The sequence below is a fragment of the Macrosteles quadrilineatus genome, unplaced genomic scaffold, assembly GCF_028750875.1.
Source record: "Macrosteles quadrilineatus isolate MER2022 unplaced genomic scaffold, UCM_ALF_1.0 Scaffold_4__1_contigs__length_99947679, whole genome shotgun sequence".
In the NCBI taxonomy this organism is placed as follows: Eukaryota; Metazoa; Arthropoda; class Insecta; order Hemiptera; family Cicadellidae; genus Macrosteles; species Macrosteles quadrilineatus.
Genome location: NW_026542597.1, coordinates 53,300,140 through 53,407,691, shown reverse-complemented (window position 1 = coordinate 53,407,691; position 107,552 = coordinate 53,300,140). Strand labels below are relative to the sequence as shown.

Below are 107,552 nucleotides of genomic sequence, written 5' to 3'. Positions count from 1 at the left end.
GTTTGAACTTGTGTTACACATTATATTTTTCCAACAGTTACTATAAATACTGAATCTTTCAAAAACTGTACAACACATTTTTAGGTTAGGTTAAATTCAAACATTGGAGGAAATGTGAAAATGGGGAAACATTTGTAGAATACACTAAAAACCAGATAAGCTTTTGAAAAATGATAAAATATTTACAAGAAATGTTTATTATATGGAACTGTTAGGTACGTAATCTATGAGTTGAGTCTTTTGAACTCATCGGAAACTGTGGCATTTATCCGTTTTTAAATAAGTTATTTGTTTTTAAATAACTGACTACTTACTTCTTTGCAATAATTGCTCGATTTCGAGCAACATGTACACTAGTTATTAATTAAATTTGGTTTGGGGTGAATTTAAAATTCCCATGTTATTCTTAAGGAGAATAAATAAACTGTTGTATTTATTTGTTTATCGATATATTTGATCCAAATTTGGAAATGTTGTTTATTTAATACTACCCATTGCAATAAAAAACACACCTCAATATGTTCCCTGTAGCAGCAATAAGGGCCCTATTACACTAGGTCACCAGGCGACGTCACCAGCCTTTGGTGACTGACCGGTGACTCTGCCCCGTGACCAGACGAGTAACCACTGGTGACCAAGAATTGTCGCTGGGTATTGAATCAAATAACACTTATTACACACAGTCACCGCGGTTGCGTCACCACTGTATTTTTGTATTCTGCAAGTTCAGATTGTTTAATGCCAGTGTAGTGAGTGGACGTGTAGTGAATGGACACAACTTCTTGAAATTGTGGATTTAAAAAGTAAGAATAAAAAGAAAACAAATAAAAGGCACAGAAAATTTACAGAGAATAACTTAAAAACCTTTCTCAGTGATTTAGGCAATGAGACTTGGTATGATGTTTACCAGTCATCTGTAGATAAAAAGTATGATGCATTTTTTTCTATTTTTAGTTACATTTTTGATGTTAATTTTCCCAAAGTTTTAAGTGCAGATGGTGGATATAGTAAATGTAAATGGAATTCAAAGGAGTTATTTAAAAAAAGGAGTGAGTTAAATGAACTGGAAAAGCTAGGTAGGATAAGACAAAATTTTGACACATATCAAAAGATAAAGGTTAAGAAAAAGGAACTAAAAGAATCAATACACCAAGCCAAACAAACATTTTATAATGAGAAAATAAAACACTCTTCTAATAAAACTAAAGCAACGTGGAACATAATTAAAAGTGAAATAAAGCTTAACTCAAAAAGTGATTTTACCAGCAACATTCCGATATGTATAGAGCAAAATGGTAAACTCCTTAAGCATCCAGTTGCTGTCAGTAACAACTTTAATAATTTCTTTGTATCAGCTGTGGAAAAGCTTATATTGCCACACATTTCTCCTTCACTTACACAAAAAACAGATATCCAGAAAAATATTTTACCTACAGATAAGTCATTTAAGTTTCACACAATAACAGAAGAACACCTCACTAAAGTGGTCCTTTCCTTTGAAAACAAGTACTCTGCAGGTTTTGATGAAATTCCAATCACCATAGTTAAAAAATCAATACACATTATCCAGAAACCACTAACACATATCATAAACTCTTCTCTTATTTCAGGAATCTTTCCATCAAAATTAAAATTGGCTAAAGTAATTCCCATTTTTAAAAAAGGAAATAAAACTGATCCCTCCTGTTACCGCCCTATCTCTCTCTTACCTGTTTTTTCAAAAATTTTTGAACGCATTGTTTACATTCAGGTCTATAAATATCTGGAAAATAATCAACTATTTGATAAAGAACAACATGGCTTTCGGCAGGGCAAATCAACAATAACAGCTGGTATTGAATTCATAGAATCTATAATAAATGCTGTTGACAGAGGAGAAAATGTTGTAGGAATCTTTTTGGATCTTAGTAGGGCATTTGACAGCGTGTCACATAGTATATTGTTGACTTCACTAAAAGAAATAGGAATCTATGGAAAAGAGCTTGCATGGTTTACATCATATCTAGAAAATAGAAAACAATTTGTTGAATTGGATTATGTTGTGGAGCATGCAAGCACTAAGTACGTTGAAAAATGTAGATCTCAGCATCAGACGCTGAAATATGGGGTGCCGCAGGGATCGATCCTGGGGCCTCTACTTTTTCTCTGCTATATTAGAGGTATGCCAGGAGCGATTCCTGGAAACGGCGGGTCTATGTGTCTGTTTGCTGATGATTGTAATGTGCTGGTTCCGGGAAGATCAAAAGAACAGATTGAAACGTTTTCTCAGGAGAGTCTTTTATCCACTAAAAAATTCCTTGACCGAAAAAATCTGCTTATTAACACAGAAAAATCCAATTTTATATCATTTTCCACTAAACAACGTAGACAAAATTTTGAACCAAACATTTCCATAAAATCAGAAAGAATAAACCAAGTAAAGCAAACAAAATTTCTTGGTCTAATTATCGATAAACATCTATCTTGGGAGGGCCATGTGAATTATGTGGTTAAAAAGGTATCTTCCGGTATCCATGCTCTGCGACAGATGTTCAGAGTATGCAGTTTAGACACTCTAAGAGTTGTTTATTTCTCTTTAATACATTCACATATTTCATATGGAATTGTTCTATACGGGGCAACAACAAAAACTAATTTAGATAAAGTACTAATTAAGCAGAAAAAAGCTATCAGGGTGATGAAAAATCTTAAAAAGAAAGAGCCAGTCAAGAGCATCTTTCGTGAATTACAAATATTAACAGTTTATAGTCTTTATATTTATGAAACAATAATTTATGCAAAACAGATCCAACTATCATCCAGCTCAACAGAACAATTAGTATATAACACCAGATTAAAAATTAACCTACCTCGGCATAATCTTGAATTTTACACTAAAAAGACATCTTACATAGGGCTAAAATTTCTCCAGTCTATACCAGCTCACATCCGAAAAGAAACCAAATTTAATAAATTCAAGCAGCTCTTAAAGGAATATTTTTTAAGAACTCCCTGCTACTCAGTACCAGAATTCTTTAGTATTAGTAAAAAACAGTTAGGCCTAACTTAATTTGAATTCCAAATACTGTAATCCTTAAAGTCATGGTTTTGTTAAAAGTTAAAGTAAAGTAATTTTAGTACTCTTTTTATGTATTCAATTAGCAGTAAGCAATTTTGAATTTAGCTCATGACTCTATTCAAGTTCATGTAATGTGAAACTATAATGAATAAAGAATGTTTTGACTTTGACTTTGACTTTGACGTAATGTCAATGTCTCTTTAACACAATCCTCTTGGTTTTCCCCTTTCTTGGTATCTTTTTCACCACTACATTTTACACTAGACTGGCTTTCTTTCACTGAGTCGTCTTCCCTTTATCCCTTTCCTCCATCTCTTCGCCGCTTATTCACTAATTTTTGATCACTAGACATTTTTTAAACTGAAGAGTATTACTCTTAACTCTTACTCTTAAACTGAAATAACTATATAACTTAACTATAACTATATAAATTAAATTGAAGAGTAATTCAATAGAACAGAAGACGCGGATTACAGAGCACTTTGTCCTTCAACGAGGTGACAGCGCTGAATGTATGTAGACACTGGAGTGGAGGAACTTTGTGGGTTGGTCTCACTTTATTTTTTATTCACCGGTGGCGTCACCAGTGACGTCGCCGGTTACGTACGGGCAGCCAGCCTCACAACACCAGAAGTCACCAGGAGGTGCGCTCAACAACGTATCGGGAAGTGCGTAACGTATTCCACCTATCTTTAAAAAAATAAAAAAAATAAAGTGAGACCAACCCACAAAGTTCCTCCACTCCAGTGACTACATACATTCAGCGCTGTCACCTCGTTGAAGGACAAAGTGCTCTGTTTCCGCGTCTTACCTCTTTCTGTTTGAAAAATGTCTATTGAACAAATATTAGTGAATAAACGGGAAAGAGAAGCAGGGAAAGGAAAAAGGGAAGACGACTCAGTAAAAGGAAGCCAGTCTAGTGTAAAATGTAGTGGTGAAAAAAGATAGGTACCAAGAAAGGGAAAAACCAAGTCTCCTTCTTTTCCTCATCAAAAGAGCAAGAAGTAGCATTTCTTCATATTTTTCCGACGTTACGTCCACTCACTACACTGGCATTAAACAATCTGAACTTGCAGAACACAAAAATACAGTGGTGACGCAACCACGGTGACTGTGTGTAATATGTGCCATTTGATTCAATATCCAGCGACAAATCGTGGTCACCAGTGGTTACTCGTCTGGTCACGGGGCAGAGTCACCGGTCAGTCACCAAATGCTGGTGACGCAACCGGTGACCCTAGTGTGACCCTAATAGGCGCCGTAAGAACCAGTGCCCACCAACATGTCAGGTCACCGATGACGTCACCTGGTGACCATGTGTAATAGGGCCCTAAGTACTCAATAAAATTAATGTTATTGAAATAGGAAATAAATCTGACAGTTTTTAGGGAATATTTTAGTAGAAATCCAGCCAGGTAAATGGAAATTCGCTTAGTCTGCAGGTATGCTGCGGCGGGGGTATTTTACTAATACAAACAGTCCTTTTTCTTATCACGATCATAACATGTTTTGAATATCATGTTACAAACAGCACAATGCGTACATGTGTGGAATGTGATTGCCAAGTTTATGACGCCTTACTTCCTGATAAGCAATAAACGACCCGTTGGTTTTATTGATAATTTCCAGAATAATTATTGGAGTAGAAGCCCTTAGAGTGCCAGGCAAAAAATATAAGTAACGCTCAAAAAATGCCGATGATTTTTCCCGAAGGTTGCGCTAAAAATGCCGAGCGCATTAACATATGGGTTAAAAGAATCCGAGTATCCATTCGGTTGTTATGACAACTGTTCGATCATTACAAAACGTCCGGTCAGCCGGACGTTGGCACTTTTGGCTCGTTCTAAAACGTCCGGTCGGCCGGACGTCGGCACTTTTGGCTCGTTTTAAAAACGTCCGGTTCCCCGGACGTTGGCACTCAAAGGGTTGATGAATTTTTTTCTTGCTGAAAGTTTGTTCCTATTCCAAAAAATTAAAATAATCCTTGCTTGGTGACCTTTTGAAGTTCACAAGCTTGTAATCCTTATAATTTTTGCTTTAAAAACATAGCATATAACTAAAATATTTTTGAACCATCAGACTCGGTAGTTCATGCAGAGTACCTGGGGACCGAGCTCCGCTCGGGGAAAATCATTAGTTTACTCTGAAAGCAGTTTCGTATTGCAGATAGATTAAACCTTTCCCAAACTCCACACTGTTCGCCTTTATTACTTCCTTCACCACTCCCTATGGATCTGTTTACCCTCCTTCCCTATACCATTTTAGAATTGCAGATATACATAATTGCCACAGCCAGTTCCCAACAAGATGAGCTCGTTCGCTGCGCTCACTTGCCTTCAGGTTAGTTCGTTCGCTACGCTCACTCATCTTTCGGTTTCGGTTGCAAAATAGCTGTTGTCATAAATAAAATAAACGGTATCAGCATTCTGACACATACTTTCTCCCATAAGTTTGTCAACAACCTTTATCATGTGTAAGCGGTAAGAGTAAATATACGGAAATGGGATTTGTACAATTTTGTTCAGAGTTTAAAAGGACTACATACTAAATTTTTATAAAAATCGTTCGGGCCATTTTTGTGAAAATCGGATTTTTCCGTTATTTTATGGGAAAATAACATAATTTACAATAACTTTTGAACCATAATTTTTACAGGAATGGGATTTGTACCATTTTGTTCAGAATATAAAGGACTATAACATACAAAATTTTTATCAAAATCGTTTGGGCCGTTTTTGGGAAAATCCTATTTTTCCGTTATTTTATAGGGTTTTATGGGAAAATCCCCATTAAAAATAATTTTTTTTAAATATGAAAAAACTATCAAAACTTTAAGGACCATAACATACTATGTTAAAATAAAAGCGGACTTTTTTCTAAAATCCTATTTTTGTTATTTTATGGGGTTTTTATGGGAAAATAACATAATTTACCATAACTTTTGAACCGTAATTTTTACAGAAATGGGATTTGTACCATTTTGTTAAGAATTCAAAGGGCTACAACATACTAAATTTTTATCAAAATCATTCGGGCCATTTTCGAGAAAATCCGATTTTTCCGGTTTTTTATGGGGTTTTATGGGAAAACCCCATTAAAAATCAAAATTTCAAAAAAAAATGAAAAAAACGCCTGGAGATACCATGGATTAGAACCTACATACCAAATTTCATCGAAATCGGACCACAGGTGTAGTCCCTAGCTCTGTACACATCCAGACACACACACACACACACAGACACACGCACACACACACAGACATCACTTCGAAAACCACTTTTTTGGGTCCAGGGGGACCCAAAACGAATATATCCACTCAAAACTCAAACTCGAAAATTTTGACGAAAACAATACTTTCTCCATATACTATGGTATAGGGGGAGAAAGTAAAAATAATAGTGCTGCACCCTGTTGGTAAACCTATTAACTTTTTAACGCTATTAAACATCATAGAATCAAATTGATTAGTTTAACCAGCTGTTAAGATTCTTTAATTCCATTTAAATGTGAGTACTCATAAGGTTAACATGGGAAACTCCAGAGCCACTGGGGCGGAGCCCTTTTGACGGATCTGCACCAAACTTCACACAAACCATCCTTGAATAATGCTTAAGAATGCCTGAAAGTTTCATTACAAAAGTTTGTGTGTTTGTTTGTTTGTTTTGTTTGTGTGTTTGAAGTTCAATCACGCATAAACCACTGGACGGATTGGGCTGAAATTTGGGATGATTATAGCTGACATTCCCGATAAACATATAGTCATATTCTTATCTCAGAAATCCTTTCGGGCTCCGACCCAGCGGCTCTGTAACTCCCATGTTAACCTTATGAGTATTTATATTAAAGGGAATTAAAGAATTTAGTCAGCTGTTTCAACTAAAAAAAGTTGGTTCTATGATATGGAAAAGCAGTAAAAAGTTATTACCAACAGAGTGCAGCACTATATATTTTTTTGCATTTATGAAAACAGCTAATCTATCTATAATATTAAAACGAAACAGTGTTTTTTTATTTCACGATTCTGAATCAACCACTCGACGGATTTTCATGATTTTTCTGTTGAAAGAAAGATAATTTTGAGAACTAGGGAATGTCGAAGCCATAATTTTAGTTTAGGGTCCCAGTTTTTTAGAAATTGAGTTTTAATTTTTAAAAAATCTAGCAGCCGACGCTAAGATTCTAAACTAGCTTTTGGCATAAAATAATTTGCTCAACATAACAGCTGTAAACATTCAGCTTTTGTGTCACAAATTCAGCATTTGGATAAAAATGTAAAGACATACTTAGGGTTGACTTACTTATACTATGTGTAATGCTAATCATTGATACGTTCAATTCTTCTGTAAGAGGATGACAGATTAATTAAATATACATAGTAAAATACTAGGATGTTCGAATTATTTTTAAAGCAATCTTTGTAATCTTCGATTTGTTTTAGAGCAATATAATTTGTTTTAACTAACAGCTGGTTAAATATAAACTATGAACTATGAGGTTATTTTATTTACTCTTATTTTGTCATTGATTATAGGAAATAAGTAAGATTAGTATAGATAATTAATTGGACCGCAGTTTAAAATAGTTTAGACCAAAATTAATTTAACCACAGTACAAATCGAGGCTTACACGAGTCTTAATAAAAAAGGATAAATGCAAATTATTTTACTGCTCCACTTTTCAAGGAAAGATTAGAAAAATAACAATGTTTACATGTTTTAACTCTTAATGGTAGCTTTTTGTTTACAATTAATGTTTATCTGCTTTAACTTTGTTTGGATTAGGCCCGGAAATATTGATGTCATAAAAAGAAGATCAAGAATAATCAGGAATCACGATTTTAAATTACCACCACAACCTCAGCCGGGTTTTATACAAAGATTGAACACAACGTCTACATTGACCTAGGATACTGCAATTAGACAAACCATCCTTTTATATGAAATCGCGTTCAGTGTGGTTACGTTTGGGGGTGCCTATCGGCTCCCCTAAACGTGAAAATATCACTTTTATTTCAACTATGAATATATTGTAGTTTAAATTAACTAATATGGGAAATCACGATGTACACTTATTCAATGAGGGTGGGTAATTAATTATTAAGGATAGAACTGATAACGGTATGGATAATAAACATTGACAATTACGTCATTAGCTTTACTAGCGTGTTTACTTTTTATATTCCTGCTAAATGTGACCAGTTCTTTTAGTAATCGTGAGTTCTTTTTTTTCAAATGAATGTTATTTGAACCAAACAGCTGTTTCAAAACAAACTGTTATTGTTTTTACTTTTCTTTGTTTACACTTATTTATTTAGCAATTAATGCAGTGGATATAAAGGATAGGTGTGACGATTTATGTGTACTGTGAATTTTATTGGATATTATCGTTTTATTTTAGGTCGTTTCTATTCAGACCTACTGGAAATTGTGTATAGTAGTTGTATTGTAGTGATAATAATTATGGAAGAGGCAAGTAGGCCTATGCTATGGAAGGTGGTATCGTTGACTAAGTGTATACACTTCTCAATTGACTATTACTCTCTCTACTGTAGGCTACTTATAATCAGTGTGCGTCTGTGCGAATCGGCTGCAAATCTCACTTCAACGCTTTTCAAATCGTAAAAATTGCAGAATTGCTGTTTTGTTGTAAAATTATCGGATTTAAAATGCATATCGTATAGGCCTATGATGGAATAAAAACATATTTGGTCACACAAAATTTGTTTACAAGATGATTTTTCAGAAACTTTGTCTTTATATGTGTAAACTAGCTGATCTGAATTGTACATGGGTTTAACTGACTACTGAATTCCCGTACGTAGGACGGGCTAACACCTCGTATAAATAAAAATTAGAGTTTTGTCTGTACATAGCTCAGAATCATAAACTTTTAGGTTATTTTTACGTTTTATACATTACAGAAACCGAAACAAGTCTTATATAAATTTCTGTCTGTCTTCCTGTCTGTCACGGCCCAAGCGTCATTTTACGCGGCCTTATCCTGAAAAACGAGAGTACCTATCAAGTTCCAAATCATTTTAATGTATTCACTGGATTGGCGAGATTGTCTTTAGCCATTAAAATATGGAGTCACTACTTTGTAAATAAAATGACGTACGTTTAAAAACCCAATTTTGTGCGATTTTTTGTAAAGTTTTCCCAATGTTTGTATCACATAATATTCATCTATGAAATAACGAACAGCTTTTCGAATCAAGATTATTTCTTCTAGCTGTCACTGATATGTTTACATTGAATGTTGTTTACAAATACCGCAACCATTTCCGATCACGTTTTGAAAGCAAATCCAAACCAAGTAAGATTAAAAACGTTTTTCCTTACATAACGGATTTAATTAATCGCAAGTGCAATAATTTGTAGGGTATCCGTAAATGAAAATAGAGATTCTTTGTCTTTGTGTATAAAATCGTTCTTGAGTTTTGATAACCGGGAAAAGACCTTGAATCAGTGTTGTATATGGTGTACAGTTCGTGTATGTGTTTCAAAAACTCCAAGACGCACCTAATGGGGAAGCTCAAGACCTTATATTAGGACTGATGATGGCGATTTAATTTTGCCGAAATGCATCTCCTGTAATAGGATACATTAGAATTGACCGGCGGACACAGGTAATTTAACCTTTTATTGATTGTCATACCGATCCGGAACAACAACAAACAACATAAAATGAAGTTATGTATAATAGTTTGGCCAGCATATCTGAAAATATGCAAACCAATTGCTGTTTTTATATATGAAGGTTTCAACTGCATACTAAAAGAACCCCGTGCGTAGAACGGGTACACAGCTAGTTTGAACTAAGCAGCAACAAAAAACTGTGATTCGCAATGAAAACTGTCAAAGTAGGATTGTTTACAGTTATGTTTATGTTTTTCATTTCATGAATAATTTGTGATATTTAGCGAATTGTTGATAATTTATTTTTCTCTATTGTTTAGGTGAAGTGGTAGAACATTATGGCTATGGTAGATGTGTTATACTATAGAATACTGTAAATTTAAAAAAGCAAATTTTATCAAACTGTGTCCTCACTTATTGCAAACGCAAAGCTTGATTATAACTGCAATAAGCATTTATTTATACTTATATTCCAACCCCGTACGAAGGATGGGTACTCTGCTAGTACATACATAAATACATACATACATACAAGCAAACACTTCTCGTATTAGAGAGTATAGGATTATAAGTTTCATAAGGACAATGAAATTGTGTAAATTTAGGGAAGAGTTTAAATGAGCGGTTTGTATATGTGTCGCCGTCCATCTTCACCCTTGGAGTCAGACCGGTGGCTTGGTGGTATGGGGACATAGTCACGCAACTCAAAGTGTGCTGCTGCTACAGAAGAGGCACGGCCGCCTTTAACTACAAGGTGGCCGTGGAAGAGGGCTCTAAGATTGATAACATCTTGCGGCCTAACCGACCATTGTAGGCCGATTTTTCAAGAACTTGGTATCTTATCAGTCTACAGCCAGTATATACTGAATACCTTAGTCTTTCTGAGAAGCAACTTAACTAATTTCTCAATTAGTAGAAGCATATGCAGCACAATTATGGGACCCGCGGGGCTGGTGACCTTGACCTACCTCGTTGTCGGCTTCGCCACACACTTCAGTCATACCCCTCAATATCGATAAAACTATTTAACAAACTGCCGACTAATATCCGAGCTCTAGACCCAAAGCGATTCAAATCCGCACTTCGCCAGAGCCTACTCAGCAGGCCCTTGTACTTTTTAAAAGAACTGTTTGACGAGCCACTCGCTTTCCCCAAAAAGTCACATCCTTTAGTTCAGTTTAATTGTATATATTTAAATAGTGTTAGTAAACAGTGTAGTAATCTAATGACGCAATCTATCCAGCATTTGTTGGTCAACGATTAAGATTTACAGCTACTTGGCAGTGGGACTAAACTTTGCTCATCGACGTGAGCCACTGTATTCTATAAATTGTAAAATTTTATTATTCGCAATGAACCCATGAAAAACATTATATTTAGGCCTAACAATGATGTTCGGAGCTTTAACATTCTATCTTATACTGTTTAATGTCTAAAACTATTTCATGAATGTTTCATACATTTTTGCCTCAAGATGTACATGAGCTATAATATTAAAAATAGAAAAAGATCAAAAACAATTTACCTATGGCCTAAAAAGAGGATTTTATTTGTGTTTAATAAGAACAAGCAAATGTGCCTGCCTGTACCACGGTACCGTACTGCCATGAACAGCATGATGACTGCTGCTGGCGCAACATCAGAAGACTAAAAATAATGCAAATACCTCAACGACACCTTTACAAAGGTTGTCGTTTGATACCTGTTACCTACCTATTCTTAAAAATTAACTGATTCCTCTAAATTGAATGGAGAAAAATGTTCACATAGGCAATCCCCACTAAAGGTTGCATGTGCGATTTCTGTACATATCACCATTGACTAAGTAGTGTTATATAGTCAATGATATCACTAAAGAATGCACTAATATAAGAGATAAGGCTGTGGTTGACATGGACAAATCAATAATATTTCTCCTCGGATTATTTTATCTGGCATTGCTTCGAGTAAGAACAAGAACCTCTATCCTACTATAAAAGAATTGCTAACTACAGATCAATACTATTCTTCATAAGCATTTCGCTTCATTGGTTTTGTATTCCGTGGGGTCCCAGTTTATCGACATCCCAAAAGATCGACACTGAAATAGTCCCACTTTGTCGACAACTCAAAATGTCGACAGTGTCGGTAATATGGGATGTCTGTAAAGTGGGATGTCGGTTATGTGGGATGTCTGTTATGTGGGACGGTTGTGTAAATTTTCCCACTTTATCGACACGCAAAATGTCGACAAGCAAAACAGATCGACAAAGAGCGGGAGATTCAAATTGAAGGTGAACAGCTCTTGCTGAACAGATCGGTTGAGTATAATGAGAGTCGTTCTTTTTTAAACTCCGAACGACTTCTATTCACGGCGCTTGCAGTCTCCTTCAAATTTGTCAATGCTATCTCAACTATCTTGTGTATATAATATGTGTTCTGCCGTTTGAAGGCTTAAAATAATTTGACACTAGTGTACCTGTTGCTCGAATTCGAGCAATTGCGGAGCATTGCAGGCGACTCAAAGATTATGGAAATACTTACGATCTACACAACAGTTAGATATCAAAATCTTTTGTAAATATCTTATCTTTTTTCAAAAAGCTGATCTTGTTTTTTTAATGTTTTTAGTGTAAAAAAAATATTTCTATTTCTTTTACCTGGATGTGTTCTATGACTTGTTCTATGTTTCCATTGTTTGCAAATCGGTTACCTATATCAATGATTGCTCAAGAAATGTAGCACAGTGTTAATTCAGTTTTATTTTTAGCCTATATCAAATTGTCCAGGATTTCTCGCTCTTTTCCGTTGTAATAATTACACCAATCCAAGTTTCGTCTACAGATGCAATTGCCAAAGAATATCACCTAGGTACGTACAATCTCCAAGAAGTGGTAAAAAAGGCAGAAACCAACCCATACAATAGATATAAGTTAACTCCATAAGTGATATTAGGATTTTCCACTGATTTGGTACCTAATAGAACATTATATTGCAAAACATGACACGATGCAGAAGAAAATCAATTTTAAAATCAGAAAAATCCATTACAAATGCTGTACTTTATTTTGACAAATTCAATAAATCACAATTTAAATATTAACAGCTGTTGCATTAAAAATGCATATGGTCGTAATGTAAACAAATCTGAAGAGGGAACTTTAAAGGCCTCTGGGGCAGAGCCCCAAGGGAATTTACCTTGTTTCTCTTTTGATGGCTCATCTACAGACCAAGACCTTTCTTTAGAGACCCCTACCAAGTTTCTACGCCCAGCCGTTCTCTCAAATTAGCTGCGACAAAAACCCCGTTTTTCCTCCATAAGAATAACATGGGATGGGAAATTTAAGGCCACTGGGGCAGAGCCCCAAGGGAATTCACCCCGTTTCTCTTTTGATGGCTCATCTACAGACCAAGACCTTTCTTTAGACAGCCCTACCGATTTTCTACGCCCAGCCGTTCTCTCAAAATAGCTGTCACAAAGAAAAACAGTTTCAAATTAATATATAGATTTGTCGCACTTGTATTATGATTTATTGACTGTTTTTTTTTCGTGTAAGAAGGTAGTTAAAACGTGCTACCTAGGCCAAACTTTGATAGAGGATGATTATGGTATCCATCCAAGTTTTTTCAATCATACATTTATTTGAAATTATAATGATATGATATAGTACATAGTTTTTTCATTTAACTTGCTAGCTTAAGTGTTAAAACAGATTAACCCAAATAACAATTTTACGTTGTTCATTGTTACACTTTGAAATATTAAATGAGTTGTAGTACATTTGTATCAGCAACTTACACCGGAAATGAGGAAATGAAAAAACTGCGTTAATTTGCCTCTGCAGATGCTTTGATTCTTTTGTTAACCTTTCCATTGCCAATATGGCGATCCATTAAAAGCAATGACAACATAAAATTTTGCAATAATTTCTTTCCAAACTATTTTGTAGAGCTTAAAAACAAATTATTTAGTATATTGAAGCATTATTATGCGCAAACAGTTGCCTAATGGTTACGGAGAAAACTCAAACAGTTTTAAATTTTAAATCCCTATGTTATTCTTATGGAGAATAAGTAAACTGTTGTAGTTAGCTTGTTTATGAACATCTTTTGATCAAAATTTGAAAATGCATTTATTTCATACTAAACTACCTACATGTGAAAAAAAAACTTTAAAACCAAAAACCCTCCCTGTTACAACATACCTAAGTACTTGTTAAACTAATGCAATATTGAAATAGGGAATAATTTTGTGATATTTTAAGGAGATAGTGTAAATCCAATCAAGCAAATGGAAATTCGTTTAGTCTGCAGGTTTGCTGCGGGGGGGTATTTTAAATAAATCATAGAGTTGTTGCAGTATTTAGAAACACACATCAGAACCACCTGTAAACTGTAATGGCTGCTTGAAACTTAAACACCTTATCTAAATGCAGTAGGTATAAAGAAAATAATAGTATATGCCTACTGTATTACGTTACTAGCCCGGTAAGCGGTAAGGTGTTTTATCGAAGGCGTAGCCGAGTACGGGATTTTCGTGCGACACAATTTATTTAGGACAGAACATAAATTAGATTTTTTTTTATAAAATAGGCCGCTGAAATTAGCTGTTTATTTCAACAGCTGACTAAGTACTCGGTAATAGTATATTACGTTACTAGTCCTGAAAATAAGTGTGTTTACCGGACGAGTGTGGTCGTTCCCGTGCGAGACGAAGTCGAGTACGGGATTACCATACGAGTCCGGTACACACATTTTGGACGAGTTACGTACGATAGTTTACGTGATATTTTAAAGGAGACATTTTAGTGTAAATCCAGTTAGGCAAATGGAAATTCGCTTAGTATGCAGGTTTGCTGCGGCGGGGGTATTTTACTCTAAAGTCATAAGTGATTTATTTAACCAGATTTACATAAGTTATGCATTGGTTACGTCAATTACAGAAATACATAAAATACATACAAAATTCCTTCTGCATGCTATACATAAGCTATTTACAATTGGTTAACATTTTAAATTTTGTTTGGAAATTCACTCATTATGTCCATGTAAAAATCTTTACCTTATTCTTATTACCCTCATTAACTCATTTTCGCGTATTCCAATTGTGTTGGTTCGCGGACTCATTCGTTGTAGGTTTACACGACACGTTTGTACAAATTTCATCAGGATCGTATTATTTTTGCCATGAGAGATTTTTTCGCTAATGGTAATAGCGTATTACCTATATGGAACATTCACCAAAATGTTTTTACCTACTACCGTTTTAAATACGACAATTTTTTAAAGTAGCCATTTCAGTTCAGTTCTTAGAATTGAAAAGTTTCACTTAACAGCTCTTTACTTTCATAACAGCATAGTTTCATTTCACAACAGCATGGTTTTTCTCATAACAACACAGGCAACGGATCAATGAGGTTCAAGGATTGAGAGAAAAGAAGTAAAATTGGAATGCTTCGAACGTCAACTAATCAGCTGATCAGTTGACAATTTTAATTGTTGATCCAGCTTTTTCCTGTTAATTGTTCCTGTTAATGTGCGAACACAGAATAAAAAATTGCATCCACATTCCATAAAGACCATAAAATGCACAGCTTTCCACTTTTCAAGTTTGTCGCCATTTTGGAATTAATTTTTTTAACTAATTTTGTGGTCTTTTGGAATGTGGATGCAATTTTAAGACTTATTTACTCTTCGCATTCTCGCTATAAGCCTACTTGTTTAGGAGCTACATGATTTAAATTGTACACCGGAAGTCTCTTTTCCATAGGCTGTAACTCCTAAACGAGTGGGTTTATCGAAAAAATGTCAAGAAAAAAACAATTTTTAAATTGCATGTTCTATCCGAAAACATGAAAGGGTGTTCCATAATAAATTTCAAAGTTGGCTGCCATTTTCAAAATATAAACTCATATTTTGAACTGCCACAAAAAATAAAGGAATGTCCCTTATTTAATATCCCAATGGTGACCTCCTTGAGTTGATCACCCTGTATATATGTATCCGTTAGCGCGATAACTCGAGCAAAAATGATCCCATTTTGATGAAATTTGGTAAAAACGTGTAAACCTACGTTTATTCGAACGAGTTCGCGAACCAGCATAATCGGACCATGGGAACAGGGGTTTACGGGGGGTTTTATGGGGTAAAAATGGGGGTTTTCAATTTTTTTCCCCTAAAACAAAAAGTTTGCAATTTATTTTTAAACCGTTTTGTAGAGCTTAAAAAATAAGGTATTTATAAATTAAAATAGGTTCAAAAATAAGCACAAAATGGATTTAAAATCAATATAATTAATACGCTACATGAAACTTTGTCGCCGCCATTTCTTAACCGATTTTATCCAATGGTGTCTCATTGGAAAGAGCGTGTCGCGTAGATTTGCAAACTGGCCTTACATTTTTGAAAAAAGTCTCTTGGGCTCTGCCCAAATGGCTGTTAAAGATCCCATGTTATCCTTATGAAGAACATAATTGTTACATTTTGATCAGCTGTATATTTTAATTGCTGTTACAGTATTTAGTTTTCAATTCAATGAAACGCATTGGGTACATTTATTGATTGTGTTGAAATTAAATATTTACTATTTAAATTAACATTCGTACATATTACAATGTAAAAAATCGAGAAAGCCTGGACAATTTGATTTATTTTACCAAATAAGAAAAATGAACTGACATAGTACTACATTTCTTGAGAAATCATTGAAAGAACCGATTTGTTAACCATGGAAACATAGCGATATCATAGAACGCCACCAAGTAGAAGAAACAGAGATAAAAAAAGTACAGTACTATCGTCATCAACCTATATAATGAGGAACACCTACAGCACCAATATGAAGATTTCCACTAACAATGAACAAGAATGTTAGACGAAGTGACGAAGTGCTACTATTTTGTAGGAAACATGGACTTAACTTTATGATGATTGGCAAAGGAAACCCCTCTAAGTCTGAATTAAACTGGTACGGCATGGACATTAATAATTAAATATAGTATATCTTACTAATACAGTATTATAAACTAGGTGAAACCCGTCGAAATCGAAGGTTACTTTCAAGGCTTACGCTAATTTATCTAACTTAACTGCGAAAAATTGAGTGAAATTATACATATTTCGAGCATTTAGCATTGTTTAAAGATTAGTAAGTGTAAAAACAATAATGATATTAATTGCGTTATATATCAATTATGGTTGATCATTCAATGAATAAATTATTTCCCATACATTACGTCATCGGAGTTGTTATTAAGCTATCTGGTATCTCTTCCTTTGGAAGAACGTTAATAAATAGTATTAAAATCGTATTGGCGAATCTTTTCTTTTCAAACACTTCCGTGATTTCAGTGTAATGCAGATTAATCTATGATTTTATTTGAAAAAAGATCTGTTTGTTGGGAAGACACTTTCTAACTCCAAAGGGAGGTATATCCGTTACAGTGCAAGTTTGATTTTTCCTTTGTCACGTCGCGTCAGTTCATATCGTACTTCTGTGCCAGCCAATGAATAACCCTCTAGCACAGTTTTGAGAAATTGGTTGTGAGGTTACTGTTAAAGCTGGAATTCCTTGACATGGGGGATGTCATAGTTAGTTGTCTCAGCCTTATCAGTTACATAAAGTTGTCAATATAATCTCTCTACGGATTGTTATATAATTTTCCTAAGGCTCACCTTAGGAGAGAAGAAGTACATGCGAACCACATCAGGAGGGCCCAAAACATAGATTTTCCCCGCTGTCGTCTCAGCCATACCTCGAGTAGATATCCACGCTCAGCCATAAGAATTTACAATACGCTGCCCACTCGAGTGCGGGAGATGGATATGCCCTCTTTTAAGAAGACACTAAAAGACGCATTGATTAAAAGGCCGCTGTACTCCTTAAAGGAACTTGAGGATGAGCCCCTTGTTAGATGAGTTTCTGTCCGCCTTGCCAATAGTAAACGGCCAAGTTAAGTTTAGTGACTCAGTATAATTACTGTAAATAATGTAAATAGTCTTTATTTTTATCATTAATAAATATAACGCAATCTATCAGACTGGTTCTGTCAAAGATGAAGAATTCAAGTATACAAGTATACAAGTAAGTATACAAGTATGGTCGTGCAGCTTCATTGGCAACAAATAATGCGAATGACACAGTAATGTGGCATTTCCAAAAAGCAAAAAATAATGTTAATTGGCTGTTACGTAAATATTTACGTTTACATGCATTGTTAATCAACGTATCTTATAAATAATGATGTGATCTAGTTTAAAAGGAATATGACCTTTCTGTCATGACAGTAGCTGCTTGAATAGTATTTACTCAATGGGCCATTTTACAGCCAAAATCGTCGTGTTATTTTCAATAATGTTACCAACCCAGTGGGCCACGGTCCGTAATATAGGCCACTGAAAATAATTTGTCAAGACAGGTACCATTTTAGGCAAGGTTTCTGTGTTTGGATGTTATTAGAAACGGTAAGAGTACAATAAAATTCTTCTGCTGATGAATTTTCTGTTGGAGAATTATAAGCCGAATTATAAATGTCACAATGCGAGTATGAGCATTTTGTAACTATATTATAAGGGTAAGTTACATCGAATTTTTAGGCTGCTGCTCAGTGCACCTTAAGAATATATATTTTAGGGATAAATTAAATGGTTTTTGTTGCTGAGTAGCGCTAGTAAACATGCATAACCCTTTTTGTTAGTCTAATAACATTCAAAGGCTCTCTAAGAGTTGAAGTTCTTTGTATACATATCTATATTATGTTTTCACTAAGCTGAATGAATACATAGAAGTAACCTCTCTGAAAAGTCTGCAATATATTACAGTTTTCCAGGACTTTCTAAATCATGCACATATTTCTACATAATAGTATATTTCGTACCTAGGGCCGAAAATAAGGTTTTGCCGGCTCGAGATAGTTTTTAAGTTCGAGACGAAGTCGAGAACTTAAATCGATCGAGAGCTGCAAAACCATTTCGGTCCGTGGTACGAACGCTATTTTTCACCACACTATACCCTATTACCACTATTCACCACTATAATAATGCGCACTGATAGTCAACACAATACAACTTAAGGTTATGTGAAGAAATCATTTGAGGAATCAGCAAAAATAGAAATAAATAGTTGCTAGGCAACGGTGACAAAAACACAATTCTATTGCAATTCTATGGATTTTGATTGTGTATTTAAAATGAATGTTTTAAGTAAGTAAGCGAACAGCTGATTTTGCGGCCCCGGCCTGTAAAAACCTGCTCGGTCCCCAAATTGCGATGACAGCTGGCATGGCCAGCAAAACGTAACTTTCAACCACCAATTAACGTATGTAATACAGTCAAAAACATAATAGTGTGGTGAAAATATTGTAACATGTTTTATCCAGTTGCTGAAAACAACTATTAATTTAACAAAATATGGACACGGCTCAAATGGGCACCGTGCCCTTCTGCACTTGTATTATTTTGTATTGTATTACACAATTGAAGACTTTTTCAATGATTAAAAGCATGTGTGACAATAATCTCATGAACCTATGATGATCTGTCTAGAATAATATGATAAAATATAGGGAAAAGGTGTGAAAAAGGCAGTCACCAACCCGTAAAATAGATATAAGATAGTTCAATAAGAAATAATTGTAAGAGTTATTGTGATAAAAGGATTTTCCACTGATTTCGGAATGGAACTTTATATTGCAACCAATTGCAACACATGACATGATACAGAAGAAAATCAATTTTAAAATCAGAAAATAACATTGCAAATAATTCTTTTAGACAATTCAGTGTGTGTTGTTTAAAATACAATTTTTAAATGAACAGCTGTTTTTATTCAAAAGTATTATCCACATGACCGAAATGTAAGCAAATCTGTGGAGGGATCTTTAAAAGCTTCTGGGGCAGAGTCCTAAGAGAATTTATTTCGTTTTTCTTTTGATAACTCATCTACAGACCAAGACCTTTCTTTGGACACCTCCTACCAAAGTTTCTAAAATCGGCCCAAAAATGAGGGAGGAGTTATGCTCACAAAAATCGGCTTAGCGTATTATATATATATATTAATAACTATATATATATATGTGTGTGTGTGTGTGTGTGTGTGTGTGTGTGTGTGTGTGTGTGTGTGTGTGTGTGTGTGTGTGTGTGAAAGTTTGTGTGTTTGAAGTTCAATCACGCATTAACTACTGGACGGACTGGGCTGAAATTTGGCACAATGATAGCTTACATGATTAACATAAATGTATAGGCATATTCTTATCTCAAAAATCTTTTCGGGCTCCGCCCCAGTGGCTCTGTAGTTCCATGAGTATTCATATTTAAAGGGAATAAAAGAATTTAGTCGGCTGTTTCAAATAAAAAAGGTTTGTTCTGTGATATGCAAAAGCCTTAAAAAGTTACCAACAAGTTAAGATTTACCAACAGGGTGCAGCACTATTTCTTTTGCGTTTATAAAACTGTGATACGCAATGAGAACTGTCAAAGAAGGATTCTGTTTTTAATTTCATGAATAATTTGTGATATTTTGAGAATTTTTAATAATATTTTTTTAGTGGTAGAACATTATGGCTATGGTAGATGTGTAATACTATGTATACCTTAAATTTAGAGAAGCAAATGTTATCAAACTGTGTCCTTCCCTATATTGCAATCAGAAAGCTTATGAGCATAACTGCAATAAACATTTTATACTTATATGCCAACCCCATACGAAGGACGGGTACTCTGCTAGTGTTTTCATAAAAGTCAAGGGATTTTAAAAGAATGTGACTATATCCAAGAAACCTTAATACAACTTTTATTGAAGGATTCGCATTATTCCCATTTAAGGGAAACAAAAAACCATCTGGACGACATTAGGCCTTTCAATTCTGCATTCTTTTTCAGGTAAATATAATTTACGATATAACAGTAACTAGCCAAATGAATGCCAATTCATGCAAATAAAATTGCGACAGAGAGGTTAAGCAGAAAATCAGGTAGTAGGGTAGTTCTTAGACATGTAAACAAAATATTATCGCTATAAAGAATTGACTGAAATTTGTAAACGTACTGGCGACAATGGGTGGTACCATGCAGCCATACATTATCATTGACGATGATCAACACGGACAACCTATTACGGCTATAGTGGGAAACATAAAAAACCAGATCAGCTTTTGAAAAATGATAAAATATTTACAATAAATGTTGTTTATATGGAACTGTTAGGTACGTAATCTATGAGTTGAGTCTTTTAAACTCATGGGAAATTATGATGACTTTTATTTGTTTTTAAATAACTACTTTACTTCTTTGCAATTGCTCGATTTCGAGCGACGTGTTTACTAGTTTAAACAAATTTGCATATGGGTCATATATGGGTTGCCATGCTGGTGACGAAATGACAACGAAACATAAACAGAAAATCAAAACAAATGGAATAAATTCCAATAATGTTTTATTTACAGTGCGGGGTGGAAATAGAGAACTCTGTGCCTTATAGCAGATTATTTTGGTCGAGTTTTTGGCCACTGGATGACCTCTCTCGTATATGGTATACATAATAAATGGTAGATACTTTTAAAGTTGAATTAACGTAACCCCATCGACTATTTAACGCTTTAGTTTTACTCAAATTTTATTACTGTATTACGCGTTTTTCACAAAGGCCATTCAACTTACAGTTTTTGGACCAGAATAAAAATTAGAAAGAATCTCTCTGTGTACGCACGCCTCTAATTTGGAGTCTGTGACTTATCCAAAATTTCTTGAAGGCCTTATTCAACCAAAAGTACTAGTGACCATTATGAGGACAATTTTCGGGTAGCCATAGTAAGAACTAATAATATACTAATTTTAATATTAGTTCATCTATGGCTACCTATAGTTCACTAACGCAGATTTTCCAGACTTGTTAATGGACTTTGTGTATTCGGCGAAAAGCAATTTATGTTTTACGTATTATTTCGTGCAATGTATAATCAACCTGATAATGTTTGTTATTTAATAAACAAATCAGTTTTACCGCGTTAGAACAGTAGAGGTAATACCAGAATATGACCTCACTTTCGGCGTTTTAGAGGCACTTTTAGGGCACTTTTTATAGGGGAAAAATGAGAAAAAAATGGAAGAGCTTTTTTTGGCCACTTTTTTAAAGATCCAGCTCTCGACCTATACACCCCTATATAAATTTTCTACTTTTTTAATACTGAAAAACACGTCTGGAATATGGCTCATTTTTTTGGCCACCCGGCTCTCGGCACGCGAACTCGGGCGCGCTCCTGGTTGCGGGTGTGCTCTAGGCATGCTCTTGACCCATGGCGTGCTCCCGGTCGCGGGCGTGCTCTTGGCATGCTCTTGACCCATGGCGTGCTCCATGCTATGGTCGGGCTCCTGTCCTATGCTCCTGCTCCTGACTCTAATGAATGACTGAGTGTAACCCAATGACCCCAATCAAAACTAATTGTTAATTTTTTCTGCCTGTCTGGCGCCAGTCTGTCTGGGGCAGGTTTTTTGACAATTTTTGGGTATAAAAGGGGGAGATTCTATCGTATCCTCACTCACTTGGACCACCTCACCCGCCTGGACCACCTCACCCGCCTGGACCACCTCACCCGCCTGGACCACCTCACCCGCCTGGACTACCTCGCCCGCCTGGACCACCTCACCCGCCTGGACCACCTCACCCGCCTGGACTACCTCGCCCGCCTGGACCACCTCACCCGCCTGGACCACCTCGCCCGCCTGGACCACCTCACCCGCCTGGACTACCTCGCCCGCCTGGACTACCTCGCCCGCCTGGACCACCTCGCTCGCCTGGACCACCTCGCTCGCCTGGACCACCTCGCTCGCCTGGACCACCTCGCCCACCTGGACTACCTCGCCCGCCTGGACTACCTTGCCCACCTGGACCACCTCACCCGCCTGGACCACCTCACCCGCCTGGACTACCTTGCCCGCCTGGACCACCTCACCCGCCTGGACTACCTCGCCCGCCTGGACCACCTCGCTCATCACCTGAATCTTCTTGTTTTAACATGTAAGCTAGACTAGTGTAGGCCTAATATATTGTCGCGTGTCGGGTCATGGGATCAATTGGTTGTGACCAATTGATGCTTGTACTCATACTTGTACTCTGTATTTCTTTTAGTTTGAAGTTTAGTTTCTTTTAGTTCTTTTAGTTGAATTTAGTTTTGATTTAGAAAATTATAATTGCCAAATCTAATTGTGTGAAATAATTTTGAATATTAAAAATATAAAATTAATATTCAAAATTATTATTTTTATTAAATGAAATTTTTTAAATGTAATTTCTACTATATATAGAAGATGTCAACCTAGTTTTTTAGTTACATGTCAATTGTATGCTGCTTCCCTATCTAAAATGTAACCTTATTTTGTTATTACTATTTTCAAGTGAGTCAAAAGTGTACAAGTTATTTTTTTAAAACTTAGCCGAATCTCAATCACTGGGGACTTTGAGTCAAAAGTGTACAAGTTATTTTTTTAAAACTTAGCCGAATCTCAATCACTGGGGACTTTGAGTCAAAAGTGTACAAGTTATTTTTTTAAAACTTAGTCGAATCTCAATCACTGGGGACTTTGAGTCAAAAGTGTACAAGTTATTTTTTTAAAACTTAGCCGAATCTCAATCACTGGGGACTTTGAGTCAAAAGTGTACAAGTTATTTTTTTAAAACTTAGCCGAATCTCAATCACTGGGGACTTTGAGTCAAAAGTGTACAAGTTATTTTTTTAAAACTTAGCCGAATCTCAATCACTGGGGACTTTGAGTCAAAAGTGTAAAAGTTATTTTTTTAAAACTTAGCCGAATCTCAATCACTGGGGACTTTGAGTCAAAAGTGTACAAGTTATTTTTTTTAAACTTAGCCGAATCTCAATCACTGGGGACTTTGAGTCAAAAGTGTACAAGTTATTTTTTTTAAACTTAGCCGAATCTCAATCACTGGGGACTTTGAGTCAAAAGTGTACAAGTTATTTTTTTTAAACTTAGCCGAATCTCAATCACTGGGGACTTTGAGTCAAAAGTGTAAAAGTTATTTTTTTAAAACTTAGCCGAATTTGACTCACCTGGGGACTTTGAGTCAAAAGTGTACAAGTTATTTTTTTTAAACTTAGCCGAATCTCAATCACTGGGGACTTTGAGTCAAAAGTGTACAAGTTATTTTTTTTAAACTTAGCCGAATTTGACTCACCTGGGGACTTTGAGTCAAAAGTGTACAAGTTATTTTTTTTAAACTTAGCCGAATCTCAATCACTGGGGACTTTGGGTCAAAAGTGTACAAGTTATTTTTTTAAAACTTAGCCGAATCTCAATCACTATATAATTTTTTCATAGGTAGTCTTATCTATATAACTAACACTAACTCTGTATAAATGTAGACTCAGCATTCTGCTAAAAAGAGTTTTTATTTAAGATTTAGAATTTAGTTTTGATTTAGAAAATTTTAATTGCCAAATATTATTGTATAAAATTGTTTTGAATATTAAAATTTAGAATTATGATTTGAATTATTACTTCTCATTATTTTAAATTGTAAAAATGTAATTTCTACTATATAGAAGATGCCAACCTATTTTTTAATTTCATATATAAAAATGAAGACCACATGTCAACATTGTTTTGCATCGCTCTCCAAAAAAAGCAACCTTATTCGCCACTACAAGGTAATACATAAAATGAAGGTGAAACTGTGTAAAGTTTGTGATTTAATCTGTGATAGTAACATAGCTCTAAAATCTCATATATTACAAACTCATAAGACTTGTAATTTCTGTAAAAGAAATGTTGTTGGTCATTTTAAAAGACACGTAAATTCTTGTAACAAATGTCCATATACAATGATTAAATTTGTCGGTGAATCGATTAAAACTGAACTTAAAAGTACTCTTCAGTTTTGTCCTCTACCAATAAAATGGACTTTAGTAAGGAGAATCAAATTTATAAAATATTCAATGGATCAAAACGGAAAATTAGTTAATGAGAAAGAATGTATTGCAGATTTTAGAAGCCTTACTATCCTAACCATTGAGAAGAGAGATTTAAAGCATCAAATTGAAAATGCTCTTTTAAAGATTGACACTTCCATGCACAAATACCAAGCCGAAGGTAGTGGATGGATATATGACTATACTAAATATTGGCAGTTGCACGTTTACAAGTATAAGCCCCTAACTCCAAAGTCATATATCCCCACACCAAAAAGTATTAAATTGACAAAAGCAGTTTTAAATATAAAGAATGCTGATAATAAATGCTTCCTTTGGTCAATTTTAGCAGCTTTACATCCAAGGAATGCTAAAAATGCTGAAAGGGTATCGAAATATGCACCCTATGAAAATCAGTTAAATATGACAAACTTAAAGTATCCTGTTAAAATATCTGATATAGATAAATTTGAAAGACAAAATAATATAAGTGTTAATGTATTTGGAGTTGAAGACCAAAAATTTATATATCCATTAAGAAGAACCAAACTGAATAGTAATGCTCACATAGATCTATTATTATTACAACAAGGTCGTAAATCACATTACTGTTTAATTTGTGATTTTGATAGGTTAATGCTACGGTCAACAAAAGATAACAGTAAAAAGCATTTTTGCAAGTTTTGTTTACAACATTTTTACACCAAAGATAAATTGGAGCGTCATATAACATATTGTAAAAACTTTGATGTCCAACGAGTGGAAATGTCTAAACAAGATACATTACAATTTAAAAATTATAAATATCAACTTAAAGCCCCATTTGTAATTTATGCTGATTTTGAGTGCTTTATAAACTCAAACAAGCATATTCCATCGGGATTTGCATTCGTTGTAGTGAGAGATTCTAAGATTATTTCTGAAGAGTTATATAGTGGTGCAAATGTTATGGATGTGTTTTTCGAAAGATTATTTGAGACTTATGATTGTATTAAAAGTCAAATGGCGATATATATTCCCCTTGTAATGACTCCTGAGCAAGAGGCATCTTTCCAAAACTCAACACATTGTCATATTTGCGAAAAGCCTCTATATTTTGATAGGGTACGTGATCATTGTCATTCAAATGGCCGATACCGTGGAGCTGCCCATAATGATTGTAATTTAAACTATAAAGTAACAAAGAAAATACCAGTATTCTTCCATAACTTGAAAAATTACGATGGACATTTAATAATGCAACACTTGGGAAAATATAATCGTAAATTAAATTGCATAGCCAAAGATATGGAAAAGTACATTTCATTCTCTGTTGATGATTTAGTATTTTTAGATTCCTACAACTTTCTATCCCTTCCATTATACAAATTAGCTTCCAATTTAAATACATTTAGATTTATAGACAATCCACTACTACAACGTAAAGGCGTATTTCCCTATGAATATATGACAGGACCAGATAAGTTTACAGAGTCTCTACCTCCAATTGAAAAATTTTACAGTACTTTAACTAAAGAACATATCTCTCCCAATGAATATGAACATGCAAAGCATATCTGGACCCATTTTAATATACATAATTTACAAGAATATCATGATTTATATCTTAAAACAGATGTATTGCTACTGGCTGATGTGTTTGAGACATTTAGAGACCTGTGTTTAAAGGATTACAAACTTGACCCCGTACACATGTATTCACTTCCAGGACTAACATGGGAAGCCTGTCTTAGAATGACTGGCATAAAATTACAATTATTTCAAGATATTGACATGCATTTGTTCATAGAAAGTGCAATCAGAGGAGGAGTCAGTATGATTTCCACACGTTACGCTAAAGCCAATAATAGATATATGGGTGAACATTATGATCCCAATCAAGAAAGTGTCTATTTAATATATTTAGACTGTAATTCACTATACTCTACAGCAATGTGCGAGCCACTACCCGTGGATGGATTTCATTGGACGAAAGAGATAGGCTACAAAATATACAAAAACAATCAAAATGATGAGTTTGGATACATTTTAGAAGTTGATTTAAAATATGATAAAAGCTTACATGATTTACATAATGATTATCCATTAGCACCTGAGAAAATGAATGGCAAATTAATACCTAATTTAAATGACAAAACTAAATATATTTTACATTATAAAACATTACAAAAATATGAGGAATTGGGTTTGGTTGCTACAAAATACCATAGAATTTTAAAATTTAGACAGTCCAAATGGCTTGCACCCTATATTAATTTTAATATTGAAAAACGCAAATGTGCTAAAAATGATTTTGAAAAAGACTTTTACAAATTGTTAAATAATAGTCTCTTTGGTCGAACAATTATGAACCAACGCAAGTTTTGTGATATATATCTCAAGGATGAATCACTATTAACAAAATATGTCAATAATCCAAGGTTTGACTGTAGCAAAAAGTTCGATAACAATTTACATGCTATACATTTAAATAAATTAGTTGTAAAGTTTAATAAACCTATATATTTGGGAATGACCATTTTGGATATTAGTAAAGTAATAATGTATGATTTCCACTATAATTATATGTCAAAATTTAAGAATAAAAGATTTCTAATGACAGATACAGATTCTTTAATGTATTCTATAGTTACAGAGGATTTTTACAAGGAAATAGAATGTGACTTGCACTATTTTGATACCTCTGGATATAGTAAAGACCATTTCTTATACTCTGATAAAAATAAAAAAGTCACAGGCAAGTTTAAAGACGAATTAGATGGTCATATTATGTATGAATATTGTGGTTTAAGACCAAAGTTATATTCTTATATTCCTCTAAAATGGTTATATGAAGAAGACAAACAAGCTTTAGAGGTGAAGAAAGCTAAAGGAGCTGATGGTGCTACAGTTAAACATCTCCTTAGACATCAACATTATTTGAACTGTCTTGCCACTGGACAAGATTACTATGAGAATGTGACAAGAATTAAATCTACAAATCATCATCTTCAAACCTTAACTATGAATAAGAAAGTACTATCGTTTGACGATGACAAGAGGTTTATTCTGGAAGATGGTATCAATACTCTTGCACTTGGTCATTATAAAATTGATCAAACATAAATCTATATTTGCCATTATTCTTTGACCTTTCTTTGTCTATTACAAAAAAGCCATATTTAGTTTTATCCCAACATTGATGGCAGAGATTTCTAAATTGGTTAAATGAAAAATCATTACCAACATGATTGTTATATACATGTTTTAAATTCAAATCATCTTGTTTAAATAATATTATGAAATTTACATTATCACGTAAATGTTTATGTACTTTGCTGTAAGATTGACACAAGTAAAAACAGTTAATATTTTTATGTCGACCCATTGAGAAAAATTGTGTAATATTTGGACTATTTATATCATCAAATACAACAACTGACTGTGATTTTACATCATTTGGTGTGATTTCACAGTCAGTAAACGTGTGTAATTTCACTTCGTCACACAAACTAAATATTTCAATTATTTTTTTATATTTTTCTTGTTCTAAAGATTTAGATATTAAATATAGGTTTGTAAATTTTAATCCTTCCTTTCTTACAATTAAATTGTAAATTACAACCGTTTTCCCACTTCCACTTGGACCACAAATAACACATCGAATATTGGTAGGAAAAAGACCCAAATTCTTTGGTATATTTTCCTTAGTATGTACTATTTTAAATTTGTGTTTTTGTTGAATAAAAGACATTTTTTATATAATAAAAATGGTAAAAAATAATAAGAAAACATGTAAAAAGGGCAAAGGTTTATTCCTAAAGCCTTACAGGGGTCGAGGGTTATTGAATACTCTTATAAATAACCTTCCATTTCCACTTCACATACCATCATATCGGTACTGTGGACCTGGAACGAATATACGTGAGAATTTAGCTAAAAATGTACCTCCAAAAAATAAACTAGACTCTTATTGTAAAGAGCATGACATATTCTACATGAATAATCCCGATACCGCTGCTCGGAACAAAGCAGACATGAGATTAGCAGACTTAGCTTGGACTAGAGTATCGGCCAAGGATGCAAATCTTGCTGAAAGAGCAGCTGCTTATGCCGTGACAAATTTGATGAAGGCAAAAGCAAAGATGGGAATGGGATTAAAATTTAATAAAAAATATGGACAACTACCAGCTGTTAGAGGCCGCAAAAGACGTGCCTCACTTCCGGGGGGTGTACCTAAAAAACGAGCTAAAAAATCTAACACCAAGAGTAAAAGAGTGCGGAATAGTTAATTTAGACAGTTCATCTGGCACACATTGGACAGCATATCGTAAAAATAAAGATATTGTAATTTATTTTGACCCATTTGGAATCCAACCTCCAAAAGAAGTAATTAAATATTTTGAGGGACATAAAATCTTCTATACTACTGATCAAATACAAGATTTAAATAGTTCCATTTGTGGAATTTTATGTTTATCATTCATAAAAAACTTTTGTTTATAAAAATGGATTCATTTACTATAGCATTTTCGGGTACAGAGCCAGAGCTAAAGTCAGTGTTCTTTCCTCCCATTGAATTAAATGATGATTATGTAATTGGATTAGTAGATTTTCAAAGTTATAATTCTATATTTAATGTTAAAAAACCACTAAATACTTTAACATATTACAAAGTAGAGAAAATAACATTACCAAAGGGAGAGATCTTAGTTGATGATTTAAACCAATTATTAAATGGTAAACTTAAAGTTATAATAGATAAAAATGGAGAAGCATTAATTAATACTAAATCCAAACTTTTATTTAAAGGGCTTATTCCAAAATTAAATCAACTTAAAGGCAACAAATTAACCATTGGAGAAGGTGATGATGTTTTCTATTATGACCACAATGCTCCAGTTACAATAGCAATTTCTGAAGGAACATATGAGGTGGTTGAGCTTGCAAAGGAAATTCAAAAGCAAATTCCAAACTTTTTCCTTACAGCTAATAATAAAACTATGAAAGCGACATTACTTTCTAGCCACGTGTTTGATTTTACAAAACCATGTTTAGGGTCTGTTTTATTGGGATTTAAAGGTGTTTCTACTCCTGGTGTTCAGTTTGAATCTACAAATAAAATAAACATTAATAATGTAAATGTGATTAGAGTAAAATGTAATATTGCAAACGGGTCCTATTTAAACGGAAACAAATCACACACCATACATAGCTTTTATCCAGAAGCTCCTCCTGGCTACAAAATTATCGAAGTTCCAAAAAATATTATTTATTTTCCTGTAAATAAGAGAAGTTTAGATGTTGTCAGTATTACATTTGCCGATCAGCATGACAAGGCAATTGACTTTAACGGAGAAGAAACTACAATTACTTGTCATATAAAAAAGATATGAGAATTTATAAGAATTTATCTATAAGTGTACAAAATGCTAGGTTCCTAAAGTCAATAGGACTAAAGTTAAAATTTTCTATTAATAAAAATGGAAGATTTTCTAGACGTTACAGGGAAATCCCAATTCGACGATAGTGTGGTTAAAATTACAAATCACTCCTATGTTCCCCATAACACTTTGGCAATAAATAATTCTGATGAAATTCGAATATGTATTAATAATCAAGATTTGCTAACTCTCCCATGTAGGAGTTATCTGTATATTAAGGGAGAAATTGAAAATCATGATAAAGGTCATTTTATAAATAATGCATTTGCATTCTTATTTGATGAAATTAGATATGAAGTCGCAGGTAAAGAAATAGACATTGTAAGAAACCCAGGAATTTCTAGTCTTATGAAAATATTGAGCTCTTACAATAAAACAACTAAATTGTCAAATGTGGCATTTGATTCTGACACGAATTTAAAAGAGTTCCATAAAGGTGGCAAGTTTAGTACTTGTTTGCCATTAGAACTGTTAATGGGTGTATTTGAGGATTTTAATAAGGTATTAGTAAATGTCAAACAAGAATTGGTGTTGAAAAGATCCAAAAATGATTTGAATTGTATATTAACAACCACTAGTGCTCCAGCGAGTGGCACTGCTGATACGATTCCTAAAATTACACTTAACTCAATTCAATGGGTGGTGCCACACGTGATACCATCAGATGGGGAAAAGTTACAATTACAAAAGATGTTATTGCAAAATAAAAATTTGCAAATTGCATTTAGAAGTTTAGAGTTGCATGAACTTCCATCATATCCCAATACTACAAGACATACATGGTCAGTAAAGACATCTTCCAGTTTGGAGAAGCCTAGGTATATTATATTTGGTTTCCAAACAGCTAGGGATAATAGTGCACGAAAAAGAACTGATGAATTTGATCACTGTAAATTAAAAAATCTCAAAGTATTTCTAAACTCTGAATATTATCCTTATAGTGATTTAAATCTCGACTTTGAAAATGGAGATGTCTCTAAAGCTTATGAGATGTTTATGAGATTTAGAGAGACTTACTATAATACTATCCCAGATCCTATGATAAGTAGGGCTGAGTTTATGAAGAAATATCCACTAATTGTAATAGACTGTTCTAGACAGAACGAAACAGTGAAGGAAGGAATTGTTGATATTAAATTAGAGATTGAAACTGCAGAAAACGTGCCAGCAAATACATCTGCATATTGTTTGATAATACATGATAAAGTGTTTGAGTACAATCCTTTGTCAAATGAGATAAATAAAATGTAAATAAAAGATGAAAAACATTCAACAAGAATTGGTTGACTCTGCAAATCAAATACGAGAGAAATATAGAGCTTTAAAACGTGGCAAGTTTCTAGAGGCTGAAGAGAGGTTTCAAACATTCCAACCTTTAATAGAGCCATTACAAGAATTAAAAAAAATTGCCAAAACAGAGAGGCCTCGAATGGAGATTCTCCCAATGACTCCATCTAGAATACCAATAATACCAAGATTGCAACCATTACAACAATCTACTCCACAGAAATTAGATTTTGGTCTTTTAGCATCAGACTATTTAGGAAATTACCTCAGTAAAAGTAGTATGACAGACACTACATATGGTATTAGACGAGAAGCAAATAAATTTTTTATTGGAAATAAGGAAGTTGACATTGCCAATGATGATGTTACAATTGCAAATAAAACCTACAACGGGACAAAAGGTTTGTGGCAATTGTTAACTTTAAAAGAACCTGAGGATTATACTCCGGCTGATTTGCAAAATTATAAAGAAATTTTGGAAGCTACAAATGGGCATTTAAAGAGTTACAAAGATGGTGCACCAATTTCAAGTAATAGACATACTAAATATCTTAATATAATTAAACCTCTTTTTAAATCTGTTGGTGAAGGTTTGAGACAAGTGACTGGTAATAAAATAGACTATATTTATTGGGATGATCCTAATGAGCTTGTAGATAGGTTAAGACTTCTTTGGCTAAGTCGCCAAGCCGGTAACTCAGGAGTGGATAATGAAATAGATTCCATTATTGAGGAATTAAGAGAAAGTGGAATTATTTATTAAATAAAAATATGTTTATAGATAAATTTTATCGTTTATATAATCCATATAATAAGCCTGCAGAACCCAGGGCTAGTAGTGAACCTACTTTAAATTTACAAGACGATAGTTGGAATGGTTTAAACCGTAAAATTGGTAATGTTAAAGATGGGGAGTTTGTAGATGATGTATCAACTTTGGGACAGACATTAACTAGAAAAGGTGATGTCTTTTTACAAGGTAAAACTAAATATGAGTTTTTAGAATCTAAGAATAAAAATTGGAATGCTAAAAAACAGAAAATTACTAATGTGGGAAAGGGTGAAAGTTTAGATGATGTGCCCACTTTACAACAGACTTTAATACGAAAAAAAGATGGTACATTTGTACAAGACAATAATAATTATGAATTTTTAGAATCAGAGAATGGTGTTTGGAATGCTAAGAAACGGAAAATTACTAATGTAGAAAAGGGTGAAAGTTTAGATGATGTGCCCACTTTACAACAGACTTTAATACGAAAAGAAGATGGTAAATTTGTACAAGACGATAATAATTATGAATTTTTAGAATCAGAGAATGGTGTTTGGAATGCAAAGAAACAGAAAATTAGTAATTTGATGGAAGGTACAGATAGTAAAGATGCTGTGAATGTTTCACAAGTTCCAAAAATGGAAGCAGGCTATTGGAGTTTTAATAGTAAAAGGTTAGTACGTGTCAAACCTGCCATTGATGACACTGACTGTGTTATAAAAGAACAGACTATAACTTTTGATAAAAAAGAAAAATGTTGGGATGCCAAAAAACAATTTATAAGAAATCTACCAGAGGGGGAACATTCGGATGATATTTGTCTAATGTCACAATCTATGCATTACGATGGATCAAAATTTGTATATGGAGAAAAAATTTTTAATTTGATGGAATATAATCCTGATTTATTAGTTGCTGACCCCACATCTTTGAGTGGATTTAAGTATATAGATAATAGACCATATATACCAGAAAACTATGTATTTAAAAGAATGGAAGATAATCTATTGATTGGGGCTAATGGTGATGTATTTAGAGTTACAGGAAAGGATGATGTTATAAAAAATGAATGAAATTGCATACGAACTTCATAAGCCTGCGAGAAAGAATTTCATTAGAAGGTCTTTTAAAGTATTGGGTATAAACGAAACCTTACAAATAGATTTAATTGATATGCAAAACTATGCTAGAGAAAATTCTGGCAATAAATATATTTTAACTTTAATAGATACATTTTCTAAAAAAGCTTATGCTGCTCCACTAAAGAGTAAGACAGGGTTAGTGGTTACAGAAGCCATTAAAACCATTCTACCAAAGGGGGTTAAAAACATTCAATCTGACAATGGAAAAGAATTTTTTAATCAATATTTTAGCAAACTAATGAAGAAATTAAATATTAATCACTATCACACATTTTCTACAACTAAGGCTGCAATTGTAGAGAGGTTCCAGAGAACTTTAAAGAATTGGCTATATAGGGAATTTAGTGCTCAGGGGAGTTATAAATGGTTGGATTTACTTCCAAAGTTAATTCGAAAATATAATAATAAGGTGCATAGATCTATAGGAATGAAGCCTAACCAAGTGAATGTTAAGAATAGTAAATATGTGCATGAGAAGTTGACTTCTAAAGTAGTGCAAGTTAAAAAACCAAGATATAAGGTAGGTGATAGCGTAAGGATTTCCAAGTATAAACATGTTTTTAGTAAAGGTTATACTCCAAATTGGACAGGGGAACTATTTACAATAGCAGAAGTTAAGAATACAAAGCCTGTAACTTATATCTTGAAAGATGAAAATGGCAATATAATCAGAGGAGGCTTCTATACAGAGGAGTTGTTAAAGACCAAGTATAAGGACATGTATTTGGTGGAGAAGATAATTAGGAGAAAGGGTGATTCGTTGTATGTCAAATGGCTTGGGTTTCCAAGTAGCCAGAACTCATGGATTTCCACTAAGGATGTCCAAGGGAGCACATCATAAGCTGGGAGCGCGCCCGAGTTCGCGTGCCGAGAGCCGGGTGGCCAAAAAAATGAGCCATATTCCAGACGTGTTTTTCAGTATTAAAAAAGTAGAAAATTTATATAGGGGTGTATAGGTCGAGAGCTGGGTCTTTAAAAAAGTGGCCAAAAAAAGCTCTTCCATTTTTTTCTCATTTTTCCCCTATAAAAAGTGCCCTAAAAGTGCCTCTAAAACGCCGAAAGTGAGGTCATATTCTGGTATTACCTCTACTTAGAACATTTTAATACTCTACTGAAAGATTAAAAGTATGCACACATTAGTACTAACGGGTACCCCTATAACCTGTGTGGTTAGGCAATGCCACAGTACTGTATAAAGGGCTGTCGGTGCAATCGTAGGGTGGACCTAATCCCTGGCCATAGGTGCAATCGGACAACTACAGGAGGAATAGTACACTTTGTTAATGAAAGCAATAAAGATTACGTTAACGGCTTGTTTTATTGATTTAGCGAATAACAGTCATATATAGACTTGGACTTGGATATAGTTTTTATTCTCACTAGTCCCGTCTCCAGTCAAGTTAAGACGTCGTCACATATACAATACATGCTCATATCCTGCGTACAGGATTTAATCCTGCGTAGCCCATTTCATAATAAACTACAAATTACAAGTTACAACAACTTGTAATTTCCATTAGATTTGCATTGTCGATCAGCTGATTTACTAATAATATTATGTACTTCATTATCAAATGGGCCCCAGTTAGTATATGTTTTCTGTGGTACAGTCGGGAAACGGTCCTTATCATACGAACTGCGCCTCGCAGTTAAAGTTGGTTAAAACGCACCCTCGAAAGGGGGGGGGGTCAACGTCCTAAGGTTGTTTAGGCCTAAATTAATATTTCGGTTGAAAACCAATAATTAATTACGTTATTAATATTATGTCTCTGTCTGAAGTAAAGTAAACTATCAAATAATTTTTGATTTGTTATTTATACATATTTGAAATGATTATTACAGTACAAGTATTATTTTAATAACGTGCCAAAGTTCCACATTGACCTACCTAGACAATTTGAATCATAAAAGTACAGTACTAGGTTGACCGCAACTGTAGCCGTTGGGAGGCTCACATCGTTGGAGGAGCCTTCATGATATCAATGGCATTTCCGGCATTTCCGCTCGGGCATTGTATACTGCTGGAGAGATAGACAGCAATTGAGATAAGACTTGTTTGAGTTGTTTCGGCTTCTTTAATGTATGAAATGTAAAAATACACAAATTTTCAATTACCTTCACCTATTGAACTAATGTATTATTATCAATTGCATGCACCCAACGTTTTTCGTTTTAAATCTTAAGTATTTATACCCTCCACATATTTATAATTTATTTTCCAGTTTTTAATGTGTTTGGATGTTAAATCTATTTCAAGCGTCTATATCAGATTAAGACAGAGGCATGTAGGAAATCTAAGGTTTATTTGAGTTTCTTTTCATATAATTATGTATTAGATTGAATGTATGGCCTACCTACTAACTATAAATATACCAATCTACTAGCAGAGTACCCGTCCTTCTTATGGGGTTGGCATATAAGTATAAAATGCTTATTGTAGTTATACCATGGATAAAAGGAGTATAGACATATATACTCAAGAGTTATACTCAAGCTTTGTGTATGCAATGGGGAAGGACACAGTTTGATAAAATTTGCTTCTTTAAATTTACAGTTTACATAAACATAGCAATTATGTTCTACCACTTCACCTAAACAATAGAGAAAAAAATTATAAAAATTCACAAAATATCACAAATTATTCATGAAATTAGAAACGTAAAAACACAATCCTACTTTGACATTTCTCATTGCGTATCACAGTTTTTTTTGCTGCTTAGTTCAAATTAGCTGTTTTCATAAATGCAAAATAAACGGTATCGGCAATCTGACACATACTTTCTCCCATTAGCTTGAAGCTAGAGTTTAAAAGACCCGAATAAATGCTAACTAATTGAAATACTCACGCTATTTAATACTGCTTTGAAATTATAAATAAACGTTTCTTGTAAAAATATTTTAGCATTTTTAGGACCCGGCCTTATTTTTTAGTGTTTTCTACAAATGTTTCCCGACTTAAAGCTGATACCAGTAAACATTTCTTGCATGTATTTCTTTGATCTGACTTTAGGTAGGTTTACTTTACCACTGTGACAACACGATGTGTATATTCTTCATGGTTTTTTTATTTACTTCCAAAACAAGTTGCTTAGCATAACTGGCAAAAATGATTCATCTCCCCAAGTGATTGCGTACCTGGATTCCTTACTGCGAGACCAGGTCTCTCCTCTACTCTTCTCATAAGTATAAGATTTCCTATTAATTGTCTCCTCCTCCTGTCTTCAATATTTCTCCTTTAAATTCAAGACATTTTCTGTTCTTCCAACAAAACTGATTAACTGTTTGGATTTGTTTATAACCTCATACATATTACAAACATAAATACTTACTCAAAAAAAGTTGGTGAGTTTATTTTTATGTACAGCTGTTTTTGTTTTTAAATTTGTGGTACTTTCCTGTTAAAGGGAACATTCATTACGAATGATGATTTTTTTCGATATATCGATATTAACAAATTGAAACATATCAGCTGACAACTACGATAAATATTGTTCAGTATATGAAACTGTTCTAAAAAAATAACCTAACATAACTAACCAAACTTGCTGTAACATTTAAAAGTTCCGTGTTTAACTTGCCTTTTTTATTATCAAACCCAAACGGAATTTTTAAATGGTACAGCAAGTTTGGTTGGTTATGTTAAGTTAGCTTAGAACAGTTTCATTTTTTAATCCATATATTTGACTATTTTAGCCTAAACAAGATCAGTTAGTTATTGTTGTCAATTTGTAATGGATCGGATCGGAAAACAAAAATATCGATATATCGAAACAAAATCATCGATAATAATGAATGTTCCCTTTAACAGGAAAATACCAAATTTGTTTTCAATGTAATTCTTATGGGGGAAATGCGACCTTTGAGAGCGTCTCGTGCCCTTAAGAGCAATGGCAGAATGCCTAACAGAAAAATCGAAGAAACCTTTTTGTGCGACGTTAAGGGCCAGCAGCATGTGTCTAAGGAGGACAAGGAAGAAGTGGAGGACTCTTAGAGAGTTTGAAGATGGGACTGGAGTACCAGTTATTTATTTATTTAAATAGCAAATGTTTTATTATTTTTCCATATCAAAATTGTGAATTATATTATTTAGTATAAAAAAAAAATTTACAGATGACTTAAATTAATTGATATATTTACATTCTTTCAAAATGTAAACATGGAAAATTTGGAAGGCCATGGGGCGTAGCCAAGGGAAATGTGAAAATTAAATGATATAATATTGCATTGCCATCCATTTGGGAGCTATGTTTCAAGTTTCAAGTCTCTAGCTCATCGGGAACTTTGTTTAAAATTGATATCAAAATTTGTAGGAAAGCGACTAGCGAGCTAATAAAAACAAGCCCATGGGGCGTAGCACAAGGGAAATATGAAAATTAAATGATATAATATTGCATTGTCATCCATTTGTGAGCTATGTTTCAAGTTTCAAGTCTCTAGCTCATCGGGAACTTAGTATAAAATTGATTGCAAAATTTGTACCAGACAAGAAATAAGCGAGCTAATAAAAAACGTTTTAATATATAATTCTGAGCAATTTGCAGACAAAACTCTAATTTTATTTATGAAGATTTATTGTTTGTTTGTTTACTCTATTACTGAATTATTAATTATAATTATGAATCTTTGATTCTCAATTCTCATTACTGTATAAGAAAACCGGGCTGACACTAACAATGACAGTTTTTTACTTTCCTAAATCCTAACCCTATTTTCACAAGGTCAGTTTGTGTGGTATATTTTCCAGGGCGGCTATTTCAGTGACATCCATATCCATCCATGTTAATCAGACACAATAACAAACACTGAAAATCTTCAAAAATATTGATCAAAATGGTTCCTTGTGCTGGAAATATGTAAACACCTTACCTACTCTATGTTAAAAAAATCTAAAATCGTATAACTCATTGAGCGAAGCTCTTATACGTCGACTCTTATGCATTTCGTAATCGCAGAGGATACGCGTCCGGTAACCGTGTACGTCGATTAGACGTCCGGCAATTACTGTCATAACCTAACCTAACCAACCAAACTTGCTGATAATGAAAAAATCGAATTAAGGTTAAATTCTTTCTCTATTAGAAAATTATAAATGCCAAAAATTCTAATTAAAGATGTACAGTTAAGAATAAATGGTATTCAATGCAAAATCTTCGACAAAAAGTTAATGTCACCAATGGGACTCGAACCCTGGACCTCTTGCATATCAGCCGAGCATCTTATCCACTACACCACGACCACCGATGGTTGGTGATGGTATTGTTGTAGTAAAGGCGTTCCAGGTTCCCGCAACCCCATGACGTCATTGCCGGACGTCTAATCGACGTACGGTTACCGGACGCGTATCCTCTGTGTTTCGCAATACGCAATCTCCTCCAAGACGGCTGAAGTAATCATTTTCAAATTTTGCATGGTGATAAAGACCATATATCGGTGAGTGCTAACAACTATATGGTGTTAAAAAAACTCTCTAAGGAATCCCCCCCACTGGCTCTAAAAATTTTTATGTAATCTTTATGGACGCAGTATTTGACACAAAAACAAAGACACAAGATCAGCTGTTGACGTATTAAAGGACTTAACTGAAACGGCTACTTTAAAAAAGGTCGTAGGTAAAAGGAATTACTGTAACTGTTATCACCGATATTAGAACAGAAACGGTATGGTTCATAAACATAAAAAATGACGTCACTAGCTTTTTATTATAATAATAGTTGTTTTATTACAAATCCAGTTATTTTATTATAATAAACCTTTTAATTGGAAGTCAAATATACTTTTTATACTAAATAAATTGTTTTTAATTTAATTCCCTCATCAGTAGATTGAAATATATAAAAATAGTCACACAATGTCCACAAAATGTCAATATCAAGCAGCTGATTCGAATCCTACGTGGTGTTTTCTAGTTATGTTTAATTTTTTTACTCGTATTATGGATACTAGTACCTGGGGACCGAGCTTTGCTCGGGAAAAGTCATTAGTTCACTCTGAAAGCAGTCTTAGTATTGGAAATACATAAATCTATTCCCAAACTCCACACGGCTCGCCTTTACTACGTCCTACACCATTTCCTACGTCTTGGACCTGTTTTCCTCCCTTCCCATAGCATATTTTAAGATTGCAGATACCTCAATCTAATCCTCATAGACAGTTCCCACACTCCGGACTACTCGCCTTGACTACTTCCTTCACCACTTCATACGTCACGGACATGTTTCCCTCCATTCCCATAGCATTTTAGGATTGCCCATACCCTTATCTAATCGTCATAAACAGTTCCCACACTCCGGACTGCTCGCCTTTTGACTACTTCATTCATCACTTCCTAAGTCACAGACCTGTTTCCCTCTATTCCCATAGCATTTATGATTGCCTTTACTACTTCCTTCACCACTTCCTACGTCGCGGATCTGTTTCCTTCCCTTCCTATAGCATTTTAAGAATTGCAGATACCTTAAGCTAATCATCATAAACAGTTCCCACACTCCGGACAGCTCGCCTTGACTACTTCCTTCACCACTTCCTACGTCACGGACCTGTTTCCCTCCCTTCCCATAGCATTTTAGGATTGCAAATACCTCAATCTAATCGTCATAAACAGTTCCCACACTCCCGACTGCTCGCCTTGACTACTACCTTCACCACTTCCTACGTCGCGGACCTGTTTCCCTCCCTTCCCATATCATTAACTACTTCCTCACCACTTCCTACGTCGCGAGCCTTTTTCCTTCCCTTCCTATAGCATTTTAAGAATTGCAGATACTTTGATCTAATCGTCATAAACAGATCCCAGACTTCGCACTGCTACCCTTGACTACAATGTATCGAGTAATCTTCAGTATAATCTTTGCTAGATATTAACATGTGATGTTTTACCTTTTGTACTGTATTTGTAATTTGTTGTATACTGTGGGTAGTTGGCTTATTATGAACACATGCTACTTTACTTTTTACTTGTTATTTAATTCAGCCAACATGGTTACCTAGCAACCCATAAGACTAATGTTAAAAAAAAATTGATTTTCAGTTGCATTTTTCTACGTAATTAAATTTTTGTTGGCAGTTCTAACTGCAGTAAACTCGTTTTTATGCCAGAAATAAACTATTTACAACATTTGAAGAAAATCGTCGGAGCCGTTTTCGAGATCTTGGTGCAAGCATACATACATACAAGCAAACCTTGCTCGTATTAGAGTATAGGATAATAAAAAGTGTTCCAATAGTTACATGAATAACGAAACCCGGTTCTTATAAAAAAAAGTTGAAACATAAATTGAACTAGGTATATGTTGCTCGAAATCGAGCAATCGCAAAGAAGTACATAAAGGAGTTATTTAAAAACAAATAACTTGTTTAAGAACAAATATAATATAAGTTATAAATTCCGATGAGTTTAAAAGAGTCAACCCAAAGATTACGTAACTAATAATAATACTCACAATGTACTTACCAGTTCAACATAACCAACATTTCTTGTAAATATTTTATCATGTTTCAAAAGCTGATCTGGCTTTTAGCATGGTGGAAGGAAAAAACATAGGTGTGCTATTCCCGTCATATTCTGACGTCACTTGGATTGCAAACAAAAGATCACCTGATTATAACTGTCAAATTAGTATATGTATTTGTTTTGATTTGGTTGTTATTGTTTTTATAATGTGTGTTTTTATAAAAAAAAAAACATTAACAATCAAATCAAAACAAATACATACTAATTTGACAGTTACAATCAGGTGATCTTTTGTTTGCAATACAAGGACGGGAATAGCACACCTATGTTTTTTCCTTCCACCATGGGCTTTTAGTGTGTGTGAAATGTTTCCCACTTATAGTCGCAATAGGTTCTCCATGTTGGTCTTTGTCAATGATAATGTAGTTTGCGTGGTATCACCCATTGTCGCCAGTAAGTTTACAAATTTCAGTCTTTATTTTAATAGCACCAAATAACCATTAACTACCTGATTTTCTGCATAACCTCTCTGTCACAATTTTACAATTAACATATGTTCTTCTTCTCACTTTAAATTTCTGACAACAGCTGGAGTTTCATAACAATGTTTGTTTCCCATGTTAATCTTATGGAGAAATACAAAACTTTAAAGGGCCCCAGGTCCTCACTCTCTAATTATTTCCCTAAAAAGAAAGTTTCTTGCACAACTTCACGTTATGCTCTTTCCAATGACACCAAAAACATGTCAATCGGTTCAGTAATTTCAAAAGTAATTGTCACAAAAAACCTGCTTGCGTATTTAATAAGTATAGATTTAACCCTTAGAGTGCCAGGCGAGAAATAAAAGTAACGCTCAAAAAATGCCGATGATTATTCCCGAAGGTCGCGCTTAAAATGCCGAGCGCAATCTGGCGATTTTTAGGTTAAAATTTCGTAAAAATCGAATTTTCGATATTTCGACCAACGAAAATCGATGTATCGCATCTAGTAACTTTCGACTCAATGTTAATATATGGGTTAAAAGAATCCGAGTATCCATTCGGTTGTTATGACAACTGTTCGATCATTACGAAACGTCCGGTCAGCCGGACGTTGGCACTTTTGGCTCGTTCTAAAAACGTCCGGTCGGCCGGACGTCGGCACTTTTGGCTCGTTTTAAAAACGTCCGGTTCCCTGGACGTTGGCACTCAAAGGGTTAAAAAAATTAGGTACATCAATCTCCTTAAAACCAAATCACAAATCCTTCAATCACTCAAAAGTCACAATAAATCATTAATAAAAACACAAACATTAGCTGTTATAAACTCTAGAATATTGTTATGCCTTTTTAATAGTGTGTCATCAAAATATATAAAAAACAACATTTCATTTCATATAATTTTATTCATTTCAGTACATCAATACAGGAATAGCGATCTATACTATATAAAGTTGGAAATGATTAATTTACCAAGTATCGAAATATAAGAAGGTTTCTACTGACTTATACAATCCCCGCCCATAGAACAGGCACCCTGCTAGTTAAATATCAAGATATCTCTTGTTACCCAAGACAAGGTAAGTTAGTGAAAGTAATCATTTTAACAAACATAATAAACAGTATTTTTTTTACCAGGCAGAAGTACAAACAAATATTAAAAATGTAAGAAAAAATCTTCATAAAAACAATAAAATTATCTTAATTTAATAATCTAAATGAGAAAAAAATGTAAATACTGATGTTCAAAATAAATGTTAAACTAATCAACATAATGGATCCAAACTGATTTGTCTCCACTTCTTCAGCCTCCTCTCCCCCAACCTCCATGCCTCCATCGCCATCCACCCTGTCATCAGGCCTGGATAGTGGATATAACAGAACAAAAATTAATAATTAAAACAGTATTCTGAACAAAGAGTCTTTTTATGCATACTTCTATCATTATTTAATGTAGGCTACTCAGTGGCGTACTGAGGGGGGGGGGGAGGGCGGTTTGCACCAGGCCCCACACCAACATAGGCCTCCAAATCAGGGCCGTATTCCCCTAACAGTGGACACTGCGATTGCCAAGGGCTTCGGCCTGGGAAGGGGACTCACTTGGGGCCTCAAAAGAATGCTTTTTCTCTTGGAAAATAAATTTTCCCACAATCTGTTAGAATTAGGGGGTACAATAATCCAAGTTTGTCTTGTATTCTCATGATAGCCGAAAGCGTCTGCAAAGATTGCGTGATCGAAATTTACGACTACCAGCGATCGCGGGTGACGATAATCAGGCCTCGCAACCGCGAAAGATGTTCACGATTGCTCCGAGGATGCCCACAATTTTAACCATTGGCGACCTTGGGAGATGAAGATGATGACCCTGCAATCACGATTTGGTCATTACCGAGGACAATATCGTTTAATTTTGCCACAATTGCAGTAACCGTTTGGATCAATACATAAGTGCCGACCCATATAACCCATTTTGTATAGGACAAAATATAACGTACAGAGTGTGGCAAAATTATCTGACAGTTTTCTTTGCTGCCCTGTCGGGCGAGTGACTGGCGGAAGGTGGTGGGGATAGGGGCGCTTCAAGGCCTACGAGCGGACATTTTTAGTTGCCATGGTTTCAGTGTTGGTCATCACTGAAACAGAAGAGTATTTTGAAGGCTTTTCAAGTTTGTAGGGTACTATTTATTTGGACATAATTTGAACGAGGTTGGAGAAACTTTAAGATAAGTGTATAGAGCTGAATAAAAGGAGATTATAGCAAAATAAATCAAATTTATCACAACAAATTGTGTTATTCTATATTCTTCTAAGGTCTTATTGAACCACGCTTGTACTAAATACCTTATTGATGTATGAGAATTTTTTGTTTCAACTGCTTCTGTTGACAGGGGCTTTTCCATTTGTCTTAAAATTATTGTTGTTTCAGTACTTACCAAATGTAAAAACTATGACATATTCAGAAAAATTATAGTTATGGTGTCAAAAAATATAGCCTACATTTCCTAAAAAACAAAAGCAAATTTTTGGGCACCTCTCGAGTTAAAATGCTGGTTAAATACTAGTAATTCAGGAGGGTTATGCGACATAGGCTTGGGGGCAATGGACACGGCCCTGGTTTTATAAGTATTAAATTTAAGTAAATGGCAAAACTTACCATTAGTTAGTTCTCTTCAATCTTAGTCTTTACTTCGCCCCATCCTCGATCTCCTCTTCCTCTGGCACCTCTCCCCTGTATTCTCCAATGTCGGAGGATATTAATTACAACGCCCCCATTTTACTGGTAGGCTTCAGTTCTGTACAGAAATATTGCAAAAAATAGTGTTATACAAATAATTTTAGTCCAACAAATAATACAAGTGTGTACACTCCTTTCTATATTTGCGATATTCAAATAGGTACAGCTAATAGGAAAATGTTTGAGCAAATCTGGGTCAAGTTAGTACAAATATTAGAATTTGTAACAATAATTTGGTTTAGACAAAATAAATTGGTTTAACTTGTTCGCTACCACAATTATATGGAATTTACGTTCGCATAGACCACCGACGCATATTTGCGTCAGCTGATCACATTGAAATAGACTAACGACGCACACTTGCGTCGGTGTTCAATGTTATTAATCAGTGTATTTCTTAGCAACGGTCTATTTTAAAGCCCTGATTTTATCGTATCGGTCTAGAGGGATATCTGCCGCAAATGTGCGTCGCTTGGTCTGTGGATATGACGATTGGTTACGTCACACAACAGTTGGCAACATTGTTGTTTACATTGTGCATTCCGCGACATCTCAGAACAGATGTAAACGTTATAACCTTTGCAGTTTTGGCGAGTGGTGGAGTTTCTTGATTTGTTTGTGTAAAAGCTTGAAACAACCAAATTTACAACGACGCTTAAACGTGTGTCGCCTGGTCTATTGAAACGAAAATGTAGGTAATCTTTTTATCTAGATTTCATTAAATAAACTGACCGACGCATATATGCAGCGTTTTGAAAGTTGCTCCAAACGATAAATAAAAACATTATTTATTGCTTACTTATTCACTTAAGGTTAATATGAAGACAATTCGTCCATTTAAACGATATTTCTCTTTTGGTCTGTTGGCAATGTTATTCCTATATCACTTGGTCTGTAAGCAACGTCATGATCATTCCTTTTGGTCTGTAGGAGTGACCGGACCAACGCATATGTGCGTCGCTCGGTAGCGAACGTGTTAAACATTAATTATATGTTATTTCCCAATTTGCAAAAATGCAAGCTCTAGCCTAATTAAGACATTTCCAAACAACATGTTTCGAGATGTATCCAAATACATTTTAAGTAGGGGCCTAGTTTTAATTTTTTATAAAAAAAACTATAAATTTGCATAAAGATTATAATTAATTATCCTTATGTTCCACCAAAAACTATTAATAATAGTTTATTTGTGTAGGTAACTAGTGGGCGAAGTGGCACTTTGCTACACATAAGAGAAATGTTTACGCACGAACCGTAGGCGAGTGTGGAAAGTTTCTCGAGTGCAGCAAAGGCAGTTTGCACTTGTGTTACACATTATATTTTCCCTAAAGTTACCATAAAACATATAAATAATTAGTTGTTCAAACTCTGTTCAACACTAAATGAAATGATTCAGTTTGGATCAGTTTCTATGGTTGTCGATAATATGGAACCCACCCAAATATGGACAGTAAGTTTAGGCCTAGGACATAAAAATGTTCTTTCCATTTATGATAACCCAACCTAACATAACCGCCGCAAAGCGCTGTATAGCCTATCTGTAGCCTCCGGATAATACTTACCAAAGTACCGATTTGAACATTGAATAACTTAGTTAACAAACATAGCCTAGAATCTATCACAAAGGGGAAAGAATGTTCACCTCACTTAAGTTATGGTTAGACCAAGTAACATTATCACGGCAGTATGGTAATTGCCTCCAGGGTCCACAACTCTGGTCTCTCTTTCTCTCTCATCTGCAGTGATGTCGATGGCAATGTCGTCCAGAAAGGTTAGTCCTCTTAACTTATTGGTTCAAGACAATATTTAAAATAGAGACCAATTTGGGTTCAGGTCAAATTACAGCCTTTGCTCCAGGATCATCTATAAAATTAACATTGATGTCATCAGCAATGAATTATATAATCCAAGTCTAGTCTTACACCAAATACAAACAGCTCTAGAATATTTGACAGCACATAATTTTACGTCCTACACTCATTCCAATGAATATATTTCTTTAATACTTTCTTACTTATTACTTGGCGACCATACAAAGTATAGTCTGATTTTTACCGGAGTGCGGCTGGAGCTCAGCCCTACCTGTGAGGGACCCGACTCACGCACGCACACTCACCACCGTCCTAATTGCCTGAAATTGCCCCGATCCCCTATTCACTAAGTAGAAATATAAGATCTGTTGTATGATACCTCAAAATTGCAATTCATTTGATTTTAGATATACAGTAAAATGGTTAGTGTTAATAAATTTGTTGTTTAATTCAATGAAAAATGAGTCCAAACACGAAATGATTATGACAAGTAGCTAGCTAATAAAAACGTGTTAAAATATTCGTAGCTTTTACACTTTGTAAGCAAAATATATATTGTTTGGTAGGTATCATTTTACTAAGCATTTTGAGCTGAAGTCAAAATCGTTACCACATTTTATAACAAACGTAAAATTAAAAAAAATTATAGTTCAATTTCCGTGAGCCAGCGATGACTCGTGCGGCAGGACAATGGTCCGTCCCACGTCCGTCCTAATCCCTTGCGTCTGTGTGTGTGAGGCCTGTGTGTGTGAGAGTATGGTCGACCCTTCAGCCAGCCGATTTCCGTCAACAATCACACTATAGGTACCGTATTTTAAGACAAGTATGAATGGAAATGAGTGTAGGATCAGGATGAGTGGCGCGATCTTGTAGTCTTGTTAGTGACTAAGGCCGACATTCCTTAGACACAGCTGTTAATTAATAGCCCATACAGCTAATGGCAACTAAGGGACCTACGGTTTATAGTGGAATCCGAACCACATTATTGCCTTGGTATATACGAATTGGTCTAATTATCAGGATAGTACTGCGGATAGTCGTAGTACTCACTCGTGCGGACGTTAATCCACACCAGGGAGTATCGCATCCACAGTGCATGCCTATAAATATCCACAATTCGTAACCTCCTAGTAGTTGGATTACAGGACGACGCCACCCGTCCCAGTCATATTGATTATTTCATTCAATAAACTTAGGCCTATATCAATTTTGGGTAATGTTAGGGTAAAACTTAACCTAACGGAATGAAATATTCAAAATATTAAATAGTCTTGTATTAATATCTTTCATTTGAATGAATGTAGGACATAAACTAAAGTGCAGCCAAATATTTTTACATAAACAAATTTTTAAAGTTGACACTGGGTCAGTGGGAAAAAGAGACAATCCTAATAGCCTAGGGATAGTGCCTATTCAAACATTTGCTACAATATTGCTTGATGATCCAGAATTAGCCTACGAATAAGCTGTATCTTAGGTTCTTGTTGGTGACTTACCTAAGTTAGTGTCTGGTAGGACTACTTAATGTTATTAAGTTATCACGTTGATTACGTTTTTTACCAAATAAAAATTAACTTATTTCACATTATTCCTTAAAAACTATTGTTTGTAACACTCGAGTCATCTATTTTCTTGTAAACAAGGAAAGAAATAAAAAAGATAAATATTTACAATATAAAAGTTTTTAGTCAATATATGGCCAGCTTGAAGATGTCCGTCGGAATTCGGAATCAAATATTGCGATTGCGACTCGTGAGTTGAGGAACTGAACGATGAATTAGAACAACTCCTTTTCAAGAGTAGCTCTGAAGAACGGGTGCTTGTCGATATACTGGGACTATTTCAGTGTCGACAAAATGAAACTATTTCATTGTCGACAATATGGGATGTCGACAATTTGTGGTGTCGATCATTTGCGACGTCGGTTATTTGGGATGTCGGTTAAGTGGGAATATTCCAGTGTCGACAAACTGGGAATAATTCAGTTTCGATCAATTTCTACGGTTGTCGATATTATGGAACCCACCCTTGTATTCATAGGTACCATTCGATTCGCCACTCGGCAAATTGTCTCTCTTGACTCTGTGTATGTGCTAGTTCTTCTTCTCAAAGTTAGCGTTAGCCAGCGAGCCAATCAAATCAGCTACTCCACTCTCCCACTCACACTCACGCTAGCCAGCCAGCCAGACCGCTTTATTTCAGATTTCAGTTAATCTTCAGTTTCTTGTTCTTGTTCAAAAGTTCCCTTCCCTTTTAACTTTTAACGGTACTGGTTTTTAAGTTTTATTATTACATTTATACAAATAAGTTTAATTTATGGAGCTGCAAGATCTTAATAGTTTTCCAGTATTAATGTAATTTTCGTGCAAATTCATGGAAGCAGCTTATCGAGAATTTAAATCATTGGTACTCTTTCAATAGCTTACTGAAGGTAAGTTGGTTATAATACTAACTTTCTTTCTCACGATGGCTAACTTTCAAATGGTTGTTTTTACTTCTCGATAGTAATAAACTCTGTGATATTAAGTTAGTTTTAGACCTATTTATTAACTTAAAATGCCATTTTTTTCCGTAGACTTCAAAGTACAATTTGTAACTCACTTCTCATGAAAAATGTTTGACTCTTCCAATACATTTGTAATGTAATATGTCACATTTGTAATACTTAAAATAAACATGTGTTATAGGCCTTAACTCAATTTTATTTCATCAGTCAAAACGTTACCATGTAGGCCTAAGCTAGTAAAATATGGAACCAAATTTTTGTTTTGGTTTGGTTGCCAGACTTAGGCCTTGGCTATTACTTAACTTATTTGCTTTCTTCATCCTTGACCAACAAAAGTTGGATGGATTGCGTTATGTTCATAGCTCTCTCACAAATGACCAGACTGTAAGTTATTCTTTGTTCTTTAAGTTATTTGTTTAATACTTAAACTTACCTGCACTCCTTATTGACTTGTGCTTTATAAAAAACAAATAGCTTAGGCTATCCCTACTTAAAAGTCTAAGACTTTGGTCGGAATCAAAAGGAAAGAAACGGGACTAAAGGCGTAAAAACTTAGGTAAGAGGTAGGTAAACTTAGGTAGCCTAGGTCCTACTGTATTGATAGAGGTATGAATAGCTTAAGTTCTAAGAAGTGTTTTCTGCTATCGGCCAGTTGGCCTAGGCTAAAGTCGTTAAGCCTAGACTAGATCATGATCAAATCATTTCAAATCAAATAGGCTAATTTATTGTCCATAAACTAGGCCTACTTTTAATGCATAGGTCTAGGCCTAATTAGGCTTTGGGCCTACTCATAGGTCTAATTTTCCTAGTTGGTTTTGTTTGAGCAAAAGAAAAACTAATTAGCCTACCCCTGCCGCATCAAACCTGCAGACTAAGTGAATTTCCATTTGCCTGATCTGATTTTCAATTAGGCTTACTTACGGTAAGTTTACTTAAATCTACTTCATTAACTACCGGTACCATGTGGGGGTAATACTGAACTTTTACTGCTTATGTTTATTATTTAGCCTAAGTTATTATTTTTTTTTTCCTAGGACGCTAGGCACGAGCCTGGGATTGATAATGCCGCAACCCCTAGGTCTACCCTAAAGTTTTTCATCTTACTTCAGGCTATACATTTATATATTTTTATATATAGGTAATATGTGTCCGATAGCGCGATAACTCGAGCAAAAATGATCCGATTTTAATGAAATTTGGTACAAACGTGTGATCCTACGTTTGTTCGAACGAGTTTGTGATCCAGCATGATCGGACGGACCATGGGAACAGGGGTTTATGGTAAGTTTTATGGGGTACAAATGGGTTTTTTTCAATTTTTGACCATAAAAACAGAAAATGTTGCAATTTCTTTTTAAACCGTTTTGTAGAGCTTAAAAAAATAAATAATTTAGGCTAGTATAATGAAGGGCTGTTGTATGCCTAGACGGTCACGGAGAATATTCAAAAATAAGTGTAATTTAAAATTCCCATGTTATTCTTATGAAGAAAATGAAAATTGTTGTAGTTTACTTGTTTATGGATATATTGATAACATTTAGCAAATTTATTTATTTCATCCTATACTATTGACGTATGGTCAAAAAACACTTTTTACCTTCCCCGTAGCAGCAAACCTAAGCACTTGTTAAATCTAATCTTATTTAAATAGGGAATAAATAACTTATGTCTTATTTATGAAAATATTTTAGTACAAATGTAATCAGACAAGTTGAAATTCGCTTACTCTGCAGGTTTGCTGCGGCGGGGGTATGGTGCACCAGTAACAGCTGCGGCTGACTGTCAAGCACCCAGCCGCAGAATTTTTGTTTCGGATCATAAGTCAGGACTCCGGTTCTTGATTGACACCGGCTCTGACGTATCATGTTAAATCCAAAACGTCTTCTACGAGACCGTCGCACATCTACAGACTTTGAACTTAGTGCCGCCAATGGTACTGTAGTACAATCAAGATTTACGGAACCTGTTCTATGACATTGGACCTAGGCCTTCGCCGTAGTTTTGCATGGCAGTTCACAGTTGCAGATGTCAGTGTTCCAATCATTGGCTCAGACTTCCTCAGTTACTACCATTTGCTTCCTGACTGTCGTTTGTTGCGACTTCATGATGCCAAAACTGGACTTATCACAGGAGGACAACTTTCCGTTACGGTTCAATATAGCGTGAAATCCGTAGTCACTAGCCTACTTCTCCCCTCTCTAAAATCTTACATGAATTCCCTGAAATTACTCACCCTCCAGGATTGCCTCGAGAAGTGAAACACCAGACAGTACATCACATACACACGGCTCCAGGACCGCCTGTATTCTGCCGACCACGACGGCTGGCACCTGAAAAGCTCAGCATTGCAAAGAGTGAATTTGCCGACATGGTAAAATGTGGTACAGCACGTCCGTGGGCTTTACCCCTGCATTTGGCGCCGAAAGGAGAAAATGGACGGAGACCGTGTGGAGACTACCGTGCGTTGAATGCACGCACCACTCCAGATAGGAATCCTGTTCGAATCATTCATGATCTTTCAAATAATCTTTCAGGCTGTAACGTAGGTATTTTCTGTCATAGATCTAGTTAAAGCATACCAACAAATCCCTGTACACCCAGATGACATACAAAACTGCTATCACAACTCCATTCGGCCTTTTTGAGTTTCCATTCATGACTTTTGGGTTACGTAATGCTGGCCAAACATTCCAGCGTTTCATAGATGAAGTGACCCAAAACCTAGATATTACGTTCAGCTACTGTACATTGATGATATTTTAGTGTTTTCCCTATCAGCTGGAGAACATGAGCAACATCTTAGGACTTTGTTCAAAAGACTCCATTCCTATGGTGTTATTGTAAACTCGTCCAAGTGTGTTTTTGCAATGCCTGAAGTGACGTTTTTAGGCTACTAAGTTTCAGCATCAGGTGTTTACCCTCCACAAAACCGAATAGCTGCTCTTAAGGAGTACCAACTACCTAAGACAATGCGTGGTCTTCGACAGTTCCTAGGTATGATCAATTTCTATCGTAGATTCTTACCTAAAGCTGCAGAACTCCAAGCACCTTTACACTCTCTGCTTGCTGGTGCAAATTGCAAGGGATCACTTCCTGTGCCTTGGACCCCAGAGACTGAGGAGGCGTTTCAAGCTTGCAAGTCTAGTTAGTCATCAGTGACACTCCTATATCATCCGAAACATGACGCCCCGCTTGGACTGTTTAAAGACACCTCTGACGTCAGTGTATGAGCTTGCCTTCAACAATTTGTTGAAAATTCACTTTCACCAAAGCAAAGCTCTTGGCTGGCGTACTACCGTGAACTTCTTGCTGTGTATGAAGCAGTACAGCATTTTCGTCATTTTTTGGAAACCACAGCATTTACCATTTTTACGGATCATAAGCCACTCATCTTTGCTTTTCATCAACGTCGTGAGAAACTTCCACCTGTTCAACTACATCTGCTTTCATTCATATCCGAGTTTTCTACAGACATAAAACACATCGTAGGTTCAGAAAACATTGTTGCCGATGCTTTATCACGTGTAGAGGCTATTTCATGTTCATTGGATCCTGAGTCAATTACAAAGCTCAGATGACAAACTCATCAACCTCATAAACAATAACAATTCATCTCTCAAAATACAGAAGATCCAAATCCCTGGAACAAACTCATTCATCTTTTGTGACACTTCAAAAGGGACCCAAAGACCTTACATTCCAGTTGAACTAGGGAAGAGAGTATTTCATTTTGTTACATGACCTTAAGCCACCCAGGCATTAAAGCTACTGCAAAGCTTGTAGCAGATCGATTTGTCTGGCCAAGTATTCAAAAAGATTGTCGTAACTGGGCTCGTACTTGTGAGCAATGCCAACGTTGCAAGGTAACACGAAATGTTCATGCTCCTCTAGGAACAATTTCTTTACCATCATCACGCTTTGAGCACATCCATGTTGACATAATTGGGCCTTTACCACCAGCAGGACCATACAAATACTGTCTTACAGTCATAGACCGTTACACTAGGTGGCCTGAGGTTCATCCTTTAAAGGGGATTACTGCAGAAGAAGTCGCTGAAGGTCTAGTCTCGTGCTGGTTTTCTCGTTATGGTGCTCCTTCAAGAATAACTAGTGATCAAGGCCGCCAATTCGAATCATCCTTCTTCAAGTCCCTTGGAAAAACTTTCAGCTCTGAAAGAATCAGGACTTGCAGTTACCATCCCTGTGCCAATGGATTGGTGGAGAGATTCCATCGTCATCTCAAAGCTTCACTGATGTGTCATCACGACAAATCCTGGCTGGAAGCTCTTCCGATTGTTCTCCTAGGTATAAGAAGTGCGTAATGCGAGGATCTTCAAGCATCAACGGCAGAAATTGTTTTCGGACAACAGTTGAGACTTCCACGAGAATTGTTTGATCTCCCTGTTGACGGACCCAGGCATGAAGATCCTACTGATTATGTTGTACGACTCCGTCAACACATGTCTTCAATCAGACCTGTCCAAGCTTTATGCCACGTCAAACCCAAAACTTTTATATTCCAGGATCTTAGAAAGTGCACCGATGTTTTCCTAAGAGATGTCTCTGTGAAACATGCTCTTCAGCCTCCCTACAACGGACCATATCCTGTAATTTCTCGTGATGAAAAATCCTTAGTAATATCACAGAATGGCAAGCAAGTACGAGTGAGCTTAGACAGGGTGAAGCCTGCATATGTGTTACCTGACAAATGTAATCATCCAACAATCAAAGAGCCTCAAAATATACAAATATAATCTTCGAACACATCCCTCAACCTCCAAACCCGTCATCATTGTTCAGAAACTATACAACTCGATCTGGTTGAAATGTAAAGCTAAAGCTTCCTGGACTTCCAGTCTCTGCGGGGGGCTGATGTGGCGTCAACTTAGCCACATCTGTGATGCCTTTGGTCTATACTTTATTTAATATTTATTATGAACAGCTGTTGCTAGTTTTGTTAAACATTTAGTTTTGACTGTTATGATTTAGCAGATTTCTTCATTCGTTTGTAAATAAAACTTAGTCAAATATTCGTTCATATAGTGGTGATATTATTTCATACAGATTACTCACACTATACATTTATGATTTTCTTCTGTCTTCTAGTAAACACCTTTTACCCCCCTAAGGAGGAAACAAAATATTTAGTTCTAACAAAGATGTGTGGAGCTTAAACATTTTTACTTATAATGTTTAATAAAAGGTACAGCCGATAAGTAATGAGGTATTAACTTAAGTACTTTCATTTTAAAGGGGGAAGGGACTTTAAACTCATCCTTTATATATATATATCTCAGATCTTTTATTTTATTTACTTTTATTTACTTCATCAAAATAACTTAACTTATATTTGTAGGAAAATCATCCCCACAATTAACAGGGGTCGTTTTATAGTGGTCCATATATTTGTTTTAGACATGGATTCCGTTCAAGTTGCCATACGTGTCAGGCCCTTAGTGCCTCATGAGTTGGAGAGTGGATGTAGATCTTGTGTGGAAGTCATTCCTGAGGCACAGCAAATCGTAACCAAAATGAGGAATGACAAGTTTACTTTCAACTACGTGTTCGACAGCAGCACACCACAAATTGACATATATGAAACAGCTGTTCAGAACCTAGTAAATCAGCTTTTCAAAGGTATTTGCCATTATTTTGTAACATTTAGTTTTGATATTATTTTATAATATAAGTTGAAGTAAAATTTTATAATATAAGTTGAAGTAAAAATATGAGAATTTTTGAAGTGCCTTTTTAAGTTAGGCCTAACACTGTTCTGGGCTATTATTCTCTAATTGCAGTTTAACTTGAACCCTCACTATATAATTCCAACTCGGTTGATACAGATATAGTAAATTTGGAAGCCATTTGGCATCTGCTGACTTTCCTCACAGCAAAGTTAGGAATGTGTTAGGCTTTTTGTGAACTGTTCTGCCACTGTCCAGGCTAGGTAGCTTACTTTGGTACACTTTTGTACTTTAAATTCAGATTACTGTAACTTACATTAGTCATGATTTTTTACATAGTATGCAAATGTGTATCATTATATGCCTACCTACAAGGGATAGGCTACCCGTACGGTCCTGGAATAGCACTGCCTTGGCATTATGTAGGGTACTAAAACTATTTGTATGTCTATAACGTTTTCTGAAATGAAAGTAGGTAGGCCTAGTAGATAAACTAACCTCTATAAGACTAGGAGGTTGGAATAACTTACTGACTGAAATTTTGATTCAAGTTTATGTGTTTTAATTTTCAGCAAACGTATCAAAACAATGTGGTCTTATATTGTAGCAAATGTTTTTGGAAATATAGCTTTAACCCAATGAGTCCATATACAAAGGAGGGCCTACTGGACGACACTACGCTCACCTTAATCACCATGCTAAAAATAGTTACAGTGGCTGCATTGCGTCAACTTGTGAAACTACTGAGCTCATCCCCAGAGTTCCATCATGTCCAATCAGCTTTGATATTGTGATGCTATGGTGTCTAGTTTAACATAGGTAGCTCACTGTTTTCTCTGTGAATATTGTCTTTATCTACGTCTCGTGACATTATTATTGTTTTAGGCTATAATGTCACAGTACTGGCATACGGTCAAACTGGCTCCGGTAAGACTTACAGCATGGGGACATGTCCCTCTGCTAACCCTGCAGATCAGGGCATTATTCAGAGAGCTATCAACGACATGTTTGTTAAAATAGAAAATGATGACGACTGGATGTTCAATGTTAGCGTCTCTTTCCTCGAGGTAAGCTTGCCAAAATTATTTTAGTATTAAGATCTATCATTTGTAGAGCCGTCAACTTTTTTATGGAGTTTCATTAAATGTTGTTAGGTTGTTTTGAGTTGAGAAAATTAAATTGAGTGCTCTGAATTCTCGCCAAAATCTCTGTTTGTTAGGTAAGGTTGGCATGATGGCATTTTTGCGACATTGACTATTGGATTCTAAAGTAGACATCCCACCTTTATGGACCAGCTGTCGCCAATTTTTTATTGATAAAAAACATGGTTGTGTGAGATCAAAATGCGTTGGTGCATAAAATTATATTTTTTAACTTATATTTTGCTGCTGGCGTAGTTGATGCGTCATAATAGTTGCTAAAGCTCACAATAAGTCCTTCCACCTGTTAGAATTGGTAAATAGTTCTTATAATCAACAGAAATTTTGATCAGCGCATTCTGTTGGTGGCTCACATCAACTACGACGATTTTGATTTTAAACATTTGACAGTTTTAACATGGGATGGAATCAATAATTGGAGTTGTATCAATAATTGTCAAAGAATGTGATTAACGTTACCATGGTAACCTATATAGATTTTAGGGGTCTGTTGTACAGAAAATTTAGGTCGGTACAGTTCGGTACGGTACAATATTTTGTACCTCGGTTCTCGGTACAAAATCGGTACAGTACGGTACGTGGATTTAGGTATTTTTGCGGTTTTCTTCTCAGAATTGTATTTAAACCATTATTTTAAATTTTAATACATTGACATTAGTATGGAAATGGATTATCCTACATTCATGGTTTTCTAACAACAATTACTGTACCAATCATTATTAAAACCTTTTACTCCTAAGATGATTGTGCCAAGAAAAAAAACACAGTTAAGATAAAGGCTTTACCTATTTTACTCTTATATTCTGAATAACCATGACAAATTTTGTTAGGAATAAACATTTTTGAAGCATTAATTTGATAAGATAATTTTACACAACTGGCAAATTATACAAGGCATGTTTTTTAAGTATGTACCGTTTTTAAATTGCTCCGTTCCAGCGCTGCAATTGGCATTTTGGACACTTTCGCTGTATATGTACATCTATTGGCAAGCCCTAGCCGGAAATTCCACAACAATTGGCCGTGTTTACATCCGGTTTCGAGCATTCAAAATGGTGCCGCCAATTGAGACTGCCGCCGACTGTGAAATGTGCGCTGTAATTAGATTTTTAAGTGTTAAAGGTGTGAAAGCCATTGAAATTTATCGACAGATTAGTGAGATGTATGGTCAGAACATTATGAGTGCTGGAATGATATGCAAGTGGGTAAGGGCATCTAAAGACGGCCCCACCAACGTTCATGATGAGCAATGCACTGGGCGGCGTCATTGTCCCCAGTACCCAATGCGTCGCTCATCATAAACGTTGGTGGGGCCGTCTTTAGATGCCCTTACCCACTTGCATATCATTCCGGCACTCATAATGTTCTGACCATACATCTCACTAATCTGTCGATAAATTTCGATGGCTTTCACACCTTTAACACTTAAAAATCTAATTACAGCGCACACTTCACAGTCGGCGGCAGTCTCAATTGGCGGCACCATTTTAATTGCTCGAAACCGGATGTAAACACGGCTGATTGTTGTCGAATTTCCGGCTACGGCTTGCCAATTGATGCACATACACAGCGAAAGTGTCCAAAACGCCATTCGCAGCGCTGGAACGGAGAAATTTAAAAACGGTACTTACTTAAAAAACGTGCCTCGTATATCCATTATTTATCTCAGGCTCAATCCAATTTTCTTAAAGCGTTCTTCCAGAGAATCAAAAGACCAAGGCCTAGATCTAATTATTTAGGAGGGCCTTTATAAATTGAGTATCAAACAATGAGGTTAACAATGAGGGTAGCAACAGTCAATATCATAATTCTAGTTCATACAATTTAGATTGCATAAAGTACCTAAATTACAATTAAAAACAAAAACATTTAAACCTTAACATGCATATCCAACAATATAAGACAATGATACAGAACATGGAATGACATAATTTGAGATCGAGCAGGCTTGCATAACGGAGAAAAATTATTCGCAAGCAACAACGCTTGTAGTTTCTGTCAATAGAAAGATAAAATATCCATTTATAACAAATATTTTAACTCATAAAATAAGATTGTAGATTAGTTACAAGTTTAATATGAAGTGATAAACAGTTGTATGGCAGTAGGCAATGGCCAGTGGCAAATTTAGGTATTCATGACAATTCTGACTGAGTTAACTTAGAGTAGAGATAAAATTGATTTTTTTGTGATTAATTTAAAACTATTATTTTTATGATAAAATAGAACTGGAGAAAGTCGTTAGGAATAAAAGTGATAAATGATAAAATATTAATGGATTTGGGACTGCTTATGGGTTTTTATTGCATCGTCACCCTAGTAATAAATTATGAAGACTAGAGGTCGTCCAGTGGTTGAAAACTCGACCAAAAACAATGTAATGTACAGAATTCTCTATTTACACCCAAACTGTATGTATATAAAACATGCGATTGTAAGTTCTTACGTTTGTTTTGATTTTTTTTTTATATTTCGTTGTTATTTCGTCACCCATAAGACCCATATACATTTTTAAAATTTTAAATCCAATTGTTGTGCTTATTTTGTGTCTATTTAATTTATGAAGGGGTTCTGCACATCTTCAGGAAAATATCTTTTAGTACAGTATGTGTAGATTTTTATTGCGATGGACACGAGCTGAGAAAAAAGGTTTTAAAGAAACATGCTTGCCTGTTAATATATAGATGTAAACAAACATCTGATAAGCATTTTTATGTGCTTGGAACCAATTACCTGACTACGATAGTAATTTGAAAGTAATTTATTATTATAATAAGCTGTATCCAGGACCATTAATTTCTACCCAATAATATAGGATGGCTGTGTTGAGTTTTGAAGCATCTAAGGCTGTCCTGACAGTTTAAAATTAGTTATTAAGTTAATTGTCATTATATTTAATCACTCTTATGACAAATAATTTAAATTAACTTATTATTGTGTGATAGCCTACAAGTATTAGATCATACATTCATTCTTTTAACACAGATAAATATTCTTATTTTCTATCAGCGTTCATCTTAAGTCGCCTTTATTTTCCCAATCCCACTGATCACATACCTAACTGGTTTTTGTTTCAGCTGTACAATGAACAGCTGATTGATTTGCTGAGCGAGAACAAGAACAGCACAGTAGATCTGCGTGAAAGCAATCGAGGAATCATAATTCCTGGACTGACACAAAAAACAGCTTTAACTGCAGCTGATGTCCTCCAATGTCTACAGCAGGTTATAAAGCATTTTTTGTTTTACGAGCAAACAATAATATTGTGAATACTGGTGAAAATAAACACAATTCTGTTTGTGAATCGTCCAACTCAAAAAGTGTTGAAAAGCATATCACTTCACTGTTCAAAAAATGTTTGACTGAAGCTGAAAATGTTATTCGTAATAGCTAAAACATGCCGATTATGTGTATCTCTTTCCTAACTATCACCATGATAAATAAATATCACTTACTGTTTGATCTTTGATATTTTTCTCTTTTGACATAGAATACTTTTTCAGGGCTCAGAAAACAGAACCACGGGAGCAACTGCAATGAATGCCCAGTCTTCAAGAAGTCATGCAATATTTACCATCTACATTCGCCAGACAAAAAGATCTGATGAGTGAGTGCTCGTTTTCTTTTCTTTTTTTGACTCCACGAATCAACTGGAACCAATATATGAAAATGTCTTCAATATTTTGTAGTTTACATAAATTTATGTTAGCCTACTTGCATTTGTCATACTTTGGGTAAAATGACTTACCTATGAATATTTTAAAATCTCATTTAAGGCTTAACTGAGATAAAATGTTGTGATTATTTCCACTGCTAACAATATTTTTTCCATCATAGGCAACTTAAGGACCACATAATTTTATATTTAAATCAAAATTAATATTTGTATCACTAATTTAAATAAAGGCAATGAGCTTAACACATTTTTTATGTAGGCCATATACAAAATTTCATTTGTTAAAATTTAATAGCCCGCATCTTTTTCATTACACCTGAGACTTTCCTGATTCAAAATCTGATTTTCAGAGATGACGCAATGTCTGCCAAATTCCATCTGGTAGATCTCGCTGGATCAGAACGGTCCAAGAAAACCAGAGCTGAGGGAAAACGTTTTATAGAAGGAGTGAACATCAACAAAGAGTTGTTTGTATTGGGGAACGTCATCTCCTCATTGTGCGACGGGTCTGCGTTTGTCAACTACCGAGACAGCAAATTGACCAGGCTGCTGCAAGACTCTCTCGGTGGCAACGCGCTGACTCTTATGTTAGCTTGTGTCAGTCCTGCTGACAGTAACTTGGACGAAACAGTCAATACGCTGCGGTAAGTTGGTGCAGATTTATATCTTTGCCTACAGTTGGTTCTGTAATTGATAATACGTGTCAAAATTGTCAGACACACTCAGTAGTCCAAATGGGCTTAATAAGTGATCAGCTGATGTCTGTACAGTTCTGGAATTGTTTATGTTTTGTTTTCAATACCATGATTGGTTGTCTTTATAAAAAGAATGTCTTAAAAATGATCGAACTGAACAAAAATAGTCAAAGAGTTTATTATAAGGCATTGTACAACAGTTGAGTTTTCTTAGCTCCTAGCTAGGTTGGTTTCAATATTGTTTATGATAACCCCACACTCTTCTGGTCCTGTAAGAGTCGGATCAACTATATTTATATTTTTTATCATAGATTGATCTCATTTCAATTAATTGTCTATTGATTCCAGCTGTGATTATATTTTTAACCTTCCATCGGGCGCATCACGGAAGTTACCTCTAGGTCACTACTTTTTTCGTTATAAAAACCATAGTATGTATTTGGCACGGCTGTGGCCTGATTTGCCTCACGAACCACTTTTGCGGAATCGGTTTTGTATACTCTTACCCCTTTCCCAATTGTCAGTTGACCTTGGAGAGTGGTTTGCGTCACGGGTTTCCCAGAGCCTAGTTCCGTGTGCGCCCTTGTGTTTGACCGTATTTAGCGATATTATAAAATGGATGAAGAAGAACTAATTGCGAGATTTTTGGCTAGTGTTTAAAGGGAGGACAAGGAACAACATTTTGAAGAAAGAACTAATGGTGCGTGAGTTGGTAAGCTTTTTTTTCATGAAAAAGAGCTTTGTAAAATGTTTTTTTACTCATCATTGCATAGTTTTTGTACTCCCGAAGATAACTTCCGTGAGCGCCCTTTGGTGTTTGAAAATCAATGCACCCGACTGAAGGTTAAAGTGTTAATTAGTTGGCTCTTGCCTACATTGGTTACTTACATAGCATTGGTGTCTCAGGTACGCTGACCGAGCGCGAAAAATCAAGAATAAACCAGTCGTCAATCAGGATCCTCAGAAGCAGGAAATTAACAGACTCAAGCAAACAGTGAGTTATTTGCTTTTGTGTGTGTGTGTGTGTGTTTATTTAATTTTTTTTAAGAAACAGTAGGTTTTTTTTATTTCATGCACAAATCTATTAAAAACTTCAAATTCCATTATCCGTCAATCATGTTTTTTTTCAAGTTTTTTTTCCTTTGTCAAGGAAAAGGGTTCCTTGTAGAAATGTATGAAGGAACATTAAAATTCAACTGCTGGGTCTATCCATATCAAGTGACCCAACAGGAGTTGCTTGAGAATTTTAAAAATAAATAATGTTTTTAACCTAGAAACCTATACTAGTTCTGAGCTCAAAAGTGATTTTACACTTTTTTTCTCTTTTGTTACTTCTACGGTGGCGATTTTTGTTTTGCAGAACTCGCTAATTTTTGCTTATGTAAGGGTTTGTGTTAACTTGCATAGCTCGGTAACCATGAACACTAGAGTGATGAAACAAAAATCATTTTAATCTGGAAGAAACAGCCTAAATATTATGTTCAGTACATATTTATTGAAATGTGTATCAACAGTTTTCAACCCATCTCAACATTTCATAAGAAAATGGAGAAATTCCAACTTATGAGTAACCTATTCCCCTGTTACTTATGTTACATAGATTGAAGAACTCCGACTTCAAATAGTTTCTAACCAGCCTGGCACATCATGCCCTCCTGAACATTCCGAGCTGATAGAAAAAAATAAACTATTTATGGAGAAGAATAAGAAGCTAGGAGCGAGTCTGGACAGGGCACTAATGCAAACCACTTCGCTTTTGGAGCGTACACAGATTGTAAGTTAATATTATTATTTTTTTGTCAATTTCCCATAATGGGAATTAGCTATTACCGTAGGTCTCATGGTAAGACTTGGACCCAGGACCGATTCACTTTTAGGTTTTGAGTCCACGAGACACCAAAAACACCATCCGTTTGAATTCATATATGTACGTGTAAACCTACATTATTTTATTCAAACGAGTTCATGAACCAGCATGATCGGACTATAGAAACAGGGATTTATAGGGGATTTTATGGTGTAAAAGTTTTTTATGTTTTAGATTTTTAGTCTTTTGAGAATACTTTTATTTATTTAATGGTGAGTGTTTTTGCCTTCTTACTTTAAACTTTGAATAACCTCTTAATTCGTTTACAAGAAATAATCAAGTTGTTTATTTAAAAATGTTTAAGTGTCCATAAACTATTTACCCTGTAGGCTACTTTATTTAAACACTGGCACAGAATTGATTTTGCTTGAAATCGTCTGCAATTTCACAGATTTTTTTGTCAACCTCAGTCTGAAGTTATAATTTTTATAACTGTATGGGTTTAGAAGAAATAGCTATCGGATACAGGAAACATTCTCTTTACAATTTTCAAGTGGCGTGTTGATACCAAAACTTACTAAGGATGGACGGGATTGAATTTTTAGTTCGGGACGGGTCGGGGTGGGATTTTTATTTCCTTCCCAATTTTCGGGACGGGATTTTTTTCTGTGCATAAAAAGAAAGTCTTGAGTATTGCAGTTACCAAAAAAGACAAATGAAATCAATTTTTAACGTTTGTGGCACTGATGTATAAAAAGCAAAAAATGGGTAACAATTTACAGGTACCTATAGAAACTTGTTTCTCGTGGTCGAAATGACTCGCGGTCACGGCTTGATCGTCGGTATGACTCGCGGTCATGGCGTGATCGTCGGATGACTCCGCGGTCACGGCGTGATTGTCGGTATGACTCCGTGGTTATGGGGTGATTGTCGGTATGACTCGCGGTCACGGTATGAACCGTGGTCACGGGGTGATCGTCGGTATGACTCTGCTGTCACACAGCACGATCGTCGTCATGACTCTGCGGTCATGGCGTGATCGTCGGTATGACTCCGCGGTCACGGCGTTGTCATTGGTATGACTCCGCAGTCACACAGCACGATCGTCGTCATGACTCTGCAGTCACGGCATGATTGTCGGTATGACTCCACGGTCACGGCGTGATTGTCGGTACGACTCCGTGGTTACGGGGTGATCGTCGGTATGACTCGCGATCACGGCATGATCGTCGGTATGACACCGCAGTCACGGCTTAATCGTCGGTATGACTCGTGGTCATGGCATGATCGTCGGTATGACTCACGGTCACAGCGTGATCGACCTATACCGATACTGATACCTAAAAAATCAATTCTTGATACTAATACCATTTTTTTTATAGTTTTATCAAATTTTCTGAATGGAATGGTTATACTACACCAACCTCTGTCTTATATATCCTTCAATAAAGTATTTTGAGAAAGTTGGGTGTTTTTCAAGTAAAGAAATCATTAATGTACGAATGAAATTTTCTCACTAGCCAATTTAAGTTGAATCCCTTCTAAACACATTGAAAAAACTAACATATCAAACAAAGGTAAAGGAAGATTTATATAAAAAAATGAACTAGAGGCACAGCCTGATTTTTCACATGGCCATATAGTCTTCATTATCGACTCCTGTGGTCACGGAAAAGCCATTGTCGTCTTCCACAATTGCGGCAAAATCATGAACATCTACCGCGGTTGTAGATCATCATCGACCCCTGCGGTCAGGAAAACGTCACTCATCATTGCATGGTGGGGCAAATTCAATAATATTTTCCATGTAGACATTATGATTGTCTTCCGCTATTGCTTCAAAATTGTGTTCCTATCTCTCGCACCCATGTAGACATCATTATCAACTCCCGTGGTTATAGAAATGTCATTGTCGTCTTGCAGGATCGCAACTAATTCATCAATATTTTTGGACGTGCAGACATTATCATCACCTTCCACGCCCATGTAGAAATCGTCATTGACTCCTGCGGTCACAGAAACATCATCGTCGTCTTGCGCGATTTCGGCAATAGTGGTAATTTTCTGATCGCGCAATTTTTGCAGAAGCGTAAAGGTATAGTATAGGTATCGGAATCGACTTTTGACAATCAGTTCTCGATACCGAAAAATGTCCAAGAATCAGTTCAAGCTCTAAATCTCACAAATGATCAATGATCATAAATCTGTTTTTGTTATGTGTATTTGTTTATTTGCTCATTCAACTTGTTTTCACAGGCCGAAGCAGCTCGAGACAGACTGACTGCAATCCTTAACAATTTCAATGCTGCCTTCAACAACACCTTGAGTGGCATTGACTCTTCGCTAAACGATGATCAGAAAACAAGCATACAATCACTCAAAGTACTCATAGATGAACTTAAAGTGAGTATTGAGTTACATTTAAATTAACAATCTCATCCATCCTATAAGTTACCTTTGTTGATTTCTAGGGATCATTCATTGGCAAAACAAAACTTTTGATTCAAAAACAGCAGTAGGTTGCTTGCAGCATGCAGCTCCCTTGTAAGGCCTAATCTGGGAAGGCACAACTTCTGCAAATCGAAGAGGAGACGGGTCCCATATCTGTCACATGACTGTTTGACAGACACTTAGACAATGAGTCTTTATGTGAACGATTGCCCTTATTTGCATTACCTGGTTCTATAGCTCAATTCCCTTAACTCAGAGGAAGCAGCTCTAACTTAAATTGGAGAATCAGATATGGGTTTTTATTTATTTATTGTTTTAATTGGAGTATAGAGAACTTACAACGACCTGTGCTACGGGCATGTTAAATTACCTATGGTTAATACCAATCTATCACAAGCACAAGATAGATGAGTTTTAATTATGATTGGCCCTTAATAATACTAAACAATGCTTTGAATAGATAATTTAGTTTATTGATAATTTTAATAATATTTTATAAATTTTTTTGATTGTAAGAAAATTGACAAATTTTACATTTTTAGACTGAAAACGAGAAAAGTGAGACAGAAAGAATTAAGTTTGAGGAACAGCTTTGTGCTGCGGAGACAAGTTTGAATGAGTCAAGTCACCGAGCTGACTTGTCAGTTACAGAAGAGGATGATGAGGGCAGGGAAGAATTTGTTTTGGAATTGGCAAGGAAACATCATGAAATCCAGGTAGGTCATTATTTTTGTTAATTACGTAATGGATTTTTTACGTTTATTTCCAAGAAATTGACTATCCTACTACTACGGTTTATTAAACAATTTTACCTTGGAAATGTAAAAGGTAATTTGCTTCTGTAGTAGATTGGTTTGCAGTATGACTGTACCACACTACTTACCTGCCGCCAAACTAATGAATGTTTTCTATGGTGTGTGTATTTATATTCCTGTATCTTATTGTTACCCTATTGACAACCTGCACTTCAAGGGACTTCTAGAACTATAGTCCGTTCACAAAATTTAGGCGGTTTGAGGGGTTCCCCACCACTTTTTTCTGCTTAATAATTGTTGCAGCTGATTGACGTTTTGACAAATCTCTGCTGTTGAGCTATGTTTTGGTGGTAGGATCATAGATAGGGGATATGTTTCTTTCCCTATAACCGCTTAAATTTTGTGAACGGAGTAATGCATTTTTGGATTTTATGATGATATTATTAATGTGTACAAAACTGCTATTGTCTGCTACTGCTTGATTGACTTAAGTTCAGGTAAAACAAACCTTCATTTTGCAAAACAATTACCTTATCCTAAAAGTGCCCTTGTTATCTCCGTTTTCATTTTTCCCTTTGCGTTTCAATAATACTTTAAACTTTCTGATTTTTCAGGAACTTGATAAAGATCTGGCTTGGAAAGAAGCTTTGGCAGTTAAACTGGCTCAAAGTAACAGTGTTGAGGGGACTTTACTGCAAGCTACCAACGTCGAGGATATCATGGAGTTGAAGACCCAGATCAACAATCTGTTACATGAGAAAGAGGAACTGGAAAAGCAGCTTAATAATCAACGTTCTTCATCAATTGATCACAAGTAAGCTGCAATTCTTCATATGTCGTAGTTTTTAAATACAACAAACACAGAACTCCTCATGACAATACTTATTGGCCTTGGTGATATTTTATTACAAGTTGTTTCTGCTGTTTGTTGCGTCTTGTTTAAACATAATATGAGCGGTCCCAAGTTTTTCTAACACACTACACATTTGCAACTCAACAATTACAATAAAATGCATATGTGGAAAAATACCCCTGAGTCTCCTTTGACTCTGATTTGTCAAAACAATATGGAAATTTAAAAAAAAATCAAATTCAGCGTAAAGGTTTGCTAGTGGTATTAAAAAAGGCATCAGTTTGAACAAACGATTATGGATGAAATGCATTTAATTTATTAATGTTATACCACTATCCGATCTCTTAATTTATGCCTCCTTTAAGTTTTTCTTACCTCAGCAATAGTGTAAAAAATCTAAAATTTATTTTAAATGGTTTTGCAAATAAAATTACTTTAACTATAAAGCACCATTATCATATATTGATGCTTATTGATTTTGTTTGGACTTGTCAGAATCAAGACTGTCTTTTTTGTACACATGTTTTTTTCAGCTATGAAGTTGCATATTTATAGTTTGTGTTCTAAACGTCTGAAATGTTAAATTAAAAATAGCAATCCCTTCTTGGGACAACCTGTATTTTGGAAGAATAAGGAAAATGTAGGTAACTATTATTGTCTTCAAAACTATTTGTTTTTTGTAATATCAATTTTCTTTAATAGCTTTAAGTTTTACAATTTCATCTCATTCTGCTATTTCAGACTGGCGGAACAGAGAAGAAAGCGGGTGAAAGAGTTGGAAGAAAAAATCTCTGCTCTCAGCAAGAAGGTTACAGATCAGGATAGGATCATCAGAATGAAAGAGAGAAATGAAGAAAAGATGAAAACCCTAAGTGGCGAAATTATGGTCAGTATATGTTTTTCTCACTAATCCTATGTGCTTTATGGTATGTGAAAATCCACAGATTTTTAATCCCAACTATAGAAAAATCTAGTTTCAAATTGTAAATATCAAATATAAGTTGAATAAATATATCAATAAATACATCACAAATGCAAAAAATCTACTGTAAAAATCTTGTTCACTATTATTTTGTCTAAGATTTGTACCTAATTGCATTTTAAAACTGTTAACATAAGATAATGAATTATTTGCTGCGATTCTGACCACGTTCCTCAAAGCGGTTGTCATCTCTCTCCATCATGATTATCACCCACAGTTTTTTACTGCCTTGAGTAAATGTGGGGGAATGGCAGGTGAAACTAAATATGGGATTTAACTGATCTGATATTTGATTCTCTATTTCAATCAATCCGATCTTGTATTCTCTTCTTTGTATCTTTTCTTGAAATTTGATGGATTTGTGATTCTGCTTAACACGTTCGCTGTGAGGTACTCACTGGTGAGTGCTCTAGTTCCTTTCTGCCATGCTGAATGCGTGTGAGAAAGATGGATAAGATCAGTGTTTGTTTATCACACAAATCACCGCACTACTTATCAGTAAGTTGTGGAATCGCTTGTGACATTTTGTCATTTATGTTTTAGAACCTGAAGCAGACAAAAGTAAAACTAATAAACGAGATGAAATCGGAAGGTGAGAAATATCGTCAGTTACGAGCCTCAAGGGAACGGGAGGTCTGTAAACTGCGGCAACAGAATCGTCAAAAGGAAACAAAGTTTGTCAAGATGGAAAGCTACTACATGAAGCAGCAAAACGTCTACAAGAGGAAACTGGAAGAAAGCACGGCTGTTATCAGAAGACTGAAGGTACGGTTTCTCAGGTTTTTTTTTCTTTTTGGTGATAAGATAAAAGATCAGATATTTATAAACTCTTTTTTCACGTAACAATATATTTTAAACTTTACCTTTAAAACTTTTTGTTATATTTATCGTTAAATAGTTCTCTTTTGCATGAATAACTTTTTATGCGGCATGATATTTAATACTATTAGGTTTGAGGTTTTAAAAAACTTGACTTAATACAGCTGAGCACATTTGTAATAAAACCACTGTTTTGAATTCTTGATTTGACACATTCTGTTGAACATAATATAATATTCTTGTTAATCGAATTATGGTAGGAAAAGTAATGAGATGCTGCAATGTTTTGGGCTAACAAATCTTACAATGTTAATTATATTTCCTAAACTCAATTCCTTTAGGCTTTGACCAGCTAGTTGGTTTTTGAATTCCATGCTATGACCCCAGTACAACCTTTCTGGCATCTAAAACATTTTCACCTTTGATAGTGATGGTCAAATTTTTAATCTGAACTGTAAAATGTTGAATCCAATGTTAAAGATCTCTTTATCGACTTCTAGGACACCCTTGCTCTTCAACAACGTAATGCCAAAGACAAGAAGAGTTTGTTGGGCAATGCAGAGAAGGTGAGCCAATGGGTCAACCAGGAGTTCAGTGCGATGGTCAATGCATTGGAGGCCGAACAAACTCTGGAAAACCTCAAGGAAGACAGGGCGTTGTTGTCCAAAGAGCTGAAAAGACTAAAGGTGAGAATCAGATTTATAGATTAGCTGATATTGGTATAGCAACGTAATTACAGATGCCACTTGATAGTCAGACACACCTGGTAATCCAACATGCGCAGTGCTGAATAAGTCATACGATAATAGTAGTGGTAGATAACTTATATTGGAGATATTAGCAATTAATAATGAAATGTATAATTAAATTTACAAGTTCAACAAGGCCAATATATAATTCTTTTATTTTATTTACTAGCGCTTTCAGAAACTAGGTTTCCATCTTCAGATCAAGAAAGATGTATTATCATTTTTAGCGAATTTCCCTATAGGGAAGTAGCTATTACCATAGGTCTCATGGTAAGACTTAGGCCAGGGACCGATTTACTTTTTCATTTTGATGTCCCCAGAGGCCAAAAACACCATTCGTTTAAATTTTTATATATGTATATATTTGATATGATAATAATTATTATGATAATAATTAGGGGTCTGCGGTACAGAAAATTTAAGGTCGGTACGGTTCAATATTTTGTACCTCGGTTCTCAGTACAAAATCGGTACGGTACGCAGCTACCCGTATTTTTGCGGTTTTCTTCTCAGAACTGTATTAAACCATTATTTTTAATTTTAATACATTAACATTAGGTACTATGAAAATAGATAGTATCCTACATTCATGGTTTAACTAACAACAATTACTGTACCGCACATTATTAAAACCTTTTACTCCTAGGCATACGAGGATTGTGTCAAGAAAAGTTAAGGTTTTTGTTTCAATTATTTCCAACCAACACAATATCTAAGTTTGCAGTTGGTGACAGCCAATCAAAAGACAAGGCTAGTGCGACAATGCCACATCGCCTGTTGACAACACTAATTAAAATATACTAAGCATTTTCAAATCAGCTGGTATTATTAGATTTGGCAACACTGCACGGTTCTCATTGGTTCATTCAAAACCATATGGTAAATAGGCTCCTCCCTCAACTGCAAACTTACGTGGTCCCGACAATAGTTGTTTTTTAAACTTTTAAAAACATATAAAAGCATTCAGTACGAAAACAGTGTAGTTGCCAGCTGTTTTCACATTCAACAGATGACAATGAAAAACAGGATGTTATGATGAAGTAATGGCAAAGAGCATCTTTTTCATCAGCTTGAAAACTAATTATAAGATGGATACATCTCTTGCAAAGTTTTTTTCTGAAACTAAAATTTGGATTACCACAGAGTAATATTATTGTCTTTTCATTTGCAAAGTTAATATCCACACATATCAATCATTAGTTCATCTCAGACTCAATCAAATTTTCTTAGTATATTTTAATGCTCTTCAAAAGAGTCAAAAGACCCAGGCATAGACCTAATTAAATAGGATGGCCTATATAAATTGAGTAGGTTACAATGATGGTAGCAAAATCACTATCATAATTCTAGTTCATAAGATTTAGATTGCATAAAGTACCTTCAACACAATAATAAAAAAATATAGGAAACAAAAAAACATTCAAACCTTAACAGCCACATCCAACAATATACCTTGTGGTTTCATCAAAGAAAGATAAAATATCCATAACAAATATCTTAACTAATAAAATAAGATTGTAGATTAGTTACAAGTTTAATATGAAGCCATAAAAAGTTTTATGTCAGTAGGCAATGGCCAGCGGCAAATTGAATATTCACGAAAATACTGACTGAATTAGAGATAAAATTTACAGCCATCATAAAACTATTACTTTTAAGTAGGGATGGTCAAGTCTCGAAATTTCGGGAAATTTTCGGGAAATTTTAAATCTCGTTACACGAGACGAGATTTCTTTTTGGCCGAGATTTTTATCGAGACGAGAATAAAAAAAAATAAAAAAAATTAAAAACGCCTGCAGAAAGTCAATGCAATACCCGCAATACAGGAGTGTGTTGTAGTTGCGTTTCCTTTGCGAAGGCGTTCTTATTTAATTAATTCTTTAAATGTAAATATTACTTTAATTATTTAAATAGTATTACTTTAATAACATTTGAGAAGTTTTGTTAAGTGTAAGCAGTGTGAGGAATGTTTTATTACTATAAAAACTCAAAACAAGTAACTATTTTATAAAAATTAATATTGCTTTTATTTTATGATATATTTTATTTTAGGATAAGTTGAACTCTATCCTAACTGATATCACTATGTTTTCTAATGGTAGGCATTTTTAATAAGTTAGGCGTGATTAATAAAAAAATGTTATGCTGATGTTTTTTAATAAAATATTGTAAATATTCTTGCCTATTATCATTATTTTTGTATTTAAACAGTCATCTAACAATGTTACAAAATCAGGTAAAAATTTTGAACGTGTATTTCCCGTTGTGTATGAGAAGGGAAATCCCGTCTCGATCTCGTCTCGAAATTTTATGAGAAATAAAAAGTCTCGTCTCGTCTCGAACTAAAAATCCAATCTCGTCCATCCCTACTTTTAAGATAAAATAGAATTGGGGAAAAGTCGTAAAGGAATAAAAGTGATAAAACTCAACAGTTCTTGGAAGTACTTGAATACAACAATTATTGTCCTGATAAAATGTTAATGGATTTGGGACTGCTAATGGGTTTTTTATTGCATCATCACCCTAGTAATAAATTATGAAGATCTAAACAAACATCTGATAAGACTTTTATGTGTTCAGAACCAACCATCGTTTGGCAAATCTGAAAGAATAACTTATTATATTATACTGTAAATTTAAAAAAGCAAATTTTATCAAACTGTGTCCTCCACCCATTGCAATCGCAAAGCTTGAGTATAACTGCAATAAGCATTTTATACTTATATTCCAACCCCGTACGAAGGACGGGTACTCTGCTAGTAATATGATAATAATAACAATATCAAATATTACAATATTTGATATTGTTCACGTGTAGGGCTACTGTAATTAATATCAATAAATAATACACCATAGTACCCTGTGTATATATATATATATATATGTGTGTGTGTCCGTGAACACTTGAGTAATTTTTATCTGATTTTGATGAAATTTGGTTTGAAGGTGTAAGGCGGGATAAACTTGAATGAGTTCGTGATCCAGCATTATCGGACTATGGGAACAGGGTTTTGTTTTATGGGGTAAAAATTGGTTTTTCTCATTTTTGACCCTCAAAACATAAAATTTCCCAATTTTTCTCTAAACCTTCTTAAAGAGCTTAAAAAAACAATTCAGTATATCACAGTGTTTTCATACGGTTATTAGTTACGGAGAAAACTAAAAAAAATTTAAATTCCCACGTTATTGTTATGGAGAATATTGTAAAATGTTGTAGTTTGCGTATTTATGGATATATTTCGATTAAATATAGCAAATATATTGATTTTGTACTAAGCTATAATTATTTTACTTAAAAACACACTTCCTTGTAGCAGCAAACCTATGTACTCGTTACACCTAATATTATTTAAATAGATCAATTGAAAATCAATTCAGCCAAATGGAAATTCGCTTAGACGGTAGGTTTGCTGCGGCGGGGGTATTTATATTGGGAAAGCAATTGTTTTCTTTTTGGTGGAAAAGTTACTATAATTAGTTTTAGAAAAATAAAAAAAATATATGCTCAATTACCTGTGAATATTAATGACTTTTCCTGATATATTTTAAGTTTGAATCATCTGCTTAAAGAATTATTTTGCTCTCCTTTTGATTTACTAGATTTTGGTTCAAACCGTTGATGTAGATATGAACAGTAAGGCTGCGTTTACATTGGAGGCACGCTTGGGCAAGTAAAATGGTGGCGCATGTTTGGCCAAGAAACAAAATTAAAGCAGATTACTGGAAACCTGTGGCAACTTGTCCAGGCATGGTTATAGTGCTCGCCACTAGCAAGCGCACGCGGGTAAAAGCTTGCGCCTCTCAAATCACAAAACAAATAAATTTGTCTTTTTAAACTGTTGTTATACGTTTTTAAATTGTTCAACATGGATACTGAGGCGTTGATTGATGCAGTTCTTCTGTTAAAACTTTTTTTAAACTACATGCACATCTTTATTTATACGCTACTTGCAAATAGACTTTAATTTGTCAATCAAAATCACAAATACTTGAAAAGAACCGGTATGGATCATAAACATAAACAAAGGACGTTGTTGGCCCAAAAATAAACATTATTTAAAATTGCTTAAACGGAACTGTCTAAACCATATTAGTATAGGATTCGGGCCAACAATGTCATTTGTTTATGTTTATGATCCATACAGGTTCTCTTCAAGTATTTGTGATAAAAATATATTGAATTTTTGCTCTATCAAAATAGACCTATAATAATGCTATGATTAAAAAATTAAGCTCCTCTAGGCTTATTAAAATTATACTGTTTTAGTTAGTATTGTTATGTTTTTGATAAAATAATTATATCAACATTACATTGACTCCTACAGTTTCCCATTCCCCCCTAACTCGTTCGGAGTCTAATAATATAAATTTAACTCCATTTACGAGCACAATGTCCTCATCATCTGACATCTCCATTTTGACTGATCTGTGATGTAGGCCTAGTGGGGACGACCACTTGTTCTTGGTTGCTCTGCTCTAGTAAAACCACACCATCGGCATCGGCAACAGCACGCTTACGCAAGCGTGCACTACCATTTAACTTGCCCAAGCGTGCCTCCTATGTAAACACAGCCTAAGGGTCTCAAAATTGACCCTTAAATTGATTTCTCCTTCAGCATTACAATACAGAGGTAACGCAATCCTAGACAAGCTTTGAGTTGAACTTTGAACTCATTTGAATCAATAGCTCTCAGAGCTGCCAGTAGATAAACACAGTCAATTGATTTTGATTTACTTTTTCAGGAATCAATTTCATCACCTGAACTCGACAAGGAAGAAAAGTGTAAAATATCAGAGGAAATCAAGTCCCTGAATGAAGACATTGAATTGAGAAGCACTCAAATCCTTGACTTAACACATAAACTTCAAAGTCTCGATAGCTACCAAGGTAAGCGTTACAGACAACTCTTTTTTTTTAAGGGAGAGGTGGGAAAATGATTTTACGGACACAGGTGGCAAGCCTGTAGTGTGAGACTCCTGAACAGATCAGACTACTAAGTCAGGCCAACATGTGACCTAAACGCTAGGGCTACCACTGTTACAGACAACTCTAGTGACTGTGTTAATATATTTTGAAAGCTTGGAACTTTTTCAAGGTTTCATCCAATTATTCTTAAAAATTATTAATTTTTCAGACAATTTGCTGTGATATTTATTTATAAAACGCGACTGGTACATTCTTGACACCAGTGTATATACTTTCTTTGAAACTAGACACCACATAAAAATTAAATACAAGTGTTGGAAAATACATTACAAACTGTTTGAGCCTGTGGTGTGCTTGAAGTGATTTTTTTCTTGTTTTGTAATCTCTTGGCAAACCACATAAAAAATCACCTCAGGCTTTGTCTCCTTCCTTTTTAGTGAATTTCTCATATCGGGAATAAGCTATTAACGTAGGTCTCATGGTAAGACCTGGACCCGAGACCGATTTACTTTTTTGTTTTGGGGTCTCCAGAGGCCACCATGCGTTTTGATTCATATATCTATTTTTACCTCTATATGTGTCCGTTAGCACAATTATGAGCAAAAATTATCTGATTTTGATGAAATTTGTTATAAACCTGAATTTATTCAAACGAGTTCACAAACCAGCACGGTCGGACTATGGGAATAGGGGTTTATGGGGTAAAAATAGAGGTTTTACCAATTTTCACCCTGAAAACATAAAATTTTGCAATTTCTTTCCAAACCATTTTATAGAGCTAAAAAAAAATAATTGAGTACATTGAAGGCTTCAATTTTTAATATTTCAAATTCATACACAGTGTATGCTTATAAATATCCACTAAATCCACTCCCTTCAATAATAACTCAAACTTTGCTCTCTTTATGAATTACCCTCTTTATACTACTCTTTTCTAACAACACTTTTAAATGATACATTGGTGTTTATTTACAGAAAATAAGTCCAAGACACGATATGAGTGTGTACAGACCATGGCAGACGCCAAGACAGCTCTGAGATACGTGTTTGACACAGCTCATAGCTATCTGTCTGAGCTACATAAAAACAAGGTAGGACTAACTCAAGCTTTCAGAAATTATAAACCTACAAACAGTTGTTGGATCAGTGACAGGTAAAATTGTTGTTCTAAAAAAAAACTCTCTTCGTCTCTGCCAGTTTTTTGGATTATCAGATTTTTTTTTTGTGGTTGGCTGGTGGTTTTAGCCAAAGTTGTAAATTAGAGGTAATAATTGCATTTTTTTGTACTCCTTAGTGTTTACCCAAGTGGCATTTTATATGTTAAAACAGAGCTATTTAATGGTAGGCAATCCAACCCCTAAAATTTTATTTTATGGGATTTAAATCTGTACTGAAATCTTAAGACACCAATCTACATACTCGAAAAAGGGATTTAATAATTTGTATACCCTTGTATTTACAATCTTATCGAAAGTGACCAGTTTTATAATAAAAAAGCACTTAGTTGGTTCAGTCAATTCACCGACAGATTGTACTAACTTTCTTGTTTAATTACTTATATTGTTAATGCTAACCTGAAAGGCTAACGTATGGAAAACTATAACATTTTTATGACTTCATCAACTATCATAGTATAATCAGCTAAATGGAATATAACTTAAAACTTCAAAAGTATCACACTATGAACTGACCACTACCTTAGCACACTACCTTATCACTCAACTGAGTAGTATACTGAAAACTAGTATACTAAAATGGGACTGTGCTTATATTTTGCTGCATTACATTTGTCACTATATTTTCAGGCGTCAAAGGAGGCAGCCCTCCAAGAACTGAGGGACAGTTACGAAGCTCTGCAGGAACAGCTGATGGAGAAGGAGACAATGCTGAAGGAAGAGATAGAAAATAACAGTAAAAAAGAATCCAACCTTAACGAAAAAGTGAGTAAAGAATTAATATTTTATCTTTTACTGAAAGACAGAAAAGAAAGAAAGAGTTTTATTTCTCCATATACAAATATGTACATAGAGGATAGTCATACATTGATGATGAGTAAGTACAATGTCATCTCAAAGCTTAAATAAACTTATTACTACTGTTAAAAAAGTGCTTTGAATGACTTTTTAAACAGTAGTAATAAGTTTGTTTAAGCTTTGAGATGACATTGTACTTACTCATCATCAATGTATGACTATTCTCTAAGGTCTAAAACAGTATCAGTGGATGAGTTTTTTGCATTGACTGTACTCTTAGACCTTCCGGGACTTAGACCTTCGACATACTACCAGATTAGACCCTCAGCAACAAGTACTGAGCCGTGACTATTTCCACCGGGCGAATGTCACGACTCATGATCAATGGTTCAAGTGTTTTTTTTATAGTAGGCTAGTTCAGTGTTTCGTTGTCACTCCACGGCCCCCCGAACAAGGCTGTGGGTTTTGTTCTTATTACTCCGACCGCGAAGTGTCAGAGGTTGCGTGACGTCGGATTTGAGTACTTCACTGAAGATTTTTTATCCTTTTAAATCTTCCTTTTTTGGATAATAAATGTGCCTTTTAAGTTTTATTCTTGGCCGTTTGTGAGAACTTTCTTTATGGAGTAACTTTAGTACGCCCCGCGCGCCTTTTGGGGCCCGTGAGGAGGAAAATGACTGACCATCTTCAGCGGAGAGGAATGTTGCGACTAGGCTGGCGCTGCATATTGGCCCCCTCTCCGCCCTGCCTCTTCTCTCCTCCGGTGCTGTCCGCCCAGCTTCATGGCCCTCCGGTGTCACACCCTTGAAGACTGTTACCGCAAGTTACCGACTAATTGTTATTTATCTAATTGTTATATATATTGCTGTTGCCGAATGGACTTTAAGATTTTTAACATTTGTTGACTATTTATAAGCACAGCAGCCTATTGTTATTTATTTCAAATTTTATTCTACTGTTGCCTAATCATCCGATTTTTTAAAATCTCTCCACTGTATTTAATTTTTGGGGCCCCTAGTTAATTGTTAACTTTTCAGATATTTATTAAAAGAGTCATCATATTTTATTATTGTTATAGTTTGTTAATTTTGGTAATTTCCTTTTATTAAATGTTAAATTTTTACTAAATCCTTCTGATTTTCTGAATGATTAAAATAAATTATTGTAAGTCAGCAGCTTAAACGGGTACCTAAATTTATTTAAGGTTTATTGAGAGTATTTAATTCATGTATTGTTGTTGATTATTGTTGTTGTGTTTTCTTTTAAATGGTTAATTACAGCTCGTTTCTCTCAAATGGCGTGTTGTTCTTGAACCTCCATCCATGGTTCTCATTTTGTTAAGTAAAGTTTTGTGAGCCGCTCCTCGGGCCTGCGCATGGATCACGCTTCCATTTCGTTAGTCTGGGTGCAGGCACGAGGGCATGGTTCATCTGGTAGCAGAGCGTGGTTGGTGGGTTGCGTCCTGGGTGCCTTGCCGTGAAACTTGGTTTCACGACTCGGATACTTAGAGATGCGATCACTGTCCACGTTCTGTTTTTTTGGTTTGTTTTGAAGAGCCGTGGATGGATTGGTTTCTTGGGAATGTTCTGGCCTGGCAGTTTTGGAAAAAGGTCTTGTTGTTGTTGTGGTGGGGCGTAAACACATTTTATTAGGAGCTCGCCCTTTGGCCGAGGCACCGGGTGGAATCGGTGGTAATGACTTGCATCCTTCGGGAGCAAGAGTGTCAAAAGCATGGTCATGTGTCAAAAAAAAAAAAAAAAAAAAAAAAAAAGGTTTGTGTGTACACCCCATCACACAAGTGTTAGGTGTTGTCTAGTGTATGTATCGGTGTATGTTTGTGTGTGTGTACGTTCGTGGGTCATTTGTTGTTGTTTTTTCTTGCGGTACTTGCGGTATGAATGGGCAGGTTCTTCTTTTGGGCCCCATCAGGTGCGTAGGCATCAACGTCCAGAAGCCTTAGGAATTAAATTTCTGTGTTTGTTTTGTGAAAAAATTTTGTTGGCTGTTATTTTGAGTCAAGTGCTGGTTGAGACTCGGTATGGCGTCAATTGTGCCGGAATATTTGAGGAGGCCGGAGCTGGTGTACGAGGTGCGGTCCCGGGGGGAGACTCCTGGAACTGATGTACGCACTTTGCGTACACAGTTCAGACAAATTGCTAGCATGCCTCAAGCTTGGGTTGAGTCGCTCAGTTTGGATGAGGAACTGGAGGCATGTAAAGAGAGGATGGAGGAGCTAAGTGGGGAAATTGATAGTTGGAGTAGTTTGCCTATGGGCTCAGCTAAGGGTTCGGCTATCACACAGCTGACGCACTGGCGTAAGCGTCTGCTCTTGGTTTCAGGGCAACCTGAAATCCAAGATGAGGACAAGAGCTGGGTGGAAGCCAGAATTCTTGAGCTGGAAGGAATTTTGGAGAGTATTAAGGCAGGAAAGTCTGTCAAAGAGAAAGTCGAAATTTTTGAAGACAACCGTTCTTTGGAAATTTCAAACGATGTGCCAAAGTCTGTTGTTGAAGTTGTGGCTCCAGTGGGTACCCCCCAGGCTCCGCCTACGCCAAGTACACTGCTCCGGTTGCCTGCAAATGTTCAAATGTCAAATGCAAATGTCACACCGTCCCCCTCTCACACGTCCACCTTGGCTGCGGCTACGCTGAATGTCCAGTCCCCATCTCCCTTTCCTTCTCAAGTTCATAGTTCCCCTTCCATCTCTAACTCCTTTGGCAAACTTCCCCATCCCCTTGCCTCTGTCCTGAGTGGTTTCCGGCCGGTGGACGGGTTAGATGTGAATGGTCTTTGTTTTTTTCTGGAGAGTGTTTTGCGCATGCGTGAATACCCTGGCATGTCAGACGCAACTTTGATGGAACTCATTGCTCCATACTGTCTGAAACCGTTGGGGGACAGATTGCTTGATTGTTTGCGCAGAGGCGTCACCTTTGATGTTTTTCATAAAGAAGTTTTGGAGCTTTTCATGCCCCGTCGGGTCATGGAGAAGCTGAAAGTTGAGAGAGTTTTTCGTCCTCAGCAGCCAGCCGAGTCTCTCAGCCAGTACGTGGGGGACATTCGCACGGTGGAAAGGGTCTTGCGTTTGGGGATCAGTGAGCTTGAGCTCATTGACATTGTGCTTCAGGGGTTGAAGCCTGAGGAACGCTCCCGTCTGGTTTTTGCACCACGGCCTGCATCTTTTGCGGATCTGGACAGACTTTCCATCCTTTCGAGATCTGTCCAGGACGCTGATCTTCAGAGAGACCAAGCGGCGGGGCATCTTCCCCTAGCTGGTCATCATGCTGTCGTAGCACCCGTGGGAGTGTTGGGTCCTGAACCGCCGCAGTGGCAGAGGCAACCTGTTGTTTGTTTTGGTTGTGGGCAACCAGGTCACATTCGGCGGCATTGCCGTCAAGGTGGAAATTTTGGACGTGGTCCAAAAAACTAGTTTGCTCACAGGAGGAAAAATTGCCCAATCCTTCCTGTGAGGTTGTTGGTGATAATGTAAAGGGCAATAATTTGAATGTTTTTTCAAGTAAGTCAAAGTCTAAGTTAAAGTCAGTTAATGTTTCTGTTGCCTCCCCTTCTGGGAGTGTTGTGCCTGTGACCGAGCCTCTGCTGCGGGGGATTGCGGGCCTTGCTACCATGGGCGTGAAAGCGGCGCGCTCAACTTGCCCACGTCTCAACATCTTCATAGGTTCCACGGTGCAGAAGGCCCTAGTGGATTCTGGGTCAGCCCGTTGCCTCATTTCCTTGTCCCTTTTTGAAAACCTTGAATCGTCTGGGCTTATCAAGCAAGTTGAGCGAAAAACCCCTATCTGCTGGACTGCGTCAAATTCACCCCTTCCCATCATCTATGAAGCCCGTTTCAAGTTCAAAATTGAACATTTTTCTTGGGTTTGGAGTTTTTGGGTGGCTAAGGACCTTTGTTTCCCTGTCATTTTAGGAGCGGATTTTATCAAGCACACTGGCCTAATTTTGGATTTAGGCAGAGGTCAGTGTTTTTTCCGATTTGCGAGGCGGGTATTAATATCTTTTGCTGATGAAATTGGTGGTGGTGCTGCGGTAGTCGAGCCTGAGATACCCAGCAAGCCAACAATTGATCCGTTAGGGCATCTGACTACTTGCGAGGCTGAAGCCATCAGAACCTTGTGTTCTCGTTTCCCAGATGTGCTGACGCCAAAGCTTGGAGTCACTAACCTGTTGGAGTACGAGATTCGTCTAACAGATACCCGTCCCGTTCGCTCTCACCCATACAAATTAGCTCCACCCAAAATGGAAACTCTCAGAAAAATCATTGACGAACTTCTGGAAAATGGTGTCATTGAACCTTCCCGTTCGAGCTACGCTAGTCCAGCCTTTCTCGTCCCAAAACCCAATGGCAAGTCCCGAATGGTTTTGGACTATCGCAAATTGAATGCGCAAATTGAAATCGACTCTGTGCCTCTCCCCGATTTGCATTCTGCGTTTGATTGGTTCGGTAAGGCCAAGTATTTTTCTGTTTTTGATCTGAATCAGGCCTATCATCAGATTCCTTTGAAACCTGAGTCTCGACCTCTCACTGCTTTCTGCGTTCCGTGGAATTTGTATCAGTTCACAAGAGTTCCGATGGGTCTTGCTGTGGGGGCCCAGACTCTCACCAGACTCCTTGATTCCATCTTTCATGATGTCAAGTTCAAGTTTGTGTTCAATTACCTCGACGATCTCTTGGTGTACAGTGAGAGCTTCGAAGATCACCTGATTCATCTTGAAGAAGTCATGAGTAGATTGAATAGGGCTGGCCTTACCGTGAATCCTGACAAGGTTAGTTTTGCAAAGCCGGAAATTTCGTTCCTTGGTCATCTTGTCTCTCATAGAGGCGTCTGCATCGACCCCGCTAGAACCCAGGCTATCAGGGAGTTTCCTCCTCCCAGAGATGTCAAGGGTATTGCTAGGTTCATCGGCATGGTAGGTTTTTACCGACGCTTCATACCCAATGTTGCTGAATTGGCGGCTCCTCTCAATGAGCTTCGGAAGAAGGGCGCCAAGTTTGTCTGGGGTGAAGCGCAGCAGACGTCTTTTGATCTTCTCAAGGAGGCTATCATGCAGCCCCCTGTTTTGGCGATGCCGGATTTCAATCAAAACTTTGTCTTGCAAACAGATGCTTCCTCCGTCGCAATTGCGGCTGTGTTGTCACAAGAGGTGGATGGTGTTAGGCAGCCAATTGCGTACGCCTCACGCACTTTGAGTCCCTGCGAAAAGAAAAGCTCTTCGGTGTATGAACTCGAGTGTTTGGCTGTCGTGTTTGGAGTCAATAAATTCAGACGCTTTTTGGAGCACAAGGAGTTTTTATTGGAAACCGACAACCAGGCACTCTCGTGGCTTCTTGCACATCCACGCCAGCTTGGGAAAATTGGTCGTTGGGTTGTCCAAATATCGTCCCTTAAGTTCCAAGTGCAACACGTTCGAGGCACTCAGAATGTGATTGCTGACACACTATCTAGGATGTACCATTCACCCGACGATCATCCTTCTGACCAAGAGCAACCGGGTTGTGCCGTGCTCTTGGAGTTTCCACTCGCCTTTTCTGATTTCATTCCCCATCAGCTGAAGGATCCTGAGCTGGCAAAGATCATTGGTGAGCTTCAAAATGGGGGAGCCCACCCCCCATATTTTCTGTCCCAGGGTGCCCTTTGCTGTCGCGCTCGGCAGCGAGGTAAACCTAAAGTTGTGCTGCCTAGTCTTCTAATCCCTATGGTCTTTGAGTATTTTCATTCGTCTCCTGTGGGTGGGCATCTAGGTATCCACAAGACCATTGCGAAGGTTAGGGAAATGTTCATCTGGAAGGGTATGGATCGGGATCTTGCTGCTAGGGTGCGTTCTTGTCAAACGTGCTCACTGAGCAAGCCCGCTCAAAACTCTAAGTTTGGTTTGTTGTCATCTGAGGTGGCGGAAAGACCTTTGGAGAAGGTTTTCATTGACTATGTAGGGCCTCTCCCGCGTAGCAAGTCAGGAAATAAGTTCCTACTTGTTTGTGTGGATGCCTTCTCCAAGTTTTGTTGGCTTTTCCCCTTAAGGAATGCCACTGCACAGCTCACCGTGCAGGTACTTCGAACACACCTCTTCCAACATTTTGGAATACCCGCCACCATTGTTTCCGACAACGGAACACAGTTTGTTTCCCATCTGTTCAAAAGAATGTGCTTTGGGCACGGAATCCGCCATGTGACTACTTCCCCTTACTATCCACAGCCTTCTCATGCTGAAAGGTTCAATCGCAATCTTCGCTCCGCTCTCATAGCTTTCCATGCTGACAAGCAGACCACCTGGGATCAGGAACTCCCTTGGCTTCAGTTTGCTTTCAATACTGCTCACCATGAGAGTCACAAGGCGGTCCCTTTCGAGCTGTTTCTAGGCTATCCGCCTAACAACCCGTTAGCGAATGTGTGGGGAATTGGCGACCTTCTGCCACCTCCTGGTGCGGCTGATGTCAAGGCAACTTGGCAAGCGGCCAGGAGAAACTTGATCAGAGCTAGGGAATTGGTCCGGAGGAAGCACAATCGTGGTAGAGTAGACAACCCTTTCCAGGTGGGGGATTTGGTGTTTTGTAAAGCTCATCCAGCCAGTTCGGCTGTGGACAAGAGAGCTGCAAAGTTGTGTCATCGGTGGTCAGGTCCCCACCGCATCCTGAGGTTTTTGACGCCTGTCACGGCGGAGCTTGGAGATCCGCGGACTGGAAAAGTGTTCCGGAGGGCGCACATTTCTCATCTCAAGCCCTTCCGCGGAACTCTTCCGTAGGCAATTTTCTTTCCTCTTGTGTCTGGGTGGGAAGTGCACTGGGCCAGAGAACCTGATCACTTCTCCTGTCCCCTGTGTTCTGCGAAGGAATTTCCCTCACAAAATTTTCCAGCTCTGGCCAGAGCAAACCCTGGGGGTGAGTTTTCCCCTCAGTTTGGAAGTCCCTTGGCGTTCCCCACCACAGACACTTGAGTTGTCTTTCAGGTCATTCTCTTTTCAGGAAGTGGGGGAGAGGCTTGTTTGTTTGTCCCTTTTGGAGAGGAGTGTCCTCTTTTGGGGAGGGAGGTTGAGCCGTGACTATTTCCACCGGGCGAATGTCACGACTCATGATCAATGGTTCAAGTGTTTTTTTTATAGTAGGCTAGTTCAGTGTTTCGTTGTCACTCCACGGCCCCCCGAACAAGGCTGTGGGTTTTGTTCTTATTACTCCGACCGCGAAGTGTCAGAGGTTGCGTGACGTCGGATTTGAGTACTTCACTGAAGATTTTTTATCCTTTTAAATCTTCCTTTTTTGGATAATAAATGTGCCTTTTAAGTTTTATTCTTGGCCGTTTGTGAGAACTTTCTTTATGGAGTAACTTTAGTACGCCCCGCGCGCCTTTTGGGGCCCGTGAGGAGGAAAATGACTGACCATCTTCAGCGGAGAGGAATGTTGCGACTAGGCTGGCGCTGCATATTGGCCCCCTCTCCGCCCTGCCTCTTCTCTCCTCCGGTGCTGTCCGCCCAGCTTCATGGCCCTCCGGTGTCACACCCTTGAAGACTGTTACCGCAAGTTACCGACTAATTGTTATTTATCTAATTGTTATATATATTGCTGTTGCCGAATGGACTTTAAGATTTTTAACATTTGTTGACTATTTATAAGCACAGCAGCCTATTGTTATTTATTTCAAATTTTATTCTACTGTTGCCTAATCATCCGATTTTTTAAAATCTCTCCACTGTATTTAATTTTTGGGGCCCCTAGTTAATTGTTAACTTTTCAGATATTTATTAAAAGAGTCATCATATTTTATTATTGTTATAGTTTGTTAATTTTGGTAATTTCCTTTTATTAAATGTTAAATTTTTACTAAATCCTTCTGATTTTCTGAATGATTAAAATAAATTATTGTAAGTCAGCAGCTTAAACGGGTACCTAAATTTATTTAAGGTTTATTGAGAGTATTTAATTCATGTATTGTTGTTGATTATTGTTGTTGTGTTTTCTTTTAAATGGTTAATTACAGCTCGTTTCTCTCAAATGGCGTGTTGTTCTTGAACCTCCATCCATGGTTCTCATTTTGTTAAGTAAAGTTTTGTGAGCCGCTCCTCGGGCCTGCGCATGGATCACGCTTCCATTTCGTTAGTCTGGGTGCAGGCACGAGGGCATGGTTCAGTACAAACTGCAAAATGTGTGTCGAAGGTCTAATTAGACCTCCCGGGACTTAGACCTTCAGCAACACTCCCAATTTAAAGTATAAAATGCATTGTCATACAAGTATTGTCTGACCTTCTTCAAAAAACAATTGTTAAAGCCTGTGTCTTTTTCTAATAGTAAGAATTTATTAATTATTTGTAATTACTGCTACTGCTACTGCTACAAAATCGACTTCAGTATAAAAGGCTGTAATAACGCTGATCGTGTTTGCCTATTAACAACGAGCATTACGAAATACTACCTTGGTAATACATTACTGGTACTGAGAATACCATGTATTATTTTTGTAACGTCTGAACTTTTAGCTAGTGCAACACTGATTGTGTCTTCCTGGCCTATTAAAAGTGACCACCTCACGAGGAAGTAATTTCCAACAATAAATTTATTTAATTTAAGTAATGATACAATATGAAAAAGTATGTTGTAGTATAGTTGTTTTTTTGTGGTCTTCTAAGAACCCCTGGGCTCTATTTTTACAAGTGAGCTAGCCAAACTCTTATCGCATAGTCAAAATTACTATATTAGTACTCTATTTTATTTTATTCGCTGTAAATCTGTACCTTAACCATCAAGATCACTATAGTGTTAGGATACATAGTAACGAGTTATCACTGAAAAACATATTTTTTGGATTAGCTTAGAACAGCAAAGTAGCATTGGGGTTAAAATACTTCTCTAATAAATTAAGATACTTCGATAATGAATACTAAGTTGCACTTGATCATTGGGTTGTTATCTTAATCTATACAGTAATCAATAATCAATTGTTCATTTCCACACATCATCACAAAGAACTAGTAAAGCTTGAAAATAGTTTAAATAGTTTTAAGCTAATATACTTGGACAAAAGCTTTAAACTATAAACCAATGTGCTCTAAAACTACATAAACTCATTATTTTGTAACCTTTTAAGTTAAAGTTGTAATTGTAAGTTGAATTGTTAATTTTAAATCAATTTTGTAACTTTTTATTATAATAGTTTTTATTTTTTATACTATCAAGCAGTTTATTAAAAAAAAATTCCATGATTCTATTGAAGAGTTTCAAGTTGAACAAACGTATAAATAGGCTGTAAAGTCATTCGCTAACAGAAATATTGAAATGTGTAGAAACATATTTAACAAATAAATTTTGTTTGTTCAGGTAACAATACTCCTACAGAGACTGAAAGATATGGAAAGAGAGAGTTTTATTGCCAATAACACACGTGCTCCTCTAGAAGACCTATCTAACGTGGTAGAGGAAGAGACAGAAGAACAGAAGAGATCCACTGTAAGTGACAAACAGCTGATCAAACAACTTCAGCAGAGGGTGGAAGAGCTTGAGAAGCAGCAAAAAAAGATCCCCAAGAAAGAGGTGGGAATTCAGCTGTTATCTCTGCAAACTCATTAAACGTATCTCTGCAAATTCATTAAAAGTCTCACAAACCAAAAATAAAATAGCCCAGAGTAAATGTAGTTGATCGTATCTCAGCAAATTCATTAAAACATTCACAAACCAAAAATAAAATAGCCCAGAGTAAATGTAGTTGATCGTATCTCAGCAAATTCATTAAAACATTCACAAACCAAAAATAAAATAGCCCAGAGTAAATGTAGTTTTTGGAAGAGAGAGCACTTGGCTTAGGAATACGTAAAGGAAGAAGGAATGGATGCCCAACTAACTTATTTAAGATTTATGAGCAGTTTAGCATTCAAAAGTTGTAACATAATTAATTTTACATTTTACCTCTCTTCAGAAGGAATTAGTAGAATTGTCTTTACACAACTAACTGGCATTGCTATTCACTGTTACCCGTTTTGTAAGAGTCATTCTACAATCTACATACTACTCTTTTGCAAAGTAGTAGTAGGGTTTATGTTATCAACCGTCTGAAACTCTACTCTTAGAGCAGTTAGTTGTATATCCACTTGGTTCTTCCTTGATTTAATGTCACAATTTTTCTTTCTTCAAATTTATATGAATAATAAATATAACTTGGTAACCTCTGTGCTTTATAACATCCACAGGAGTACTGCAGTTCACAGAAGTCAGAACCTTGTATCATCAGGACTGATCAAAGAAAGTAATGCTCTTTTAGCGAATTTCCCATATAGGGAATAAGCTATTACCGTAGGTCTCATGGTAAGACTTAGACCCGGGACCGATTTACTTTTTCGTTTTGAGGTCCCCAGAGGCCAAAAACACCATCCGTTCAAATTCATATATATATATATATATATATATATATTTATATATGTGCCCGTTAGCGCGATAACTTGAGCAAAATTGATCCGATTTTGATGAAATTTGGTACAAACGTGTAAACCTACGTTTATTCGAACGAGTTCGCGAACCAGCATAATCGGACCATGGGATCAGGGGTTTATGGGGGGTTTTATGGGGTAAAAATGGGTTTTTCTCATTTTTGACCCTAAAAACTTCAAATTTCTAAATTTCTTTCTAGACCATTTTGAAGAGCTTAAAAAAACAAATAATTTAGTATATTGAAGTGTTTTTGAATGTTCATTGACTACGGAGAAAATTAAAAAAATTGTAAATTTAAAATTCCCATGTTATTCTTATGGAGAATAAATAAACTGTTGTAGTTTGCTTGTTTATGGATATATTTTAATCAAATTTGGCAATTTGGTTTATTTCATACTAAGCTATCAATACTTCAATTGAAAAAACACACCTCAACATGTTCCCCGTAGCAGCAAACCTAACTACTCACTAAAATTAATGTTATTTAAATAGGAAATAAATCTGAAAATTTATTGGGAATATTTTAAAAGAAATCAAGCCGGGAAAATGGAAATTCGCTTAGTATGCAGGTTTGCTGCGACGGGGGTATTTAATAATTGTGACAGGCATGTGTAAAAAAGTACTGTCTTAAATCTTGAAACAGACTTTATGATAGAAAATAAAAGCTTAGACTTTAGAAACTTTTTATACTCCTGTGTTATTTTTTTATATTTACTAGAGAACCGAGCCGCATAGTATAAAAAACATAATGCCAAGGAAAGCGTTATGCTTAAATTCGAGTAATTCTAGTTACATCTAAGAGTTGTTTAAACATAAGTTAGAAACTAATTTTAAATATCTGTATTTGCGTCGTCAAGGTTCGCCTAAATTATTTCTGCTCTCAGTTTTAACTGATAACTAAGTTGTAATGAATGCTAAACGATCATCTGCTTCAATTCTAGTTAACATGATGCTACAAAGTTTTTCCAGCATTGAGAATTGAAGAACACTGTTACCTTACTGATAACCTGTCTTAACTAATTTAAGTTGGGTCATTTTATTTCTTTGATTTGAGACATCCACCTGATCAAATTAATTTTCTCCGTAGAGTAACCTGAAAAGTGGGGTGAAATCAACCATTTCATGTGCTCCATTTTTTACCCACAAACTCTGGGATACCAATTGGACAGCTATAATCTGCTTTGAATAGGCTTTTCTCTTTTTGAACAGCGAATGTTATTTGCCTCTCCTGAGTCATTAAAGTAAACTTGATCGTTGAATCCATAAACACTAATTCATTCACTTATGTTTGGTCTTATATTGCCACTAAAACTATCAATGGCAAATGAGTTTTTGAAACTTCTTATTTTTGACTTGAAATGTCTGGATTGTGTTGGTGGATTCAGTCAAAAAACTTTGTATAAGTTTGTCCGAGGAACTGGCAACATAACCTAGAAGGAAACAATCCATTTGCGTTTTAGTAAATTGAAGTCAAGCAAGCAATACAAAAGTTTACAATATAAACATAAGGTCCACCAAGATTTGGTATAATCTTACTACTTAAACTTATCATATTCAATGCATTACTATAGTTTTTGAAATATCTCGATCCGTCAGTGTCAGAAGTAAACATTTCTTGGATGCATTCATTTCATCTGACATTAGGAAAGTTTACTTTACCACCGTGACAACACTATGTGCTTCGTATATTTTATCACTTCCAAAGTAAGTTGCATAGCAGAGCTGGCAAATATGATTCATCTCACCAAGTGAATGTGTATGTGAATGGGTATCTGTTAGACCAGGCCTCTCTTTTTCTACTCTCCTCATACGCATAAGATATCTTATTATTAATTGTCTCATCCTGCCGTAATCAATATTTCTTCTTTGAACTTGGAGCATTTTCTGTTCTTCCAACAAAACTGATTAGCTGTTTAACTTGGTCTTTTACTGAATATTACAAACATTAATATTTACTCCCAAAAAGCTAATGAGTTTCTTTTTGTAAACAGCTGTTTTTTGTTTTTAAATTTGTTCTATGTATTTCTTATGGGGAAAGCCCGACCTTTGAGAGGGTCTCACACCCTTAATAGTAGGAATTCTAAACCCTTATTGCAAAACTACATATTGAGACGAATCTTTTGACACCTTAAACGTTAAAATTGGTCCACAAATAAGGGAGGAGTTGCGTTAACAAAAAACGGCTTCACCTATTATATATATATATACATGCTTGCCTATTAATATATAGATATATCAGCTACTACTACTGAATACCTTTGTCTAAATTATAATTAATATTTTTTATTCTAAGTGTTTTTGCATGTTTGTTTATTATTCATATCTATTGCAGACAATTTCATTGATGCACTGCCTCTTATTTTACATTATCAATGCATGTGTTCATATGATAATGAAGATTTATTTGATTTGACTTTTTATAGAAAAAGACTTCCGAATGGAACGCTGCTATCACCCCTGAAACAAGAAGAAAGTTTTTTGAAGAAGAGGATGATGAAGACCTCGACCTTGATGATTCGTCAAACGATCCTGATTGGCGAAAGACACCCGTCTATCATAGGTTAAAAAGCATCAGGGAGAACATCAAGGATGCTCGAGGGAACGCGGTTAGTATGTACATCTCTCCAGTCGCTCTAGAAAGCCTAGCGCTGAGCTTTATATCAAAGATAGCTTCAGTCAGCTTAAATTAATCAGTTTTCTGCGGCCTTGTTCAACTTGAAAATATTATTCCTTCACTATTCATAATTGCTGACAGTGAATTCCAGTTGCTGTTGATTTTTTTTGTCATCAACTTAATACAGTATAAAACAGATTCTAGGTACTTATGTGATTTCTATTGCTCACTTAAACCACTTCATCCCAACACAGCGAGCACTAGTGCCCAATGCACAGGCTACCAATATATCTGCGCAAAGATACAGTTATTTCCATCCACTTTTGAGCTAGATGTGAGTTCCCTTATTGTTGTTAGGTACTTTCTCGACTGTTGTGCATAATAGAATTGATGTAAGGACTAAAAAACTATATAAAGAATTAGTGATGGTCAAAACCAGAAATTTTGAATCTCCAAACCGAAACCAAAACTTTAAAAATCGAATCCCGAATCTTGAATCTCAAAACCTAAACGCGAAACTTTTTTACTTAGCTGGTTACAAAGGTCAAGGTTACAAAAATACACATAATCATAAAATGTTAAGTATGCAATCAAAACTGAAAGAGATCGACTCCGGACTGTGACATAACATAGATATGTGATCATAAACAACTAACAAAAAAAATAAATTAAACTTTAACACCAACATAAACATGAACATTAGATTAATTAGAACATTTAGTGGTTAATATTTCTTTGTGTTTAGTAAATATTGATGTGAAACTGAATTGTACCAGTTATAGTATTTAAGATACCTTTTGAAGTTCAGGATAAAATTTACTTGTTTCATTACGTTAATGGTGATGTTTGCTCTGTTGCTACCAGCTTGTTTGGAAGCAGTGTTAAAAACAATAACAATGGCACAAAAAAATGTCAGCAGTTTCAAAAATAAAACTGCAAAAATCCTCAATTTCGAAACTTTTGAATCTCGAAACTTGGTGATCGAATCTCGAAACCGAAACTTTTCCTAAGTTTTGATGGTTTTGAGATTTGAGATTCGGTTTTGACACATCACTATAAAGAATACAACACATGATCGTTTTTCTGCACTAAAGGAGTTCTTAAACCCGGTTCTATGTTTATAGAAGGAGAAAGTAGCAGTGAAACGAAACATAAATGGGCAGCCCTGTTGTAATTGCAAGTTAGATTGTCAGCGGAAATCTTGCAGCTGCAAGAAAAATAACAGTTTGTGCACGGGGCTCTGTTCATGTGACGACGCTAAGTGCAAAAACAAGGTAAACACTACAGACATGAGTTACTTATAGTACATTTAAAAATTAATGTAATATAGGTGAGTCTGTTTGAATCTATGACAGGTATAAGTTATACTTTCCTTTTCAGATCTTTCTGAAACAGCTGAATGCAATGATTAATAAACTAAATAAACATGTGTTGAAAATAAATAGGCCTAAGTAATGTTTTCTTGAAAAAACACAAAAGAGTTACAACGCCTAGGAATATATTTCTAAGAATTCTAGTTCAATGCTTGGAAAAATCTACTGTTTAGTTAAAACTGCCTATTTTCAATCAATCATCAGATAGTAGTTATAGACATATGGAACATTCTCCGGGGAAATTGCAGCAGGGCAGATGAAATCCTAATACTAACTATGAACTGAATATCACTAAATCTGAACATAATGAGCTATGAACATTGTAAACCTCTTTTTGTTTGATTGAAAATTCCTACCTTTATGAATCTGTATATCTATCTTTGATTTACTTAACTATCTATTTAATAAATATCACACGAATACTAAAATTCCATGAACACAGATAGATATACTTCAAGAAATAAAAAACATACTTCAATTGACTACCACAGCTCTTTATAAACAGCCATGTTATCGTAGCTCCTAAGGTTTACAATAAACTCATTGGCCTCATCTAAAATTATAATAATAAACATTCAAGAGAAAATGTTATAACCGGTTGTTAAAAAAAACCACTGCATTCACTCTCTTTTTCTTGCCTAATTAATTTCTAAATCATTGTCTACTAGTGTACCCATTGCTCGAATTCGAGCAATTTCGAAGCATTACAGGCGACTCAAAGATTATGGAAATACTCACGATCTACACAACAGTTAGATATAATCAAAATCTTTTGTAAATATCTTATCTTTTTTCAAAAAGTTGATCTTATTTTTTTTGTGTTTTTAGTGTAAAAAAACATTATTTCTATTTCTTTTACTTCGTTGTGTTCTATGACAATGTTTCCATTGTTTGCAAATCGGTTATTTAAATGATTGCTCAAGAAATGTAGCACAGTGTTAATTCAGTTTTATTTGTAGCCTATATCAAATTGTCCGAGATTTCTCGCTCTTTTCCATTGTAATAATTACACCAACCCAAGTTTCGTCTACAGATGCAATATGCCTATAAGAATATCACCTACATACAATCTCCAAGAAGTGGTAAAAAAGGCAGAAACCAACCTATACAATAGATATAAGTTAACTCCATAAGAAATAATTTTAAAAGTTACTGTGATATTAGGATTTTCCACTGATTTGGTAATAGAACATTATATTGCAAAACATGACACGATGCAGGAGAAAATCAATTTTAAAATCAGAAAATTCCATTGCAAATACTGTACTTCATTTTGACAAATTTAGTGGGGTGGGTTAGCAACAAATTGCACCATAATATTTCACATCTGGCAACCAACGCGCCCCTTTGGATTCAGATAGTACATGCGCAGACGAGTCCAAAAAGTCCGGGACACAAATTTTTCGGGCACTCTATGGGTGTTGATGACGTAATCAAAATGGCCGCCAAAGTTGAGTGACATGATTCTACATTTCCCTATATAACTCGGGTTCATATTTTAATAATGCCCTACATTTTTAGTGATTATTAATCACGAAAAAATTACCTTTCCGATGGTGTACTTTACTTCATTGTTTAGATTCATAATACTACGAATATTTATAGTTTTATTAAATATTTTGTTTTTGATTTAGATTTTTTAAAATCATTTTGCTAAGTGTCGTGGATTCCGTTATACGTAGCTGAAAACGTCTTACATACACTTTTTTGTCAGAATATTACCTTTCTAACAGTATATATAACTTATATTTTAATACAAAAACACTGCTTAAAATTTGCCACAACAATGTATTGGTACACAGTGAGTCGTTATCACCCCGATGCAATTTATAAGAGGACCGAAAGGTAATAGCGCTATTGAGTGCTATTAAACTTTTACTTTCGTTTTAAAAATAGAGACAGTAAAATTAAGTACAAGAATTTAATACCCCAGCCGCAGCAAACCTACCGACTAAGCGAATTTCCATTTGTCTGAATTCGTTTTCAATTAAATATATTTTAATAACATTAGCTTTAACGAGTACCTAGGTTTGCAGCTACAAGGAAACTAATAAAGTGTGTTTTTTAGTAAAATATTGATAGCTTAGTATAAAATAAATAAATTTGCCAAGTTTGATCAAAATATATCCATAAACAACCAAACTACAACATTTTACAATATTGTCCATAAGAATAACATAGGAATTTTAAATTTACAATTTTTTTAATTTTCCCGTTACCAATAACCGAACAAAAACACTTTCACATACTAAATTAATTGTTTTTTTATCTCTTTTAAAAGGTCTAAAGAGAAATCGGGATATTTTGCGTTTTGAGGGTCAAAAGTGAGAAAAACAATTTTTACCCCGCAAAATCCCCTCCCCCCCCCTAAAGCCTCGTTCCCATGGTCCGATTATGCTGGTTATGCTGGAACTCATTCAAGTTAAACCCGCTTTACACCTTTAAACAAAATTTCATTAAAATCGGGCAAAAATTACTCAAGTTATCGCGTTCACCGATGTATATATATACAGGATGTCCCACAAAGGGTTTAAACGTTTGATTTTAGATTACTTGCCCATTTATGCTCCGAACCTTTTGAAACTTTAGACAATCTATAAAGAACGTTTTAAAAATATTCTGGGAAAGTTTCAGCTCCCTACCTCTTGTAAAAACAAAATCGGAGCATATTGAAAAATAGCGTTTTTGGTTTTGTAGAACATTTGTATTAACGCATTCTATGGAAATAAGGCTTTTTCATCAGGAAATTATACCATAGCCTAGTGATAACCCTAAAGTAGAGTCCAAATTTATTGTAACTGTTATCCATCACTAGTTAAAAATTAATAATAAATTGATTTATATGATATAATTAGTTAATAAAAACATTCAATATGCCACCATTTTGTTTCTACAAGGGTTAGGGAGATAGATCTTTCACAGAATGTTTTTAAACCTACTGTACTTTATAAATTGTGTAAAGTTTCTAAATGTTCGGTCCATGAATGGGTAAGAAATATAAAATCAAACGGTTAAACCTCTTCGTGGGACACCCTGTATATATATAATTTGAACGAATGGTTTTTTTGGCCTCTAGAAAAATCGAAATGAAAAAGTAAATTGGTCTTAGTCCGGGTCTAGGTCTTACCGTGCCACCTACGGTAATAGCTACTTCCCCCTATAGGGAAATTCGCTAAAACAAAAGAGTGTACAATACAATATTGTTTAAATTTTATATCAAAATTCATAAATATCATATACATCAAAAATATAATATAGGCTTAAATCACCCTTAGTGCTAAGCCTAAGTGCATTAACCCTTAGTGCCCATTGGCCAAATCTGTGGGCACAGTATTACAAAACATCAATATCAGTATAAATATAAATTATGTTATATATAAAATATATCTAACCAATAGATGGGGTTTTAGAAACAACTTGAGTAATTTTTGTCCGATTTTGATGAAATTTGGTTTAAAGGTGTAAAGTGGGATAAACTTGAATGAGTTCGCGAACCAGCATAATCGGACCATGGGAACGAGGTTTTAGAGGGGGGGGGGGAATTTTGCGGGGTAAAAATGGTTTTTTTCACTTTTGACCCTCAAAACGCAAAATATCCCGATTTCTATTTAGACCTTTTAAAAGAGATTAAAAAAACAATTAATTTAGTATATAAAAGAGTTTTTGTTCGGTTATTGGTAACGGGAAAATTAAAAAATTTGTAAATTTAAAATTCCTATGTTATTCTTATGGACAATATTGTAAAATGTTGTAGTTTGGTTGTTTATGGATATATTTTGATCAAACTTGGCAAATTTATTTATTTTATACTAAGCTATCAATATTTTACTAAAAAACACACTTTATTAGTTTCCTTGTAGCTGCAAACCTAGGTACTCGTTAAAGCTAATGTTATTAAAATATATTTAATTGAAAACGAATTCAGACAAATGGAAATTCGCTTAGTCGGTAGGTTTGCTGCGGCTGGGGTATTAAATTCTTGTACTTAATTTTACTGTCTCTATTTTTAAAACGAAAGTAAAAGTTTAATAGCACTCAATAGCGCTATTACCTTTCGGTCCTCTTATAAATTGCATCGGGGTGATAACGACTCACTGTGTACCAATACATTGTTGTGGCAAATTTTAAGCAGTGTTTTTGTATTAAAATATAAGTTATATATACTGTTAGAAAGGCAATATTCTGACAAAAAAGTGTATGTAAGACGTTTTCAGCTACGTATAACGGAATCCACGACACTTTGCAAAATGATTTTAAAAAATCTAAATCAAAAACAAAATATTTAATAAAACTATAAATATTCGTAGTATTATGAATCTAAACAATGAAGTAAAGTACACCATCGGAAAGGTAATTTTTTCGTGATTAATAATCACTAAAAATGTAGGGCATTATTAAAATATGAACCCGAGTTATATAGGGAAATGTAGAATCATGTCACTCAACTTTGGCGGCCATTTTGATTACGTCATCAACACCCATAGAGTGCCCGAAAAATTTGTGTCCCGGACTTTTTGGACTCGTCTGCGCATGTACTATCTGAATCCAAAGGGGCGCGTTGGTTGCCAGATGTGAAATATTTTTCAGCTAACCCACCCCACTAATTCAATAAATAACAATTTAAATATTAACAGCTGTTGCATTAAAAAGTAGTGTAGAATTATGCATATGGTCGTAATGTAAACAAATCTGAAGAGGCAACTTTAAAAGCTTCTAGGGCAGAGCCCCAAGGGAATTTACCTCTTTCCTCTTTTGATGGCTCATCTACAGACCAAGACCTTTCTTTAGAGACCCCTATCAAGTTTCTACGCCCAGCCTTTCTCTCAAATTAGCTGTGACAAAAACCCCGTTTTCCTCCATAAGAATAACATGGGATGGGAATTTAAAGGCCACGGGGGCAGAGTCCCAAGGGAATTCACCATGTTTCTCTTTTGATGGCTCATCTACAGACCAAGACCTTTCTTTAGACACCTCTACCGAGTTTCTACGCCCAGCCGTTCTTTCAAAATAGCTGTGACAAAGAAAAACAGTTTCAAATTAATATATAGATATTTAAATACAAATCCCCACTCTTTATTAATAGTATCTAAATTATTTTTCACATTAAAACTAAAAAATTATACTTTTATCAATGTATGATTTTTATAAGAAATTATTTATTTTCTACTTTATCTATGACTAGCTGTACCCGCGGGCTTTGCCCCGTTTAACATGGCTCAATCACGTCCTGGTTGAAGTTCGTTCGCTACGCTCACTCACCTTTAGGTTGGAGCTCGCTCGCTGCGCTCACACGTCCTGGTTGAATCACTGCACTCTGTTGGTAATCCTTGTAACTTTAATGCTATTGAACATAATAGAACAGAACCAACTTGTTTAATTGAAACAGCTGTTATGATTCATTAATTCCATTTAAATATGAGTACTCATTAGGTTGATATGGGAAACTCCAGAGCCACTGGGGAGGAGCCCGAGAGTCCGATCAGAATAAAAACCACTTAGTTTTCCTATTTAATGCCTAAAGAATCAGTGTACCAAATTTCAGCCTCCTAGGTAAGTGGGAAGTGGGAGAATTAGTGATGAGTGAGTGAGTGAGTCAGTCAGTCAGTCAGTCAGTCAGTCAGTCAGTCAGTCAGTGAGGGCTTTGCCTTTTATATATATAGATTGATGTTCCAGGCCAACTTGAAGAAGGAATTAATATTTTTAATTAATTATTATGTTCTATATTTTTATACTATACAATTTAAGTTAGTTTTATATTCACACTACATTTGTTTCATGAAAATTTGTAAAATGCACTCTGACCTATCCTATCATACTTTATTTACTGTACTGAATGGAAATAAATATATTTATTTGATTTGATAATCTGACACCCACCCAGTCCTTGTGAGTGTCAGATTCCCAGACTCAACTGACAACAATCCATTATTCTAATGATTTGACTTCAAATGTGTTAATGATTTATTTTCAGGAACAGTATGCAAATATGTCATCAACCATGAGTCCCAAAAATGATTCAACAAGCGATGACAGCAACATTTCATTTAAAAAACCGAGGTAAGAAAAAATTAAAATGTGTATCAATGCTTGTTTTAAATTATTTTCTTTGTTAGCAACTTGCCTAAAACCTTGCATGAGAAATTAACAAGTTGAATCACACACAGCTTTGTAATTAGATTTTAGAATGCACTTCCAATTTACATTAGACAATAGAAAGAAACAACTGCAATATGTGTATTATTCAATAAATTGCTAACCCATTTTACTTTTTATATTACAAATTCAATTTACATTTTTGCTGCACTTGTAGTTATTGGTTTGGGAGTGTTTTCACAAACTCCAAATTTCACCAACTCCAGTAGTAAGGTGTTTAAACATTTTAGAATAAAAAGTCATTATTCATATTGTATGTACAATACACAAATAGTGTGAAATGTCAATGTCAGACTACATCAGATTTTTTTACATTTTTATTTTATTTTACAGATAAGAATAATTACATATTGTTTGTATTTTTTCCCAGCAGAGCATCTCAACATGTTCTTATTTTTTTACATTGGAAGAATCTTCAAATGAATAATAACTCTTTTTTAGCAAATGATTCTTAAATAATTTTTTGAAATTATTTTGTTTTACTTTACTTTCAAATTTGGTAATAAAATTGTTCAAAAAATTGATAAAAGTTGATCCTATAATAAGGATTTCTTTGTAGAAGCTGAGATTATGTTTTGATAAATTTATATCATGCTTATTTCTAGTGACATATGATTTTTTAGTTGATTGTTGACACATTACACATTCTAGTACCGGTAGCCTATATATTGAATATATAGAGTCAAATTTAGTTTTGAAAGTTTATCTTTCACAGTTAATATAAACAGAGCGATTCACGAACTCCAAATTTCACCAAGTCCAATAACATAAGTTCTAAATAATCATCGTTTCACAAACTCCAATAGAATTTATAATAGTATATAGTAATAGTAGGCCTATATATAAATAAAATAAATAAATATTATCGTAATAAGCAGAACATTTCATGAGCACCAAAATTCACCAACTCCAAAAGTACAGTCCCGGCAAAAGTAGCTGCAGGGGTTGTCACGTTCAGATTGCAGGCACCGTCCGCCATGGTTAGGTTAGGTTGGATTAGATTCTTTACAATGATTAACGGACCCAAAATGTTATGTGGCGCATGGCTAATAATCTGACCGGGGCAACCCCTGCAGCAACTTCTGCCAAGGACTGTACTTTTGGAGTTGGTGAATTTTCGAGCTCGTGAAACGCTCTGCTTATTAAATTAATACCATTGGAGCTCATGAAATTTGGAGTTCGTAAGCCTCACCCATTTAGGTTTTTGTCCTAAATTTTGCTTTGATGTTGCAAGTACAGTAGTAAAATAATTGTAGGTGAGCGTCATTAATTCAAAATTGTAATGTTGACAGGATTTTGAAAGAATTTTACCATCTCTATCTTCACGATATTGATTTTGGTTGTAACCCTTTAATCAAGGACCTAAGTTTTTACGTCATCCAATATGCCTCTAGGTCACATTTATACATGATTAGGTCAAAGCTCTCCAAGTTGCATACATAAGGTCCTTTTTAATTTTTTATCTACAACTTATTTATTTACAGCTTATAACTATTTAAGAAAAGATAACTTAATCAATGTTGTGTTATAGGGAAAACACTGAAAACAGTACTATTGTTTAAAATCTAAAGAAAGTGACTTCAAGAGCGCTACTGAAAAGGTAGAATTCAAAATAAGTAATTTTGTTTTCATCATTTGTAATTTTCATCAATCATATCATTGGTCATTCATTTAATGTTATCTGATGATATATGCTGAACATTTAAAGGTTTTAGAGAAAAACATTTAGAGGAATATTTAAAGGTTGTTTTGGACTAAACATGGTGGTGGTACAGTATTTTCTTATAGATCTTGCATGCTCTACGATCTTACGTGTTTGATCTTTTACTAAAATATATTAATATTGCTCATCTAATCTTACCTGAGACGTATTGATCATTTTATAAACGATTATTTTTATTTTATAGTTAAGTAAGTGCATAGGTTATATTCATAATTCATCAAGCTGCCATTATTGTGATTGAAAAATCACAAATCAATCCGATTGAGCCCCTTTAAGCAGCTCCTTATTGTGGATTTCAGCAAGCTTACATATGAAAACAAAGACATCTGGGGTTTATAGTTTTTTTAAATTCATTGCTAAGCCCCTGAGCTGTAGATAACTTTATTGTTAGAACAAATTACTTACGTCAAATAGCTCAATACCTGATAGTGAATTTCAGTCAGTACATGTTTCGACACATTGTGTCATCATCAGCTGAGTACTTTAAGTGTTGTATTCAACCAGATGGCTTCGAACACAAAAACCACACAACAGGTAAACATTTAAAAGAGACATTGTAGGCCTGCTTACAAACGGAAAATGCTTGCTGAACATACAGTCGCGACATTGGTCGGGGACGGAGTCTGTGTGTCGTTTTTGTGTTATGTGTTAATTTATTGAACTATGACGAAGTCATCTCGTGGAATACAAAACTTCACAAGTAAAGTACTAAGCTGATGATGACACAATGTTTGTTTAATGTGGGTTTATTAACAATGTTTGTATTTTCCTAGGTTGATGCCGCTCAACTAGTTTTAAATTCTGGAGAATCAGTGTAAATGTGAATATAAGTAAGAGAAAGACTAATGTATATAATTGTTTTTATCTTTAGACATATGATTATTTTTAAACCCATATTCAATAATTAGTTTTACAGCCAATTTTAATTTTAGCCCTTGGTTGAAATTCTCTGATTTTGAATATTATGTAAAAAAAAATGAATGAAGAATTAATTCCCCTCAAAAATTGATTAACATCACCAATGTCAAAGTACTTATTTACATTTGTTGTTGTTAATGTTGTGAACTCTACAAACGTCAAAGTATTTTTTTACAAGTTTTATTAATGGGTTGAACCTGTATATATTTATGTAGTTTATTACCGTCCTCTTATTTAATTAAAATATAGCCTAATGTTTTAAGGATCTCTTGTTATCACACTGTTTTAATAAATTATTAAAAAATGTACATAAAATGTGTATCATTTTATAACGCCTCCTTTCATATAATGTATTTTTTCTACAGTGAAAAAAACTAAAAACAATAAAGAAAACAGTTTTAATGCTAATTTCAAAATTACCAGTAGTAGTTTTGTTTACGGAATTGAATTAACAAAGTAAATTCTCATACTGGTACGTGATGCATCTTATGATGTTTAAACAATAATTTAAGAATGGAAAAATAAATAACATGAAAAGGACTCTTTATGAAAGGACTGTGCACAAAGACTCTTTAACATAATATCTTGGATAAGTTAGAGAATTTAAAAAAATATGAATCTCAATTTTAAATTTTGTCCAATAAGCTTATTGCTTAACATTGGAAGCTATCTTCTTTTTATTTTTTTAAATCAAGATATCTACACTATTTGGAATTAAAATCTGAGTTTTATTGCAACTTAATACTGTTTAATGTGTGAAAGATATCAATGTCAAAGGGTAAATTATTTGCCACCGAGTTTCATCTGTTATTTTAAGGAATGACACCTGCCTTCTATCACTTTATAATCCTTATATATAATACGTGAAGGCAATTTTTACGAAAAACTACTCCTCCGTTAATAATTGACGGATTTTTACAAACCAAGTGTCAAAAGAAAGTATTTTTTGTGTAGACGCCCCCTTTCACAAATTCCTGTAATAAAAGTCTTCGGGCTTTGCCTCACAGGCCATCAAAATCCCAATGTATTTCTTATGAAGAAAAGATTTTTTTTGTTAACTCAAACAGAGGAATAATTAGTATTAATTACAGCTGTTCATTGTAAACACATTATACAAACTACAAACAAGAGTGTTTGTTTTCAGAGTGAGTTCGTTTTCAGTTTCGTTAGATGGATGGAGTGAGCGTTCTTTTTCAGAGTGAGTTCGTTTCCAGTTTCGATAACTGGAGTGGAGTGATTGATTACATTATCTTTGAGTTGACTCTTTTTCAGTCAATGGAAATTGTGACTGTTATTTGTAAAAAAAAAAACTCCTTTAACACGTTCGCTACTGAGCGTCGCATATATGCGAGGTAAACATTTGAATCTTACACATAGACCGGCTGTCACTTGGATAACAGTACACACAGACCACGGGCGAAAACCTGTAAAACAGCGATCATTTACATTGTGATACGCTACAATCGTGTTTGTAAATAAATTATTCTTGTTTCTTTGTATTTTTTATAACCTTTTGTAATGTCGCATATTTGCGACGCCCGGTCTACAGCGAAGACAATAGTGAAAATTATCACAGTTTTCTTAAAATAGACAGTTCATTTTTTTGTGTTTTAAGGTAAAAGTAAGTAAAAAATAAACAGATTATTCAAGAACAGTTTATAACTGAACAAATATAAAAGCTACTTGTAGGATAATGCAGCATACATACTGCATACATACAGTGATGCAGAAAAGTAGACCACTTTTTCCAACTATTATAAAACGTCACCAATCATCATATCCACAGACCAAGCGACGCAGTTGTGCGTCAGACATCTCTGTAGACCACTGTAGGGAATTTAGTGCCTTCAAATTGACCACTACAAAGATATAAGCGTTTTAATAACATTAGAACCCCGACGCAAATATGCGTCGGCAGTCTATTTTAATGTGACTAGCCGACAGCAGTCTATGGGTGGAAACTGGCTGTCGCTGGTCCATGTGAATGGAAAATTTCGTACTATTGCAGTAGCAAACGTGTTAATATTTTGCAATTGCTTGAATTCGAGCAACAGGTGCACTAGTTATTTTTATAATGGGTACTCAATAGAGGAAACAGAATTTTTGATTAGTACAATCCTGTCCATTCCCAGGGGTGCCCACAAGGGGGGGCTGTGACGCAGACTGCGTCATTAAAATTCTTGGGGGGGGGTTCCAGAATTTCAAATGGGGGGGGTGGCTAAAGATAATTGCAACTGTGTTTAACGTGACGACAATCAATATAAAGTCGCCAGATATAAAGTCGATTAATTAATGACAATAGTTATATTATTGAATTCAATTAGTTAAAATAGGGTTTTAGGATAGTTTAGGATTCGTGGAGGAAGTTATTATTCAAGATTAGCAAGACGTGAGATTTAAGAGGGAGGGCACGGAATGGCTCAGCTGCTGTGTTAGATAAAAAATAACGCGTGGTACAGACACGTCCAGCTACACCGCGACTCAGCACAAAACGCTTTGTTGACATAAAACTTGTTAAAATACAATGAAGTAGCATACTTTACACTATTGTGTAGATACTCGATTAGCTGAGTGAATAGGGAGGGGGGTATTGAAAAATACGGTTAATTCATTATAGTATAAATAAACATAACTTTTTACAACCCCATTAAAACGCTGTAAACAGCCATTAACATCACGATTTGCATTTTTATAAACGGAATTGAAATTCAATATTGCACAATCATTATTGTGCAATAACATTATTATTGTACATTTCAAATCATTTATCTTGGTTCAGTTGCGCAAACGGAAACTTTTAATTATGGCTAACTCAAACTCAACTAATAACTAGCCAAACACTGCATTGCTATAAATAACGTAAATATTAAAGGACCCTTTAGAAAGTGTTATAAGCTACTGCTCATGATAGACGGATAGGCTACCGGTAGGTGCTGTATCACAGCATAGGAATTGATAAATAAGTAACAAAAAAAGTGTAAAATTATATTTAGAGATAATAAAAACACTCTTAAAAAAGAATGTGACGAGAACAATCTTGTTATTCTTTTTCTTTGTTCTTAGGTTCTTTACTAGGTTTCTCTTCAATTCATACACAAATGCATCAAGTCGCCATATTTAGGCCTATTCATTGCCCAATCACAGCCTTACTAAAGTTACCATGGTTACTAATCACTCAATCACAGTTTACTAAGCATTATATCGTCACCATTCCCCAGCTGTTGTATCTGAAATCTGTTGTAACATAGCGCATAGCAGACAGAAGTGTAAAACGGAGCAGACGATTGTTGGCGCAAGCGTTGTTTCCATTTCATTTTCATCAAAGGAGCTATGATGTTTCCAAAGGGAGGGAGAGGCGATAGTTATATCAAGAGAAAGACGCTGACAATTCGTTAAGCAGAGGTTACGAACGCTATACAGATATTCTGGCAATACTGTAACAAATTCCTTAAATTGAGGTGACTTATAAAACTCTAATTTTGTTTATATAGAAAGATAAGTTTCCCAGTCCTGTACAACACCGATTCACGGTCTTTTCCCGGTAATCAAAATTAAAGTACAACTTGATACACACAGAATCTCCGGTTCCCGACCTGGATGGTGGCTAGTTATTTAATTTAATTTACAGTTACATATACATATTAGTACCCGTGATAAATCAAACCCGTTATGTAAGCCAAAGCCACACGGTTATTAATCTCACTGGGTTTTGGATTTGCTTACAAACGTGATCGGAAATGGTTAGGGCCTACACAGTATTCGTATAAAACATTTATGTAAAGATATCAGTGACAGCTAGAAAAATGAATCTTTATCAAAACAGCTGTTCGTAATTTAATATATGACGTGTTCTTTTAACAGATTATTAGTATTTCATAAATGGCGTATGTAGAACATGGAACATAGAGGAAAAAAAACTAGAAAAATCACAAAAAATTGGGTTTTTGATCGTCCGTTATTTTATTTCCAAAATAGTGAGGCCATATTTGATTGGCTAAGGACACTCGCCAATCCTGTGAATACAATTAAACCATTAGAATCATAATCGGTACTCTAGTTTTCTTTAGAGTAGGCTGCGTAAAATGCCTTCTGGGCCGTGACAGACGGACATAAATTATTGAGATAAGACATGTTTCAATTTCTTCAATGTATAAAACGTAAAAATAACCCAAAATATGTATAATTCTGAGCAATGTACAGACAAAACCATAACTTTATTTATATAGATTAACTGGGTTTGGATTTTCAATATCTAAAAAAAACGTATAAAACTTCTTTTAGTTTTACAAATAGTGCTGGGCGGGGGAATAATGTTTCTCATTTGTTGTGTACCTCATTTATGGTGGGGGGGGGGCTGTGGCTCAATTGGGGGGGGGTGCGTCATGAGTCTAGGGGGGGATGGGCACCCCTGCCATTCCTACATATACTATAGGATAGTAAAAAAAGTCACAATCATGAGTATGTTGCTGTATAGGCCTTTTCATACCGGCGTACTGTACGTACAGTTCGTACAGTACGTACTGTACGCGGTCCTTTCACACCGCACAGAAACTTCCAAAACGTACACTTGTTCGTTTGCAGTCAGACAAGTAACACTGGCTGAGCACGTGGTTTGGAAGTGTTCACTGCGCATGCGCGAGCCCATGTACGTACGTTTTAGAAAAATCGCTCCCCGAGCGATTCACACAAAACCATCGCGTACGTACTGGACGTACAGTACGTTCTGTACGCGCGGTGTGAACGAGCTCATATGATAACATGGGCAGCGATTTGATGAAAAAAAAACGTACAGTACGTCCAGTACGCCGGTGTGAAAAGGCCTTAAAGTCGGAGTTCACATTTTTAGCGGATTATGTAAAGTATAAGCGGTTTAAGTCAATTGAAAATGTTTTTATATAGAAATGTATGCATGTTGATATCATGCATACATATCAAGTTTTAATATGCCATTTACTGGATATTTGAGAAAATCCCTTTTATATTTTGCTTAGGTGAAAAAATCCAAGTTACTGTTGTTGTAGACCTACAACTGTTTAAGGCCTTTGATGAAGAAAAGAACTTTAATCAAACATTATGTACGGCTTTTATGTTACAACATTTCAATAAGGTTATAGTGGAACTGTTTTATTAAAAAATTAGGTTTAAGCGTGTAAACTTTAGTATTACAGAGGGAATGATATTCTGGCCAAAAACAGTATGTGGTTTCAGAGTGAATAGTCCAAAGCTCCCGGTGAAAGGGCGGTTAATGTTGTATATGTGAATGAATAAGTTCTCCCTTAAGTTTTAACTTCAGTAGTCAAATATGTTAAACTAACTTTGACGATTATGTATTCATAGATTTAATAAAATACAGCTTTGTGTTATCTACAAGATAAATTTGTGTTATCATTTCAAACTAGGAATATTCTTTGTTTTTTTTTATATTTTGTATCAGATTAAACATTTACTTTTTAAAATTTTACTGTCGTGAGCAAAGCCTTTGCTAGTATTTATATGCATTTGAACAGATGGAGTTCTTTGCCTCTAGGGGCATCAAAACGAAAAAGTAAATGGGTTCCGGGACTAGGTCTTACTAAGAGACTGCTGTACGGTAATAGATTATTCTCTATTTAAGAAATTCGCTAAAAATATGAAAAAATAAAAAGTCTTAAATGTAGACAACACAACATAAAAATCTACTAATAAAAATATGTTATTCATGAAAAAGTTTTAATTTAAAGCTACACTTGTAAGGGGCGTTTTGAAAATAAACAAATTCAAGTTTTCATTTCTCATTTCCCAAATTAATTATAATATTAGATTAGATAGAAGTTTTATAAAGACAAACGACATTGTCTTGAAATTCTAATAACTAAAAAACACTTGCATTACCACCATGTTAAACCCGTAATATTATTAATTTATGTTTATGGTTGTAAACAAATACAAAAGATCATTTATATCTAGGCTTAATGTGATTCGTTAGATAATTCAGTTGCTAGATGCGGGCATTGCCAAGATATAACCCACATCATAGATGCCCCTATGACCCTATGAGTGTCTATGGTATGTTTAAGACAGTTTAGTCAAACTTCGCATGTTCATAGTCATCTAAAACAGTCTTATTTACCGAGTAGTGAGCGTGAAGTGTTGAGTGGATCAGTGTTTTAATTATCCGAATCAGTGATAGTTAAATAAGTTTATAGCTACGGTGCAACTATTTGTCTCATAATGATACTAAGCAACTTAAATTTCATCACCGTTGTTTTACAATTTATTTCTGGATTTGGAACATTAACTTTTACCGCTCAATATATTGAAAAAAAAAATCAAAACAGACTATCAGCAATAGCGCTTTCAGACTCAATAGCAACTCTTTTATCTTCTTTCGTTATGACGATTTGTATGTTGAAAACACAAAGAACTTGTGATCTAACAGATTTGTTTTTAACTTACGCTTTGATATTCATGCCGTTTATATACGGTTTTGTATCACAAGTTGTATGGAACTATCAATGCAGCACCATGAGAAACGATATGTCTTATGAAGGAAAAAGCAAGACGACCAACATTTTGTTGATTAACTTTGTTACAAGTCTGTTTTTACTTCCCATACTTTTTGTGAATCCTAAAGAAGTTTTCTTACAAAAAAAAGAGGAGGGAACAATATGCACAAACATTATGCTATCTTCAACTTTTGTAGAAAACTGTGAAAAGGTTACCTTTTACAGCAATGAATATTTAAATGAGTTCCTTTTTGACACAAATCAATCAAGAGAGGATGTTATGTATTTTAAGGACAGGAAAGATTTGTTGAACGATACAGCAGTGATTGTTAAAAAGATCTATCAACTGGTGAATGAGCAGATCAACACAAACACGTCAAAACACCCTGAGAATAGACCTGCTGCAAGAATACCAAGAGTGTTTGTGGATACAAAAGCAGAATATTTGATAAACCACTTTGCAGGAAATACACTTCTGAACAAAACCAAAACAGTTTCAAAAGAAATCAAGGAACAAGGCAGCAGTGTGGTACAACTATTGAACCACTCAAACAGTCAAGAAAATGCTTCAAACCACTCACAAATAGGTGTAAACCTGTTTAGCACCGATAGGTCAACTAATTATGAAACTAATTTAGATGAACCGTCTGATAATAATATTTTATTAGCTTACAACCATGAAAATAGCTCCACTACATTCATGCCTGATGAAATTGGCCAAATAAACTTTGTTAGCATATCTAATGTGACTTTACACAACAAAAGCATAAGTAAAAGTGGCACTTTCACTGGATGTGTTTTACAAAAAGACAAAGAAAAGATGTACCTCGTTTTTTTGCTATTATTTAGTTATTTTATTCCTTTACTTGTAGCAGTGATTTATTACAACAAAGCGTGTATTCAAAATTTACAAATTGAAGAAAACAATGTGATTAAAGACAACAAGAATGTGATAAAATGTACAAGGCGAATGATGGTTATTTCAGTTATACTTCTTTCGCCCAACTTTTTTGGTTTATTTTTAGACAGTATGATGTGCATGATGCTTCCGGATTGGCTACAATCAATATTGTTCACAGCAACTCAAGTAAGCGATTGATGTCAGTTTCATAGTCAGATAGTAGTTGTAATTTTTTTTAGGTTAGCAAGGCATTTCTATTTCCATATTTTATAACATTTTTATCCATTACGTTATGAGCATCGCATGGGTAGATTGAAACCAATCTAAAGTTCAACTTGTTTAAACCAAGACTTAAAAGTTTATTAAACATTATTGTGTGTGAGAGACGTCGAAAGCTTTAGATTGATCCATAAAAATCCTAACTTTATTTCCTCCATCATGAATCTATAATTGTTCCTTTAAATCAGTCCATCATGAATCTATAATTGTTCCTTTAAATCAGTGCTGAAGTTACATGCCTGTTGCGCTAGTGGTCCTCACTACCCTTGTGATGGCACCAGGGATAGTTTTACTTATTTTGATAACAATTTGGATTTTGACTCAGGTATTGTCGAAATTAATATAGGCCTAGTAGCAAAAAAGTGTGATGAAAAATGTTTAAATTTGAATGTTTAAAAAATTAGTGTTTTGTGGATCCAAATTTTTTAGGAACTAAAAAAAAATACTTGTTGGTGTGTGCGAGTGCAATAGTTGTACACCTACATGGCGGTCTGGGCCATCTGATGAAGAAATTTGAATATGAGTGAAAGGGAGTCTACCTTAAACAATCGCTTGGATATCACAGCTTTAAGCCATTACATTTATTTTCAGATCCATCCAATAGTCAGAAATGCTGTTGATGTATTAGCAATAAAAAACTGTGCTAAATCCAACATTAGTAAAGTTCATCCTGGGCAAGAGTGAGAGACTACATCTGAGTAGAAGATGGAAGTGAAGTTCCTGCATAAAATCATTCTCAACAGATAATACCCACGTGTTAAAGTTACAAGACCTGTATAGTTTCAATAAAGAATAACTTTAATGACCCTGTTATAGGTACCAACGAATAGAGTAAAATCCACGGTTTTCTTTCTTCTAGAGAAACATAATATGCTGTTATCAAACGTAAAATTAGGATCCTGAAACACAATTGTATAAACATTATGTAATAAAATTGATTGTATATATCTATACTTATTTAATACGCAAGCAGGTTTTTTGTGACAATTACTCCTCCGAAACTACTGAACCAATTAACATGTTTTTGGTGTCATTGGAAAGAGCGTAACGTGAAGTTGTGCAGGAAACTTTCTTTTTAAGGAAATAATTAGAGAGTGAGGCCCTGGGGCCCTTTAAAGTTTCGTATTTATCCATAAGATTAACATGGAAAACAAAATTTGTTATGGAACTCCAGCTGTTGTCAGAAATTAAGAGTGAAATATTTATTGATGGTATCCATGGTAACAAAGAACAAACCCACAAAATTTAAAAATGTAAACAAGCAGAACTAACTGTCAAATTAATTTTGATTTCACAATTCCACACAGCTGGTTCAAAGATATTAAATACTGCATGATTATTAGAACAGGAACGGTAGGGAACATAAACATTAATCAAATATGTCATTCAACATTGATTAAATTGAACTGTCAAACTATATGTTAATGTCATTAGTATGGAATTCTTTCAACATCATTTGTTGATCGAGTTAGTTTCAATATTTTTGAACTGCTGTAATAATATTTTACAGGAAATAATTGTTAGATAAATTCGTGGATGTAAGTAATAATTCAGATTCTTCAATCTTTGCTGTTATTAAAATTGTGTATCTGCAGCAAACCTTCAGACTAAGCGAATTTCTATTTACCTGGCTTAATTAATACAAAGATTAATTATTCCCTTAAAATGGTCATTTTTCCAATTTAAATAACATTAAGTTAATTTTAATATGAGTACTTAGGTTTGCTGCTACAGGAAAGATAGGTGTGTTTTTGTTGAAATGTTGATAGCTAAGTATGATTGTTATTGGTTTGCCAATCCTGTAATACTTTACAATTGCTCGAATTCGAGCAACATGTACACTAGTATAATGTTTATATTTGAACCCTAATCATAAAGCCTCTTTCAAACACTTGATAGCAAGAAACAGATATGTATCAGAAGAAATCCTACTATAATATTATAAATGTGAAA

At 35.2% G+C, this 107,552-nt stretch overlaps 1 protein-coding gene and 1 long non-coding RNA gene across 3 annotated transcripts; one reads left to right on the top strand and one right to left on the bottom strand.

The window, feature by feature from the left end:
• Positions 1 to 42,033: 42,033 nt before the first annotated feature.
• LOC128993321 (uncharacterized) lies at positions 42,034 to 47,404 on the bottom strand. The gene is made up of 4 exons (XR_008490751.1): positions 47,190 to 47,404; positions 45,525 to 45,745; positions 43,802 to 43,940; positions 42,034 to 42,508 (listed from the first exon to the last, which is right to left on the bottom strand). It is a non-coding gene; the product is annotated as an uncharacterized LOC128993321 (long non-coding RNA).
• Positions 47,405 to 47,948: 544 nt separating this feature from the next.
• LOC128991680 (chromosome-associated kinesin KIF4A-like) lies at positions 47,949 to 98,146 on the top strand. Of its 2 annotated transcripts, XM_054414775.1 has the most exons (23): positions 47,949 to 48,124; positions 53,615 to 53,836; positions 54,769 to 54,950; positions 58,121 to 58,267; positions 58,547 to 58,650; positions 59,070 to 59,363; positions 60,321 to 60,408; positions 61,015 to 61,188; positions 63,478 to 63,624; positions 64,215 to 64,388; positions 65,042 to 65,241; positions 66,022 to 66,166; positions 66,806 to 67,027; positions 67,582 to 67,767; positions 72,574 to 72,718; positions 73,733 to 73,848; positions 74,563 to 74,697; positions 84,050 to 84,262; positions 87,577 to 87,759; positions 88,892 to 89,041; positions 95,112 to 95,197; positions 96,825 to 96,893; positions 97,790 to 98,146. In XM_054414775.1, the coding sequence occupies exons 2-22, from the start codon at positions 53,617 to 53,619 to the stop codon at positions 96,853 to 96,855; spliced, it is 3,342 nt and encodes a 1,113-aa protein (XP_054270750.1). In that variant the 5' UTR covers positions 47,949 to 48,124; positions 53,615 to 53,616; the 3' UTR covers positions 96,856 to 96,893; positions 97,790 to 98,146. The 2 variants fall into 2 exon arrangements, with proteins under 2 accessions (XP_054270750.1, XP_054270751.1); XM_054414776.1 differs by lacking the exon at positions 96,825 to 96,893.
• Positions 98,147 to 107,552: the final 9,406 nt, after the last annotated feature.

What these genes read in the sequence shown, in the direction of transcription:
- LOC128991680 (XM_054414775.1), top strand. Translation starts at nt 53,617, where the DNA reads ATGGATTCCGTTCAAGTTGCCATACGTGTCAGGCCCTTAGTGCCTCAT. An exon ending in CTGTTATCAGAAGACTGAAG is followed by an intron (nt 67,028 to 67,581) that starts GTACGGTTTCTC and finishes ATCGACTTCTAG; the next exon opens with GACACCCTTGCTCTTCAACA. An exon ending in AGGATGCTCGAGGGAACGCG is followed by an intron (nt 87,760 to 88,891) that starts GTTAGTATGTAC and finishes CTATGTTTATAG; the next exon opens with AAGGAGAAAGTAGCAGTGAA.